The sequence below is a fragment of the Talpa europaea genome, assembly GCF_964194135.1.
Source record: "Talpa europaea genome assembly, chromosome: 7".
NCBI classification, from domain to species: domain Eukaryota; kingdom Metazoa; phylum Chordata; class Mammalia; order Eulipotyphla; family Talpidae; genus Talpa; species Talpa europaea.
The window spans coordinates 119991516-120130537 of record NC_140074.1 but is presented as its reverse complement, the minus strand read 5'-3'; the positions used below and the strand labels follow the sequence as shown (position 1 = coordinate 120130537).

Below are 139022 nucleotides of genomic sequence, written 5' to 3'. Positions count from 1 at the left end.
GAGGTAGGTGGTAGCAGGGCGGCCAAGGCAGAGTGGTGTGTCCCGTGTGGCCCCCAGGGGGCACTGTGGCACCGGGTTGGTGGCCCTGGGTACCTCCCACAGAGAGCTGTGCTTCTCAGGACCAAGGCTTGGTCCCAAGCTAGGGCTGGCTCCCAAGTGGACACTGCCACCTCTTTGCATGGCTCGGATGCCATGAGTCCTCCTGGCAACCAGCTCAGCGATACTATATTTAGCAGAGGCTGCCTTGTCTCCTAGAGCCTCTGAGTCGGGGGAGCTGGGCAGGTGGGATCACGGTCCCCATAGACTGGGGATTTCAGAGACTGAGGATTGCACAAGGCCAGACAGCTGCCGAAGGACTGGCCCCGGTTGATTAAGGGTTGGCCTCTGCGTCCACTGCTCTTTCCTGCATGACAAGCAGCGGCTGCCCTGAGTTGGGCTCACTGCCCCAGCGAAACGGAGCCTTGGTGTCAGCTCCAAAGTCCCCCAGGTGGCTTTGGGCAAGTTCACGTAACCCCTCTGTGCCAGTCTCCACAGCTATAAAACGGTGCAATCACCTACCTTGGGAAGTTGTTGTAAGACAGGGTCGTACGGATGTGGAGAGAGCAAGGCTGACATACAGCAGCTGGCATTACTAATACGGGGGCCTGGGGGCCTTTCCTCTGGATGGGCATCCCTGGAGCAGGCAGCAGGCATTTCTCTTGCTGTTGGAGAGTGCAGGGAGGAGCTTAGAGGAGCCAGGTCTGGTGGGGTCAAGGGCAGGGCAGGGTGGGATGGACGTTCAGGTGTCTGAGGTTGGCCAGGCCTGGTGGAAGCAGGCACCAGGCACCCCCAGATGAGGAGGCGTGGGTTGGGGTGCACTGCCAGCCCCTCACTGTCAGTCCTGGTCCAGCCTGGGGTGCCCAGGAGAGGGAGGGGGCTGGAGGATAAATGTAGCCTGGTGCCTCTCCGTGGGGGGCTGTGTGGGGAGCTAGACAGGGAAGCACCTCTAGCAGCTGGGGTGTGGCTACAGGAAGGTGTGGTTTGGGGAAACAGGCCTGGAAAATCTGAAAGGGAAGTACCTGATCTATTTTCAAATAAATGCAGGTGGCCTCAGAGGTAGTGGGGCAAATACTGTCCCCCTGGAGGTCCTGCTGGAGGCCAGCAGCAGTCACTGCTTTACTCAGGCCCTGGTCCTCGGTAAAAATTCCCCCAAGGGGCCTGCATTTAGCCCCTCCTGTTCATGGATGGATACCTCCCCCTCCCCTGCCAAAGCTCTGACCTGGGTTTGGGGCTCCCCTCTTGGCCTCTGATTCCTTCTTCCACTTCACTCCCCAGTCACATTGAACTGCTCCCAAACCACATTCACACAGGCCTAGGCCCAGGCCCAGTCCTGCAGATTTCCCTGTGCTTCCCCCTCCTGCCTACCCCCGTCTTTAAGCCTCAGCCCAGCAATTAGAGGAAACCTCTCTCCCCTGCACACCCATCCCTCAGTGGCTCCCCCAGGACCTTGTCTCAAAATCTGGGCCTGCTGAGTGGTCCTCCGTGCCGGGATGATGGGGTCCTCACCTTTTTTCTCCTCCTCTGCTGAGAGCTGTGGGCCCTTGAAGGCATGCATGCACCACGCCCTGTTCATTACACACCGTGTTTTCTTTTACCCTCAACAAACCCTCCAAGTCAGTGTTATTGGCTCTGTTTCAGAGAAGAGGAAGCAGAAGAGGAACCCTAGAGATTAACCGGCCTTGGATGACACAGCTCTAAAATCTGCAGTGCATCTGAGAATCAAGCCCAGGCCGCACTTTACAATGGAGGAAACGGAGCTGGGGAGGGGGACATAATCATCCACAGGTGTGGCTCATTTCAAAGACCCAACTCATCATGACCTCGCCACATGGTCACACTTTAGCGTTAAAGGCTCCGCAGCACTGCCCAGTTGCTGTTTTGGGGTCATTCCTTGTCCAGCGCTTCTACCTGCCCCGCCTCCACCTGGCTAGCTGTACAGGGAGTGGGCCTGGGGAGCCTGGGCTCGCTCATCTCCATGTTCTGCTCCTCCCACCCGGCAGACATGGGAGCAGGGAGGGAAGGGACAATGTATCCCAGGCCGGGCTCACCTGCCACCACGGAGAGCCAGGAGGTCCAACCCATTCAAATTTCTAGGCAGATTTCAATATTCAAGTTTGTCTTCTTTTACAATACATTATATATGTAGTTTTTGGAAGACGTACTACACAAATAATACAATATACAATTTAAAAAGTATGTAGCAACTACAACAAAATGCTAGTCTTGTGTGTGCCACCTTGGAATCTCGTCTCCCAAGGAAGCATCCTTTGCAATCACTTCCTTAGGTGTCTCTTCCTTCCTTCCTTCCTTTAATTTATGTGTCCAAGAACTGGGGTGTAGGCCAGAGGTGTGTGTGTTGGGGGGCGGTGAGAGGACTCACCAGAGACAGAGTGGGGAAAAGAACAGGCAGACTGATGAAATACACTGCTGAGGGGAGCAGCGGGCGAGACAGGAGAGGTCTGCTGCGCCATGTGGGTCACCTCCCTGGCTGGGGATCGAACTCATTTCTCAGTGGCTGCTGATAAGCTCATAGTGCTGAGACTTAACCCGTTGGGTGAACAGGGAAGCCCTCCTTGGGCATCTTTCTCAAGATGTACTTATGAAAATATTGTGTTTCTGTTCTCCCAGGGAGCAATCTTACTTTGATAGATGTTGGAAATCACTACTCCTGGGTTTCTCTTGATTTCACCACTACCATCCATATGGGGATTACCCAGTTCCCCCACATTCTTAGCAAGTGATAATTTATCAACTCTTTTCATTTTTACCAATCTGATATGTAAAAAAGAGATTTCGTGGTAGGCAAACTGTGCATTTCGCTTAGTGTGAGCAAGGTTGAGATTTTTCATATGTTTAAATACAATCTGCATTTTCTTTTCTGGAAGGGTTTGCTCCTATTCTTTCTTCTTTTTTCCCCTCCTCTTGGGTTGTTGGTGTCTTAATTACTGGTAGGGACTCTTTATATCTTGATGATATGAGCCTTTGTTCCACGATACTGGCTGCAAATATTTTCCACATTGTTTTTCCCACAAGTTCTGTTGTGAAAGTCTCTGCTTATCACGTGCCACCTTCGACTCTAGTTCTTTGCAACTTGTCTTATCTCCCTGTTGTGATCCCTCATACACCCAGCTTTCACTCCCACCATCTGATTTACACCTTATAACTTCCCTGTAAGATTGACATTCCTGTTTGTGTTGGCAGACAGTTCTCCCAGATATCTTTTATTTCTGCCCATCTTCCAATCAGAGGGCCTGACAGTTTTTATGCTGGTCTATCTTTGCCAGGATGTTTTGGTGGTGAACTGCTTGGAGAGAACCTCTCCCACTTGAGTAGAGGTTTGTTTATTTATTTTTAATTGTTCTTTATAATAATGATGATACTTCCCCCTGGAGCAAAGATCAAACAGGTTTGCAGCTTGTTATAAAAGATTTGATTTTTCAGCTGTTATGCAAAACCCAGCATATGTAAAACTCAAGCTTTGTGTTTTCCCCATGGTGCTTGGGAGGGCAAGAGAAAGCAATACAAATAAGAAGCAAGAGACACTTGCTGTGCTGTAACAGCAGGTCCTTTGTCTCTGACCCAGGAGACTAGTGTCTTCTGCCAGCATCCATAAGACTGTGGGGGGCTAATTGGTTAGTTTGCCAAAAGGGTAAACCTCAGACTCTTCTAGTTCCTGACAATTTGGCAGCTGGACAAAGTGAGGCTTTGATTGCTCAAGTCCAAGGTCACCCAGATAGAAAGCAACAAAATTGGGTATAGAATCAGCTCTCTCCCTTCTTACCCCATTTTGACCACACTAACCTAGCTGTCCCCCACTGGCAGGTCAGCTGCCTGTGGCCAGGCTTCTCGTGGCTGCTTACCTCTGTGTCTCTTCTATGTCCCCTGCCTGCTCTCAGCAAAGGGGTTGGATGGATCTCATTCTGGGCTAGTGGTTCTCAAACTTTGGTGAACCTCAGAATCACCGAAAATGCAGGTAGGCTTACCCACTGAGGTTTGATTCCGTGACCCGAGGGTGAAGTCCAGGAGTCAGCCCCTCAGGTGAAGCTGTCTGGGGTCTGAGACCCCAGGCTGAGTGTTGCTGCTGTGGAGAGCCGAAGGTGTGTGAGCAGAGCGGCCGTGGAGACAGACGAGCCTGGGGAGGCTGTGGGAGGTAGCCCAGTTGTTTGGTCTGAAGCAACAGGCTAGGATTCTGCGGGCGGTTGAGGGAAGGAATGAAGTGGGGGCTGGGACAGCCCCCTGGGACGATAGCCCTGTGTTCCCAGTTTCAGGACTCCCTGCTCCTGGCTGCCTGACTCATCGGACACTTTGGGTCACCTCGCGATTCTAAAACCCCTGTTGGTTTTGGCAGGGGAGAAAAAAGAACCAAATCCAGGGGCCTGAACTCCCTTGTCCATGTCTTGCCAGCTCTGAAGCCCACGGCTCTGCTTCTCCCTGGGCATAGAGGTTAGACCATCAAACTCATTGCCAGACTTCTGGGTTCAAATCCCAGTGTTGTCACTTACCAAATTTTAGCTTAAGCAGATTGCCCTCCATTTCACAGTCAGTAAAATGGGGATCACACACTATCTACCCAACAGGGGACCTTCGGAGTCAGACATATAGTAAGGGCTCGATACATTGGGCTTCTTTTTACAGGATCTGTTGTTACTGGAACTTTCCACCCATCTGCCCCCTCCATGTCTGCTCACCCTGGGTCTTGCTCACAGCCTTCCTCTTCCAGGAAGCCCTCCAGCTTGCCCGAGGCCTCACTTAGCCTACTCTCTTCCCCTGAGCTCTGGCAGCCCTCCCTCCCTAGCTCTCCTCCAACCCTGGCCTGCCACCTGCTTTTGTCAGGAGTGTTCACATCTTTCTCTTTTGTTGTGTTTGCTTCTTTCTCTTCAGGAGCTCATATCTTCCCCTGGGGGCAGGCAGCCAGATCCAAGACACCTGCCTGCTGTCCCAGCTCAACAGGAAGCCAGCTGTATGACCTCAGGCAGGCCTAGTCCCCACTTCTGTCTCAGTTTTCTAATCTATGGACAGCTACCAGTTACTGAGCTTTATGTTTGTTTATTTTTTTATATTAACCATTTTATTTATTTTTTTATTGAAGTAACATTGTGTTAGGATATCATATAAGTTTCAGGTGTGTGTCATTATAAATCAAAGTCTGTGTATGCCACAGGGAGTTCACCACTAAAAGTCCAATTCTATCCTTCACCACACAACTGACCCCTTTAACCCACGGCCTGGTCCCTCTTCCCTTCTAGTAACTATTGATTTGGCTGTGTGCTCTGAAAGTTTATGTTTCTTTACTTTTTTTTTTTTTCAAAGATTTATTTATTTTTATGCATACAAGAACTGGGGTATAAGCCAGTGGTGTGGGGGGTGAGAGGATTCACCAGAGACAGAGTGGGGAGCAGAACAGGCAGACTGACTGAAATACACTGTGAGGGGAGCAGCGGGCGAGACAGGAGAGGTCTGCTGGGCCATGTGGGTCAGCTCCCTGGCCGGGGATTGAACTCAGGCCGTAGGGGTGACAGTGCTGAGACTTAACCCCTAGGCCATGAGGGAGGCCCCCTTACATACATTTTGAATTAATCTCTGCATCTGGTACTAGCGCGTGCTCTAGTTTTACTCTTTTGCACGCAGTCCTAGTTTTCCCAACACCATTTATTGAAGAGTCTTTCCATTGCTCCTTTGTGAGCTCTTGGCTCCTGGGTCACAAATTGGTTGTCCCTATACATGTGGGTTTATTCCTGGTCTCTCAATTCTGTTCCCTTGATCTGTGTGTCTGTTTTTGATTACTATTATCTTGTAATATAGTTGGAATTGGAGGAATGTGATGCCTCCTTTTTTGTTTCAGGATTATTTTTTGCTACTGAGCTTTAAAATAGGGAGAAAGCTTTGCTTATGTGAAACCTTGCAGAACATTGGGTATGTAAAACCAGTGACAAAGGGTTGCTTTGAATGTGTTGGGGTTCAGTGAGTGGAGTTCTAGGGTTCCCTCTGAGGAAGATTTCAGCAGCATTTCCTGTTCAGGTGAGTTTATTAAGGAAAAAATGTTTGCATAGACACAAAGGCAAAGGCTGCCCTTGAAAAGGGTAGGTTTATTAAGAAACAGAGAAGCTGCATAGATATAGGCGGGCAAAGCTGCGTTTTTGCTGGAGCAAGGGGTAGGCTTATAGAGTGTTCCTTGGGGGGTAATTCGTTCCTCTGTGAAACTTTATCTATTGTGAAATCTAACGCTTCTAGGGTCTGCTTGGGTTAATCTATAAGGAGTGGTGATCCTCTTTGGAATGACCAACCATTTCCATGTCCCTACCTCTGGTTTCCGTCTTTGTCTGCAGACCTTTCTAGCAGGTTTAAGGACTCATTCATCATTTCTATCCCCACCTCTACTATTGGCCTTGTGAAGCTTCCATCCTAAATTTTCTATTCTAAGCTTCCTTCGGTCCTCCTGGGTGAGTGTGAGATGAAGTGAGTGTGTGACTGCATGAGCTTGGAGGGAGTGTGTATGAGGCTGTGAGTGTATGAATGTGGAGTGCGTGTGAGTGTGAGCATGAGTGTGTGTGCATGTGTTTATGAGTGGTCAGGGGCAGGTCTGCTTAACTCGTACCTCTCTGCTCCCCAGGCCAGGCTTGAAAACCAGTGGGCTAGGAGATTTTTTTTTTCTTTCTTTCTTTTTTTTTTTTGTCAGGAAGGGGTGGGGGGGCGGCTAGGAGGTTTCTAGCCTTCCATATCCCAAGTGTAGGATTGTGTGATTCATCTCGCTAGGCGCAGAGTAGATGCTTAATATTTCTCAGCAGCCTTAGATGATGATAAGGACAAGGCACAATGAACCTGGCAGGAATGGCGAGTTTAGGATTCCTGAACTGCTCCCCCAGACCCCATCCCCCAAGCTCACACCCTTTCTTGTGAAATCCCAGATACAGATAGTTCTGAAGGTTTCTTGGTTTCTGTGTGCTGGGGGCCTCTCTGTGTGTTTACATAGCCAGGTCTGGAGTCTTTGGTGTAGGATCTGGGCCCTAATCCCAGAAGTACTCCCAGCCCACATTCCACGGAGGGGAGCTAGGTCTCAGGCAGGGAGGGCGGGAGGTGACTGGCACTGGGCTCATCTCGGTTTCCCCACCTCTGCGGGTGCTGGTGCAGGGAGGCCTCAGCCTGGTGCTCAGGTGCCTGGTGAAGGTGGGGCTGGCATCTGGTAGGTGCAGCCTGGAACAGCAGTGAGGCCTCACGGTAGCCAGTGAGGTTTTGTCTTCTGTTCATGCTGTGTGTGAGTGTACTGTGCATTCCCTCCCAGCTAACTGTCCACTGAGCAAAATGACCCTTGGGGGTTAAGACGCAACCTATGAAGCTGTCCACAGCCATTGCAGCATGAGTTTGATCCCCAGCCAGGGAGCTATCCATATGGCCCAGCAGACCTCGCCTGACTCGCCTGCCGCTCCCCTCAGCAGTGTATTTCGGTCTGTCTGTCTGTTCTGCTCCCCACTCTGTCTCTGGTGAATCCTCTCACCCCCCCACACCTCTGGCCTGTACCCCAGTTCTTGTATGCATAAATAAATAAATCTTTGAAAAACAAACAAACAAACAAACAAGCAAACAAGCAAAAAAACCAAAATGCCCCTTGAGTGCCAGACTCCTGGGAGGGTTGGGCTTCGGCCGCTCTTCCTCTGGGCAGAGGGCGTGCCCAGCTCCTGGCAGCCCACCTGGTTATGGGAGTCTTTGTGGTTTCTACCTAATGAATGTTTATTCTGCAGCCGGCTGGAGCCAGGAGGAGCCAGGGCTCAGCCTTCTGTCTCTCAAGCAGCTCTGAATTTCAGCTTCTCTTAGGAATATCCTTCCTCTTGCCTTCCTCTCCCAGGAAGAAGCTGCTTTTCTAGAAATTCAGCTAACCTGACCATTGCTCCCTCCACTGCTGGGCCTCACTTTGCTGCTTGAAAACTCCAAGCCTGGAGTGAGTCAGAATTGAAAATGTGTAAACAAGCCCCCACCCCTCATTCTAGAGGTGACGCATGCTCACTGCTGCTTTGTCGAAAATTGGGAAAATAAAAGTCTGGTCAGAAGTCACCTCCTTTCTCCCCACCCTGACGGCAAACTCCATGAGGGCAGGGCCTGGTGGGCAAACCTTTGTCCTTCCTTGGGCATCAGTGCTGGCAGACTTGGGCACAGTGAGTGCTTGGTGAGTAGAACCCAATTTGATCTGGGAGGAGCTGGGGTGACTGGTGTCCTTCTGGAGGGGCATCTGACTTCCCCTGCCTGTGGCACTGCCTAGACCCCAAGCCAGCAGCCATCCTTGGTCCTCTCCTTCTTGATGCGTTGCTTTAGAATACCCCCCTCCCCCACAGCAGGCCCTTCTCCCCCAGTCCTCTCCCCTCAGCCCCTCAGTCTCTCTGCCTGGACTTAGTAGGAGCCTCTCAGCAGAGCTCCAGCTTCCCCGGGCTCCGGGCTCTCCGCCAGAGGCAGAGAAACACTCTCAGAATAAGCCAACTCACTAGGAATACTGGGGTCCACGCTCTGGCTGGCCCCCTCTCCTGCATGCTGCTCCCTGGCGTGCCTTCTCACCGCTGGGCTGCGGGTGCTCCTGGGACAGATGAAGCCGATTCTTCCCAGGGAGTTAGCTTCTGCCTGGAGGCGTCTCTGTCTCCTTCTGGTCTCTGTCCAAGAGCCACCTCTTCAGGGCCATGCCTGGGCCCCTCTCAAGGCCTGTCCTCTGCTCTTTGCTCCCTCTATTCACCCCTTACTCTTAGAATCCTCCCCCCAACAAACAAAAACAAAAGCTCAGGAGGACAGGGAGGTTTGGGTTGTTTTGTTCCAGAAACCCAGAATCTAGACGGTGCCTGGCACACAGAATAGACCGCAGGGCTCAAGGCAGCCCTGGGCTGCAAGCAGGGGTGTGCCACGTCTAGTTGGGGACAGAACGGTGACATGTGATAGGTGAACCCCGGCTGTGAAGGTGACTGAGTGGGTCAGGGAGGACCTCCCAGAGGAGGTGACTGACGAGCTGCCCACAGGAAGGGGACCTGGAGTTGCTGGCCTCGGATAGTGAGAGGAGCAGTGAGGAGGAAGGCTGGCCCAGGCTGCCCCTCCTCCACTCCTGGGCAGGAGCGGGCCTCTGGTGCCCAGTAGGTGGCCAGTGAAGGTGTGGAGAGACCGAGTATCCAGGAGCCAGACCTGGTTTGGAGGAGACGGTTTTCAGTTTCTAGAAGGAACGTTGCTGGGGTGAGGTTAGGGAGGGCTCTGTAGAGGTCATTGAGAGATTCAGAGGATCTGAGAGTTTTGAAGGGAAAAGAGCGGCCGTCTGGTTGTGGGCGCCGGTGGGAGGGAGGTTAGCTGCCTGGCGAGGAGTCCGGCCGCCACTCTGGGCTCCAGGAAGTCAGCACAGGCGGGGAGACATTTTCTTTCTCTCCATACTGTCTCTGGCCCTTCCCGTACCCCGGCCCAGGCGGTGTGGGCTGCGGCTGTGGCACAGGGCTCCAAATGGGGGTGTGAATAACCCAGGAGAGGGCAGCGGCAGAGAGGCACCCTTGGCGAAGTGGAGGGACCCCAAGACAGGTGGCTGCGCTCTCAGCCCCAGGGGAGGGCGGAGGAGCAGGGGCGGCTCTGGCCATCGCAGGGTGTGGAATGTGGCACCTGGCAGGGCAGGGACCTGGCCCTTCCTCTCCCTTCCCGGGTCCCTAGGGCTCTGTGCCCCCATCCCTCCTGCAGTTGGCCCTGGTTTCCTGTCAGGCGGGTTTTTCCTCCCCTGGAGACTTAGGAGGAACACCGGGGGCCATCCTGACCCAGCCCTGGCCTCCCTGCCCAGACTCCTGTTTGAAGGAAGTGCCTGAGGTGAGTTGCTGTGGCGGGGCCAGACCTGGACACCACCTGGCCTGGGCCGCTGGGAGCTGGTGGGCAGCTTGTCTTGTCTCCCCGTTCACACTCTGTGCTCACTCCCAGGCCCCCCTTTTCTCTAAGGGGGGGCTCTTCCAACAGACCCCACACTGGCCCCTGGCTCTGCCTGCTTTCCTACCCCACCAACCCACTCAATGGGTGGAACCTGTGGGTGGAACCTTCCTAAACTGTGCATTTGATCATGTCACATACCTGACTTCAGATTCAAGTCCAGCTTGGGGGCTGAGCTTACAGCTGCCCGAAGATTTCTTCCCTGGCCCTTCCTGGCCCCTTCACTCCAGGGTGCCAAAGTCCCCCAAGCTGGCCTGTCAGCCACTCTTCCAGGCCCCTGTGGGCTTTGCCCCCTTCTTGATAAACACTTTCTGGTCTTTTAGCCTCTCGCTCAGGGGTTGTGGCCTCCATAGGGCACCCGACGGTCAGGAAACGAGTGGTCCTCTTTGCCCCCACTTGCTCCTGTGCAGATAGTTCCAGCAAGCTGGGTTGGACTGATGTGTTTGAGGCTCGCTCTGGCACCCCTCAAAGCCCCCCAGTTGTTTCGAAAAGGAAGGCCCCCAAAGGGATATGCCCCATGATGTCGGGGGGTTGCTGGCTGCAGGCTCTCATGGAGTTGCCTGTTCTCCCTCCTGCTTCAGGCGCCCCAGGCCCAAGTTCACAACCAGGGTGGGGTGGGGGGTTGCTGCCTGTCATCCCACCCATGTCTGGGCCAGCCTGCTGACTCTGGATGCTCCCAAGCTTCTGATCCTTGGGGATCCCAGAACCCTTTATAAATTCCAGGCCCGAGGCACCCGGGCTGGAGGGGTCAGCCTGCATCCAGTTTCTCCAAGTCCCTCTTGGAAAGTTCTGCCACTTGCTCCTCCGGTCTCACCCTCTGATTCCACAGGGAGGTAAAACTAGTGTGAAGGACCCTAGAATCCTTTTGGGGGGACTCTCTTCTCCCTCCATCTGCTGCTCTCTTTTCTAAAACTTCCTCTAGCCTCCCCTAATTCAAGACCAGTGTGTCAGCGTGTCTGGGTGGGACAAGGATGTCAGCCGTGCATGGAGGGAGGAGAGGTGTTTACCATCCTAAATGCAGCCAGTTCTAAATGTCCACCTCATGGTGCTTCTCCAATGATTTGCTTAAAATTAACAGTCAGCACAGAGGTGTTTCAGAGTTTACTTGCTCCCAGCTTCCCCAGCACCTGACCTTGCAGCTTTGCTAGTCTGATAGGGAAGAGTCTTCTCCTGGCTGGCTCTGGCTGGGTCAGGGGCTGGCAGGGGACGCGGGTACTGTTATAGAAACTACTGGCCAGTCCTGTTCGCACTCCTGTCTTCCGCTTCTCCCTCAGCTACCTGGTGCCCCAGGTCCTAAGCTTCTCTAGGGTTGGTGCTGAGAACCTACTTGCTTTTCCTGGCTCTCTCCTTTCCCCTCTGCACCCCTCTGCTTCCCTCCCAAGCCCCAGCTTCCTCTCATCTGCTGTTAGTTACCATTTTCAAACTTTAAAAATTTTGTCCACATTCCTTATCTTCTGTTGCTTCTTTTATTCTCTTTAATTTTTCCTTACCTGTCATCTTAAAAGGGTGTTAGGAAGGGGCAAAATTAATGCGGGCGTCTCTCAGTCTGCCGCATCTCATCAAGACAGATGTGTCTCCCTGCCAGACTGTCAGCCTCTCCGAGGCAGGAAGTGCCTGCAGCACCTCGGCCACATGTCTCTCCTGGCTCACGAACTGGGCTCTGTTCTCCCCTCTGCAAGGCTGATTTGAACTTTGAGCCTTGCTTGATAGACCCACTGACAGGACAAAGAAATAATATATATCCCAGCAAGGAGGATGAGTTAGGTCCTTGGCCGGTGACACTATGGCTTTCTCTACATGACGACCTTGTCCAGGCCAGTGGAGGCCCACGCCACGAGAAGGGGGGGACCGCCTTTGTGGCTGGGGTGCTGGCTTTCGGGAGTTAGAGCTGGACTTGGCTCCTGGGTCCACTTATTCCTGGGACTTTGGGGGTTGGGCTGTGAGCAGTGTGAACCTCAGTTTTCTTATCTGTAAAATGAGGATGGTGTCTCTTAACCCAGGGACGAGTTGAGGTCATGTAGCAAAATGTTTAACTGAGAGGCTGGCACAGTAGAGGCTGGCAGAGGAGAGGTTACCACGATCATTGTCTTGTTGTCTCCACCACCTCCGGTCATTGTGTGAGTGTGTGTGGGGTGGGGGGAGGGCGGAGGGCTCAAGCACGACTTCGTCTCACGGTCCCCACCTGCTATGTCATTTCCTCGGGGAAGATGAAACCTCCCTGTGTCTAACCTCTTCCTCTGGGGACTGTAATCTGCATTTATTCTTGCAGAAGAGGCTTCGAGTGCCGGTCCAGGTGGAGATGCAGTGACTTGGAAACTAACCCCGGCTCTGCCTCGGTTGGCCATGTCACCTTAGGGAGGCCACTTCACCTCCCAGCTTCCTTGGACGGGATCAGCTTTCCCTGTGACCTGTGCATTATTAATAGATAGTAATGGAAAAGGGTCCACGGTCCAGTCTATTTAGGAAATGTTGGTTAAATGAAGTTAAATAATACTTATAAAATATAATAATGTAATACAGTATTTCTTTATAAATAGTGTGGTGTACTACTTAATGCTATTATATAATTACATGAACATCGGGTGCTGACGATCTACCAGGCACACTTGCAAGCTCTATTTCATTTAACCCTCAAAACAACCCCATGGATCAGGTGGTGGTTATTATCTCTACTTAGCAAACGAGATGCTGAGCTGTGAATCTCCAAAAGGGAATTGGAACACGCAGTGTGTCTGGTCTTACCTGACAGTGGATTCCCTTCCCCACAGGACCCGGTGGTGCTGGGCGCTCTGGAATGAGCTGGGGCGAGGCTGGGCAGGAGGCCATCTAGGATCCCTGGGAGTCGCAATTCCTCTTGTGTCTCCTGACCCTGAGTGTCCCTCCCGTGCAGTCTTCAGACCTCTTGCACCCTCCACTCAGGGAGTCCTCCACTCAGGCGTCTGCTCTCCTGTAGCCAGAGGGGCTCCTGGTGGTGGGCAGTCTGTTTACTGAAAGGGAGCAGCCTCTCGGCCACCCCATCCCATCTCTGGGGAGGGCAGCCTGTACAGACTGTTCTCCCGAACACTTGGTGTACCAGGGAAGTGGCTGAAAGCCACACAGCTCATGGTGGAAGGTGCCAGGCACTGTGTGGCTAAAGAGCAGGAACAGGCGATTCTTCCTCAGCTTGGCCTGCCGTGCCGGCTGGGGTTGGCTGCCCTCAAATTGGCATCACATTTGGGGAGGTATGGAGCCAAAGGAGTTCTGGAGCAGGGGTTTCCTTGAAAGGCAGAGCAGAGCCTCTCACAAACTCAGGAACCCAGCTAATTGTCAAGAGGTGAAGCTAGAGGGCCTCCCTGGTGGCGCAAGGGGTTAAGCGTCAGCATTATCAAGCTCTCTGCTGCATGAGTTTGATCCCTGCCAAGAAGCAACCCACATGGCGCAGCAGACCTCTCCTCACTCGCCTGCTGCTCCCCTCAGCAGTGTATTTCAGTCAGTCTGCCTGCTCTGCTCCCCACTCTGCCTCTGGTGAATCCTCTCACCACATTCTCCACCCCTCCCCCGCCCCCTGCACCTCTGGCCTACACTCCAGCTCTTGTATGCATAAATAAATAAAATAAATCTTTAAAAAAAAAAGAGAGACGTGGAAGCTAAACACTGTACTCCTGGCTGGGGACCTCTGGCAAGTCGCTGCCCTCTTGGACCCTGTTTGCTCATCTGCAGTGGACGAGAAGACCCTTTCCACTGTCTTGCTGTGAGATCGGAGAAGTCGTAGTAAACTGTGTTTGTAAACTCACTGTCCTATAGTCAACCGCTCTTGGGATTATGGTCCTGGGGTCAGGGGCTGGGCCTCTAAACTCCTGTGAAGTTTAGGGAGCTCAGAACTCCTCAATCTTTGTTTCTGTCTCTTCCCTCCAGCAGGCCAAAGAAACCAGGACCCAGCTGGGGCTTGGTGTACATAGCAACTATCTAGACCTCTCCCTTCCCCCAAAAGGAGCTGGCCTCCTTGAGGCCAAATGAAAGTGACTCACCTCCGAGTCAGACCACACCCTGCTTTCAGGTCTGGCCTTGGGTCATGCTTTCTTCCCCCTTTGGGGCCACAGGGCCCACCTGTAGGTCTGATTCATTATATAAATAGCCTCAGGCTGGCCTGCCCCAGTGGCTCAGGGCAACTTCTGGTGGTTGAAGTGTGTGTGGAATTTCCTGCCCCTGTTCCTGGACAAGTCAGTGGTCAGGAGACAGTTTCCTGGGGACTCAGGTTTCAAGTTTGGGGGGACAAGTCTTCACTTAGCCACAGGTGATTCAGGGAATAATATACAGAGAGGAGGGCTGAGATTTCACAGGGGAAACTGAGGCCTGGAGCTGGGGGAGGGGGTGACTGGGGCATCCTCCTGACACCTCTGAAGGGCCCAGAGGTTGGGGGACTGCTCTGACATAAGGATGAGAAGGAAGCATGGGGAGAGTGCCCTGCAGTGTCTGGCAGGGGGTCCTCCAAAGTAATCAAACAGGAGAGAGGAACTGAGCTGGGGCAGAGGAGAGGGGTGGTGGGGGGGCAGTGGGTGGTGCCCAGGGACCCCTTCCTCTCTAATCAAAACACTTTGCTTTGTGCAGGTACTTTTGCAGAACCCTCCCTAGCAAGTCACCCCCATTCATGGGGACAGGCACCGTTGGGCACAAGGATTTAGTCTCTGACACCCACTTATCAGATGCTTATGAGGATGAGCTGGTGGCAGGTGCTAAATGTCTCGTGGGCAAGCTAACTTTCCCTCCACCCCACCCCAGGCTTAGGTGCCTTATGGAACAGTTAAAGCATCCGGTAAATCTGTGTTGAATGAATGCATACTTTGGGGGTTACAAGTAGGGGGTTGTCCTGGTAAGAGGGTAGGCACTACACCCACTACACCTCTGTAGGGGGGTCACTCCCCAGTGTGCACTCACTGCCCCTGTTTTGCAGAGGGCTAGAGGCTGCTTCCCTTGAGCTTGGGGCTGTCCAGGTGCGGCACTGCTGCTCCAGCCGTGGAACTGCCTCTCGGCAGCTGCCCCAGGAGGCCCCGTCACCTTGGAGCACTGGATGGCCACAGCAGTGGGGGGAACAACTTGGTCTCAGGAGACCAGGAGGGTGCAGCTCAGAGCACCCTTATCTGGGGGATGAAGGGAAGTCAGGGTGTGGGTGACCCCCAGGGTTGGGTTCTGAGAGGCTATAATTCCGAATGGGGTGTAGGAATCAGGTGAAAGTGCTTTGGGTGGGGAGTTAACCTGCTCACAAGGGGCCTCTGAGTGCGTGCACACTGGGGAGTGACCCTCATTCCTAGAGGGGTGGCAAATGCTCCGTGACCTTAGTGGCGGAGGGCTAGAATATGAAATTGGGGGTTGTCTAGATGTGCGTGTGATGGGGTGAAGATCGGGATAAGCCTGGTAGGGGACTAGCTTCCGGATTGGATGGGGTGGAGCAGCTCCCCAGGGCAGCCCCTGGAGCGGGAGAGCTGGGGGCAGCGTGGCCACCAGCTGACCAATGGGGAGAGCGCCTGTGTTTGCACTCTGGAGACTGCAAATTCCTCAGACAGCAGATACCCGCCCCGACACCCTCCCCCCTCGGCTGCCCGGACATAAAAAGGCCCCAGGGGAGGGCCCCGCCACTCCCCTGCACTGCAGCCTCTCCACAGCAGCTCCTCTGACAGGTGTCCCTGTCCTCCTCCGCCATGACTTCCTTTAGCTACCGCCAGTCGTCGGCCGCCTCATCCTTCGGGGCCCTGGGCGGCGGCAGCCTGCGCTTCGTGCCGGGAGGGGTCTTCCGCGCGCCCAGCATCCACGGGGGCTCGGGCGGCCGCGGCGTCTCGGTGTCCTCCGCTCGGATCCTGTCTTCGTCCTCCGGGGGCTACTATGGCGGCGCCCTGGCCAGCTCCGACGGGCTGCTGGCGGGCAACGAGAAGCTCACCATGCAGAACCTCAACGACCGCCTGGCCTCCTACCTGGAAAAGGTGCGCGCCCTGGAGACGGCCAACGGCGACCTGGAGGTGAAGATCCGGGACTGGTACCAGAAGCAGGGGCCCGGGCCCGCCCGCGACTTCAGCCACTACTTCAAGACCATCGAGGACCTGCGAGGCCAGGTGGGCGGCGGCCCAGCGGAAAGTGCACCTGCCGCGGGAACCCTGCCCCGCGGGCCGGGCGAGGCCCGAGGAGCGGGCTGGCGGGCTTAGGAGTCACCTGCCCCGGCCAGGGTGGGGCTGGAGCGAGCCGGGAGGGTGGGGCGGGCCTGGAAAAGGGGCGGGCTAGGGGGGCAGGACTCGGAGGCAGGGATGGCTCATTAGTGGGCGGGCGTACGGGGGGTGGGGCACGTTGGAGGGCGAGGAGGGAGGAAGGGGCGAGACCTGGAAGCGGGGTCCGCAAGAACGGGAGGAGATGGGACACTGGCTGTGGCCTGCGGGGAGCTCTAAGTCAGGGGCTTCGATTGCTGCACAAAATGCTAGAATTTGGCCTGGGTTGAATCTGGTCTATTCCGGTCCAGACCTGTGCCTGCTGCCTCCAGATTGGGCGCCTCTTACAGGGAGGGTGGGGTTGGGGGGTGTGTGTATGAGCCTAAGGGGTCTGCAGAGTGAGGCTTGGTCTCCAGCCACGGGAGCTGGGTCCTGAGGAAAGGGATCAGAAGCCAGTGGGACAATTAGTGGCCGCACATGCTGGGTTTCCAAACTTGACGCTGTCCACAGCATTGCTCAGTATCTGGGGTGGTAGTGTGTGTGTGTGTGGGGGGGGGGGCACAGATGGGGCTCAAACAAACAAGGAGGGGGAGCTAGAGATGCGACCCACCAACTAGGATGGTGCTTTCACACTTCAAGTTGTGACCTACACTTTGTATGGACCTTAACACCATTCACTCTCTCTTTCACATATACCATGAGGTAAACGTTTCTTGAAACAATTCTTACCTTACTGGGGGTGATCCCACCTGACATTTTATTTTTTGTTCTATCTCATTATAAAATATGCAAGTCACCACCCAGTACGATGACAATGACTCATGACCTGCTCTTTGGTAAAAAACTGTGCCCTAGTATCTCCGTCAGTGATGGGCATAACCTCAGGTCAGAGAGACTTCAGATTGGGGTGCATGTGCATGAGGAGTCCTGAACCTCAGTTGCTACCTCTGTAAAATACGTGTATGCACTGCCCTGGTGCGAAAGATGAAATGCAAAGCGCCTGCACATAGTAGTTGCTCAAGGTGTGAAATTCCCTTCCCAGAGGCAGAATGTGCTTTGAGTGGGGGCACAGACAAAGGGGTAACCCCAGGCTTCCCTGCCCCTGGTTTGCAGAGGGCTAGAGGCTGCCTCCCTTAAGATCATTTTAAGTTTCCCTGGGCACAGTTCTCAGACTTTCCACCAGGTTTACCTCCCTGCCCTCCCCAGCCCATGCCCACCCCCTTCAGCCTCCTAGGGAGTGGAGGCATGCTCTTTGCTCCTCTGGGGGAAGGTGCGCGGGCAGTGCCAGTATGCTGACCTTCTGCCAAACTCCTGCCTTCCAGATTCTTGGTGCCACCATTGAGAACTGCAGGATTGTCCTGCAGATCGACAATGGCCGTCTGGCTGCCGATGACTTCCGAACCAAGTGAGTATCTCGGCCCTGGGGACTGCAGGGACCCAATGGGGGGTGGGAGGTGCTGGCCCAGATCCTGGTGGGGCTCAGTACATTGGGGGAATGGGCTCTGCCTTCACCCACCCCACAGGCCCCCATGGGCACATGGGAGCATCTTTAAAGGTGCAGAGCACACGTCTGCCTGATTTCAACTGTTCTCCGACAGGTTTGAGACAGAGCAGGCTATGCGCGTGAGCGTGGAGGCGGACATCAATGGCCTGCGCAGGGTGCTGGACGAGCTGACCCTGGCCAGAGCCAACCTGGAGATACAGATTGAAGGCCTGAAGGAGGAGCTGGCCTACCTGAAGAAGAACCACGAGGAGGTGGGTTTTATGCTGGGTCTTTTAGTTTCTCCAAGAGAAGGGTGATTTTCTGTCCTGCGTCCTCTGAATGGGCATACCTGCTGCACCCTCGGCGTGGCCCTGTGTGTGCAGCACAGCAACCAGGGTCCCGGCAGGGGATGATGGGGACATGCAGTCTATCCCCCCTGCTGACTTTGAGGTCTCCATCTGAAAATGACCCCCTTTGGCCCGGGGGGCTGGGGTACGACCTGGCCTAGGCCCAGCAGACTCTGGGCCCTAACATGTGCATCTCTGCTCTATCTTTCTAGGAGATCAGCACCCTGAGCGCCCAGATGGGTGGTCACGTCAGTGTGGAGGTGGATGCTGCTCCAAGCATAGACCTAGGGAAGATCCTGAGTGACATGAGGAGCCAGTATGAGGTCATGGCTGAGAAGAACCGAAAGGACGCCCAAGCCCGGTTCATCACAGAGGTGCGGAGGGGGGCAGGCACCCCATGGGGAGGTGGTGCAGAGAGGGCTTGGAGCTGCCAGGCAAGATCTGCCTCATGCTTATTCCCTCCACCTCCTCTTGTGCAGACCGAGGAGCTGACTCAGGTGGTCACGAGCCACTTGGAGGCGCTGAAAAACAGCGAGAAGGAGGTGACCGACCTGAGGCGCACCCTGCAGAGCCTGGAGATAGAGCTGCAGTCCCAGCTCAGCGGGGTAAGTGCCTGTGCCCCCTGGGATGCACCCTTGGGCTGCCTGGTGGGTGGCTGTGCCTGTGTCCTCTCTGCTGAGTGTCCTGTTCTCCCCTGCCCTCAGAAAGCCTCCCAGGAAGGCGCACTGGCAGAAACAGAGGCCCGTTATAAAGCCCGCCTGGCAGAGATCCAGATGACAGTGAACACCATGGAAGCCCAGCTGAGCAACATGCGCACTGACATGGAACGCCAGAACCAGGAGTACCAGGTGCTCATGGACATCAAGTCCCGGCTGGAGCAGGAGATCGCCACCTACCGCAGCCTGCTGGAGGGCCAAGACGCCCTGTACAACAACCTGCCCACCAACAAGGCCCTCTGAGTCCCCTTCTGCCTGCGGACGGTGTCCCCTGGGGAGGAGGGACCCCACCCTGGCTCTTCCCCTGAACTGCCAATAAAGTTTTATGGCCCAAGAAGGAAGGACTGGGGTTTCTTATTTCAGCGCAGGGGCATGGGCCGCTTTCTGCCTGGTTTGGCTTTTATTTGGACCAGAGTATATAAGATCTGCCCCAGGAGAGGGAGGTGGGAGTCCTCATGAACTTTGACTGTTTGCAGGGATCTTCATTTTTCTAACCTGTTCCTGCGGGTTAGGTTGTGAATAAGCACTGCTCCCATTCGACAGAGGGATAAACTAAGGCCAAGAGAGGTCACGTGGTTTGTTCTACATGTAACTAACACAGAGCAAAGGTGGGATTTAAAACTGGTTTTTGCTTCCAGATTTAGTTTTCCTTCCACTGTTCTCCCCCAAGGGTAAGCTAATGTTTACTGATGACACCCCTAAAAGGTAGTATGAGCTGCATCTCAAAGAGCAGGAAACAGGCTCAGAGAGGTTAGGTGACGTGTTTAAGGTCACACAGCCACTACATAACAGATCAAGGTCCAGAATCTAAGTTTCCTGATTTTTTTTAAATATACATTTAGTAATTGAATATATAACAAATTTATATTGAAATTTATATATATGTAGATGTATATTTCATTTTGCCATGTTGCATTCTCACTTTTCATTTTTTTTTTTAAAGATTTATTTATTTATACAAGAACTGGGGTATAGTCAGAGGCGCAGGAGGGTGAGAGAATTCACCAGAGAGAGCCGGGAACAGAACAGGCAGATGGACCAAAGATACTGCTGAGGGGAGCAGCGGGTGAGACAGGACAGGTCTGCCAAGCCATGTGGGTTTCTCCCTGGCCAGCCGGGAATCGAACCCACGCTGCAGAGGCTGTGGACAGCTTCACAGCGCTCCGCTCAACCAGCTGCTCCGCCGGGGAGGACCTAAGTTTCCTGATTCTTAACAGACTACACCCTAGTCTCTTTTTTTAAAAAAATATTTATTTATTTATTTGTTTATACAAGCACTGGGTACAGTCAGAAGCGCGGGAGGGCGAGAGAACCCACCAGAGCCAGAGCGGGGAGCAGAGCAGGCAGAAGGACCGAAGTACACTGCTGAGGGGAGCAGCGGGCGGCAGGAGAGGTCTGCGCGCCATGTGGGACCCTCGCCCGGTGGCCGGGGAGCAGCTGGGTATCGAACCGGCGCTACAGAGGCTGCAGGCAGCTTCACAACCCAGTGCTCAACCGCTGCGCTACCGGGGAGGCCCCCTGGTCTCCTTTTGACACTATTTGAGCCAGGTCCTCAGTACCTTCCAGTCCTGCTTTCTGTGAACCATCAGGGCTGAGCACCCCTGGGGCAGTTCCTTGGGACACTCTTCTTTAGCTAACTGAAGGAGAAACTGGGGTTTGGGTTCAGAGCCTATGTAATGGGGCAGGCATCCTTGGAGCAGGACTGGAGAAAGTGTGCCTGCCGGTGTGTGTCTGCCCTCGTGTGCATGCACTAACATATTCATCCATTCCTGGGCAGCACCACTAAGGCCCTTACGCCCACCACCTCATACCTGGGCCCGGAGCCTAGAATGGGACCCCGCTGTGACCCAGACCTCCCGCATAGACCCCCACACTGGTCCGCTTGGGGCCAGTCCTGGGGCAGCAGGGGAACACAAGTCCCAGCTTCCTGGTACAAATCTGCCCTTGGGTGGGTATGTTCCTGCCCTGTGGTTTATGCTCCACTGCCAAGAACTGAGGCCAATTAAAGGTAAGGGAGAAGATCCACTTCCCCCTAGCTGAGAGTCTCAGGTGCTGGGCATGCCAGAGCCCATGGATCTGCGTGTGATAGGAAGTTGCCCCTGCGAGGAAGGGGGTATATGAGGAGCCCTCACTTCCTGTTCCCCAAGAAAGTCTTATAGGGGAGGGTTGATGCTGATGCCCGCGCCCTGTTTTCCCCCTTGCTAATCCTAAAGGAGGTTTTTTTTTCTGCTACTTTCCTGTGGGCCTTGCTCCAAATCACAGCCCCGTGACCCCAGACCCAACTTTCTTCTCTCCCTGCTGCTGCTCTGGGCCAGGACCCCCTCGGCCACCCTCCCAGCTGCTCTGCTCTGGCCTCCAGTTCCCACAGTCCTCTCCCTCCCCCAGTTAACTTCCGAGGAGACCAGAGACCTGGCAGCCACCCCTAGGCTGTGCTGAGGCATTGTCCCTTGTTAAAGCTGCTGTTGTCACAGTTGAAACTCTCCACATGCCCTAGAGGCCCCTGGAATGTGACTGAGGGGCAGCCCGCGCCCACGGGTGGGGCAAGTGACTGGGTCAGGTCTGGGAGTCTGGAATGAAGCCTGCCTTTGTGTGAGCGGAGGGTGGGGAGACAAGGGCAGGGATACTTTCCTGCTTCAGTCTGGGAGCTAAAACTAGGGGTACTCCGGAGAGCCCCTGGGAAGGGGAGAAGGCAAGACAGGAAGGGATTGGGGGCCTGGGGGCTGGACCTTTCTGCCCCTGCTGGTCAGCAAGACCTCTCCAATTTGCAAAGCATTTCCTGTCAGTCATCTGGCTCCATCCCCTGAGTCAGACTGGACAGGAGTTATTCCCATTTTCATTATTGGTAAATGAAGGCTCAGAGAGAGGAAGCAAAATTTCCAATGTGTGAGAAAAGAGAAATTTAAAGGGGAGTTGGGGGTGGTGGTGGAGGGGGGGAGGGTGGAGTCCAACTTTCAGGAGATCCCTTGATCCTTGCGCCACCTAATGTTCGCTGCAGGCCCCGCAACAGAGTGCATGCTAATGATCTAATTTCTTTCTTTTTTTCAATACACAATAACCATCTTAACCATTTTTAAGTTTCTAGTTCAGCGGTACTAAAAAGTTTCCAGCATGGTGCAGCCATCACCCCCATCCACGCTCATCAGTCTCATCTGTAACACTCTGTATCTATGAAACAGCTCGCATTCGTCCCCGCCCCAGCCCCTGGCCACCACCGTGACCAATTTGAAGCGCAGCCTGGCTCAGAGAGGTTGAGTCACTGCAGAGGCGGAGTCCAGCCCTGGCTCTTTCCCCTGGGCTGCTGGCTTCCTCCCAAGGCGGGAAGGTGCTGTGCAGCAGGCAAAGGACAGAAACTGGCACAGCCTTTGGACGGACTGCCTGGGGCCGGGCTGGGGGTGCAGCCTGGCCTGGGGCCTGATCTCTGTGCTCCCCCAGCCATGCCCACCTGGTGCTGAGGAGAAGGCCCTGGGCTCCGCCCTGACACTGAGCTTAACTGAGGTTTGGACTAACATGGGATTTGTGGCGGGGGCGCTGCCACCCCAGCATGGGCCTGAGAGTGGAGGAGAGCCATCTTGAGCAGCTGCTGGAGAGGAGTCAGGACGGAGAAGAGGGGCTGGCTGGGGTCCAGTCCTCCCTCACCCCAGGGTGATGGCATGTAATTGTTCACGTGTTAATTGCTGGGGCCGTAATGTCTGCAGACGCTTTAATGAGCTATGGCTGATCTGACTTTGATTATTTTTCTTTCGGAGGAATAGACACTATTCTCCCACCCAGGAGACAATACCGCACTGTCTGGGACCAGCACTCAGAGGCAGGCTGGCTGCGGAGCTGGGGAGGAGCAGCCCACTCCCAAACAGCCAGGCCTACTGGTCCCCTCCACAGCCCTGAGCTCAGATGCAGGAAACTGGGGTTCTTGGGGGGCACACTTTTCCTTTTCCCTGCTTGAGAGGGTGTCAGAGGATCCATTTGAGTCCTGGCGATGCCCCTTACTAGCTGTGCCCTTTTGCCCAAGTTGTTTCCACCCTCTGAGCCTTATTTTCATTTCTTCTGAAACAGGGGCGGGGATCATCTGTGGTGTGGATTGGAGAGGCAACAGGTACGAAAGTGCCTTGTAAACCGTGAAGCGTGCAGTGGAACCAGCGATGACGGTTATTATAGTAATAATAACAGTGGCCTGCATCACCCAAGAGGCCCTGGCTGTGGGAGGGCATGCAAGAGTGATACTTTCACCAGCAAGTACTTAGTCCCCGGGGTCCCAGGTACTGGATATGCCCCCACTCTCAGGCTTCTCAGAAGATGGCGGGCCAGGAGGAGGCAGGATGGGAGCTCTCTCAGGCCTCAGGGCTTCCCTGGGAGAGCTGAATGCAGAGACTTCAAGGTAACAGGTCCAGCGGTCAAGCAACAATGGGCAGAGGCCGGATTTGAACCCAGGCAGGCCTGGGCCTGGAGTCTTCCTGCTGATGTCCCAGCTCAGTCTCACTTACCTCCCCCACCTCTGGGCCTCTCTGCAGCCCAGAGCAGGGTCAGAGGGCCAGGCCACACTGGTCAGTGGCACTGCCCACAGGAGTTCCCTGAGCTGGCAGAGGAAAGGGCTCCTGGGCATTGGACTCCTGCCTCTGGCTTCAGCATCTTCCCTGGGACTTGCTGCCTTGTCTCCGCAGGTATCTTCGTGCCTGCCTGCCAGGCTCCCCGTGCACTCCCTCCCCAGATGCTCAGGCACGCAGATCTCTCCAACCTCTCAGCGCTTGATAGGACACACGGGGGTTAATCCGGCCCCGCGGTGCAGCGACATGCCTCTCCCTGGAGGAGGCAGGGGCTTCCTGGAACATGCCCCTGTCTTATCTGCAGAGGTTTGCCCCAACGTGTCCCAGGAGCAAGAGAGGTTCAGTGACATGTGCAGTTGGCAGCTGGCAGGGTGATCAGTCCGCCCCTTGTCAATCTGGAGCCTGCTGGCTTTTGTGAGTGCCAGTGCCATGGGGCTGGGGGCGGCGGGGGCTGAACAAGCCGGAAGGGCTGTGTGCCAGGAGGTGAGGTTGGGGGGAGGAGCAGAGCCCGTTTGCAGCATCTGGGAAGTGGCAGATGCTGCCTCTTCTGGCCATCCCATCGGGAGCTTGACTCAAAATCCCAGCTCTGGTCCTTAGCCTGTCCCCAGATGCCCCTGCCCACAGACCCCCAGGGGGCACCGTTCCCCTGAGCTCTGCAGGCTCACATGCTGGGGCTGGGAGCGGGACAACACAGAGCAGCCTCTGGGAGTGGCTTCGCAAACTAAGAGCTGGAGCTGGCGGCCTGGGGGCGAGGGTCCCGGACTAGGGGGTAGCAGAGCCCAGGGCAGGGTTGGCCCGAGCTGCTAGCGGTGCAGGCAGTCATCTGGAAGTTGCAGCATGATGCGACTTTGCTCCTTGCCTGCTAATCTCCGCCTTCTCTTGGAGTGCAGCGATGAACCCGAAATCCAAGTGTTAAAACCATGGCCAGGGGCAAAACACCATTCATTCTGAATCATTGCTTTTGTTGCAATTAAAAAAAATGAAAAGACAACTCCACACCAGCCGCTTGGAGGAGGTGTGCCGGCAGATGTGTTTGTCAGGAACGCAGAAGGAGTTGGCTTCACTTTGGGGGAGGAGACGCGGTCTCACAACCCCTTCCAGGGGGTATATAAAGAGTCCTGGGCGAGGGGTGACAGGCACAGCGCTCCGGTTTCTGTCCCGTGCGCCAGCCTCCGCCAGTGACTCTGTGCTCCCTGAGAACCCACAGCTGCCTGGCCATGAGCACCACATTTCTGCAGACTTCTTCCTCCACCTTTGGGGGTGGCTCGACCCGGGGGGGCTCCCTCCTAGTTGGGGGAGGTGGTTTTGGTGGGGGCAGTCTCTGTGGGGGTGGTGGGAACCGCAGTATTTCAGCTTCTTCTGCTAGATTTGTGTCCTCAGGGTCTTCAGGGGGCTATGGGGGTGGCATGAGTTGCGGCTTCGGTGGAGGGGCTGGTAGTGGCTTTGGGGGTGGCTATGGAGGTGGCTTTGGAGGCGGCCTTGGAGGCGGTTTTGGTGGTGGCATGGGTGGTGGCTTTGGCGGTGGCGGTGGCGATGGTGGCCTCTTCTCTGGCAATGAGAAGGTCACCATGCAGAACCTCAACGACCGCCTGGCCTCCTACCTGGACAAGGTGCGCGCCCTGGAGGAGGCCAACACGGAGCTGGAGGTGAAGATCCGTGACTGGTACCAGAAGCAGAGCCCGTCCAGTCCGGAGCGCGACTACAGCCACTACTACAAGACCATCGAGGAGCTCCGAGACAAGGTGAGCCCTGGGCGTCCGACAGGGAGCAGGTGGCTGGGCCCTGCACGCATCTCTAGGGCACTGGTCCTGCTGCTCGAGGAAAGCCTTTCCTGCTCAGGTAATGACTGTCGGTGTGTAAGCTTGGCAGACTTGGAGTACAGATGTGGGTGTCGGGTGACCCTGGAGTCAGCACCCATGGGGGCTGATATAGGGGGCAATCAGACACACCAACAGGGCTCCCCAGAAATGTTCCTTTGTTCTTTCGCAAGAATGGTGAGTGCAGCTTCACCTTCTGAGGATGCCTTTGTGCCAAAAGCATCATTGGCATTTAGAAGACTTGGAACTGTTATGGGCTCTGCCACCCATTCTCTCAAGCTTCTCTCACCTGGACCGGCAGGTCTGGGTGCAAAATGCCCTCCTCTGACTGGAAGGTTCTGTAGACCCAAGGCTGCATGCAGACCACCAGCTGTGCCCTGGGGAGGTGGGCGCCCGAGAGGGCTGTTGTCAGAGCCCACTCAATTGCCTGCCCAGGCAATTCCCACAGGGGATTCCAGGCAGCCCTGGTTCCTTGGTCTTTCTTGCCCTGGAGGGTGTGAGTGGGTAGACCAAGTGGTGGGCACACACGGTGAGGCTGGACTCTAGCCCTGGGATCCTACAGACCCCACCGCTGGCAGAGGGGCCATTGACAGTGGAGGACCTGACGCTGGTTCAGGGTGGTGAGAGCAGCAGGGAAGGAAGAAGGATGGGTCCTCTAGACACCACCCCGTCTCCTGCAGATCCTGGCGGCCACCATTGACAACTCTCGGGTCATCCTGGAGATCGACAATGCCAGGCTGGCTGCGGACGACTTCAGACTCAAGTGTGTTCTGCCTCCCTCTCCCCTTCCACATTCCCCCTATCCTTGGGCTTTCCCTGCCTCCCCTACTCAAGCAGCGGGGACCCCTCACCCTCCCTCACCTTGGGCTCCATCTCCCGTCCAGGTATGAGAACGAGCTGGCCCTGCGCCAGAGTGTGGAGGCCGACACCAACGGCCTGCGCCGGGTGCTGGACGAGCTGACCCTGGCCAGAGCCGACCTGGAGATGCAGATCGAGAGCCTGAACGAGGAGCTGGCCTACCTGAAGAAGAACCATGAGGAGGTGGGGCCGGCCAGGGGCTAGGGGTGCTAGGGGAGGCAGAGTGCAGCCATTGACCTTTCTTATAATTGGTCAAAGGGTTCAGTGGTCAGAAACATCCTCCCTACCCCTCTGCTGCCTCACATTCACCAAAACGGGGGCCCCCATGGAGAGGATGGGGCACTGTCCTCTGGTGACCTAGACCCTCCTCTATGATCCATAAGCGGGACAAGTGGCCGCTGTGAACCTCTGTCTTGATTTGCTCATGAGCTCACGTGAGGGTCCTGCTACCTCTCTTGGCTTGGCCTAGAGCCCCTCAGAGTGGGCGGGCCCCTGTGGTCAAGCATCTGGTGGGAACAGAAATTAGGGCGGGTCTGGAGGAGAGTGACAGTCACGCTTGGATTGGGGAGGGGGCAGATCGGCCTGTGGGCTCCAGACTCTCACTCTCTGCTCTACCTCTGTCTCTCAATGCCCCCCCCCCCCACCTGCAGGACATGAAGGAGTTCAGCAGCCAAGTGGCAGGCCAGGTCAACGTGGAGATGGACGCAGCCCCCGGCGTGGACCTGACCCGCGTGCTGGCGGAGATGAGGGAGCAGTACGAGGCCATGGCGGAGAAGAACCGGCGGGATGCTGAGCAATGGTTCTTCAGCAAGGTGGACCTGCCCTCCTACCATCCCCCCAACCCTCCCCCCAAGCCCCTCTCCCAGGAGCCCCAGGGGACTCATTTCTCACGTGCGTGACTTCCAGACGGAGGAGCTGAACAAGGAGGTGGCCTCCAGCACAGAGATGATCCAGACCAGCAAGTCGGAGATCACAGACCTGAGACGCACCATGCAGGGTCTGGAGATTGAGCTGCAGTCCCAACTCAGCATGGTACGGCCCCGCCCACGCTCCACCCAGCCTTTCCCACCCTGCTTAAGCCTGGGGAATTTCCAAGTCTCCTCCAGGGTTCCCGGCACTCCATGGGCCCCTCTCCCCCTGCCTTCAGGGTTTCCTTTTTAGCTGATCTGGTGCCTGTCGATCTGTTGCCCCACCAGAAAGCCGGCCTGGAGAGCTCGCTGGCCGAGACGGAGTGCCGCTACGCCACGCAGCTGCAGCAGATCCAGGGGCTCATCAGCAGCATCGAGGCCCAGCTGAGTGAGCTCCGCAGCGAGATGGAGTGTCAGAACCAGGAGTACAAGATGCTGCTGGACATCAAGACCCGGCTGGAGCAGGAGATCGCCACCTACCGCAGCCTGCTGGAGGGCCAGGACTCCAGGTGGGGCAGGGTGCAGGAGCAGAGGCTGAGGAGGCTGGGGGGGAGTCACCTTAATGGGACAGTAGTGCCAGGGAAAAGAGCGCCGAGTGGGGTGTTTTGGCCCCTGAGCCTCGTTCTTTCGCTGTCCCTTTGGGCAGCTCATGTCACCTCCCTCTGGACCTGTGTGTCTTCTATAAATGATTGCGGTTGGGTTAGTGTTGGTTCCATTTCTTGCATGAGGCACCTGGAGTGTTATTGTAGATCAGAACCTTCTACTTGAGGGCAGGCGTGGGGCAGGTGCGGGTGAGCCCTCAGGCCACCCCAGTCTCTAGAGAAGTCAGGTCGGGGTGGTGGTGGTGAGGGGGTGCTGGGGGGCACTGCTGAGCTGTCCAGGGGCCACCCTTAGGGAGATCCAAGCTTGTGCCCTTTGCTTACATCTGTTTCCCTGTCTCTTGCAGGATGGCTGGCATTGGTGCCCGAGAAGGCAAGAAGGCTTAACTTGTCCCATGTGGGGTGGGAAGCCACCGTCTCCCTAAGAATGGGAGCAAGGAGAAAGGCCTAGCACTCCAGAAGGGGGGCATCACAGCCATCAGTTGACACTTCTCCCCTGGCGAGGTCATCTGTCAGCTCCAGGAGGACAGGGATTGAAGACTCTTGAGAACCTCCCAGGCTGAGCAGCCTTGTCCAGGGCATAGCTGCCCAGGCCCCACCTACATGCACGTCTGATAAAATGCCCAGGACCACTCCCTGCTCACGTGTGCCTTAAATGCCCTGATATCATTTCTCGCTCCGGGGGCCGTCACTTTGATGAGTGATTCAACCCTGGGGCTCCTGGCAGTCTTGAACGATTGCCCAGTGGCCATTGAAGGGGTGCCCTCCAGCTCTCTTGGGGCTCAGCCAAGGTCTTGTCCACTTTGGGAGGGAGGGCGGGCAGGGAGGACCCCCATTCTAAAGCTCGCCCCTTCTTTCTACAGCCTCCCTGGGAGGTGGTGGTGGCAAAATCCGCATCAACGTGGAGGAGTCGATGGATGGGAAGGTGGTTTCTTCCCGTAAGAGAGAGATCTGAGTGCCCGGCGGGGGCGCCTCCCTCCGCCCCCTCGCCCGGCTGGCAGGGGACTGGCCAGAGGGCCGGAACGGCAAACTCCAATCCCTGCCTTCAGAGGGTCCAGCTCAAGGGGGTCCCTCCTCAGCTGCTTGGTGATTTGCATGGTCTCCCTACCTCCTCCAGCTCCCCCCCCCACCCCCGTCCCCCTTCTCCTAGAAGCCCTCCTATCCCCTTTAGTTTTCTCTCCCTCTCCTGCCCCCAGCTCTCCCTCCTTCTCCCCCTCAGCTCTCCCTACCTCTGGGCAGGGAGGTGCAAGAGGCAGCTGTATTGTGTAATAAGCTCATTTGTGCTGTGTCTGTTGATGCAATAAAGAATCGCTTTTCATTTGCAAATACCTCTTGGCAGTATGTGTAGTTTTTCACTTTGGGGGCCTTTGAGAAGGCCCAGGGTCCGCATGCTGGCATTTCCTCCGACTTCAGCTTCTTTCGGGAACTGTCACAATTCATTCCTTGGGGTGCCTGCACTTCTGGGACAAACCCAGGCTGCTGGGGTGTCTTGCTCTTCTGGCTCATCCCGTGAGTGGTCATGGTAGCAGGAGATGGGGTGTCCTCAGTGCAGTTTAGTGCACTTGGCACAGAACTTGACACATTGACTCATTATTTGCTGAGTGACTGGCTGTGTGCACTGTGTCCACTCGCCACTGTTTGCTGGGCACTGCTCTGGGCACGCCCTTCTGCGGGTCTCATTTAACGCTCACAGCTGTGGGTGGTCAGGGGTTATGATTCTCATCTTAGAGATGAGGAAGTCACGGGGATGAGTGACTTGCCTGGTGGTTCATGGCTGGAGGCTAAGCAGCAGGGTGGATGACTGCCCCCCTTTATACTGTTCCACAATCAGGGGGGTTTGTTCCATGACCCCAGGCTAACCCTTCACAGCTCACTGCTAGAACCTTTCCTGCTTCTGGACCTCATCACAGGTGCCCCTGGAGCCTCCCCTCCTTCCAGCCCAGCACCCCTGACCTCCTGACATCCAGCATGGCTGAACCAGCTTCTATCTCTGCCCACCTTCCCCCCGCACTGGTTCCCCTGTCACCCCCCACCCCAGGCCTTGATCTCCTCCCCACAAAGACATTTAATGTGCCCAGAGGGGAAGATATCAGCCCCAAGAAGCCCTCCCTGGTTTCCCCAAACTTCAGTCCAAAGCAACACCAGCCCCTCCAGCTCCCTGTCCCTCTTGGGCTCATTACAGCAGCAGCCCGGCTGGTCATTGCCTCTGGCCCAGGGCTGGTTCTTCTGGGTTTCAGAGGCCCAGCCAGAGGGCAGGGAAGGAGGAAGTAGAGTACTCAAGGTGCCCCAGCTGGGCTGGCTCAGGCACTGGGGTGGGGATGGGGTGGGGGTAAGGAGAACAGGTTTCTTAGCCCTGATGACAAGGCTGGAAGTGCCTCTGTTCTAGCATAAAATTATTTGTGGGAGGGCCAAGCCCCCTAAGAGCTCCCCATGGACTGCGCTGCATGTTCCTCCTTGCCCGGTAGCCCTGGTTAGAGGTAGTGCCTGTTCTTTCTGGGGGAGATTTAATCTAGAATGTGTCCCCTGAGTACCCACTTTGAGGCCAGATTTCCCCAGGAGGAAGGAAGCCAAATTTATTAAGTGTGTATAACAGACCGGGCCCTGCGCAGGACGCTCAGCTTTATAAGGGTGGGGCAGCCTTCAGCGGCAGTGTTTGGAAGAGGAAACTGAGGCCAGGGAAGTCCAGTACCTTCATTGAGGTCACCAGCTAGGCCATGGTGAAACTGGAGCCTGTCTCTAATTCCAAACCCTTGACATCATAGGGGTGAAGGAGACTGGTAACTCCTTTCTTCAGAGGGTGTGCTAATCTGAAACCCATTTCTTAACCTCTGTGGGCAGCCTGTTAAGAGTCATACAGTCATTTTGGTTAGAATCATTGTCCTCACATTTGACCTTGGTCTCCAATAGCGCACTTTGAGCTCCAAAGTCTAAAGCACCAGCACCAGGTCCCTGGCATCCTGGGACATCCTGATCCCCTCCTGAGACTGGTGCAGAGAGGCAAGGTGCTCGGCCTGCGTGCCTTCTCTTAGGGCCACACCCCAAGCTGGGGGCGAGGGACGCTTCTGTCCTCCTGCAGCGACTGTCAGAGAGGTCCCTGCTGAGTCCTGGCCCCTGCCTGGCCCCAGATGGGTGCCTGAGCTACAGCAACCCCACCTGAGCCCTTAAGTAGTCTTGGGCAGAGATGGCCCCTCCTGCTACATGCCCTCGGGCTGAGGTCATGCTTGGTTTCCAGCCAATCAGGAGGCAGGCACTGGCTTCTCCCTACAGAGGAGCAGTTTGGGACCAGAGACTAGGGCCTTGGGCAGTCACTGCTTTGGCTGGACTCCCCATGGCAGGCACCAGGCATGCTGGTCACCATTCCCCGAGGACTTTGGCTGGCTCATGTCATTCTTGGGTTTCCGTTTCCATGTCTTTCAACTGAGGAGTCTGGCTTAACCACATAATCTCCAGAGGTCCCATGAGTTGATCTGAAACCTAGGATTGCAGAGGGAGCCCTGACCGCCATGCCCAGGACAGCAGGGCTGTGTTGGCTCCGAGCGCTGCTGAGACAGTGTGCTAAATACTTGTCGAACTTGCTTGTTCTTTGCTTGTTCCTGCCCTAGACACAGCATCGGACACTCACTAGGATCTTGACATACATTGTGGTCACCTGTCCCTCATGGGCAGCTGGCAGCACAGGGGAAAAAAGGAGCTGGCAGCTTCTTCCATGAGATTTGCAGCTCGTGGAACAGGGATGACCCCACTGCATCCATTTCTGCTTGTCATTCCTTCCCCCCTAGAGCCAGCAGGCGAAGGGCCCCTGAAACATCTTCCTAGTCGTTGACAGGAAATCTCCCTCCTCCACAGGACTGCAGAGGCCCTGGCCCCAGAGGAGGGAAAGCTGTGTGGGGGGAATGAGATAGAAAGCCAGCGACCATGACTTGCCTGTTTGGTGTGGGCACAGCCTGGCTGTGGGGGCCAAGGAGGGAGGCAGAGCCATGTGATGACATAGGATGAGGCCGGGAGAATTCTCGACAGGTCACCCGAGAACCACGACTTCCCTGTTGCAGCAGGAAGTGAGAGCGGCCTTCCGCCTGCCAGGGCTCTTGTGTGTCAGGTGCTTCGCAAACACCCACTCACTCACTCAATGCTTGTTGTACAGTTGTGGCCCCTGAGGCCCCGAGAGGTCGAGCAACTTTCCTGAGGTCACGCAGCTAGTGGCTGGCAGAGGAAGGGTTGACACTAAGGTCCATCCGACAAAGTCTTCGCTGCCCTTGCTGGGTGTCCGGGAGGCCTGGTGGTATAAAAGGGATTTCAGGAAAGTGGGCTGTGGATCAGGCATTGGGGCTGGTCTGAAGAAGGTTCCTGACACTTGTGCAGGTGTCTCAGAGGGCAGTGGGGCTGCCCGGGGTCTGGGTCTGCCTTTCAGGAAAGGGCCCTGCCCTGAAGGGGACACTTTGGAGCTGGTTCAGCTCTACTGGGAACCAGGTCCCTTGTGGTTCAGGGAGGAAAAGAAGGTTCAGATTAGGAACTGGGGGACAGGGTCTAAGCCCAGTTCTGCAGATGAACAATCTGGTGACTGTGGACAAATCTTTGAGAAGCAGAGATACCCGAAGACACTGCTGGCGGAAGCTTAGTAAGGCCATGTGGAGGGCCTCCCCGGAGGCGCAGCGGTTGAGCGCTGGGTTGCGAAGCTGCCCGCAGCCTCTGCAGCGCCGGTTCGATCCCCAGCTGCTCCCCGGCCACCGGAGGAGGGTCCCGCATGGCGCGCAGACCTCTCCTGCCGCCCGCTGCTCCCCTCAGCAGTGTACTTCGGTCCTTCTGCCTGCTCTGCTCCCCGCTCTGGCTCTGGTGAATTCTCTCACCCTCCCGCGCTTCTGACTGTACCCAGTGCTTGTATAAATAAATCTTTAAAAAAAAAAAAGGCCATGTGGAGTCAGAGTTGGGGATTCATGCATTTCTCCTGTTTCCCACTGCCCCAGGCCTTGACTATTGAGGACTCAGTTTCCCCACCTGGGAAATGAGAGGGGTGGATGGGAAGGCTCCTTGCAATGACTTCTGACTCTGACATTCTGTGCTGAATGAGTACCCTGGCGCCTGATCTCGGGAGTTCACATCAGGAACACCAGCAGACAGGCTGGCCCACCAGACCATGGTTGCATAGGCCTAGCCTAGCAGGGCCAGCCGCTGGCAGGGCCTTGGGTAATGGGCCCTGGGAACAGAGAAGAAGGCGGACACCCTTGCTGACTCCGGCCTGGAAAGGATTTCCTAGGGAGTGGCTCAGGGTGCAGGCCGGGAGCCTGAGGTTTGAATCTTGGCTCTGACACAATCAAGTTGAGGCCATGCATTGACCCTCTTTGGGCCTCAGTTTCCTCATTTGAATAAAGGGCTTAGGAAAATAGTAGGAGTGTTTCCAGGACCAGAGGACGTCACATGTGCAGAGTGTTCAAGACGTGCTAGCTGGTGTAATTCCCATGATTTCTTGACACAAACAGCATGGGTGGGTCATATCAAGAGCTCGGGCGAGGCTGCCAGACCCCCAGCTGTGGTGTGGAGGGCCAGGCCCTGTGGTGACCGTGGGCAGGCGTTCTGGCCTCCCTGCACCTCAGCTGCCTCCCTGCACCTCAGCTGCTGCAGGTATAAAATGGGGCAATGAAACCTTTCTCACACTGTTTGCCGATGGCGATGTGCCAGGCAGGGCCTCATGGCGGGGTGTTTGTGAAGGCATCGAGGTTCCCTTCTCTTCCCTGGAAATGGGGAGAAAACAGTTTTTGCCAGAAAATGAAGAAGGAAGCAGAAGACAAGTGAGCAGTGCCTCAGCCCACAGCCTGTTCTGCCCCACAAGGACGGGTTTTGGGGGGGCGGGGAAATGGATCCCCCCATGGGTCTCTGTCTGGTGTGTGTCCCCTGCCCACAGTCTCTGGGGTTCTCCGTGGGGCAGAGGAAGACCTCCCTGGGTCAAGGCTCCTGTCTTTGCTCAGGAGCAGAGGGCAAGGGAGGGGTCCTGGCCTGGCCAGGGGAGGCACTGGCCGCCACCCCGTGTTTGCACTACCAGGGCTTTGGAGGATCGTATTGTTCCCTTCAGAGGCGTTGGCCGAACCTGCTCATCAGCCCTGGGAGGCTCGTCACTCCAGGCCTGGCAGGTTCCACTAATCACCTTCTTGTCAGCTCTGATCCTCCACTGAGAGAGAGCTCCTGCTTTGGGCTGAATCATGCTTTTTCAGAGTGAGCGAGAGAGCTGAGCCATCAGTTTGGGCCAGGAGGGCCGGGCTGCCCAGGGGTCAGCCTGCAACCCTGGCCTCACCATGGTCTCTGAGCACCCTGCAGCAGCACGCCCTGGCTCTCTCCCTGGTGCTGACATGGAGATGAGATGGGCCAGGGAAACAAAGGACGGAAAGCTCTGACTCACACCCTCTGTTCGGCCTTGCTGAGTCAGTGTAGGGGTTTCCAGGTCACCTCAGACCTGTGCCACCCCATTTCGACCCCTGCCCATGTCCTCCCCAGCTCTCCTGGCAGCTTTGGGCCAGAAGGCTGCTCTGAGAGTCTGTTCACAGCAATCCTGGGCCCCGTGGGGAATGGGAAGCAGCCCAAGGCCAGGAATCTTCATTCTTGGTCTGGGAAACTTCTTCCTTCCTGGGCTATGGGAGGCCACCTCAAGTCCATTTTCTTCCAGCCCAAGTGGGGATGCCTCCCCAGCAGGATTGCCGAGTGGCTCCTGGGCAGAGACCCTGGCCACATCCTCCCACAGGCCACTTGATCCAACACACAGAAGCTGAGGCGGGTTCATGGGCTTGGGGGGCTAGAAGGACTTGGGCTAGAAGGACTTGGGGTTCAGCTATGCCCCTAAGGCAGCTGGTGAAATGCAGTCAGCAAACTCCTTTCATCACAGTAAGCGGGGGCCAGGGGATCCAGGCTGCTCAGCCTCGACACTGTCCACATCTTGGGCTGGGGAATTCCTTGCTATGGGAGCTGGGCTGTGCATGGAAGGCTGTCCCACAGCACCCTGGTCTTCAGACTCTAGATACCAGTAGTATCTCCCAATGTCTCCAGACAGTGTCAAATGTCCCTGGGGACCAGAAGAGCCGGGTGCTGAGACCTCTGAATTGATCTGATGTGGCCCAGGTTGGATGGTGGTTATTTAGGGGCCCGGGTGCAAGTAACTGACTGAGAAGAGGTACAAGGGGCTCAATGGAGCTTTCTTCTTTCGATGCCTCAGCGGCTCCCGCAGTGTTGGGTGGTCCCTAAGGTCCCTCTTCACTGTGATTTTATCCCACAGCCTTGAAGCCATTCCCCCCTCAGCTTTAACAAGGACCAAGATAAGTTTGTCACCAGAGTCTCTGGGAGCACTGGAGTAGAGGAAGTGCTCAGGATTCAGACACCCAGTCAAGTTCTAGAACTGGAAAGGGGGGAGGCTGAGGCTGCGGGGTCCTCGCATGGCCTGGGCTGCTCTGCAGCCCTGCTGCCCTCATCGCGGGCAGCACCGCGGTGGAACCCGGCAGCACAGCACCCGTTCTGACATGGGGTGGGGTTGACAGCCTGTGGGAGTGCTCCCTATGTGGAGAGGTGAAAGAGAATTCAAGTGTCAAAAGGGTAGTCTCCAGCAGAACAGGGCTCCCTCTGAATCATCCCTTTTGTTAGGATTAAAAAAAAAGCCACTTCTCCCCCCAGGCACAACCCACCCGGGACAGCAGAGGTAGCGGGCGATGGGAAACTAGGTGCAGCTGGCAGCAATCGGAGGGTGGGGAAGGGAGGAGGGGAGACTGGGAGACGGTCCCACCCCCGTGGAGGGTGTATAAAAGGCCTCCACTTCGGGGGAGAGCCATCAATCTAGGCCCAGGCCAAACCCAGCTCCTGTCCTCACCTGCTCTCCATCTTGCCCTCACCATGAGTTGCCGTCTGCAGAGCTCCTCTGCCAGCTACGGAGGTGGTTTCGGGGGTGGCTCCTGCCAGCTGGGAGGAGGTCGCACTGTCTCCAGCTGTTCCACCCGGTTTGTGTCTGGAGGATCAGCTGGGGGCTACGGGGGCGGCATGAGCTGCGGCTTTGGTGGAGGGTCTGGCTTTGGTGGCGCTGGAGGTTGTGCTGGAGGCGGCTTTGGAGGTGGCTTCGGCGGTGGCTTCGGCGGTGGCTTCGGTGGCGGCTTCGGTGACGATGGCGGCCTCCTCTCTGGCAATGAGAAGATCACCATGCAGAACCTCAACGACCGCCTGGCCTCCTACCTGGACAAGGTGCGCGCCCTGGAGGCGGCCAACACAGAGCTGGAGGTGAAGATCCGGGACTGGTACCAGAAGCAGAGCCCGTCCAGTCCGGAGCACGACTACAGCCACTACTACAAGACCATCGAGGAGCTCCGGGACAAGGTGAGCCCTGGGCGTGGAGGAGGCGAGCTTTGCTGTGTGGGCAGAGCCACGAGGGCCAGGGGCAGAATCCTGGGGCCCAGAGGTGCAGTGAGGGTGGCATGCTCACCCTTCCTTCATGGGGAAAATTCTAGCCTTGTGCTACCAAGTTTCTCAACTCCTGATGGGCTTTTTCATGCCCAACTCCCCACATGCCTTTTCTCCCATTATTCATTTTTATTGTTCTTATTACTCGTGTCACAGTTTTTTCACTGCTTTCCAAACAGTTATGTGATTGATGACTCTCTCTCTGTAGTCCTAACCTGCTGAGTTATTTGGAAACCACATTAGTGCTTAAAAGCTACTAAGAATGGCCAAAATCAACAGAGAAAGGGATTGCATGTTCATTCACTGGCCTGGGAAATATATATATTTTTTTGATGGGGGCCCCACTTAAGCTTATCCTCGGTTGGCTGCAAGCATGTTGAGAGACCAGGCAGAGGCACAGCCAGCGCTAAGCCAAGAATGCTCTGTCAAGGCCCGTCCATCATGCCGTGAAGGCCAGGGGCAGCTTGTTGTCACACCAGCTTGTTGGGACAGAAATGCGCTTGCCTGGGCTATGTCCCAGCTGCATGGGGGGGATTTGAAATGCTTTGGAATATAAAAGTTTAGACAAAGGAATTCAAGTGGATGGAATACTTGTCAACCCCTCACCCCCCACTCTGCTCTGCTGGGATGGCAGCTCTGTGCAGTCATGAACTATGTGGAGACTCCCTGTGCCCTTACCAGGAAGCCCTTCATGACAGTGGCCCAGAAAGCTTACAATCTAAGACACGATTAACCAAAGAGCGTCCTGGTGGGGTCTTACCCCTGGAAATGTGCTTCCTGCTCCTCTCACGACTGGCTGTAACAGGTTAGAGTGACAGAACAAATGATCCAGCAGCACCTTGTGTTGTTCTGACACCCACCTCGCCATGGAGCTCGCTCAGCTGGGCCTCGATGCCCTCAATTTACAGAAGAGAAAGTGTGGCCCAGACACACTGTGCCACTTGGACAGTGATTCCAGTTCTCCCCTCCAAGTTCACGGATCCTCCAGAAATCACCTTCCGTCTTTTGCAGATCCTGGCAGCCACCATTGACAATAACAGGGTCCTCCTGGAGATCGACAACGCCAGGCTGGCTGCAGATGACTTCAGGCTCAAGTGAGTTTGTTTCCCTTGTTCCCTTTCCCCAGCAATCTCTTATTTCAGACAAATGCACATCTGAGTAATGAAACTGGAGCATCCCTGCACCAAGGGCTTGGGGAAGTAGCAGAGTCCAGTACAAGGACTGGGAGGGTGACTCACAAGGTGTCTATGTTGTTTTCTTAATTAAAAAATTTTTCTTTAGGTATGAAAACGAGCTGTCCCTGCGCCAGTGCGTGGAGGCCGACATCAACGGCCTGCGCCGGGTGCTGGACGAGCTGACCCTGTCCAAGACTGACCTGGAGATGCAGATCGAGAGCCTGAACGAGGAGCTGGCCTACATGAAGAAGAACCATGAGGAGGTGAGAGGGGAGCATGGATCTGCCATGGTGGAATCATCTCCATGGAGAAAAGGGAGCCCGCTGCTGCAGCTGAACTTAGCCCCGTCTTCTATGGGACCTGGAAGTTTTCCAGAATATTCTGGTAGCAATCAGAGCCAAGAAGGGGGTGTGCAGGAGCTGTCTCATACATCTCCTTTGCTGTCCCCATAGGAGATGAAGGAGTTCAGCAACCAGATGGCAGGCCAGGTCAACGTGGAGATGGACGCTACCCCTGGCATTGACCTGACCCGCGTGCTGGCGGAGATGAGGGAACAGTACGAGGCCATGGCGGAGAAGAACCGGCGGGATGCTGAGGAATGGTTCCACAAGAAGGTACCCTAACCCTCTTACCCTTTGTAGTCAGGGGGTACCAGGGTCTTTAAGCTGGGTTCCTCCATTACCCTCTTCCTGCTTGAATTTCAGACTGCAGAGCTGAACAAGGAGGTGTCCTCCAGCACAGAGATGATCCAGTCCAGCAAGACAGAGATCACAGAGCTCAGACGCACACTCCAAGGCCTGGAGATTGAGCTGCAGTCCCAGCTTAGCATGGTACACCTGCGGTCCCCTGCCCTGAGGCCTCCATTGCTCGGCATCCCTCTGGCTCGGCTCCCCTGACTTCTCTGTTGCCCCACCAGAAAGCCGGTCTGGAGAGCTCGCTGGCCGAGACGGAGTGCCGCTACGCCCTGCAGCTGCAGCAGATCCAGGGCCTCATCAGCAGCATGGAGGCCCAGCTGAGCGAGCTCCGCAGCGAGATGGAGTGTCAGAACCAGCAGTACAAGATGCTGCTGGACATCAAGAGCCGACTGGAGCAGGAGATCGCCACCTACCGCAGCCTGCTGGAGGCCCAGGACTCCAAGTAGGTCCTCTCCGGTCTCGCTCTTGGGAAAAGCGGCTGTGGGTCCTGGGATGCCAGAGCAGGAAGGGCCTTTGGAGGTTGATCGCGGGGCCTCCAGCAGGGGAGGCCGGGCCTCTTCTGTCCTTTGAATCAGATGGTAGAGCATTTCCTCAGCAGGCTGCAGAGTCAACCCCTTTAACCTTTCTAATTCAGGCTCTGGATTAGACCGGCAGGCATAGGGGCAGTGGAGAGACCAGCTTCTAACGGGGCATTGTAGCTTGGATTCAGACGAGTCAAGCCATTAAAATGGTGATCAAATCATCTTCAGACCATTGTGGGGACCAGGTCATCCTTGTGAGCTTAGGGAGGCCTGGGGAAGGGGTGGTGCTGAGTGAACCCGGGGGGAGGACAAAACTTCTGGCGGATGAATCTGAACCTTGGGGTAGCTACATCTCCTCTGAGGCCTTATAAACACACAGACACACAGACAGACAGGCATGGCAAGTACTTGCTGCTGCTGCCACCCCTGAAACTCATTGCACAGTTAAAAAAAATACCCAACTCAGGGGCCCTGAATAATTATTAGGGGGGCTCCTCCCAAGGGCAGGTAGACACCTTCTGCTCACGGCTGCCTCTCTTCTCCTAGGATGACAGGCTTCACCTCTGCCACTGGAGGTAAGTAAACAACGCCCCCCTGGGATTGGGGGTGGTGTGGGTGTGGGCAGGCAATGCTGGGCCCCTGAGTGTAGGGAGGGAGGGAGCTGGAGTGGGAGTGGTCATTTTCCTTGCAAAACAGATAGCCCCGCCGAGCATCGTCAGGCTGTCTTGGACAGAGCCACCTTTGAGGACACTGACATGGGACTGCCATCACCTAACCCTCCTCCTGACCAATGAGGGGGCTCAGGGCCCACTTGTAGGAGGGGGCACTTGGCTAGACCTGAGGGTCTTCTCCAGCCTTAGCCTCTGTTGCCTCTTCATTTTCCAGGAAACGCTGGTGGAACCACCCGTCGCCCCTCCGAAACCCTCCGTAGGACTTAAGTCTGCCTGGCGTGCCTCCCTCTCTCTGCGGCCCCCAGAGGAGACAGCAGACGTTCCCTGCAGGAGGGAGGCGGGTCTGTGGACCTCAGCAGCAGGGTCCCCGCCACCCTCCTGAGGGAGGGCCCTCACGCTCTCCTCTCGGGTCTGCTCCTCTTCTCTCTGACCTGGCTACTCTGATCTCTCAGCTTCTCTACCAAAAAAAAAAAAAAAAGATAATTCAATAAAGTTTCCTGCTGTTTTGCAAACATATTCTTGATTCTGGCCTGGTTTTTGAGGGTGGCACCTATCAGCACAGGAGGGGTGCAGTGGGCCGAGCAGCTCACTCCCACAAGGCACCTCCAGCTGGGAAGCCACCAGGCTCATGGGCTGCTTACTTGCGCACAGGTGGCTCATGTGATAGTGTCCTGCAAACAAGGACATGTGGGGCAAACCCGGGACAAGCGGGGTCGGGAGCCAGGGCAGCCCCCTCCGAGTTCAGGTCATGAGGCAGCAATGGGGTTGGAGGGGAGAGGCTGGAGAGGCAGAAGGCTCTGGGGCGGGCTGCAGGGGGTGGGGCAGGGCTGATCTGGGGAGAAGGAAGTCCTGGACAGTTACTCCCGCTCCAACCTGCCACCTCCCTGTTTCCTTCCCAACTTCCTTTCAAAATGCTGCATGTCCAGTCACAGCTCCCCACCCCGACCCCACTGACCCCAGCCCTGTCTAGCTCCATGGCCCTGCCTCCCCAAACCAATCAGCGAGCCAGCACATGGCTCTGGGTGACCTCAGCCCACGCTGCCCTTCCTCCCTGCTCCCCCTCTGCACCCTGCGCCCCCTCACCCCCCATGTCCCAGCTCAGACTTGCAGCCGCCCTTGCTGGCTCGCTGCAGACGCGTCTGGACCTAGTGTAGCATCTTCTCTCTTCCTCCTCCCCCGGGCCACCTGGGACATGTCCATGGCCACAGTGACCAACATGAAGACTCCCAAGCCCCACCCTCCAGCAAGGCCCCCTTCCTCCCCCAACAGAGTGAGGTGTCTGCTGCTCCGGCTTAGACCGGGAGCTCTGAGGGGTCGCGGCCATGTCTTTCCACCTGGGGAGCAGCCTATGCTCCCTGGGCCTCAGCCAAAGCTTGTTGAAGAGAGAGGTGAGTGGCTGAACTGGGAATGCCTGTCAGATGCCCTCTGACTTTGTCACCGGGTTTGCCAGAGGGATGGCGGCTCCACTTCGCCTTCCTCTTCCTTCTTCCTCTGCTCCCACCCAGCGCCCGTGTAGTTTATCCCGCTCACCACTGCCTTTCTCCTCTCCCTCCACCCCTGCCTGTTTATGGGTTCCAGGTGGTTGACTTGGTCCCATAGGGGCCCCCAGACATGGCCCACCCAGCTGGATAAGCCAGAAGAAAGATGTCTGCTCCCCTCTCTTCCTGGACCCCACCCCACCCAGCAGGGCTGTCACCCCACAGATGAGCTAGGCGCTCAGGAATGGCACAGGCCCTCCCTGCCCCAGCCCTTTGACTTTTTGGCGACTCTTTCATCAGCAGCTGCTCCCCGAGAGCCGGCTGTGTACCAGGCACGGTGCTGGGCCTTAGAGAGAAGACAAACAAAAGGCAGCTCTGCCTTCAAGGAGTTCACGGACAGACAGGGCAGAGGGAGGCCCACAATAATAAGTGACCATGCTCTTCAAAGCTCAACTCAAAGCTCGCTTTGGGCCACAGATGTCCTCTGGTCTCCCCCGCCCCCGCCACTTCCAGCGCCCCTGAGCTGGCCTCACGCTGCCTGTATGGACGGTCGTCACAGTGATGATTGGAGAGCAGGGAGCAAAGGGACGGGCTCCTGAGCCATGTGGCCCTGGTGTGTGTCCACCTCTGCCACCCACTCCCTCTGTCCCCCTGGCCAGGTGACTTAAGCTTCAGGGCTCACATTCTTCACCTACTAATTACTACCTCCCGGGAGGTTGTTAAAGTCAAGCGCTTAGAACAGTCTCTGGCACATAGTAATTGCTCAATTAGTGAAGGCTTTCCCGCTCTCTTTTCTAACCTGCGAGTTCCTTCAGGGTGAGTAGGGATGGTTTTGTCGTCTTCACCCCTAGAATGCTACAGGAGCTCAGTAAGTGCGCTGAATGGAGGGGGAGGGAGGGGTGAGCACCAGCGTGGGCCCTGGGAGAGGCGGTGAGCAGAGTGCTGAGGTCCCAAGGAAAGGGCTTACCGGGACTCAGGGAGCAGCCTGGTCGGGGCTGGTCCTTAAGCTGAGAGACTCTTGGCTGATTGAATGTACCTGGGGTCCACATCCCTGAGGCTAAGGCCAAGGCTATCAGGGGCAGTGTCTTGCTGAGCCGCTCTTGGGGAATGGGCGGGGCTGAGGCTAGTCTTCCAAGGGGGCCGGGCAAGGAGCTGTACTCTGGGCCTGCTGGGGCTCATCCTGGACCCTTTTCCTGACCCAGGGAGCACACTGAGAAGCTGGGCTGCACCTGAGGACATCTGTGGCCCTCTCGGGATGCCAGGAAGCTGGGAGGGAAGCCAGGACTGGATATTACTAGCAAGGCTGATCCAGGAGCCGTCCTGAGCCGGAGGGCTGGCAGGCCTGTCTGAGGGGTGGGGAGGCAGGGGGTGGGCCTTTCCCTCCAGCACTGAATTTGATCCCCTCCATCACCTGCATGGGTGGCCCCTGGGAGGGAGAAGCTTTATCAGGCCTGCTCGGTGGCTACGGTGACTCTGGCTGGGCGGGGTGGTGTCCACCCCAGGGCTGGCCCGTCCAGTTGGTGTCTGACTAACCTCCTTGCCAGTAGCAGTTTGCGAGTGAGCATGTTAACGCAGAGACACTGCCACAGAGGGTGATGAGGTGAGAACACAGGTGTACAGGTGTGATGTCAGGGTTCACTGAGCGGGTCCTTGGGTTCTCTCTGAGAAAACTTTGACAGTTTCCTACTCAGTGGAACAAGGCAAGTTTACTAAGAAAAAGCCATTTGTAAAATGAAGAATGATGTAAAAGGTATGTAAAAAATTAAAAAATAAAAAATAAAAAAGAACTCATAAAAAAATAAAAAGACATTTGCGTACACACAAACTGGCAGAAGGACAGGTTTGTCAGGAAAAAGAGGAGAAAAGAGGCTCCTGCATAGACACAGGTGGGCGGGGGTTGTTCTTACACAGTATTCTTTGGGGGGTTCATTCCTCCGGGGACATTTATCTATTGTTAGATCAATCACTTCTAGGATGTGATTGGGTAAAGGTGTAAGGGCCTAAGGATTTTCCCTTTCAGAAGCTGGTTTTGACTATGTGAATCATTTCTTTCCCCATCTCTAGTTTCTGGGCCCATGAGCCTCCCTCCCAAATTTTCGACTCTCAGCCTTTGTCAGAGGCCACCCCAAGTGGAAGCAGGGCCATGCCAGGCACTTGCTCTACACAGAGCTCCTCCTCAACCTTTATTTCATGTCACCTTTACAGTCCCAGGAGTTGGCCCCAGTGTGCCCATTTTTCGCATCAGAAGATTGGGGTCCATGCTGGCTAAGCCGTCTGCCTCACGTGAGAGCTGGGGTTCACATTCCAATATGCTTTCCAACCGTGGCTCACCCTTTTCCAGAGCCGAGTGCTCAGCTCTGGAATTTGGGGCAGAAACAAAGCTCTCTCCTAAGCCCCAGCACTCAGGTGACAAAGACATCAATCGTGGAATGTTCCAGGGGCCTCCTAGTGCTGGGAGCAAGTTAGGCCAGTACAAAGGTAACTAAACTCCCTGTGACTCTGCTGCAGTCCCCCCACCCCCCAGTAGAGGAGCCTCCCTCTTCCCAAGGCTCCGCCCGACCCGGACGGAAGGGCCAGGACACTCCATCTTCCCCAGGGCCCTGTGTGTCCTGCCTGGGCCCTGCAGGGGGCAGGCTCACTCCAGAAAGCAGGCAATGCCTCTTGGGCCACCTGCTCAGATGCAGGGTGGAGGGACAGGGTCACAGATCTGTTCCTACCCACCCCTGGTCCTGGACATGACCCCGTCCAGTGTCCAGACTTACATGGCAGCTGGGCGCCACAGCGAGTGTGGCGTGCTGAGGGCAGAGTTTCAGCCTGAGCCCCCTTGGGTGCCTGTTACCCCTCTCTTGGGGGTCCACAGATGACCTGCCGTCTGAGATGAAGGTGCCCAGGGAGTGGGAATTTCACTCTCCCTCCCAAGAGAAACCTGGGGACCAAGCGACGCCACAGGAATGCGTTGGTCAGGGCTGTGCTTCATGCACCGCTGCCTCCTGTCCACTGCTGGCCCTGCCTCCCTCCCTGCCTGCGCCCACGCACCTGGGGGCTGCGGGGGCTGCTCCCTGATGGGTGGGGACCTGGGTTTTTGGTGGCTGGAATGGAGCAGGGTCTGTGGGTTGCCCTCCTTTGAGAGCTCTCTGGGAGGGGAGCAAGGGGTGTCTCTGAAAGAGCTGGGCACAGGCCAGCCTCGCCAGCCTCCTGCAGAATTTGGGAGGGGTAAGTTGGGTGGGTGGTGCTGCTGAGACCTGCATAGCACCTTTTGGGGGTGGGGACTTGGGGGAGAGCAGGTACTTACTCTTCTGGGCCATTTTTATGAACAGTCGTAACTCTGTGGCTTCTTTCATCCAAGGATCTCAGACCAATTTGAAAGTGGAGTCCACAGAATAAAGCCTGGTTAATTACAGACTGGAGCTCACAGTCAGTGGCAGACCTGCTGTCTTTGGAAGGAAGATGGTGGGACCCACATAAATGCAGATGATTGAGTCCAATCAAATGGGGTGTTGGGTTGGGAATTGGCTTTGTGGTTCACTTAAGTGGTATCTGAATCAAGCAGGGGACGCGGGAGACCAAGGCATGGCTTCTGTCTCTCAGTGGGTCTGGCTGTGCGTCTCCCACAAACCACAGGTTTGCTAAGCACCTTAGGGAGAGCTGGAATTCTCCAGGACCATAAAAGCTTGGTGGGGGGGTGGGGTGGGTGGTAGAAGTAGGGACTGATGGATGAAGCAGGCGATTGGAGTCTTCCAGAAGGGAGCTGTCAGCCAGCTCAGCTGTGCAGGAAGAGCTGGCTCCGAGGCTCGGAGGGAGGCTACCATGCAGAAGGCTGAGCTTGGTGTGAGAGACCCTGAGAGGTATGGCTTGAGATTGGGGTCCTGGTGGTTCTCTGGGCCTCACTGGTGGCAAGAACAGCTTGGCGCAGACTCTTGAGGCTGCTCAGGGCCCACTTGTCGCTTGCCCCAGGCCTCCAAGCAGGGCCTCCTGCCCTGTAGGGGGTGGCCAGGGAGCACAGAAAGGCCTCCTGTCACTCAGTGTGGCTCAGGGCCCCTGACCCTGGTGGGGCTGGTTACTGCAGTGGGGCGAATGGAGGTTTGGGGCACAGGCTGGGGGTAGGAAGTACAGCAGAGAAGGGCTTGTCAAATCTTGCCTAGAAGGGCTGAGTCACCCTGCTGAAGGGAGGAATGTCTCCGAGGAGGCCACAGCCACAGAGATCAACCCAGCTGGTTCTTCTGAGTGTTGCTTGCTGTGCCGGTCCCAAACCTCCGAGGATAGGGTACAAAGGGCAGGAGCGTGTGCTTTGCGGGTCGTGGTGACAGATCCCTGCGGGAGGTGGGAAGGAACAGCCTTGTCTTGTCTGGCCTTCAACCAGTGCCACCTCCTTCCACAAGAACCAGACAAAATGCAGGACACCCAGTTAAACTGAAATTGCAGTTTAGACAACAAGTAATTCTTTAGTCTGCAGACATCCCAAATATTTTGATTTGCTAAGTCTGGTGCCCCCTTCCCAAGGAGGCCTGGGAACACCCCAGAGTTTGAACCATCAGTGCTGGACAAGCGAGACCTTTCTTGGATTCTTTGGAAAAATTAAATCGGTGGCTAGAAATGAAGACATTTGTCTTCATTGAAAAATTTGTTTCTTCCCATCATGCTCTCTTGCACCTGTGTGCCTGTGAGGGCACGTCTGTGCTGGAAGCCGATAGAACCTGGCAGAGGATTTGGCAAGTGCTTCTGATGGGATTATTTGACACAGAATGTATAGTAATCATGGTTTTCTGGGAGGGGCCAGGCATCCCGGGTGCTTTGTACCTTGAGCAAAACCTTTGTTATGAGGATAAAGCAGATGTGTGGTCGGTGAGGGTCTCACTGTGTCCTGACGGTGTGTCTGAGAGCCTCTCCTGGAGGAGATTCTGCAGGGCCTGTGTGAATGGACTCAGGAGGAGCGGGCAGCAGGACAGAGCTAGGAGGATGAAGTCCAAATTGCTTCCCCTTGCTGCCCATTTGTAGGTGGCCTGGCTGCCCAGGTTTTTCTGCTTCTTCCCATTCCTTGGGGGCACCTAGGTGGGGGTGGTGGCCAGCACCTTCTGACCACAGGGCACATCTCCTGGAGGAACCACTGGCAGGGGCTGGGGCGTTTTGTACTACCCAGAGCTGGGCAGGGAACACTGGAGCTTGATGTCTTGGGTCTTTGCCCATCATGGAAGAACTTTGATTTGCAGAGGGACGTTCACTCAAGGGTGGAGACTTCTTTTTCCCAAAGAAGGAACCACAGACTTAGAGGTTGACGTTCAACTCAGTGGCCTTGTCAGATGGACTTGGGAAAAGTCAGGACGTTTTCTTCTTCCCCTTCCCCCCAAGCTGGGGCCATGGTAGGCAGAGAGCACCTTGTCAGTCCTGTACCCTAAAATCAACCCCTGTGTCTGCAGGTGGGTGAGGGCCTTGTGGAAGCTTCTAGAATAAGGGTCAGCGGCCTGCCAGAGTCCTGGCCAAGGGGGTCCTGCAGTCCCAGCCCCTGCCTCTGAGCTGCTGCCCTGCTTGCACTTCTGGGCTAAGCCTCCAAATCAACATCGCATGAAACCAGGGCGTGAGGCCTGTGCCAGGAAACAGCACTGGACTGGAAATGAGTTCCTGTTTGTCAAGTGCACTTTAATGTTGCTCTCAAGATTTGGGTCCTGGCATTATGGACTCTGCCCACCTCTGGGGAAGACCAGGACTGAAGTACTGGAATGAAGGTCTGGCTCAGTCCAGGTCTGGGGCCTTTGGCCCTGCTGTCCAGCCTAATATCTCTAAACTCCTCCTTCTGTGAAGCCATGTCTCTGACTCAATTGACCAGGACCTACTGGGATGCCCGCCCCATATCCTCGGACACGGACACGGAGCTCCCAGTGGGTCCTTTGGGAGACCCGCTGGGAGAGGGTCATTCTGCCCCTGTGAAGGAAGCCAGGAGGGGTCAGAGCACCTTGCGGCGCAGGTGTGGCCCAGAGGGAAGCCCCGGGGCCCTTGGGGGTTTGCAAAGAAAGGAGACCCAGCTGCATCTTGGACAAAGCCCTCTGCCACTCCTTATTACTTGTGGGTCAGGTGGAACAGGCAGCAGGACTGAGCCAGGAGGCAGCTGTGGGGGGCGGTGGACGAGTCAGACATGTCCCAGTGACTCTGGTCAAACCCGTGGACAAAACTTGGGCCTCAAATTCTATGGTGTGGGAGATGGAGGCACCTCCAGCTCCCCAGGTGTGGACCCTTCCTCTTCAGATGGGGGCACTGAGGCTAAGAGGGGTTGCGGCCTACGTGGGGAATTTGGGACAGAGCTGGGCCTGGAGTCGGGGGTCCTGATCCTTAGTCCAGTGTATTTCTGATTAAGGTTAGAAAGAGTAGTTTCTGAGTAGAACCCTATTTTGAAACAGAGCCCGATAAATGCACATCCCTGGTTTACTCCACACCTAGGAGGTGGTTTTTCCCCAGGACTGGGGGGCCAGTGCGGGTGGGGGTGGCCCGGGAGAAGAGCTTCTCTGGAGCCCCAGGCTCTCTTCTTTGCTGCAGGTGGTGCGCTGGGCCCTTGGCCTCACTGTGTCCTGTGACGTCCAGCTCCGGGATGGAAGAGAACGGAGACCTCCCTCCATGAGGTGCCGGCGCCCTTCCCTTCCAGGGGGCCTGCAACCTGCAATGCGTACAAAGGCCGCGGCATAGACCAGCTCTCCTACCCCCCAGAGACACTGGCAATGCCCAGGGTCACTTTTAGTTGTTGCCTTGGTGGGGTGGGGTTGCTACAGGCATGGGGTGTAGAGGCAGGAAATGCTGCTGACATTTACAAAGCACAGGAGGCCCCACAACAGAGAATTACTAGTCTACGATGTCAACGGTGCGGAGGCCGTGATGGCCCATCCCCGGCCCTGCGGAGAGCAGGAGCAGTGGGGCAGCTGTGAGGAGCCGCTGCTGGGGCAAGCTGATCCCTGGAAGCCTGATGTCCCTGCTCCCACTCCCAGGGGGACTACGGGCTAGGCCCCCGGGAGCCCACCTCAGGCATCCTGTGGAGGTGTCCACTGCACTGGGTGAGGTGTGCGTACCCAGCCAACCTCCTGAGTAATTTCAGAGAGAAGCTTATAAAGCGTTTTAAGAGTTGGTAAATTGCAACTTCAGAAGCACATAAACGCTTCCATAAACGCCAGTCTTGCAAAGCAGCCTGTGTGGGAGAGGCGAGAGCAGGTTGCCCAAGCCTTGGGAAAGCAGCGTGCCTTGTGAGGCGGGAGGGCCATGTTCAGCTTTGTCCTTAATTTTCAGGGTCTCCTCTTAACGCCTTGCTTAACTCTCTGGCGGTGCTGCCTTTGTTCTTACTTCCTCCTTGTCCAAAGAGTCTGCATCGATCATCTCTGGATCCTGTCCAGGGGCTGGGGGGGTTCAGAGCAGGCTGGTACGGTCAGGATTCTCCCCTATGAGGGAACCTATGAGGTTCAGAGAACTGGGGGGGCACATAGAAAACTGTCCTCCCAAGTGCCCCTTTTGAGGGCTCACACCCGCCATCCTTTGCCAGCCACAGACACAACCATCAGCAAAGGCTGGCCTCTGAGCCGAGCCAACATTTCTGCAGCATGGATGGTTTTCAAGTTATCGGCCTTTCTCACGTCTGTGCAAGGCAGCGGGGCAGGGTCTCCTATCCCAGCGAGGACACCGAGGGTGCCCGAGAGGAGGTGACCAGCCACTGTCGCAGGCAATCAGCAGCGCCAGGACTTGAAGTCAGGTGTCCTGTCCCTAAATGCCAGGTCCCTGCACTTGGCCTTGGTTGTGGGGGGAAGCTGTGGGACAAAGGCGGGGTTTGGGGTCTGAGAGCTCTGGTTTCAGATCCAAGTTCTGTTCACCGTGAGTGAGATCTTTAGCTATTTTGAGCCCCTGTGTCCACGTCGGTGGCGACAACATAGGCCCCTTCCCGGCGCGCGTAGGTGGAAGCGAGGTCACTGTGAGCCTGACGCCTAACAGCTGCACCCAGAGTCGAGGTCCTTTGCTCCCTTTTCACCACCCAGTGGCCCAGTGGAGCAGCACTGAGGGCTGGGGACACGGGGGGCCGTGACAAGTGGGCCGACCGCGCTGCTCAGGGAAGGCAGGCAGAGAGGGCGGGGACCAACGTCACTCCTGAGGCTACTCCCGATTTATGGGATCTGGTGCCGAGATTTTGAAGAGGCAATAAAATCCATCTTTTGCTAGAAAGTGACAATAGCTAAGAGTCCTGACTTAGCAAACCAAATTCCAGCTTTTTTTTTTTTTTTTTACAAGGTAGGGAGTTCTGAATGGTTAGCAAAAATCCCATTATGATGAGATTAGCTTTCCGGAATAGGAACAGGCTTTCCCAAGGAAACATGACAACACCCCACTGAGAGTGTATATAAACAGCCCAGAGAGACCTCGAGTCCAGAACCTGCTCCTGCTAAGCTACGACCTTCCTCTGCTAGCATCATGGCCACCCAGCTCTGCTCCCCGATGTTCTCCTCTGGGTCTGTCAAAGGCTTCTGTGGCACAGCAGGCCGCATGTCCCGGATGTCCTCAGTCCGCTCCATGGGCTCCTGCAGGGTCCCCAGCATTGCTGGTGATGTGGGGACATCCTCCTCCATCAGGATGGGCTTCTCCAGCTATGGGAGCTGCATGCCTGGCTCCTACCTGTCTTCCGGGTGCCACTCCTCTGGCTTCCTTGGAAACGGGGCCTGGTTCGGGGAGGGCTCCTTCAACGGCGGCGAGAAGGAGACCATGCAGTTCCTGAATGACCGCCTGGCCAACTACCTGGAGAAGGTGCGCCAGCTGGAGCGGGACAACGCGGAGCTGGAGGGCCGCATCCGGGAGTGGTATGAGTCGCAGAGCCCATACATCTGCCCGGACTACCAGTCCTACTTCAAGACCATCGAGGAGCTCCAGCAGAAGGTAACAGGTCCCGGGCCCTCTCCAGCCTGGTCGCCAACCCCAGGAAGGACGTCCCTCCCAAGGGACTGCAGGGGAGTGCAGCTTTTAGGGGACTCTGGCAAGTTCTGCTCTCTAGGGTCTTGGTTTTCTGGGGGACCCAGATCTCCCTGCTTGTCTTTCCCTTACTGGTAACCCGGTGCCAGAGATTCCTCCCCAGCTCCCGCCATCTCAGCTCTAGGGAGGTCAGTGACATGTGCCATACCCTGCTGGACACAGGCCTTGTCTGCTGCTTCCCCATCCTTTGGCCTTTTTATTGCAGGGATGGGTATTATCAAACCCACCTAACAGATGCAGGGGTTAAATTTAGAGAGAGGTTCAGTAACTTGCCCAAGATCACAAGTTTGGGATGTAGAACCTGAATGCAGGTTTTCCTGGCTCCTTCTACTTACCCTGGTGCATCCCACTGTGACATTCTGGGAGCTACAGACACCAGGACTGAGGAGCCACTGACATCCTGGGGCCAACATGCCCTTTAGACCTGGGCTCAGGGCTCAGGGCTCAAGACTGAGAGCTCAGGGGTCAGGACTCAGGGCTCAGGACTGAGGGTTCAGGGCTCAGGGCACAGGGATCAGGGCTTAGGACACAGGGATCAGGTCACAGGGCTCAGGACTCAGGACTGAGGGTTCAGGGCTCAGGGCTCAGGACACAGGGATCAGGGATCAGTACTAGAAATGTTGAAGGTGTGGCTGGTCCTTAGAGGCTTGGACTCTGTCAGCTGGGCTGCCCCCTCCCACATTGCTGAGTCCTCCTCAGCTCATGGGACACCCCTTGTGCCCTAGATCCTATTGACGAAGGCTGAGAACTCCAGGCTGGTTCTGCAAATTGACAACGCCAAGCTGGCTGCCGATGATTTCCGGACCAAGTGAGTGGGCCTGCTCAGGAAGGTTTCTGTGCTGCTCCCCTGCCTCTGTCCCCTGCTCTGGGAGCTGGTGAGGTGGGAGTAAGGCCAGATGCAGCTGTAGGTGGGAAATATGGCACAGGCCTCCTGTGTCAAGGGAAAAGACCACTGTGCTGCTGATCCCAAGTTAGTCACAGTAGCGGATCGGAGGCAGGGGCTGGCGCGGGGCTTCCTTGTGGCAGACCAGGCACTGTTCTGCGCGCACAGGTATGAGACGGAGCTCTCCATGCGGCAGCTGGTGGAGGCCGACATCAACGGCCTGCGTAGGCTCCTGGACGAGCTGACCCTGTGCAAGGCTGACCTGGAGATGCAGGTGGAGTCCCTGAAGGAGGAGCTGATGTGTCTCAAGAAGAACCACGAAGAGGTGAGGCTGGTGCCATGTGCCCTCCCAGTGTCTCCTGTCCAGCTGGGAGCCATTGCTGACCCTTGGGCCCAACAAAGGTGCCACCCAGTAGCCCCACTGGCGGTTATGGACAGCTGACCGTGTGCCCGGAGCTATGTAAAGCACTTTGCATCTCATTCTCAGCTCATTTCAACCTCCTGATGCTCAAACACAAGCTTCATTTTACACATGAGAGGATGGGGCACAGAAAGGTTAAGTCATTTGCCTAAGGTCACACAGCTTACACACTCCTGCCCACGACACTAAACCTGCATCTGCACTCAATTCTATTTGGTGTTTGCATTGTCTTATGTTCCTCTCTGGAATCCCCAGTGGAGGTGGGTTGAGATCCATAAGGAGATGGGCTCAGAGAAGTTAAGTATCCCTTTTAACGTCACATAGCAACCGAGGGAGGCGGATTTGTCCCCAGGTCAGGAGGACCCCAGTCCAGTGTCTTTCTCACAGCCTGCTGCCGTCTTCCTTCTCCCTGCAGGAAGTCAACACGCTCCGCGGCCAGCTTGGGGACCGACTGAATGTGGAGGTGGATGCCGCCCCCACTGTGGATCTCAACAAGATATTGGATGACATGAGATGCCAGTATGAGGCCCTGGTGGAGAATAACCGTAGAGACGTGGAGTCTTGGTTCAACACCCAGGTGGGGCTGGGGCAGCGGGGACCACGAGCTCTGGGGGGATGATGCCCTACAGGGTTGTTTCACGAGGTCTGACTGCTGGGGTGTTTGCCTTCCAGACTGAGGAGCTGAACCAGCAGGTGGTGTCGAGCTCCGAGCAGCTGCAGTGCTGCCAGACGGAGATCATCGAGCTGAGGCGCACAGTCAACGCCCTGGAGATCGAGCTGCAGGCCCAGCAGAGCACGGTGAGTGTCCCGTCTGGGCGGCCAAATGCAGCTTGCAGCAGCCCCCATCCTCAGTCTCAACGTGCAAGCGTGTGATCGCAGTGTCCGCAGATCCCGGGGAGTGGGTCTCTGGGTTGAAGACCCTCCTGATGAAGGAGGCAACTCTTCTTTCCCGTTGCAGCGGAATTCCCTGGAATCCACGCTGGCGGAGACAGAGGGTCGCTACAGCTCCCAGCTGAACCAGATGCAGTGCATGATCGGCAACGTGGAGTCTCAGCTGGCCGAGATCCGCTGTGACCTGGAGCGGCAGAACCAGGAGTACCAGGTGCTGCTGGACGTCAAGGCCCGGCTGGAGTCGGAGATCGCCACCTACCGCCGCCTGCTGGAGGGAGAAGACTGCAAGTGAGTGACCCTTGGGTCCAGGAGAGCCAGGCTGGGGGAAGGACCCGCCTAGATGCAACAAGGGCTCAGTCCCTGCAGGGGACAGGGGACGTACAGATGACAGGGGATCAAAGCACTGTACCCTCTTTTAGTCCTAGGCTTTGGCCACTCATAGCGGGACAAACAGGCCCCAACACACAGTGCTGCGCCAGCCATCATGTTTGGCCTGGGAGTTTCTAGTCTTGGGATCCCACACTCTGGGATCTCAGCGGCACTGTCTGAGGGTCCTCATTGTCATTGTCATCATTGTCATCATTCTGTTTAACCTGAATCTCAGTCCAATGCCCCATGCTGAATGCATCCTGATCTAATTTCATTTTCTCAGGCTGCCAGCCCATCCATGTGCCACGGAATGCAAGCCTGCCATTCGAGTCCCTTACGTCTCCTCCGGGCCCTGTGCCCCGACTGTGCCCTGTGCCCCAACTTCCCAGATCAGCACCCAGATCCGCACCATCACCGAGGAGATCAGAGATGGGAAGGTCATTTCCTCCCGGGAGCATGTGCAGGCCCGCCCACTGTAACCACCCCTTGCCCACCCAGACAGGCCGCAGGAAGGACACCCTGTGGCTTCTGGCTCTGAACAACCACCCCCCCCCCCTCGCCTTCCCCAGGGGCTCCCCGCTCAGCAGGTTTTCTGCCAAAATACCTCTTAGACTGTGTTCCTCCACTTAATTGCTTTTACGATGTGCAAAACTAGGTTTTCCTGGAAATTTACCCAATAAAGTGTGTTCTCTTGGCATAGCAAACTCGGCTCTCTCTATTCTCATGTGGGTAGTTAGTGGGGGATGTGGAGGGGGTCATGGATTGCAGCAATGTTACGGGTTTAATTTAAGGTCCTTCTTTGTTCTTGCTGATATGGGGTTCTTGGTAATTATTTTGTTCTATTAAAAAGAATGCTAAGAAGAAATAGAAACAGACCAGAACAATTCATAGGATACGTCATAGTTTGAAAAATATTACTTGTATAGTTTCTAAAATTATCTACAAAAGCTTATCAAGAAGATAACACATTCAGCTCTGGCTTATGTGCCCTGTCTTCCTTTGGGCAGTGACTTTTGTCCCAGAAAATACTCGGTTCTCTGCCAAAGGGACTGGTTATGATGTGCCCACCTGCTCAGAAATGCCTAATCTCTTGCCATTTCTGAGCCTTGGTTTGCTCACTGTAAGAGCCAGACTGACTTTGGAAGTTTCTTTCCTTACCCACTTTGTATTTTTCTTTCTTTCTCTACTTGTATTTCCTTCCTCTCAAAAACCTTTCTTTGCTCCCTTCAATTTGCCAATGGAAAAGCATTTATCCACCCACCTACCCATCCACTCACCTGATCATCCATCCACCCATCCACTCACCCACCCACCCATTATGAGACATCTAGAATCCCAGCACTGTGCTTAACACTATACAGGTTTCAAAAGTAATTCAAGGCAATTTTGTCCCCCTCCCCATCCCAGAGCTTAGTTTCCCTGGCAAGATAAGGTTGAAACATAAGACAATCCAAGGACATCAGTAAATGGAAGACCAGCGGATCAACCACCAGTCACTGCCATGGGCAGTGGGAGTTGGGAGGGCCTAGGAGGGCAGGAGGAGGGAGCAGTCTTCAGGGAGAAGGCCAGGCTGGGACTGGAACCCAGCTTCAGTAGTGTGGGGCTCAGGTCTTGAGCCGGACAGTCTGGGGGTCTGTCTCCCAGGGAAGGCTGAGTGGACACTGGGTGACATTCAGCACCCTGGAAGTCAGCATCCTACTGGCCACGGCTGTGCTGCAGGGTGTGTGGGAGCTATGAGGAGAGGGTGCACCTCAAACGGTTGGGCAAATGCTAGGTCTGTCGGCTCTGCTGTGCACAAGCTGTGTGGCCTTGGGCAGCCTCCTGAAACTTTCCAAGTCTCAGTTTACTCATCTGTTAAATGGGGGTATTGGTGATGCTGCTCTCATGAAGTTGTGAGGAGTGATTGAGAGAATGTATGGGGAGAGCTCAGCAGGGGGCCCAGGGGAGGAAACCCCCTCCTGGGCAGCTTAAGTGAGGTTGCCTGGGAGACCAGGCCTTGGCTGCTGCGGCTTCTCTGTGTCCCGAGGGTGGCCCTTATTGAGCCCAGAGTACATGCCCGGGACACTGTGACTGAGTAAGTCTTGGGTGGAGCCCTGTAAACACCCAGGCAGCACAGCTGGTCTCCCAGCTCAGCGTGTCCTTTGCATCAGGGCATGGATTTTCAGGGAGGGAGCCTTGGGCCGGGGTTGGGCAGGTGCAGCACGCCAGGCCCTGGGGTGTGGGAACGGCATGGTGACTCACGAGGACTCTCTATCTGGGGCCTGGACACAGGCACCTGGCCTGTGGCATGATGTCCTGTGGGCTCAGAACCGTCCACACTGCCAGGCAACAGTGCTCGGCCTCGCTGGTCAGAGCACAAGATGCCGCCGGCTTGGGCCCGGCAGTGATGGCAGTGGCTGTCCTGACCCGGAGCAGTTCTTGGGAGCGGGTGCTGTTCTAAACGCCTCATGCTCAGGTCATCCCCACCACAGCCAGAGGAGGAAGGGATTCACATCCATTTTCCATTTCCAGAGGAGAACGCAGAGAGACTGAAAGAAGTCACGCCACATGGCTGGTACGCAGAGGGAACGAAACCCCCAGCAGGTGGGATTTGAACCCACGGAGTACTCATATAGCCACGAAGCTGGGCTGCTTCTCCAGGGACACAGGGGCTGTTGCCATCCCCAGTTCTGTCCTACCCTCTCTCCACAGAGCCCACGTTGTCTGGCCAGGGGTGTTATTCTGGACAGAGGTGGAGGTGGGTCAAGAGGGTGAGGTCAGGCGTGGGCGTCTCAGCTGGTGGCACTTCAGCGAGCTCTCATTGGCCCCAGGCTGGGAGGATGGGGTGAGAAGATGGGGTGAGAAGCTGTGGGGTGAGAAGCTGGGGTGCACAGGCAGGGGATGAAGCCAGATGAAGGTTGGGAAATACTTGCCTCACTTGCCTGAGTATCACTGTGGCGGACTTCCGGTGGTTTCCCGATGGCACACGCCTAAACAAGCAAGCATGGCCCCCAGCCCGGAGGACATCAGGAGGCGGGTTCTCATACTTCATCTGATGAGGCCTATCTGCGTCCACCTTGCCCTCTGCTCAGCCACCAGCTCCTCTTTCAGGTTTTATTTGCTTGGCAGATTAGATTTGCAGTAAAAATAGCCTCCCCCACCCCTAGTCAACCTTTCTGGGTGTCAGCCCAGAGAACTCCTGTAGCGGAAATAAAACTGAAGATCAGTCTCTCTGAGCCTTCCAAGGAAGCCTGGGAGTCAAGGTTACTCCCCCTGTTCCCACAAAACCAGAAGAAAAGGTGTTTCCATTTTCCAACCAGGGCTGGAGAAGACATACCTTCCTGCACGAGGGAGGTGTCGCCACATAAATCTGAAGCTGCATGATCAGAACAGATTTCCTGTAAGAAGGGGAGAGAGGGTGAGTCTGGTGGGGCTCTGCTGTGTCCGGGGTGACCAGCTCTCCCAATTTTCCCAGGACTGAAGGGCTTTTACCACTATCACCTGGGGAAGCTGGGATGGCTGGTTACCATCACCATATTTTCTGGCCATTCTAGAACCTTCTGTGTCTGCTTGGGTATGAGGCCCTTGCCTTCCTGTACCCACAGACTTGCTTTTCTAGGGCCCAGGAGCCAGTCCGCAGCCTCCTTTACTCCCTGGGGGCCCATAAAAGGAGACAATGCGGGAGAAAGTCAGGATGGGGCTGCGCTCCCACACCCTTTAACGAGGAGGCTGAGGTCTGGCCTGATGACAGTGCCCTTTGAAGAACTGACAGAGACGTGGTCTTCCCGGCGACATGGGGTGGTGGAGATGAGTCTCGACTCAGCCACTAGCCCAACGGGGCTCCTTTTTTACGAGGCCGGGAAATGTTCACAGAAAGCTAAATAACAGGTTAATGAGGGGTTCAGATAGAAAGTGGTATTAACTTTAATGAGGGGAAAACACTTTGTAAAGGCCAACGCCCACTGGGGCAGAGATATAAACTGGGCGCGAGGACCTGTGCTCCCATTGGGGGTGTCGACTCAGAGCTGTCATCGTGTCGGGGCTGCTGAGATATGGCTTCCAAGTGCCTCAAGGCCAGCTTCTCCTCGGGGTCTCTCAAGGGCCCAGGCGGGGGCACTCGCATGTCCACCATGTACTCCAGCAGCTCTTGCAAGCTCCCGAGTCTCGCCCGCGGGACCCGGAACTTCTCTGCGTGCTCGGCTGGGGTGGGCAGGAGTAGTTGCAGGGCCGCCAGCTGCCTCCCTGCTCTCTGCCTCCCCTCTGGAGGCTTTGTCACCAGCTACAGCCTGGGAGGGGGCTGGTTTGGGGAGGGCATCCTCACGGGCAGTGAGAAGGAGACCATGCAGTCCCTGAATGACCGCCTGGCCAGCTACCTGGAGAAGGTGCGCCAGCTGGAGCAGGAGAACGCCAGCCTGGAGAGCCGCATCCGGGAGTGGTGTGAGCAGCAGGTGCCCTACTTGTGCCCTGACTACCAGTCCTACTTCCGCACCATCGAGGAGCTACAAAAGAAGGTGAGGGTGTGGTGACTTCGGGGTCTCCAGCACTGACTGGAAGCCAGAACGTCTGTGGTGGCGGCCACCTTCCCCCCCGAGCACGTCAGAGGTCTCACGCTCACACCTGTAGGTCCTTTCTTCCTCCTGGTAAACCAGGGAAGGGCATATGACCAGTCCCCTCTGCAGATGTGAACACTGAAGCCCAGGCTGGCTAAGTCACTTATTCAGGGGCATCTAGTTGGCATGAATGGACCCAGAACTTAAGCGCAGATTCTATGGACTAACCCGTCATGTAATCTTTCGTACCACAACCTACCTCTCTGTTAATTTCTTCACTTTTCTTTTTTAAGGTCAGGGGTTGAGTTTGTGTGTTTGGTGAAGATCAGCCTTCTAATAACTAGCTCAGGCAAGGAAAAGCTTCTCAGAAGTTTCCCGCTTGTCCAGCCCACATCCATGAGCGTCCTGGGGCTCCTGAGAGGGACCATTTATGCCGGGGCATCAGAGGGTGCTGTTGGTGCTGGCTTGCCCTGAACCCCCTGCAGAGACTGGGAGTTAGATAGGAGAACTCCATGCCAGCCCTTCCCTGCAGCATTTCCAGGCCTCCCTCTCTCAGACCCAGGTTACAGGGGTCAGACCAAAGCACTGTGGGGACCGTGGGTGTTTCCCATCACGGCCTCAGCCTCCTGGAGCCTCATTTGCCAAGAGCCCAGGTTGGGTGACCCCATCCCTCCAAGGGCATCCCAGGCCTGCTTTGGGGACCTCTAAAGAGCAGAAAGTCCTTCCTTTCACTCAAGGCACTTCTTCATCCCCCAGACCCTGTGCACCAAAGCGGAGAACGCCAGGCTGGTGGTGCAGATCGACAATGCCAAGCTGGCCGCAGATGACTTCAGGACCAAGTGAGTTGTCCTGCTCATCCTTTGCTTGGGGCTGGTAGAGCTGCATGGGAGAGGAACCTGGACTTGGGGTTTTGGCTGCACAGACTTTCTGAGGCACTAAGGCAGCTCCAGGCAGCCTGGGGTGGGAGCCGACTTCGATATAAAATAGAAATGCAGCTTCAGGGGTCTCGTGGGGTATCTGCTAGGTACGAGATGGAGCTGTCCATGCGGCAGCTGGTGGAGTCGGACATGAATGGCCTGCGCAGGATCCTGGATGATCTGACCCTGTGCAAGGCTGACCTGGAGGCCCAGGTGGAGTCCCTGAAGGAGGAGCTGCTGTGTCTCAAGAAGAACCATGAGGAGGTGAGTGTGTGGGGGGAAAGTGAGCATGGGGAGGAGGTGAGCATGGGGAGGAAGTGAGCATGGGGAGGAGGTGAGCACAAGAGCAGGTAGGCACATGTGGGAGCAGGTGGGTGACAGTGCTGATCCTGGTCTGTGCCACAGGAAGTGAACTCCCTGCGCTGCCAGCTCGGTGACCGGCTCAATGTCGAGGTGGATGCTGCTCCGCCTGTTGATCTGAACCGTGTTCTGGATGAGATGAGGAGCCAGTACGAGACCCTGGTGGAGAACAACCGCCGGGACGCCGAAGACTGGTTCACCACCCAGGTGGGCACTGGAAATGGTGTGGGAGACATGGGCTGGGTCCCGTGGAAATGACTTTGGGGCTCTGAAGCCAGAAACCTGGGCCTGAGTTCCAGCTGTTTTGACCTCACTGTGCACCTCGGGCAGGTCGCTGTCTTCTCAGTTAGTGTCCTCGGGCATGAATGAATGGGTTGGTCTGGGCGATCTGGAAGGCCTTTCTTGGCTCATGATGCCACACAGCCTCTGGAGAGCTCTGATGCCCAGTACCAGGGTTCCTGAGTCCCAGGTCCCCAGGGGCCCCAGGTTCCTCACAGTTTCGCTCTGTGGATGTTGCAGACCGAGGAGCTGAACCAGCAGGTGGTGTCGAGCTCCGAGCAGCTGCAGACGTGCCAGGCAGAGATCATCGAGCTGAGACGCACGGTCAACGCCCTGGAGATTGAGCTTCAGGCCCAGCAGAGCATGGTGAGGCCCAAGGCTGGAGCGGGCTGCCCAGGTCAAAGTCAGGACACACTGGACCTGTTCTCCTCGCTCTGACCACTTAGCCAGCCGCAGAGGTGCAGTACTTGAGCATCATGGATTTTCTGTGCAGAGAAGAGTGAAGGCCCAGCCCCTACTTACAAATGTCCCAATGGACAAAGATAGGAGGCTTGTAGCAACTGACACATCCCGCTGCAGCTCCTGTATTTGTGTGTGCAGAAACAGTCTGAGTAACTATGGCTACTGGGGGTTATCATTAATGGGGGAGATACTCTAGATCAGGGAGGATTCAGGGGCTACTCGGTTCTGTGGTTCATCCTGATGTCTAAATTTTCATTCTTGTATTTGAGGTCCTTTGAGATCCAGATGGATTTGGTGCATTTTCTTTGCTCCTTCTCTGACCCCTAAATTCCTTTCTGACACATACCTTGCCTCACAGAGAGATGCCTTGGAGTCCACCCTGGCAGAGACAGAGGCCCGCTACAGCTCCCAGCTGTCCCAGATGCAGTGCATGATCACCAACGTGGAGTCCCAGCTTGCTGAGATCCGGGCTGACCTGGAGCGGCAGAACCAGGAGTACCAGGTGCTGCTGGATGTGCGGGCCCGGCTGGAGAGCGAGATCAATACATACCGGGGCCTGCTGGAGAGCGAGGACTGCAAGTGAGTATTGTTGCCCACTGCCTTCTAAAAGCAATGCATGCGGTTCTGGGGAGGCAGCATGGAGCCTGGGAAGAGCCCAGCATCCAGAGTCAGAGCCCTGGGTTTTAGTTCTGGTCTTGTTACAATTTCACCAAGTGACTCTGGCAAGCCCCCTTTCACTCTGGACCACTGTTTCATCATTGGAAGAAGACGTGATTTTAAGGTGCTCTGAGTGATTGAGAACAGCAACTGGAGAATCGTTGCAATCTGACCTTTCTGTCTTTCTCCTAGGCTCCCTTGTAACCCGTGTGCTCCTGACCACTCGCCCTCCAAGGCATGCCTGCCCTGTCTTCCTGCGGCCCGCACAACCTGCAGCCCCCGCCCTATCTGTGTGCCCTGCCCTGGGGGCCGGTACTGAGAGCAACTGAGCCAGAAAGCCAAGGCTATGGTCTCCAGGCCTTGGCCTCTATTCAACCCTAACCCTCAAAATCTAACCCCCCTTCTCTGGGCAGAGCCCGGGCCCCGGGCCTGGCCTTGGAAAGACTTATTGCAAATATACATCTCAAAGTTCCTCAAGTCTGTCACTCAGGCTCCAGCCCTAAGGCTTCAACTCCTCATCATTTCAACAGGCCCAGGGTCTCAGACTGCCTCCTGGTCGGGCTTCCCTGTGGGTGCTGTTTCATCGGGTTTGAAATGCGATGGATGATGTCCATGAGCACAACAATAAAGCATGCTTGCTCTCATCACTCTGCTCTTGTTGCTTTGTGTCTCTGCAAGGGGAAGGAGTGGCCCTTTGGCAGATGAGTGGGGGCTGTTTGACCTATGACCCTGGGAATGGCAGGGCCTCTAAACCCCTGTTCAGAGTAGTGGAGAGGGGCCCACCATGGAGATTGTTGCTCAGTTTTCTGTTGAAGAACTTTCTCTAAGACTCCAGGATGATGACAGGCATTATCAAACCTCTCCCACAATAGCCTTAGTGTACATGGTCATCTAGATCCCCGAGGAGGAAGACAAAGCTGAGAGGCTCTCAACCAGTGTGAAGCATCTCAGACTTGATCCCCCCGCACCCGTGGTTCTTATAAGGGCAGTTGTGGAGCCCCACGCCCAGGGGTCTTTGGGCGCATGTTCACACCCACCCCCTTCGTCCACTGTGCTCCATTCATGTGATCCTTCCCCTTCAGCAGCCCTCTTAACAGTCCTTTCCGTGCTGCTCTATGTGCCTTGGTGTCCTGTGGCCGTGATCAGTGATGTTATGATGTGGCAGTGACCTGGGGTGTCCGTGGCTCCCACACAAGAGGGGACTTAATGGATGCTGTGTTGTCTGTATTGACAGCTCCATTGGCCATCCCCTGCCTCTCCTCTCCTTGGGCATCTCCTCCCTGAGACACAGTACTAAAATTAGCTCAATTAATAACTCTACAATGGCCTCGAAGTGTTCAAATGAAGAGTCACATGACTCTCCTTATAAATTGAAAACTAGATATGATTTAGCTTAGTGACAAAGGCACATCGACAGCCAAGGCAGCTGGAGGCTCAGAACTGCGCCATGTGAAAGCCAAGGAAAGTTCTCGAAGGGAGTTAAAAGTGCTACTCCAGTGAACACGTGAATAATAAGAAAATGGTACAGCCTGATTGCTGATAGGGAGAAAATTTAGCACAACGTTTCCTTAAGCCAAAGCAAGACCCTAAATCTCTTCAATTCTACGAAGGCTGAGAGAGGGGAGGAAGATCATCTAAAATCATTTGAATTATTGATTAGCTAGCTTGTCCTAGTGTATTTGGTTGTGAGGAAATCAATTACAAACAAATCATAATAGGTAGCAAAGAAGGGGAAATTATGCACACTGTGTCCAGTCATGTTCACACAGCTTTGATTATGAGGAAGCATTCTAGTTATTGAACTTTAAAATGATGTATCTGAAAATCGCCCCATAGCTTCTCTACCTTGAGTTGATAGGACTTGATGGCCTTCCCCCGCCCTCACTAACAGTTCGAGGAACATATGAAAATTTGGACAAGAACTTACATCCCAATATTAAATCAAGATGATTTATGACTAAACAGAGGCACGCACATTAAACCTGGAGTGTGAGAGCCCACAGCGTTGTAGCAGGACTGAAAATCAGAGGTGTTGCATGGTACTTTCCCAAGGAATGCCCAGGGCTTCTGTGCCTGGAGACACCTGCTCTTTGTCTCCTGGCTTAGCTCATCTCAGGGGTGTGTAGGAGCTGATACACAGCAAGGACCGCAAGTGAGTCCTCCCTGTCCATTGCAGAAAGTGACAGCAGGGTCTGATCTAGCCTGTCAACCTCAGCCAGTCCAACCTTAGCCAGTCCAACCTTAGCCTATCCAACCTTAGCCAGTCCAACCTTAGCCTATCCAACCTTAGCCTGTTCAACCTTAGCCTGTCCAACCTCTGCCTGTCCAACCAATAATCAACCTCTCAACAGCTCCATACGTGTAGGTGACCAACAAGGGAGAGGACCAGGAGATGGAGCATCTTCCTTGCAGAGATGTTCATGATATTGAATTCTTTCCCCCGAGTGGGGTCCTTCCTCTTTCTCAATAATGTCCAGCTAATAAAGTATCCCTGATTCATGGGCTTTCTCCCTGTGCCTCCAGTTCACTTTTTCTTCCCTGATATTATTTCTCCTGCTCGGTGTGATGATGATGCAGGTTAAGAAGCTTCAGCAGATGTTTCCCTGGATTTATACCACTGCCGGTATCGATGCAGCTTCTGTCACCCACACATTTCCTTGTTAGGGGGCCAGGCCTCTTCCCACAGGGAATGCTCTCATTAATTGGAGCAGCTGTTGGCCCATGGGATTGTGGACTTTCTCAGGGTGGGAGTGGGCGGGGGTGCAGGTGGCCAGGCCACCATGGTCTCCTGGAGCCCCGCCCTGATAATGAGAGCCCAGACACAGAGCTGGTCCTTTGAAGATGTGTCCCGAAGCTCTGCCCTGATGGTCAATAACAGGAGCCCAGAGTCCTGCGTGAGCCAAATGACATGCTTGGTCCCTTTTATGAGGAAAAGAACTCCTCGTTGGAAACTCAATTATAAATTAATTAGCAGCTTCCTGTGGGGCTCAGGATCAACAGTAACACCCCCCATGATGACTTTCTAGCGTGAGCCCCCTCACTCCAAGGGTATAAAAAGGCCTGAGCGGATGGAGTCTACAGACGCTGGTGATCCCGGGAGCTGCAGACGAGATCTATCCAACATGACATCCAGCTGCTCACCAGCCTCCATCAAGAGCTGCCCCCGGCCCTCCTCTGTCTGCTCCAGCAACATGAGCTGCCGACCCGAGCTGTGCCTGGGCTACGTCTGCCAGCCCATGACCTGTGTGCCTTCGGTCTGCATGCCCACCAGCTACCGGCCAGCCAGCTGCTTCCCCAAGACCTACCTCTCCAGCTCCTGCCGGCCCAGCAGCTGCCGGCCCACCAGCTCCATGGGGACCTGCAGCTGGTTCTGTGAAGGGACCTTCAATGGCAATGAGAAGGAGACCATGCAGGTCCTGAACGACCGCCTGGCCAACTACCTGGAGAAGGTGCGCCAGCTGGAGCAGGAGAATGCCAGCCTGGAGAGCAAGATCCAGGAGGCCTGTCAGTCCCAGGTGCCCACCATGTGTCCTGACTACCAGTCCTATTTCAGGACCATTGAGGAGCTGCAGCAGAAGGTGAGGGCCCGCAGTGAGCAGACTTGCTGGGGAGGCGACCGGAGTGGCTGCCATTCCAGATCTGAATCTCGTGAATGACTAAGCTGTGTTCATGGAAAAGAGAGTCCCCAGGGCAGAGGAGCCTCTCATGATCTAGCACTCAGGCACAGCCCTGCCTGCAGAAGGAGGCTGGGGTCTCCTTTCAGTTCTATTAGTGGTTTTGAGAGTATGGCTTTGGGGGGGTCCCTTCTCTTCTCAAAGCCTCAGTTTCCTCTTCTGGAAAATGGGGATAATAGTGGTCCTTGTCTGATAGGGCTGTTCAGTGGACCCATGGGTTGCTGCAGGTAAGTGCTCGGCAGGGCCCCGGCACAGGTGCCTTTCCAGGAAGTGTTAGTATTCAGGACTAGTGCCAGTTCTGGACTAGTTCTGTCACGTGAATGACTTCAGACTGAATGAGATTCTTTCCCTCCACATGGCTCACTGCATTTTGGAATCAGAAGACCCAGGTGCTCAGAAAATAAATCTCAAGTTCTCCAAGGCTGGCAGTTCACTAAACAGCCCCCAAGTTCCAGGGAAAGGGCTTCTGCAGGGATGGGTGCCAGGCTGCTGAGCCCCCCCGCCGCCCCCCCCCCCCCCGCCCCAGGCTATCATATTCTCATTCAGCTTCTTTTTCTTTCTTCTCCGCCTGGACTAACCCTGTGTGTTGGCCCCCAGGTTCTGTGCACCAAGGCCGAGAATGCCAGGATGGTCGTGCACATTGATAATGCCAAGCTGGCTGCCGATGACTTCAGGACCAAGTGAGTTTGGCCAGGGGCAGGGCAACCCTCTCCCTGCACATGCTGGGGAGCATCTTTGCATTGGCTTCACAGGGAGTGGGCAGAGCACTAGCAGTTCAAGGTCTTCCCTGGGTCTGCGCTCAGTTCCAGCCCTCAGCGGCTGACCCTGTCTCCTCACAGGTACGAGACGGAGCTGGCCCTGAGGCAGCTGGTGGAGGCTGACACCAACGGCCTGCGCAGGATCCTGGACGAGCTGACCCTGTGCAAGGCTGACCTGGAGGCCCAGGTGGAGTCCCTGAAGGAGGAGCTGCTGTGTCTCAAGAAGAACCATGAGGAGGTGAGTCCCCAAGTCGAGCTGAGGTGGCCCTTTAAGGCAGAGTGGGAAGTGTGTGTGGTTTGGGGCCATTCCCAGGCCTGCCACATACTGCTTCTGTGACTCTGCCCATTTACTTGACCTTTGTGAGCCTCCTCTTTTGTAAAGCAGGGATAAGCCTATCACACACAGTTGCTGCAAGGAGTAACGTCGGTTATGGGCACAAAGCCCCAATCACCTGGTCAGTGCTCAGAAATACTGGCAACCTCCTCTCTGCATTTCCTGGCTCTGTGTGATGCCAAAGGCTTTGGCCATTGTATTTGCTTTGCTCACAAGAGCTGCACACAGGGGTTGGTGGTTTTGGGGCCAGAGCAGACTTGTGTTCTTGAATGCCCCATGCCATGGCCTGTCCCTCCTGCTGGGGGGCCCCATCTGTCTTTTCTAAGAAGAGCTGAACTGCAGTATTTTTTATTTTTCCTATCCCCGTCCTTGTTTTACCTCTTCTCTTCTGCTTGCTTATGATATACATTGTCCAAAAGCCCCAGGTCAACCCTTTACTTTCTGATTTTCCCTGGACTCCTGCAGGTCCCTGGAGGGAAGGCCCTCCCCTGGCATCTGTGTGTGCAGCGCCCACCTGAGCTTTGGAGTTTTTCCTTCTGCTCTGGGTTGACTCTTAACCTCCTGACTTGAGATCTGCAGGAGTAGGTGCTCTGAGTCCTGGCTGAGTTCCTTTGGCTTAAGTGTAGCGCAACTATCAGTCACCACCCACTCCCTGCGCACCCTAAGGCGCTTGAGTCATCCCATTTGAATCAGAGAACTGGGAACTGCACCAAAAAGCCACTAATGAGGCTTACTGCACGCTCCGCAGCCTCAGCGACAACTTTCTCTCTCTGGCAGCCGAGCCTGGCGAGATGCCTGCTTTAACTTGGGCCTGGCACTAAGGGAAACTGGGTTCCTGCTGCCCTCCTTCCCAGATGAACACACACTGGGTGGGGGGAGGCTGGAAAAACAGGGGTCCAGGTTCCCCATTTTAGCTCAAATGGACCAAATAACTCCTGCTGCTGTTCTTGGCTTCTGCCTAAGTGACCAGAGGACTGTGCTGGGACGCAGCTCCCATCAGGGGTGTCCAGCTGGAGCAGGGAGGCCCTGAGATAGTGGGGAGAGGACGCAGGTCTTTGGGGTCCCTCTAGCACAGCGACATTGAGCATCTTTGGAACCAAGCACTTGTCTTCGTGGGGCAGAAAGCTAGAATCCTGTGACTTCCCACTTGCTCGGGACTCCTGTGCCTTTTCAGGAAGTCAGTGCTCTCCGCTGCCAGCTTGGGGACCGCCTCAACATCGAGGTGGATGCTGCGCCCCCCGTGGACCTGAACAGGATGCTGGAGGAGATGCGGTGTCAGTACGAGACCATGGTGGAGACCAACCACAGGGACGTGGAGGAGTGGTTCAACATGCAGGTGGGCCTCTCACATGGGGGTGGCCGCCCAGTGTCCCCGAGGGGGCACCCAGCTTCTCCTTCTCTCCCCCTTGCAGATGGAGGAGCTGAACCAGCAGGTGGCCACGAGCTCCGAGCAGCTCCAGAGCTATCAGTCAGACATCATCGACCTGAGACGCACGGTCAACACACTGGAGATCGAGCTGCAGGCCCAGCACAGTCTGGTGAGTCTTGGCAGGGGGTGCTCTCTGGCTCTGCCTCCCAGTCTGGGTGCAGGCAGGAGGAAAGAGGGGGAGGAGGCCCAGATCCAGTCCCCAAGGAGGCTTGTTCTCAGCTTGGCCTGCCCTTCCAAACCCGTGCTCCTTGGGCGTACCTGCAGTTCTCCATGCCCAGGCTCCTCCCTGGATAAGTTCAGCTGGAGTCTCTGGAGGTGGGACTGGCCTGGGCATTTTTCAAAGGCTCCCATAGGACTCTAAGGTGTAGGCAGCCTTGAAGGCCACTGCTCTAATGGTGTTCTGCTGGAGGAGCCTGGAGGACCTCAGATCCAAAAGAATTTCGGATTACCTGGACCTTCAAACCCTAGTCTGGTCATTTACCAGTGGCTAAATCATGATACATTCCTTAATCTCTCTGGGCTTGAGTTTTCACAGTGGCTTAGGTAGGGAGGAGTCATTCCCAGCCCCAACGAGTGACTTGGCTCTGGATCCTTTCTGAACCAGGGCGTGGAAAGCAGTTCTACCTCTCATAGCCATTTTGCTATCCTTTTGCATTAGAGGGACTCCTTAGAGAACACCCTGACCGAGACGGAGGCCCGCTACAGTTCCCAGCTGGCCCAGATGCAGTGCATGATCACCAACGTGGAGTCCTCACTGGCTGACATCCGGGCTGACCTGGAGCGGCAGAACCTGGAGTACAAGGTGCTGCTGGATGTCAAGGCCCGGCTGGAGTGCGAGATCAACACGTATCGGGGCCTGCTGGAGAGTGAGGACTGCAAGTATGTGGGCCCCGCTGGGGCTGCACAGAGACACGTGTGCGAGGGCCGCGGAAGTTTCTAGGAAGGTTCTGGTCTCCCATGAGCTAGACCTTGTCATGACCATGGCATGGTTAGGAAGCTGGTATGATCTGGAGGCAGCCAGGCAGGTATTCGTGCTACCACCCCAAACCTGGCCCCTTGGAGACTCCCTTCCAAGTAGACAAGCCCCTTTCAAGTGCCTACCATGTGCCAAAGGCCTTGAGAGATACTGAGATAGATGATCCAAGTGTTGTTGGGTCTCCTGATGATCCAGGAATCTGAATTTCTTTTAAGTGTTAACTTCTCCTGATTTTTGAATATTTTTAACAAATTAATGAAAAGACAGTATTAACCAAATCAAAACACATTCCAGGCTTGATGCGGCCCCTGAAGCCTGCCCAGTCTCAGGGCAGGGCATCACGGTCTCCATCCAATGTCCAGTGTGTTGTTTCTGTCCGCCTCTGAGCTTGCCCTTTCCCTTTGGCCTTGCAGTTCTGTTTATGAATTCATCTTATCCAGCACAGCCTTAAGACCTTCTCCGTGCTAGTCTGCGTCCATGCAGGGCACCTGACCTGAATGCCTAGTGGCCAGACAGACCCACTAGGCCTTGGATGAGGCCAATATGGATGAGATACAGGCTACCAGAGGGGGATTGGAAGGGAGAGATCAGGGGAGGCTTCAAGGAGGGAGCTGCTCTTCATCCTCTGTACAAATGGGAGCCACTGCAGGTTTCAGTTAGGAGAGGGCAATGATTGGATTTGTGTTTGTAGATCACTTGGTCACTAAGTTGACAATGGTCAGTTGAGGCAAGAGTGGAGTTGGGAGATAAGGTAGGAGGCCACATGGGTGAAGATGATAGCGGCTGGGCCTGGAGCCTCCTGCATCCAGACTTGCTGCTGGGTTGGGTTTCTCTGACGCTGCCATTCTTTTGCAGGTTGCCCTGTAACCCGTGCTCCACTCCCTCCTGCCCGCCGTGTGCGCCATCCCCTTGCCTGCCCCGCACTGTCCTTGTGCCATGTGTGCCCTGCCCCCAGGGCCGCTACTGAGGACTCTCAGTGCAGTGGATCCTGGACGGGGGCAGCAGGCTGACACAGCCCCGCCAGGAGGAGGACCAAGCAGTGCCAGGAGGTGGGCCGCCTGCAACATACCCTGGTGCCACAGGGGGCACTGTAGCCCCCATCTCTTAGGTGCTGCCTCTCATTTCATGGGCAAATTGTTCTCTTTGCTGATGTTTCTGGTTGTCTCTGCTGCTTTGAAGAGCCTGTATTCTGCGTTAATGGCAAATAAGGCCTCATTCAGTGGCCCTGCAGATGCACCGTTCTCTATTTGTCATTTAGGCTGCTGTATCAGCCTAAATGTATCATAGAATTGTATGAGCCCAATTCTACTTGGTTGGGTTCAAGAGGAATGTGGCTAAACTTTATATTTTTATGCCCCTTCTGCTTCCTTAAAGGCTTGAGAGTTGTTCACTGAAAGACTTGCTAGTCACAAACCAGTTAAAAACAGGCAATTGATCCAGATCCAAGTGATGAAAGAATAAAGAGAGGAAGGAGATAATCATGCCAGAAACAGAGGCCAAACTACTGTAACTGGGATTAATACTGCAATAACCCCACCCCAAGCCTCATTACAGCCACTACAATGGGATCACTCATTCGAAACAGACCTAATCCCAGTGTGTGTGAAGCCCCACTCCTTCCTAAACGAGGGCCAGATGAGGATGCAGCCATTTCTACCACTTCCAGAGCACTCGTGATGCCCCTGGCACTACACCGGGCTCTTACATAAACTCAGTCTTCATGGCCACCTGTAAGGCAGTGTCATTTTCCTCTCAAAGGTGGTGGACGGAACTGTGGAAGAGGTTTAGTCAGTGGCCTGAGGTTATAAAGATTGGAACTCAAGTCTGGCCACTGCCAGCAGCTTTATCCTAACCACTCTGCTACACTCCCGAATGCCTGCCTAGCAAGAGCTCACGCAACAGAGATTGCGAGAAAGTACTAGTTTGGGGAAGAGAAGAAAAGCCTCCACGTAGCTGGGGGGATCGATATAGCCTTGAGGGATGAGTAGGATGTCTGTAGAGCAACAGAGCCATGGCGTGTGGGATCTGCAGGAAAGTCCTCCTAGGAGGCCGCAAGTGGCCCTACTGGGGAGCAGGTGCCTGTAAATACTTCTGGGAATAAAGCCCAGATGGCCAGGAGGTATTAGATCTTGGGGGGCCTTTGTACTCCCCAAAGAGTCTGGATGGCAGTGGGAGGGTGGCTGCGGGATCTGAGCCCGAGGATGACATGACTAGAGTGGTATTTTAGAAGAGTAGACAGGTTGGCTGAGAGGCAGGGAGGAAACCAACTAACAGAGGGTAGAAGAAGCTGACAGGGTCTCAACCAAGGCAGTGGGTGGGGACAGAAATATAAGGGATCTGGTTGGGAGACTCAGTGAAGGGCTGACCTGGCACAGGATTGGTCAATGGCAGAGAGAGAAAAGAGCCAGGAACAGCAATCCTGAACCCCCCTTCCAAGCACATAGTTCTTCCTTAATGAGCTGAGGTGATGCTTCTAATAAGGATCTGCCCTCCGGACTTGCCAAGAAATGATGAGAAGCAGATTGGACCCTGCAGCTGCCCAGGGCTCTTGGACATGATCCTGCATGCACGCCTGGCAGACAGGGCCCAAGTACCCTGCTGGGCCAGCCGAGGTTGCCGGTTGGAGGTGGGGGTAAAACTTCAATGAGCTGGAAAACCCAGGGAGAGGGCTTTGGGCTAACTGGATGTTCTGCTGACTGCGACCAGCGATTCTTAACTTCAATCCTTGTGCAAAACTTGTCTAGAATGTACTCAGTCTGATAAACAATAGAGTGGACAGAACCTCTCTCTCGGTTCTAGAATCCTAGGGCTGTCTGCCCAAAATGGTAACCACTAACTGTAACTTTAATTCAATAAAATGAAACATCCGATTGCTCAGTTGCACCAGCCATATTCCCAGCGCTCTGTACGTACGTACCTAGCGGTACCACACTGCAGAGGACAGGTAGAGGGTGTTCCCACTGCAGACAGTCGTGTTGGACGGTGCTGTCTGAAACTGTCAGAATCGCAAGGAGCCTTACAAGGATCTGCTTCTTCCATTCACAGATGGGGAGTCTAAGGCTGGGCGGGCTGGAAAGACGTACCCACATACACACAACCAACAGATGGGAACAGAAGCCAAGTGTTCTGAAGCCAGGCCTAGCGGGTCTCCGAGCGCTTCTTGCTTCTCTAAGCACCTGACGTTCATTATTGTTTCAAGCTAATAAATAGTCTCCCTTTCCCTTCTTTTGATGTCCCTGAGAACAGCAAAGTTTTTTTCTGAGATGCTGGAACTCTCTCCTGGGAATATAGCTCCCCTTTCAAAAGCAACTAGCAGCCACCACACTCTTCATCCTTTGAGGCTCCAGAGGGCACAGACCTCAGGCAGTGGCCAGGGCTGCAGCAAGAGCTATCACATGGGAGTTGCTGGCTGGGAGTCAGCCCCCACACCCTTTTGGGACTTCTGTGGGCAGATATTGTCCAGATCTAACCTGGCCCCTGTTTCCATACCTGTGTGTCCACTCTGACTTGCCAAGACCTGTCTGCCACCTCCTGTTTAAGCTTTTTATATGAAACCAAGCCCAGGGGCTCAGGGTCTAGAGAGCGCCCCCTGTAGGGCTGGGTGTCGGCCACACCCTGTGTTTGGATGGTATTTCCACATGGGTCAGGGCTCCCAGGCCCTCCTGCCTGGCCCATCTGCTTATTGAAGTGTTAGGAGGCACAGAGTGTGGACTCTGGGAAACGTCTATGCCCACCAGAACCTTCTCAAAATTGGACTCAGGGCTGTGATAAGGGAATTGAAAGAGGAACTGTGTCCTCATATCAAAGCATTTGGATTTAATGAACTTTGGTTTATAGGAAAACTGAGGCAGGGCCATGGTACAGCAATAAAACCTCCACATATTTGATGTTTGGGAAACACTCCCATAGGCAGCCGGATCCTCCCGAGCATGGGCTGGGAAAGAAAGCTCCTGTGTTTCAAAGATGCAACTTTCCCGGAGGTCATTACATTGTCTGGGCCTCACTGTCCTAGAGTGTGATTCCCATGTGGGTGGGAGTGTGGCCCACGGATAGAACCACCTTCAGGGAAGCCCAAATGGCCAGAGGACCATGGTTCTGGGGTTCCCAGAGAGAAAGGCCCAGGACTCAGACACCGTGACCGGCAGGCGGGGCGGTGTGGGACTGAATTATTCCTAATAGTCCTCTTCCTTACCTGTAAACCAGTAACCAAACACGCCAGCAAGCATCTTGCCATAATGGAAGTGGTCAGTGGCTGTGGTCTCAAGAAACCGGGCTAATATTCCCCTTCCACTGCTAATGTGCTGTTGATCCCGGCCCAACTCCCAGCCTCAATGCACCCAGTCTCTTCCTTCTCCTTGGAAATGGGGATAATTCTACCTGCTTTAGAGTCCTTGGGAGAGAAAGCAGTTTGGATGCTATGGAGATGCCCAGCACAGTAGTATAGAAAGATCCACCCCCCTCTGCCCCCATCAAAGGCAACATTGAAGTGCCCTTATGCTAGAAGAGCTCATGGAGAGGCAAGCTGGACGGAAGGCCTCTGGCTTCAATGTTCAGCCTCTGTTTTGACTGGTGCCAGATGAGCTGGGCCTGCGCCAGGTGGTGGAGGTTGACACAAGCAGCCTCACAAGCTCCTGGATGGCAGGTGGGACGTCCTAGAGCTCAGCAAAAGTCCCCCAGGGAGGAGCTTCTGTGTTTGAAGAAGCCTGAGCAGGTGGGTACAGGTGGCTGAGAAGTGGCGGAGGCCTACTGAAGGAGGCTGGCCAGGAAGAAGCACAGACCTCCTGATGGGATTTGCACTTGGGCACTTGCCTTCTTCAGCTGACCTTTACCCTGCTCCCAAGAAGCAGGGCCAGAATCTGGGAAAGGCAGTACTGCAAAGGCCCCATTTTAGGGCTAAGGAAATGGAGGCTCAGAGAGAGGAGGGGACCGGTGCCAGCCAGAGGTCACTGCTTAATGGGGGGTGGGGGTCACCACTCAAGGGGGGGTCCACTCTCTGGATGCAGAGGGCATCAGTGTCAACCTCAAACAAGGGCAGGGAGTGTCTGCAGTAGACAAGGAGATGCGGAAAGTCTTTTAAAGATTGGCCTTAGTTTGTGGGAAATGATTACAGATGCTGGGTTCAAAGCCTCCAGAAAGAGTAGACATGGAGGGTCCTTTGGACATGCAAAGGGGGCATTTTACAGATGAAACCAGGACGGTCAGAGAAGGGTAGTAACTGCCCCACCCACTTCTCTGTGACCCCATCTCAAAAACAAATTTAAGATGATTTTAAGAACAACTCTGTGTGGGTGTCACTCTTGCTGAAAAGCTAGAAAATGGGGGTGGGGATGAGGCCACTGAGTTCGTGGAGAGAGATGCTAAGGAGGTGGCTGCCCCGGGGTGGGGGGGTCTCACTGCTCACTGAGGCTGCAGCTCCCGGGTCCTCACCATGTGGGCGAGCAGCGGCAGAGTGAACACAGTGTCCCTTCCTTTTGCGTCCACAGGAGGTCCCCACACTGACACAGCCCAGCAGATCTCGACTTCCTTTCCTTGCTCACAGACGTGATGCCCAGGAAACAAACATTAACCGCTGGGAGGCTGGCCACGCCCTGCAGGCCCACACTGAAGAGCTGCAGCATCTGGTTAGTTCCTTCAGCTGAGCATCCCTAGCCGGAGCTGGCAATGTCTTGGGTTGTCTTGGTCTTACTGACAAGGTTGAGGGGTTGTAAAGGCCGGAACAGGCCACAGTGCAGGTTCTCTGATCCCATGCAGACCGGGTAAAGGAGGAGTCAGAGTCCTCAGTAGTTTTGCAGGTTTTTTATTTGGGGTTCACCAGGCGTATGGCAGGCAGGGGTGCTGGCTGGGGGGCTGGGAGGCTGGCAGGCCTCCCAGCCCCCAGCAAGTCTTTGCTCTATCTGGGCTTTCTGGCGTTCATTCTGCTGCTTCTCGGCTTCTCTTTCGGCTTCTGCTTTGGCTTCTACTGCTGCTGCTGGCGTCCCCGTGACGCCCTTAAAAGCACAGTCTTAGCTCAGCTGAATCCCATCTACCTATGCCCAAACCCTATTCCAGGTGCCCGCCATCAGGCATGCATTCAGGACAAGGATCCATCATCTATCCTGATGGCGGGAGGGCAGAAAAGCCTGATATTTTCTTTACCCTACAGGGGTTTATGCTCGTTAACCTCTGCACTACCAGCAAGCACAGGACGGGTTCACTGTGGATTCGGGACGATGGGTCAAGAGAGTCCTGGAGCTCTCAGTGGATTTTACAGTGCTCTCAGGGAACCAGGCACACCAGGCAGGGAGCCTGGCATGCAAAGAGGCAGGCACAGGCCGTTGGAGGTCGGCAGGGAGCTGGAAGGCAGGCAGGCAACTGAGCCGCCCAGCACCTACAACCTTTATAGTCTCTCTGGTGTTCTCTTGTGGTCTCACTTCTCTGGAGTTATGCTGATTGTTCTCTCGCAGCTGCCCTTATATCCCTGGCCTCTGGGCTCTACGCATGCCCACACCATACTCCAGGTGTCCACAATCAGGCACACGTACTCTGCGCCCATGCTCTCAAGGGCCCAGGTGATAGCCACAGAGGCTAGTGGAGTAAAAAGCCTGATTAATCCATTTACCCTACAACCTCCTTGCCCCTTTCATTGATATTCCAGAAAGACTGCAGAACTCGCCGTGTGAGGCCGAGGACTGCTTCAGCACGGAGCTGGCCCAGATGCAGAGCCTGATCAGCACCGTGGAGGAGCAGCTCAGGCCTGGGCTGACCTGGAGTGGCAGAACCAGGAGCACCAGTTGCTGCTGGATGTCAAGGCCTGGCTGGAGAGCAAGATCAGCACATTCTGGAACCTTCTGGAGAGCGAGGACTCCAAGTACTGGGAAGCCAAGGACAGTCCTCATTTACAAGCATTGGTGTTTGCGGTCCCTCCAGGCGGAAGGCGTCAGACCACCTTGAGCCCATCACCTGCTCAGGGCAGTGGTGTCTCCTCTCTGCCACTGCTTTGCTCCCTCGGGGCCCCTGATCTTCTTGCCCTTATCCTTACTCTCAGCAACTTCTTTTCCATGCAGTGACCTTGAACCGTGAGGAGGGAGGGCAAGCAGTGTGTGATTGGCACAACAACAATGAGCTGGGCACTTTTTCTTTAACTGAGTCCACACATGTGAGAAGCCCTGCCTTAAGTGAAAAAAAATGCCACTTTAATTAAAAAAAATCTGGCTTGGCTCCCCCATGGTCTCATTGACCCCAGTCCACTTGGGGTTGTGCTGTAGCTGAAGGAGTGGACATGGCCCCAAGGAAATGGCACCCCAAGTGTCCCATTTTATAGCCAAGGCAACTGAGGCTCAGAATGATGGCATCGAAGCGCTTGTGTTGCAGAATTTATTCACAGTGTCCCGTGCAGCGAGATCGCCTATGTCTGCTGCTTGGTCTGCTAATCTCCAAAGGGCGCTTTCTCTCTCCCAACCAATTTCAGGCGCCCTAGAGATTTCTGCAGGGTGAGGAATACCACCAGCACTAGCCGGCGTTTGCTGAGTGCTCTCCTGGGCCCCAGAGGCTAACAGCCCCGGGTCTGTTATTTCCCCTCAGCCTTAGAACAATCCATGAAGACAACATCACTGTCCCTATTATCATAGATGAAGTTACGGGATTCTGAGACCTTAATTTGTGCCCAGCCACAGAGCTAGTATGAGGGAGAGACAGGACCAGCTCTCTGAGCTGCTGGGCTTCCTGTGCCAGGGGGATCCTTCAATGCACACGCTTCTCACCCTTTAGGCCACACACCAGGGTGCCCTGCAGCCCACGCCTGGCGCTCAGGCAGTGGAGCCCATCCTGTGCACCCACCAGAGGCCACGCAGGGGGTCTGGGACTCTTCTGACACTGCTGGTGAAAGGGAGGTGGGGAAGGAGAGACTTACCTGTGGCAGAAGCCCACGTGGCATACGTGTCCTTCAGAGGTGGGCTTCCCTGCAGCTTTGCAGATTCTCAGGAGAATTAGACACACATTTTGGTTTCTGAGATTTCCTTCTGGAGCACTTGGCAAGCTGCATCACTTGCTTCTGGTTGCTGGCTAAGAAATGAAATGAAGGTGCATGTTGAGCTGTGTGGACTGTTGTCAGGTGATTTCACCGAGTTACAGTGGGCACAAGTCCAGTGGCTTTAAACTAAGGCTGTGACTCATTGATGGTCTATAGGGTCATTTCAGTGGGTTCTGATCAGAGAGAGAGAGAAAGAGGAAACCATAATAAAGAGAAGTATCTGTATGTGATCCTTGGCTCTGCTTACATGTGTGTATGTTGGGTTGCAAAAGCTACAGAGCAATTCATTCTTGGGTTATGCTCAAGAGTTTAAGCACGTGGTTGTTCCTGAGCTTGCATTTATGGGGATCTGGGGGCCAGAGAGCCAGCGGACTGTTTCGGGCCACACAGTCAGAGAAGGCAGCACTGGGAGCAGAGCCTCTACAGAAACACCCAGGCCTGTCCTTTTTTTTTTTTTTTTTTTTTTTAAAGATTTATTTATTTATTTATTCATACAAACACTGGGTACAGTCAGAAGCGCAGGAGGGTGAGAGAATTCACCAGAGCCAGAGCGGGGAGCAGAGCAGGCAGAAGGACAGAAGTACACTGCTGAGGGGAGCAGCGGGCGGCAGGAGAGGTCTGCGCACCATGTGGGACCCTCCTCCGGTGGCCGGGGAGCAGCCGGGGATCGAACTGGCACTGCAGAGGCTGTGGGCAGCTTTGCAACCCAGCGCTCAACCGCTGCGCCACCGGGGAGGCCCTGTCCTTTTTTTTTTTAAAGCTTTATTTTATTTATACAAGAGCTGGGGTACAGGCCAGATGCGCGGGAGGGTGAGAGGATTCACCAGAGACAGAGCAGGGAACAGAACAGGCAGACTGATGAAATACACTGATGAGGGGAGCAGCGGGTGAGACAGGAGAGGTCTGCCTCACCATGTGGGTTTCTCCCTGGCCTCCCGGGGATCGAACTCGTGCTGCAGAGGCTGTGGATTGCTTCATAGTACTTGCGCCACCAGGGAGGCCCATATACCAAACTTTTAAAAGTGGGGTGATGGTGATGGTTGGAGACCCTGAAGAGGAAGGGAACTGACATTTATTAAGTGCTTATTCTGTGCTAGATGCTATGTTGGAAGGTCTACCTACCCAGTGTATTTTACTCCCACCTTTGAGTAATTGCTATTGTAAATGTGTCGGCAGCCTGTCACCCCAAGGAGAGCCGGAGTCTTCTGAGAATACCTGTTTACTCTGCATGCGGAGTTCCAGGATGTTAGAAGTTCTGCAAAGAGAACTTCTTCCCAGAAATGACTCCTGTTGTTTGAGGACATACTGGCTTGTGTGCATGTTCCCTACTAGCTAGAAAAACTTGTTTCAGCAGTAACGTATTAATTTGTATATGCAAAAACACAATTGCGTGCTATTTTCTCATTCTCTTGTTCATGTTCATGTCTTAAATAAAAGCTCGGGCTGGGACAGTGAAAGGCAGAGCTGCTCTTGATGGCACTCTCCCCAGCCTCCCCCTGTTGCAAATTCATTTAGACTCTGAGTCTTCGTTAATAGCAGAGAACTTCATTGGCCGTCCGGCTGTCCATGGCAGTGCTGTCTGAACAGGGTCCTGAACCCTGAAACCTCAGAAAGGTACATGTGGTAAGTTTGTTCTCCAGCTAACCTCTATAGTCATTGGTTGCGACTGACTAAGAGGGGATTTTTTCAAGGTTGGGTAACAAATGGGGCGGAATTCGTCTCATCATCATTATAGAACCCTTTAAAAATGCCTTTTAGAACAGAATGGAGCCACTGTCTCCACCGACAGCTCAAATGAGCTATTAGATTGGGTCATTTAGACCTCTCCGTGGTTTCCAGATGAAGGTGTTTTGGATACAGAAACTTGGGAACGAATCGGTGAAACTTTGAGAAGTCATCTAAACAAGGTATGAAAATCTCTACTGTAGCTTTTCCAGCGTGGCCCCTGGTATGAATGGCTCTAGAATCCTTGCAGGAAACTTTAAAAAAGGAAACTAAACAAACATAAATATGAGATACTTGATATTCCTCAGCCTTCGATAGCTTCAGAACCACTAAATGAAAGGGACAATTACCCTGCCAGTAAAAGCCCTAAAAAATAAATGGTCGAATAATAATCCTTTTCAGAAGGAATCAGTTGCTGGTTTAACTCCCTTAGCAAAAGCAAGGAAAGAACAAAAGACAATTTTTGCAGATGATCCAGAAATGGCTTCTGTATTGATGGCCTTTCTGGTACAGGAAATGCCCGATCCTAATGACCCTAATCAAGTGCTACGGCAGCATCAGTCTTTTGACCCGCAACTTTTAAAGTCACTAAGAGACAGTGTTCAGGAAAATGGGGTCCAAGCCCCTTTCACTTGGGTTATTCTCGATTCTTTTCAACAAATTTGACTGCCTCCTTTCGATTGGCACATGGTTGCAAAAGCAAGTTTGACTGGTGGGGCATACTTACAATGGAAGGCGAGTTTCAGAGACTATACACAAGAACAAGCCAGATTAATCAGCAAAATTACATCAATATTTCTTTTGAACAACTTACAGGCAGTGGTGCATGGTTGGATTTAAACCAACAAACTTTATATGACCACCAGGCATATCAACAGGTCTCTTTAGCAGCACATAGAGCCCTGGCAGAGCTTGCCTGAACCCAGGGAACTGGATCAGTCTTTCTTGCATATATTGCAGGGGCCCCCTGAATTTTTTGCTGATTTCCTGGATGGACTGACAAAAGCCATCAGACGTCAGGTTACTCACAGTCAGGTGGCCGACATTTTGATTAAGCAATTGGTATTTGACAACGCAAGTACTGATGTTCGAAAAGCCCTGGCCCCTATAAGGCAAAAGAACTTAAGTGATTATATTTAAGTTGCCCGAAACATCGGCACACAAGAACAAAAACAAGGGGTTTTCTCAGAGCCCTTAAGAGTGCTTTCTGCTCGAAGACTAGGACACAATGCTTTAAGTGTAAGAAATTTGGACACCTACAAAAATATTGCCCTCAGAAAACACAAGCCTTTAAGCAAGGAGGCGGGACTGTTGGTGGCGAAGGAGGAGCTGCATCAGGCTTATGTCTTTGGTGCAAATAAAGCAATCATTGGGCCAATCTACGCCACTCAAAATTTGATTTAAGGACAGCAACTGCTTAGATCAGTCAGGAAATGGGTGGAGGGGCTTCGCCTGGGCCCTGAAAACAATGGGAATCTTCCTGGTACAGATGCAATATCCAGTTAGCAACGGACAGTTGCATCGCTTGCTGGATACACAAGAGGAAGCGCAGGGTTAGATTTCTGCTGCCGGTGGCATGGACTTTACAATGGCCATGGGCATACGAAAAGTGCCAGCAGGAATTTATGGTCCTCCACCTACCAGAACAGTAGGAAAAAGTGGGCTAAATGCAAAAAGAGTGAATCATTCCAGGGGTAATACATGAAGATTACACTGGGAAATTCTGGTTTTATTTTCTTAATTTATTTAATTTAATTTAATCATCTCTATATATTTTACATTATTCTTCCCTTTTGTACAATGCATGCTTTCTCCTCTCAGGTGTAGTCCCCACAAAATTCCCACCACCAATTCACCCGTGCACCATCACCATAGTCCATTGTGTAAGAGCACATTCTCTTCCCCTTTTGATTCCTCTCATTCCTACTTACCTGCAGAGTGTCTCTGATTAATAGTTGCCTGTTAATTTTGTTTTTTCATTTATTATAATTGTTTTTTTCTTCGTCCCTTATTTGGTTCCCCTACATTCCTCCTATAAGTGAAACCATCTGATATTTTTCTTTTTCTTCTGACTTATTTCACTGAGCATAATCCTTCCACCTCCATCCATGTTGCGGCGAATGGCATGACTTTATCTTTTTTGACTGCTGAATAGTGTTCCATTGTGTATATATCCCACATCTTCTTGATCCATTCATCTATTTTTGGGCATTTGGGTTGTTTCCATATCTTACCTATTATAAATAGTGCTGCAATAAACGTAGGGGTGCAGGTATCATTTTGAATTAATGTTTTTGTGTCCTTTGGGTAGATTCCTAGGAGTAGAATTGCTGGGTCATATGGAAGCTCCATTTTTAGTAGTTTGAGGAACCCCCCACACAGCTTTCTATAGTGGTTGGACCAGTTTGCATTCCTACCAGCAGTTTAGGAGTGTTCCTTTTTCTCCACATCCTCGCCAACATTTGTTGTTTCCTGTTTTTTTATTTTTAATATGTGCCATTCTTGCTGGTGTAAGGTGGTATCTCATTGTGGTTTTACTTTGCATTTCCCCGATTATAAGTGCCATTGAACATTTTTTCATGTACCTGTTGGCCATTTGCATTTCCTCTTTGGAGAAGTGTCTTTTTAGCTCTTCTGCCCATTTTTGACTGGATTATTTACTTTGTTTTGAGTTATGTGAGTTCTTTGTAGTTCTTTGTGACCAGTCCTTATCAGTAGTATTGTGTGCAAAGTTTTTTTCCCATTCAGTAGTGTGTCCCTTTGTTTTGGTTAATTTCTCTTTTGCTGTACAGAAGCTTTTTAATTTGATGTAGTCCCAGCTATTCATCTTTTCCTTCACTTTCTTTGCTTTGGGGTTGTGTCTTTAAACATATTACTGAGATGTATGTCATGTAGTGTTCTGCCAATATTTTCTTGTATATATTTTATGGTTTTAGGTCTTATGTCCATGTCTTTTATTCATTTTGATTTGGTTTTTGTGCATGATGAAGGTAGTAGTTTAGTTTCATTTTTTTGCATGTTGCAGTCCAGTTTTACTAGTAACATTTATTAAACAAACTCCCCTTGTTCCATTGCATATTCTTTGCACCCTTGTCAAAGATTAGTTGTCCATAAATATGTGGGTTTATTTCTGGGTTTTCTATTCAATTCCACTGGTCAGTGTGTCTGTTTTTGTTCCAGTGCCATACAGTTTTAATTATTATGGCTTTGTAGTATAGTTTGAAGTCTGGGAGTGGGCATTTCTTTCTCCTTTCTCCTTCTTTTTGGTCAGGAGAGCTTTGGCTATTTGAAGTTTTTTTGTGTAAGAAATGAATGCATGTTCCATATGAATTCCATCAATATTTGTTCTATCTCTTTGAAAAATGTCACTGAAATTTTTATTGGAATAGTTATGAGTCTGTAATTTGCTTTTAGAATGACCATTTTGATAATGTTAATTCTTCTGATTCATGAGCACAGGAGGTCTTTTCATTTCTTTGTCTTTTATTTCTTTTAACAGTTTTATAATTTTCTTTGTATAGGTCCTTCCCCTCTTTTGTTAGGTTTATTCCCAGATATTTGATTATTTTTTGTTTCAATTATAAAAGGGATGGTTTTCTTTTCAGGGTTTATTTCTAGTTTGATGCCGTTGTGGTCAGAGAATATAGTTGGTATGATTTTGATCTTAGTGTATCTGTTGATGCTTGTCTTGTGTCCTAGTATGTGATTGTTCTTGGAGAATGATCTGTGTGCACTTGAGAAAAATGTGTACTCACATTTTTTTGGGTGCAGATGTCTGTTAAGCATATGAGGTCTAGGTCTTTATTTCAAGCTGTAGTATCCTTACTTATTTTTTGTCTCATTGATCTGTCCATTGGTGAGAATGGTGTGTTGCAATCTCCTACTACATGTGTGTTTTCTCTAATGTCTGTTTTCAGAGATGATAATAACTGTCAGATATATTTTGGTGCTCCTTCATTTGGTGATATATGTTAATGAGAGTTATGTCTTCCTGATGTATTGTCCCCTTGATCATAACGTAGTAACCATTTATGTCTCTATGATGTGTTAGCGTTAGCCCCAATTAGAAGGTGGTTTCCCCAGTCTTACATTATTCACCATATGGAGACATACGCATTGTTTCTAAAGCCTCTAAAATGAGCATGTATTTCAGATCATTGAACAAAGCCTTTCAGAATATGGTCTTATAGTAGCTCCTGAAAAAATTAAAAAACAACCACATTTTCTTATTTAGGATATTTAATGGACTCATGTACATTCAGGCCTCAAGAGGTGACTGTGAACATAGAACATTAAGTACTCTTAATGCTTTTCAAAAGTTACTTGGTGACATTAATTGATTTGACCTCTACTTGGCATAACCACTGACCAGTTACAACCTTTGTTTGACATTCTGCATGGAGATGTTTATCCCTCATCTCCCCTCACATGACTAAAAAGGCCCAAGAGACTATACAAATAATTAATATAGCAATATAAAATATTCAGTTATCTCTCATAGATTATGCACTCCCTGTACATGCCTTTTTTTTTAACTACTTCACAGCTGCCCACAGGCTTACTTCACAATTCCATGCTGATTTGGCAATTCTTGAATGGGTTCATTTGAATAGCCAACCACGGTGTTTGTTAACCCCTTATACTAAGCTTATTTCCATCTTTATTGCTAAAATGCATGAATAGATATGACAGTTAATCGGTCCATTAATATTTTATGGACATTTGATACCCAATGGCAAATTTCCATGGCCATGTTCACTGTAGAGGGAACGTCACATTATCCTTCTCAAAAGCTTATTCAGTTTTTTATGGTAACACTGTGGTGCCATGTGTAACTCACACATAACCACTCTGTGGTGTGTTAACGCTGTTTCCAGATGGCACATCTCACGGTAAGTCTGCATATTGGATTCTTACTACACATAAAACTGAAGCTCATTACCTACCTTCAGCCCCAAAAGCTGAACTCTATGCATTGTTTATGGCATTTAGAGATGTTCCTGGCTCTCTTAATATTGTTTCTGACTCCAACTATGCTGTCAGGGCCATATCTGTTCTTGAACCCGTTTGTGTGAAAAATCCCAAAGATGAACAATTGTTGTCCCTGTTTCATGACAAGCAGAGGCGTATCAAAAATCACTTTTCTCCCTTTAATATCACATATATACATGCCCATTCTCCTCTGCCACTCCTGAAGGCAACTCTCATGCTGATGCTCTTGTTGCATCCATCTTTCAGCATGCATCTGCGTCCCAAACGCACTCTTTTTGCTTGAACCATTTCAGGCCTCTTGCACTCTCAGGCATCTTATATCCTTCATGCCCGTGGCACTTGTGCATGTTTATCCCCTATTATTGTCACCCCGAGAACATTGCGTTGGAGACTACATTCCCATGAACTTTGGCAAATAGATGTCATCCATCTTTCTTCCCTTGGAAAACAATATTTTGTTCATGTGACTGTTGATATACATTCTAAGTTTTATGGGTTCTGCTTTGTCAGGAGAATCTTTTACTCATGTACACACTCATTATCTTTCCTCCTTTGATGTTATGGGGGTACCAGCTCTTATTACAACTGACTATGGACTGGCTTATACTTCTAAGGCTTTTGCTTCTTTCCTCCACCCATGGGTGTCTCTCTTAAACATGGCACCCCTTACAACTCTCAAGGTCAGGGCATAGTTGAATGTTACAATGCTATCTTAAAGTTTATGATTCAAAAACAACAAGGGAGAATAGTATCCCTTAAACCAATGGACGTATTATCTCAAGCCATTATTACTTTACATTTTTCACAATTGGCGATGACGGCCTTACACAAGTACAATGGCATTTTCCTTCCCCCAAAGCCTCTGAAGAGTACCTGCTGGAACACTGGAAGGGTCCTGTGGATGGGCGATGGAAAGAACCATCTCCGTTGCTGACCTGGGAACAAGGTTATGCTTGCGTTAAAAACAATGACATTTGTGTTTGGGTTCCAGGTCACAGTATAAAAGCCTTCAATGAATCCCAAGGTGGTAGAGGGGATGAAATGCCTGCGATTATATGTGTGATCCAAACCACCATGCCTCCGACCCAGAAAGTTTACCCAATGATGTGGGGTCAGATCAAGAAAACATCTGATATCGTTACTGGAGCACTTCATAGGTTGGGACAGCCTGTGACACCAGCTAATATGTTCTTCATGCTGGTTTTTATCATCAGCACACCAGTTTCTATCATCAGCACACTGGTAAGTGTGCTGTATGATATTGGGCACATGTCTCGTGCCCTGCTATTGCCCATACAGTTACTTGGTTTGATACACCACTCTCAGTATATCTAAATGATTCTAGTTATTTACCCGGTCCCTTATTAACCATTGGGTTCTGTAATCAATGGGCTTATAATTTCTCAGGATTAGCCTCACAGCCTCCCTTATGTGTATCCAATACTAATACCAATTGTTACCATCCTGATTATCAAACTGGTTGGCGTTTGTCCCTTGAAAGCAGGAGAGACAGGCTAAGCTGATTTTTCTTACTGGGATGGGTTCTTCCACATACACAGAGACTAACACCACTTTTACACCTAATCGACCACTTGGTGTGTTCCAAAGACAATGGGAGCCAACAGACCAGCTTTTTCAATGGTCAGAATGGTTACTTCACATTCCCAGAACATGAGTGTGGCTGGGTGAGAAGTGGTTGATTGGGGTCCTCATAGAGAACTAAGAGACGGTGAAACTCGCACCCTGGGATGGGGGCTGGAATAGAGACAAAATCTTCACAACCCTTTTGGCACCACTCCACACTCTTACAATATGATGATTTGGTCCCAAGGTGGGTTATCATCTCCATTGTTAAAAACGGGACACAGACCTATGCAGAACTCTGTCTGGAAGCTAGGTCTGGTACAGCCACCCCTACATGTTTGGGATGGCTTACATCCCACTGAAGAAGGAAACCTTACTGGTATGAACATTACCTTCCAAAAGGAAACTTTTGTTTCTGGCTGTGTGCTTAATCCGTATGTTGTGTTGTCAGGAAATGTTTGCGTTAGTTATAATGCATCCTATTCCATGTATCATGTTGCTGCACTGATTGTTATCCACACAACATATTAATCAGACAAATTGGGAGTCTGATCCAAATATCACATTCTTTTTTTTTTTTTAAAGATTTATTTATTTTTATACAAGAGCTGGGGTACAGGCCAGAGGCACTGGAGGGTAAGAGGATTCACCAGAGACAGAGTGGGGAGCAGAACAGGCAGAAGGACCAAAATACACTGCAGAAGGGAGCAGCGGGTACAACAGGAGAGGTCTGCCACACCATGTGGGAATCTCTCTGGCTCGCCTGGAATTGAACCCACGCTGTAGAGCCTGCAAACAGCTCCACAGCGCTGCGCTCAACCCACTGCACCAGTGGGGAAGCCCCAAATATTACATTCTTAATACTGAAATGGCCAGTAGCCACTTGGGTTCTAGTTGAAATCCAGGAACTGTGGCAAGAGACCCCCTCTGTCGCATTCATGCAGAAGTCACTGCACTACTTAAAACACTGCACTAAAAGATTCACAGGGTAGTTGATGCAGGCATTGTTATCCTAGGCAGCATCATCGCTGCTGCAGCTGCTGCTGTAGCCCTGCACGAGCAGGTACAAACCTCTGAGTACCCACAAAAAGAAATTTTACAGAAACTTGGGAAACCCAAATTCATGTTGACAAAGAAATCTTAGGCAAAATACAGCAATTAAAAGATTCTATTATTTGATTAGGTGAACAGTTTCAGGATCTATGATGGCCTCAATGTCTTCAATGCCATTATAATGTCATTCAGTTTTGTGTTACTTGTATCAGATATAATGAATCTGAAATTTGTTGGAATCAGATTAAACACCATTTATTAGGACTGGCCCCTTTTCACAATGCTTCCTTGGATATCTTAAAATTGTAGTCACGAGTTCTTGCTATGGCCACAGCCCAAACACCCACCTTTGAAAACTCTGACATTTGGGAAGGATTGGCTGATGGTATTTCTAAATTAAACCCTTTTAAATATTTTTCTACACATGTATATGGCCTACTGGAAACGGTCATAGTGCGTATTCTTTTCTCTTTTTTGTTATGTACAGTCTGTCAAGTGAGATGGTGAATATTGATTTGTCAAGAATAGGCTTTGCCAAAATTAGTTATGCTTACTCTGCTTCAAAAACAAAAAGGGGGACATGTTGGGTGCCTGTCACCCTACAGAGAGTCTTCTGAGAATGCCTGTTACTGTGCACACAGAGTTCTAGGATGCTAGAAGTTCTGCAAACAGAACTTCTTCCCAGAATTGACTCCTGTTCTCTGAGGATGTACTGGCTTGTGTGCATGTTCCCTACTAGCTAGAAAAACTTGTTCCAGCAGTAATGTATTAATTTGTATATGCAAAACCACAATTGTGCACTATTTTCTTGTTCCCTTGTTCATATCTTTAACAAAAGCTCGGGCTTGCAGAGTGAAAGGCAGAGCTGCTTTTGATGGCACTCTCCCCAGACTTTCCCGGATGCAAATTCATTTAGACTCTGAGTCTTCGTTAATAGCAGAGAACTTCATTGGCTGCCTGGCTGTCTGCCATATAAATGTTCATCTCAGAAAATGACACATTTAAACAAAAAGTACTTGGTTGAAGTTAGGCAGCTCAGAAGCTGAGTTTCTGGTATTTTCCATGGAATACACCTATTACCATTGCTATGAAATAACAGAAAATATGTGTACTGGTCTTTGCTCCCTGTTCTGGACACAGAGCTCCTTAAACCCTTATAATTTCCTAAGTGAAAGAACACTAGAAGCATCTTTTGTTCTAATATTTGGTCTTTGACCTCTGTTCCTGAGATAGTGCTCTTAAGTCCCTTAAAACTTCCTGGTAGTCAGGAGTGTCTTGTTCTAATGAGGTGACTCTTGGTGGGCTTCTGGGTAGCTTCCGAATTTGGGGTGGTCACAGAAACACCAAACTATAATTAGAATGTTGGCCCTTTCCATTTCACCCCCATCCTCTGGGAAGTAGTGAGGGGCTGGAAACAGAATTAATGATCTGTCATGTCTATGTCATAAAACCCTCATAAAACCCCAATATATAGGGTTCAGAGAGCTCTCAGGTTGCTGGACAGTTGAAGGTCCTGGGGTATGGTGCAGCCAGAAAGGCAACGGATGCTCCCTGTCACTTCCCACATACCTTGCCCAATGTGTCTCTTCATCCGCTGTCCATCTGTATTCTTTACCATGGTCTTCATCATAGACCAGTAAGTATAAGTAAATATTCACCTGGGTTCTGTGAGCCATCCCAGCAAATTATCAAACCCAAGATGGGGATCGTGGGGACCTGAATTATAGCCAGTTGTTCAGAAGTAGAGTTGACAACCTGTGCCTTGCTGGCATCTGAAGTCTTTGACTTTTGGGTCTGAGTCCTTGACTTGGGGGATCTGCCAAGAACTCCAGGTAGCTAGTGTTAGTATTGAATGAAATTACAGGACCTCTCGTTGGTGTTGCAGAGAATTGCTTGGTGTCTAGAAACCCACAGAAACCAATGTGTCTGGTGTCAGACACATTTAGAGTGTAAGAAACTAACAGGGGTGTCTCTTCTAGATGATTGCAAAAGAAAACTAGTTTCAGGGTTGAACTGCTCTTGGGTCACCATCAGGGTAATGGGAAGAATAGTGGTGGCGTGGCAACACCTACGCATGAGTGTGGTACACTTCCTGTGGCCCAGTGTGGAGCTTTATCACAACGCCCCAAGGGAGGGGCCATGTCTTTTGAAGATGTCCTCCTAGTGTCTAGACTATATCATGGTAGGTGAAATAATAACATTGATAAATGAATAACCTTTTCGGATTATGAGGCTGCATCTAAGAAATCAGGTAATAAAATCCCATCTAGTTGGAAGTAAAAAGACTTTCTCATTCATCAAAACCTCAAGAATTATAGACCTAGAATAATAAATTGATATGTCCAATTTCTTCTCTAAGTCTCCAAGCTTTTGTTGGCCTATAAAATTCTTTGGTATCTTTTGCTACTATGTAAGAGGCATGGTGTTTTAGGGTCTAGCCATAGGAGTTGTCTTCAATCTTTGCATCCACTGCAGTGTGTGATGGGTGGTTTTCCCACACAAGGCACAGCCCCGGATGCTCCCAGGCATCTTCCTGTGGCAGGGTCCATGGTGTTAGAAATAGCAGGCTGCAGGTTAGACATGACATCCAGGTCTTAGCCTGCAAGTCCATACCTTTCTCTCTTGCTGGTTGAGATACATCTGTCTATATCAACAAAGAGAATATTGCATCCCAAGACCATGGCTGTCTGCAGTAAACAACCTACCTCTAGAGAATGGTCTTTCTAAAGGTAGAATCAGTGCAGAGAACTTTGTACGCACAGGTGATGGAAGGAGGTCGAGGTCTCCCATCCCATGCTCTCTAGTCACCATCTCTGTCGTTGATCCCGGCTCATATTTGGTCACCAAGGCCACAGGGACTCCTTTTAAAGGGTTGAGAAGAAAGGCAGTCTGAGGTATGAGGGTGAGGATCCTTATTCTGTACTCACCCTTTTCATAAAAATGCAAATCAGTGCAATCAAGCAACTTTACAGAGGGACTCACACCATTGGCGTCATTATGCAAAGCAGCATACTCATTAGAAGCCCAAGTGAAGACCATGGTCAAATGCTAACAGAGAGGAGCATCACCAGGACATATAAAGTGTCAACAGTGATGTTAGGAAGGAACGAGCATCAGCAGTGATGCTGCGTGTTTTGAGATGGAAATCATGGGTTTTAGCCAATGGAATGAATCCTGCCTGAAATAAGTTCAAAAAGTTGGATTTTATTTAGCAAGACTTTAAAAGTCTAGTTCTCTGGTTTATAGAGAAGCTTGTCGCTATGTGGTGGGGTGGGGGAATGTAACAAAGGGCTGTTTGAAGATGTAACCTATGCAGATTGCACCCAGAGGCCTCTGAAGGAAGGGGTGGGCTGGCCTGGTGATGTCTCCTAATTATGGTGTCTGTAAAGGGCTGTTCATAGATGAGCCCTGAGTAACCCTTAGGTCAGAGCTGACCACTTGTTACCTTTTCAATCTAGACAGGATTCTCAAATTCAGTATTTCTTCTTGACAGAATGACAATGAGCATATATTTCACCTTTACACATCTGCTGCTGATGGAGAGGTCTGTTTTGCTTTTGCTCAATGGTCAGAATACAGATGTTCATTTTCTTAAAGATCTGCTTACAAGCATGTATGGGGCTCTTGCTTTCTCAGTCCTAGGAGCTATTTCTCTCTTGTCACAGTTTCCAGATAACACTTTGGAACTGTAGCCATCAGCTGTCTTGGTTTCTTGGTACCAAGAAACGAGCAGGGCCTGGGAGTTTGAATAACCATTTTTTGAGAGCAGATCTTTCTCCAGGGCATCTTCCTGAATGTTCTTTAGAGAAACTGCACCATTTTATTTTGATATCCCAACATCTGTGTTTTCTGATATACAAAGAGAATAAAATAGTGTCAAATTCAAATCTTATCTCTTAATTTCAACTTCTTGCCCAGTTTCTAGATTTTTTTTTTTAAAGATTTATTTATTTCAGGGAGACTGACAAAATACACTGCTGAGGGGAGCAGCAGGCGCTGCAGGAGAGGTCTGCGCGCCATGTGGGTGGGACCCTCGCCCTGTGGCCGGGGATCAAACCAGCGCTGCAGAGGCTGTGGGCAGCTTCGCAGCCCAGCGCTCAACTGCTGCACCACCAGGGGAGGCCCAGTTTCTAGATCTTTTAATCCTTCTTCATATTGGCAATGACACAGTTGGAGGATGAGGTGGGGGTTAGGTGAGAAGAATAAGACTAGAAAGAAACTGTTACTGAGAAGAGGATTTGCCACATTAGAATGGGGTTGATTTTAGAAAAATGACTTCACATCTATGATTCCTCAACGCTGGCTTCCCCCCTCCTCCTGCCTTCTTTTCTCCCCACTCTCCCTTTCTCCCCTCTTCTTCCTTTCCTTCCCTGCCCCCCAACACTGGGGTGGGTGAGCCTACCCACCACACAGGATGGTAGGAAAGACTAAACAGTATTAACTGTCAAAGCCCTAACATGTGCTGTAGGTGCTCCATAAAGGACTTCAGAACCAGGGAAGTAAAAGGCAGGGAGAGGCCCATAGTGACTGCAATAGCTCAGCGTCCTTTGCGTTTCATGGCCAAGTTCATCTTTGGGGTGCAAAATGACTGTTGCTGATTTTGATTTGTTATCGGTTTCCTGAGCTCACATTTCTTGGTCTGGATAGACATGGCTTCAGAATCATCTTCATACTGAAAAACTTCCCAGACACCCTACTGAGAACACCTGTGGCTACCTGAGCTATGGTTGCTTCCTGCTGGGGGGGATTGTATCCTGCTTAACTGTGCGTCAGGTTCGTGGCACGGAACTGACACACAGGATGTTCCAGGGAGGTGGGTTGAATGCATGGAATCATCTCAGCCTTATTGCCCTTGAGAGTGAGGCAAACAACTGAAGAAAGAAGGCACGCAGACCTTCTCGACAACCCAAACCATAATGTCTGCTGAGAACTAGTTTCCTCCCTGCACAGGGCTGGTGGCTGAGTCTTAGTCCAGGCCAGTGTCCATCCCTCCCGCAACTGCAATGACCAGCAGGAACGTTAAGCCTTTGTGTGGGCACATTGACAAGGAGGTCAACCCCAGTCAAGGTACAGACATCTGATGCTGAAAGGACTTCTGTTCTTTGAAAAATAATAAAATGCCTCTGACCTCCTACCAACAGCAGCCTGATATCAAAGAACCAAGAGGCACCTCACTCATTAACATTTCTAATGAGACGAGCAACTCTTAGTGGTAAACTCGGCAGCTGAGTAACAGGGTGACGGCACCACAGCAGCAGAGCATCAAGGCACTGAGGTCAAAGCATTGCGCCAACACCCACCCAGGATGGGGTATAAAAGGGCCGGGAGGGAAGGGGGTGTCAGACTCAGTGGCCCGGCCTTTCCAGCTCTTTGGAACCTCCTGTGCAGCCTCACCCAGCAGCATGACCTCCTCGTACATGGGCTTATCCCACAGTCTGGGCGGCGCCATGCTCCCCGGACCAGGGAACGTCTGCCTCTCGCCCGCCGACCTCGCGGGCCAGCCTGGGGCAGACACGGCCTCCATGTGCCTGCTGGCCAACCTGGCACACGCCAACCGGATCCGCGTGGGGTCCACCCCCCTGGGCCGACCCAGCCTCTGCCACCCCTCGAGCTGCCACAGCGCTTGCCCCCTGCCAGGCACCTGCAACATCCCTGGCAACATCGGCAGCTGCGGGGCCTGTGTGGAAGGCAGCCTGAACGGCCACGAGAAGGTGACCATGCAGTTCCTGAACGACCGCCTGGCCAACTACCTGGGGAAGGTGCGCCAGCTGGAGCGGGAGAACGCGGAGCTGGAGACCAAGATCCAGGAGTGGAGCAAGTGCCACGAGTCCACCCTGTGCCCCGACTACCAGTCCTACTTCCGCACCATCGAGGAGCTGCAGCAGAGGGTGGGGCAGGGTGGCCTGGGCGGGGGCGCTGGGGTGAGGAGGGCGGAAACACCCCAAAGTCGTGAGGGGCTGAGGGGCTTGGGTTCTCTGCGGCTTGAGTGTAGGCACCACACAGAGCTGGGTGCCCAGCAGGATGTTTTGTGTGAGCGCTGTCCTCCTGGTCTCCGCAGATCCTGTGCAGCAAGGCTGAGAATGCCAGGATGGTTGTCCAGATCGACAACGCCAAGCTGGCGGCAGATGACTTTAGAACCAAGTAAGTCAGGCTGGAAGGGGCTCTGAGTGGCCCTTCCATGCTAAGTCCCCACACCCAAATACTTGTTGGATGAGGGGACCACTCACTGTCCTGGTTCTTCCTCCCTAAATTGAATTTCATACGGGGAGGGGAAGCCACTCAACAGATGGCTCAGTGTCCAGTTTCATCTACTGGGAAAGCTCTGTCATGAGGCTTTCCACTATACAAAGATGATGGGTAGAAAAATAGTCTAGCACAAAGAATGAGGGCGCAGATCAATGAGCAGACACCCAGCTATTGCTTGTTCTCTATAACTGTTAATCAATAGCTCTTAAAATGGTGCGCAATGGTGTAAGATACAAGATTTCAGTCAAGTCAATCTTTTCTGAGCCAAAGTTGCTCCAGTGCACAACGATAGAATGGTAAGTACTGTGAATACTTCACCGGACCTGGAGGGGACGTCTGCGTCTAGTTCATTTTGGCCAGTGTTGAGCTCAGTGAGCAAAAAGGGTCAGGTTGGTGGAGGAGGTGCAACTGGAACATTCACCGAGGGAGGTGAAGGGGCTTTCCTTGCCTCTGTTGACCTTGACCTCCTGTGATGGAAGGTACCAGAGCGAGTACTCCCTGCGCCAAGTGGTGGAGGCCGACATGTGCGGGATGCACAAGCTGATGGATGACATGACTTTGGCCAAGGCCGACCTGGAGACCCAGCAGGAATCCCTGAAGGAAGAGCAGCTCTCTCTCAAGAGCAATCATGAGCAGGTCTGGTCCTGGGGCTGCAGGTGCAAGGGGCTGGGGGGGGGCATTGGGTAGAAAAGGCAACACCTCCCACCTCGTGGCTCCAGGTCAGAAACTGGGCTCAGTGGGTACTGGACTAGTAGAGTCAGAACTTGGGCTCAGTGGGCACTGGGCTAGCAGCTGAGTCTGGGTCTGACAGGCAGGAGGAGCCTGAGGGTTGTGGCTGGGGAGTTTCTAACCTCACAAGGTTTGCACTGTGACTTTCAGAAGGTCTCCAGATGGGTTCCCGCCTGGGACCCTGGGCAAACTTTGCACATCAGGGTGTGTGGGGGGCTGCCCCCCATGCTGCTAGTCAGGAGGGGTGGGGGCTGCTCTGGCCAAAAGCTCCTTTGACACTTTGGGTGTGGGTCCTCCTGTGCCTGCAGGAAGTGAAAATTCTGAGGTCTCAGCTCGGGGACAAGCTGCGCATTGAGCTGGACACTGAGCCCAGCGTGGACCTGGTCAGGGTGCTGGAGGAGATGCGGTGCCAGTACGAGACCATGGTGGAGACCAACCGCCAGGATGTGGAGCAGTGGTTCCAGGCGCAGGTGAGGGGGCGCTCCCGTGAGGGCAGCAGGCAGGGGCCTGGCTTCCATGTGGGCAGGGGGTGACCCTGCCTGTGTGCCCTTGTGCTTCAGTCTGAAGGCATCAGCCTGCAGGCGACATCCTGCTCCAAGGAGCTGCAGTGCTGCCAGTCGGAGATCCTGGAGCTGAAGTGCACGGTGAACGCCCTGGAGGTGGAGCGCCAAGCCCAGCACAACCTGGTAGGGTCTCCTTCTCCTCCCCGTGCTGCCACTGCCACACACCCTGGCCTCATAGCACATCACTAAGAAACCTTGCCAGTGAGGTCCATTAACAATAGAGTTCAGGATCTGGGCCTCCGTCCCTGGGGCAGGTGTCTTATAGTCAAGGTTATTTTGACCCTGAAAAATGATTTCTATTAAAAGTCAACTCCACTGATTCAGAATAAAGTGTGGAGGTTCTGGCCCTCATTGCACAAAGTGTCTGGGTGTCTGCCTGATGTCGGTGTTGAGGACAGAGGAGTGAACACAGCACTATTCTTCCAGTTAGATTTCCTTTTCTTTTTTTTTTTTTTTAAGATTTATTTATTTATGCATACAATAGCTGGGGTACAGGCCAGAGGTGTGGAGGGTGAGAAGATTCACCAGAGGCAGACTGGGGAACAGAACAGGCAGACTAACTGAAATACACTGCTGAGGGGAGCAGCAGGCGAGACAGGAGAGGTCTGCTTCGCCATGTGGGTCAGCTCCCTGGCAGGCCGGGGATCGAACTCATGCTGCAGAGGCTGCAGATTGCTTTATAGTGCTGTGCTTAACCCCTTGTGCCACCAGGGAGGCCCCTTCCAGTTATATTTTCTGGTGAAATGTTATGGTCTCATAGCCTGTGATTTCTCTGCAGCTCTGGGATTGTCCTATGCCTCTTGGGAATTTGCCCCAGGCCTGTGGAATTTGGCCATGATTTTCTTGGCTGAATATTGGGGCTCTGAGCACTCTTGCCCCATTATTTCCCATTGTAGAAAGACTGTCTGCAGAACTCTCTGTGTGAGGCTGAGGACCGCTTTGGCACGGAGCTGGCGCAGATGCAGAGCCTGATCAGCACCGTGGAGGAGCAGCTGGCCGAGATCAGGAGTGACCTGGAGCGGCAGAACCAGGAGTACCAGGTGCTTCTGGATGTCAAGGCCCGGCTGGAGTGTGAGATCAACACATACCGGAACCTTCTGGAGAGCGAGGACTGCAAGTATGTGTGATCTCGGCACTCCTTAACTAAATCAAATATCCAATTCTCATGAGATCCCCAGGTTGAAAGCAGTGCTGTCTGTGATGAATGGTTCAAAGCTTTGTTCTGCACTTACACTTTGCACTATGGATAGAACTGGAGGGAATGGTGAATTCACAGTGGCTGTCATTTCCTGGTGTCCACCGGGGTCGCTTAGGTTACCTCTTGACCAATGAGAGCAGAAATATGGCTGTTTCTCCAACATAACTTTTGACGTTAGATTTAGCTTTTCCTTTCTGAAATTCTTTCTAGTATTTTCTATCCGGTAGGAGAGAACATGACTTTGATCTAGAAAAGTTTAAGTTCTAGAAGACAGTTTGGAGATCACCTAGGCTGTCCCTCAGGGTGCACAGTTGGGGTGAGTGGTCCAGGAATCTGTTGGGGTCTTCTGTTGTTTTGGAGCGGGGGATCCCGCTCCGTGCTGATGCACATCACTGAGACCTCCATTCATTTCCCTCCGGTAGCTTCACTCACTTTTTCTATCTCTCTGCAGACTCCCCTGCAATCCGTGCTCCACCCCACCCTCCTGTGTGCCACCGCCCTGTGTTTCTCGTCCAAGCTGTGCTCCCCGCACCACTTGTGGGCCTGGTTCAGTCTGCGGAGCCACCACTGTGTGCCGGTTCTGAGTGCCTATGGACCAAGCAGGGGTGGTTTAGGCGACAGGGATGCCCAAGGAGAAATGGCTGCTACACATTTAGGAAACCTGACTTCCAACTATGGCTGAGTCTGCTGCTGTGAGCCTGTCCAAAGACCAGGGGATTCCAGGAAATGTGGACTCTGGCTTGGTAGTCTTCCTTCCCAGCTCCTGTTTCCCAGAGGAGCTCTCTGTCTCGGTGGCTGGACCATAACCACCAGTGATGGCTCAGCGATCTGATTGCAGGGTCTTGGAGAGCTACAAGGATGAGCGGGGCTGGAAGAAGTATCTTGGGGTGAGGACATGGAATCATCCACAGTTGTATTTGCAACTCAGGACACCAATTTTAACTTAAAAATTTCTAATTTGTGACCAGGCCAATGAACAACAAACTTTATTGTTTGGGGTTCTCTGCATTTACTGGATGTAACTGTTTCTAACCTTTCCAGCCCAGGACAAGGGTCCCTAGAACACTGCTTATCTGGCTCCTTCTACTATCATTCTCCTTGTTCTTGCCTCCAAAGTTGGTTCCATTTCCTCTCTAGCTTATGTGGGAACGTCCCTTGTATCAAATCTGAGTTCTCTCCACTTGGTGTTCGACTGTCTCTTGCTATGTAAAGGGAACTTTCAGATGAGGAAATCACTCCTCTCTCCATCAGTCCTGACTACTGTTGAGCTAGATCCCTCTCTTCACCTAGTTTAGCCGTAAAATTTGAGCAGGGACTCCATTTTCTCTAGTTCTTGGCCACTCTGGACACACGTTGGGCATAATGATTTAAGGCTTATGGAAAACATAGTACACTATTTGGAAACTTTTCATACTCGCTTACGTTCTACACTTCTACTGCTTGACTCCCCACGGTCACCCTCCCTCTCTGCACAGTCGAGCCTGCTCCCTGGACTGCCAGGAAAACTCTGCTTGCTCTTCCTCCTCCCTGGAGTGCTCCCCCCCTTTCTGAAATGATCTCCCCTCTTCCTTGGTTCTTTGGTCTCAGCTGAAATGTCATTTCCTCCGAGAACTCTTGCTACACTGGGCTACACTCCTCTCAGCCTCATCGTGCTGTGTCCTGCTTACTTTCACCATAGTGTCTCTCAACACTGAGATTGCTTACTTACCCATTACTTTCTCTTTAAAATGATTCTGGAGGTTAGCATTTGTCCACTCCTGCTCCCCCAGAGCCTACCCCCTGCTTGGTACAGAATAAACGCTCAATAAACATGTTGAAAGAATGAATGCTTCTAGTTCTGACTTGATTTCTGATTTGTTGTGGGGCATGAGAATTGTTACTTAACACACCTAGGCCTCAGCATTTTATCCTGCTTTAGAATGGGGATATGAGTACCTTTCCTAGTTATATGCTAGATCTGTCATGGAGTCGAAGTGAGAGAGCAAAAATTAAAATCCCCTGAAAAGGATAAAGCACCAGTGTAATCTCATCTGGAGCCAAGATGGTGTAATGGTTAGGAGTGTGGGTGCTGAGCCAGACCGGCTGGATCAAAGACTCGCCCTGGGCCTTAGGCCTTTCCCTTTAGGCAGCTAAAATTAATTTCTAGCAGCTAAATTCCACCAGGAATGGAATGGCGCACCTAATAACTTGCATTTCAGAGCTAATTGTAGTTCAGTCTTTCTATTAGTCCAAAGAATAAGAAAACTTTGCTTTGAGGGGTATATTCTTCTAGCAACTCCCTTCTATTGAGTCCATCTAAAGAGAGGGCACCCAATTTCATGGGTCCTTTCATTTTCTTTCTTCCCCTTTGGGTTCACTGTTGGCACCCCATGATGGAAGAATGCCCCTGAGTCCCACGAGGCACTTGGCAACTCTAAGGGCCACTGTGATTCCTAGCGCTTCACTGGGGGGCACAGGCCATGCTAGTTAGTGGTCCTGATCTCTAAATGTGGTCACCAGATGGTTGCAAAAATACCTCATGTCAGCCTCCCTGTCCGATCTTGAGGTTTCATAAGAGAAAAAGCAATTTGGAGCAATGGAGATGGGCTATTGGCCCCCAGAATCAGGGTGAAGGCTGGCGGTATTCACACCAGCCTTGCCTGCCAGGGTAAGGAGCTGCCACTTTGCGTTTGTGGGCATGATGGTGAGGGACACCCTTCTGGAAGACCTCTCTTGATATCAAGTGACCATTTTATCTGAAGTTGATTGGGCTCTGTTGGGACCAGGAAAGTGAGTTTTTTTAGAAAACGGCTCATTGTCCCTCTGTGATCTGCGCTTGAAAGCTCCCTCTGCAGGGCTGATTTTTCTCTGAGAAGAGAAATGAAAGACATGGAAGCTGGAGTGTGGGTGCCCTCCTTGGGAAACTTTTTGGAGAGACTATCTCCTGCTTCAGCCTCCGGACCATACCTGATGAATTTCCTTACCCAGAACACCAACATCTGTATCACGCAGAGCCTGCTTTATTCCCTTCCTTCTTCGATGGTTGAAAAATAAATATCTGAGAGTAACTACACAGTTTTAAAATGGAGTTTTATATGGTGGTGGTTTCCTCCTGCCTGATGCTACACGTATCTCTTTCCTTTGAAGGCAGAATGCCACTCAGCAGCAGGCTCATAGGCAGACATTATAACTGCCTTTAAAGTAGGAATCAGAGGCCTGGCTGGTGGCGCAAGGGGTTAAGTCTCAGCACTATAAGGCTATCTGCAGCTACTGTATCACCAGTTCGATCCCCGGCCAGGGAGCAACCCACATGGCGAGGCAGACCTCTCTGGTCTCACCCACTGGTCCCCTCAATAGTGTATTTTAGTCAACCTGCCTGTTCTGCTCCCCACTCTGTTTCTGGTGAATCCTCTCACTGCACCCCCACCTTTGGCCTACACTCCAGCTCTTGTATGCATAAATAAATAAAAATAAATCTTTAAAAAATAAAAAAAAATAAAGTAGGAATCAGTAAAGCTCACAGAGGTTAAATAGCCTGACTACAGATGTGCAATTAGCAGGCGGCTGAGCCAGGTTTCGGAGGTGTCTTCGAGGGAGCTCTCGCAGTAGGGAGGTTTCTCAAAAGACTGAAAACGGATCTGCTCTGCGATCCAGTAATTCCACTCCCAGGCATCTATCTGAAGAATATGAAACACTAAGTCAAAAGGAAACTTGCACCCTTATGTTCATTACAGCAGGATTTAGGATAACCAAGATATGGAAATAAGTGCCCACAACATGAGCAGATCGAGAAGAGGTGGTGTATACACCATGGAATACTACACAGTGATGCTTGCAATCAGGGAAATGCAAATCAGAACTACAAAGAGATACCATCTTACACCAGTGAGAATGGCACATATTAAAAAAAACTAGCAAAAACAAATGTTGGCGAGGTTGTGGAGAAAAAGGAACTCTCCTGCACTGCTGGTGGGAGTGCAAACTGGTCCAACCACTGTGGAGAGCTGTGTGGAGATTCCTCAGACTACTAAAGATAGAGCTCCCATATGATCCAGCAATTCCACTCCTAGGTATTTACCCAAAGGACACAGAATCATAATTCAAAAGGGCACCTGCAAGCCTATGTTTATAGCAGCACTGTTTACAATAGCTAAGCTTTGGAAACAACCCAAATGCCCAAAAATAGATGACTGGATCAAGAAGATGTGGTACATATACACCATGGAATATTACTCAGCATTCAAAAAAAATAAACACATGCAATTTGCAGCAACATGGATGGCGTTGGAAGGGATCATGCTCAGCGAAATAAGCCAAAAAGAAAAAGAAAAATACTGGATGGTCTCACTCATAGCAGGAATCTAGAAAACTTAAATAAGGGACCAGGAAAATGAATATAAGAAAGTGAAAATCAAAATCAACAAAAAACTATGAACCATAGACACTTTTTGGGGGGTGGGGGGCGGGAGGGGAGGGATTGGGGTCAGAATGGGGGGGTTGCAATTGTATGGGGGAATATAAAAATAAAATTTATTATTTAAAAAAAAAAAAGAAGATGTGGTACATATACACCATGGAATATTACTCAGTAATCAAAAAAAGATAAACTCATGCCATTTGCAGCAACATGGATGGCGCTGGAAGGGATCATGCTCAGCGAAATAAGCCAGAAAGAAAAAGAAAAATACCGGATGGTCTCACTCATCGCAAGAATTTAGAAAACCTAAATAAGGGACCAGGAAAAAGACTAATTATAATAAAGTAAAAATCAAAATCAACAAGCAACTATAGACCAGAGACATGCTGCAGTGGGGGGCAAGGGGGGAAAAGAGGGATTAGGGCCAGAATGAGGGGGGTGGGAATTGAATGAAAATGCATACATTATGCAAAAATGAAAAATGATGTAAGAATTATGTAAAATAAAATAATTTATTAAAAATACTACACAGTTCAGAATGGGGGGGGTGCAATTGTATGGGGAATATAAAAATAAAATTTATTATTTAAAAAAATAAAAAAAAATACTACACAGTGATGGAAGGAGGTAAATCCACGCCATTTGTAGGGACATGGATGAAACTGGAGGGCATTATGCTAAGCAAAGTAGGTCAGAAGAATGACAAATACTAGATGGTGTCACTTATATGTAGACTATAGAGAAACCAGACAAAGGGTCAGGTAAAGTCAAACTTAAACACCAACTTTTGAAAGCTAACCATAGAAATGAGGTATCCAGAGCGGGGAGGGGCAGACGTGAGAACAAAGGGGGAGGGGCACAATGGACTGTGGGTGCTTTGGTGGTGGGAGCACTGCAGTGACAGCACCTGGGAGTGGGGAGATCCTATACTTCCCAAATATTCACAACTATGTAACCAGCAGCACTTCAATAAAATGTAATAACAAACATAAAAGGAGACCTTGCAACGTGAGTGTGAGATGTCCTGTGCCCCAGTCAGGGTCACGGACACGGTGTAGCCAGGGAAGGGGCTAGACCTTGATGCACTCTGCATCAGCCTCAAAGGACCCATGTTAGTCACTCTCTGGTTCACTAGCCTGCTCCCAGCTCACTGCTGTCTGACTCCTTCTTAATGCCTCATCTGTGGCCAACATTCCATGGGGCAACTTCAGCATCTGGCAGGAGCAGAAGGTGACTTTGGGAGGGTGTGTCATCAGGAGAGAAGGGCTGTTCCTAGTGGTGTCAAACCAAGACTGTTGGTTCTGCTGTTAAATATTTTTTTCTTTTCATGAAAGCACATAAATACATAATTCAGTGTTCTTGACTTTTGATGCTCTGCAGGACTTTCCACATTAAGGTATTCTTTGACAAAAATAAATCTCCTAATTTGATTTGTTAGGACCACATCATTTGGAAGTCAAATTTTTGATTGTTGGTGCAATATGCTGTAGTTTGGCTTTACCTTCCTACACTCATTCATGTATTCTTCATTCACCCAGCAGAACACATTTGCTGGTGCCACCATGCCCAGGGCTGTGGAGGGTCTGCTGAATATGCTGAGTGGGGCTTGCACCACAGCTGAGTTCTTTTAGTCATTTCTGTTCATGTTTTCTTTAACTGAGAATTTCCTGTGCTGGGAATTAGAGAGATGAGCAAGGAAAGAGTAATGACAAAGTTCCTGCTTCTAAAGTTCTCCCAAGTAAACCAATAACAAAAGACACCACGAGAGGGTCACATTCAAGGCAAACTAAGGATTCAGTGTGAGTGAAGAAGAGGAAATGACCAAATATTCCAGAAGCTGGAAGAAGCCTCCACTTGAAGGATAGTCTTAAGCTGAGAAACATGAACTTTCAGGGATAGATGTGATCTTCAGAATGGTTCAGAATCAGAGTATTTAATAATGAATCTTCAGTGTGCAAAAAGGAGATTTGTCCATACTTCCCGATTTTTACTGCTTAAGATGTATGAAGTGGGTCAAATAAATAGTTTACAATGACTTATTCCGAATTTAGTATTTTTCCAACTTCCTTAATCAATAATTCTCCATGTTCCTGCAACTGTATTTGTCTTCTTTCCACTAACCATACTTTTACCCCTGTCTCCAGTCAGAACAGCAAAAGTTTCATCAGCTCAACACACACAAGGAGTTGTCCTCTGAGAATCTCAGTGGAATGGACTCAGCACACGGAGGAGAAATCCAGGGGGTGCCAGGAGAGCAGAGAGGGTTCCTGGTCCAACATGCCAAGACCTTATGGGACAGAATTACCCCTCAAAGATGAGAGTGTGAGGGCTCAGAGGGTCTTCTGAACAAATTCATTCAGCACCAAACTCATGGACTCCTTAAGGAGCCCAAATGCTCACAAAATACCAAGCAATTTCTTGTTCACAGATAAAAGACAACTTACAAAAATGGTACAAGGAGACCATCCCAACCATAAAAACTTGGAACAGAGCAGAATGCAACACTGTGCAAGTTGTCCTTGTCCATAAATTAGTTTCTATGCATTCAAAGTGAAGTGGGGGAACATTTTGAGGATCTAGTGGATGATTCTGACTGTATTTCTTTGGAAACCTGCTGCTCTTTGAACAGCAGTGGTCCTAGTAGCCCCCAGTGATTTGGATAAGGGAAAGCTTAGCAGAAGGCAGGGAAGAGCCCCGAAAGTCTACAGCCTGAGCAGAAGAGAGTGTGGGCTTGTCTGGCGTGAGCACAAATGTCCTGCCCTCTAGTTAGAAGAACAAAGAGGAGCGGAGAGGTGCTGTTGGGTCCCTGCTTGCCTTGCTTCTTCTCCCAGGCTGGGATTCAGAGTCTAGGGTAGGAGGATAATAGATTTGGGGATTTAGGAGCAGAAGGGAGTGGTCCTCTCTGCCCCAGATAGAACCTGGGGAGGCCCCGAGACCCTAAGGGAGAAATGTTCATGGGGAGTCTGGGCAGAAAAGCCTGAGAAACTATCCCAGAGAACCCTGCAGTTGACAAATGACCTTGTGCTTCAGAGAGCAGCCCAACAGAACAAACAGAGACCCAAGAACTCAAGTGGCATGTGGATGAGATGACGATGATTCTCGACATCAGAGAACTTTGGCAACTGAGAACCAGACTGGAGAACCCGCCTAGGTCTTGTTCCTACAATGTAGATGGATGAAAAATCCACGGACTGATCCCTGCCCACCATGTCTCCCCACCATTGTGGGAAAAAGACTGCTAGAGCTTGGGTAACCTCTTGGAAAGGGGTTCTTATGATGACCGAAATGTTTCTTCCATGTGTAAAAAGAGTAAAAACCTCTGGGGGGGAGGGTGAAGATTGAAAGCACAATTTGGTTTGAGTAGAAGAAAATCAAGTTATGTATTTTTCATGCCTGACTTCAGGATCTGAGATTCTTTCCTGCTCTAAATGCCAGTCTGCTCATATCCCCGTTGGGTAACTATAAAAGGTAGCTTTTGGGGTGTCTTGCTGTGCACTTGTCCTTTTCTTCACCTGAACATACATCATAGCTGTCATGTCTAACTTAGTATATGTGCCTCTCCTTCATTATTTGTGATGGCTGCAATTTTCATTATTCGGATGCACGACAATTCATTTACCCTGGCTTCCGTGGATGGCATTGAGTGTCTTCTCAGTCTGCTCAGACTCCCAAACTATTGTAATGAATATTCCTGTTTTCCTTGTACATGTGTCTAGACAAGTGTGCCTGTAGGATAAAAGTCACAGAAGCAGGATTACTCGGTGACAAGTCTCTGCAGGTGTGATTTCAATAGATGTTGCCGAACCACCTCGCAAAGAAGCTGCACAGAGTTCAACAGTGTCTATTTTTTGATAACTTGACAACATCATGACTTTTTGATCTTGAAAACTTTAACTAACTTAAATAAGTACCAAATGGTAATTTAACAAGCATTTTGAATTATGTCTGATGTGAGCATCTTAACCTATGATTAAAAGCCACTTAAAATAGCTAAAGCATTTGGTGTTTGAGGTGCCATTATTTTAAATGGTTTACAGATATCAACTTCTTGAACACTAAAGCCAATCTAGGAGCTGCTGCTATTTACTGCCTCTGTTTTGCATATGCAGAAGCCATAGCCCAAGGAGGTCAAGACACCAGGCCAAGCTCGCACAGCTAGTAAGGGGTACAGCCGGAGCCTGAGTCCAGATGGATCACCTCCAGCGCTCTTGGACTTAACCACTTCACTCTGTTGTTTCGAGGACTTGGTAATGGGCCCTAGCAGGAGAAAATAAATGTCCTGCCCTAGACTGCAGATACAGTGACCCTGACATCAGGGGATGAAGGTGAGGGGAAGAGAAGATTGGTTTTGTCATTTAGTCTTTGATGACGTGGGAGCCTGGACAAGAATGAAGCATGATGATGATGGTGATGATAGATCCTTAAAATCAAACTAAAAGTTCCCAAGTGACTAAATTATAAAATCCCACTGAATAGGAAAGACAGTGGTGATTTTTCTTCTTTTTCAGAGTCTCTTAAGGAGGACTTTAAAATTGCATAGATGCCCCAGGGTCCTTGATCTTGCCCAGAGCATCTGAGGCATCACAGGCACACTGTGCCAGGATGGACCACTTGTCATGGCACAAAGTTTTTTCTGATGCTACCCATACAGTGGGCTCTGCCTGTGAGCAGCTCCTGTTTCCTTAGGTATCTTCCGAGTCTGCCCCTGCAGTGGATAGGTGGTTGGAGGGGGTGCCCCAGCCATGTCTGTGCCAGCTTTGCTTTCTCTTTCACTGAGCTGCATCCATATGTCTGAACACCATGATATGAAACAGTGTTCTGGGCCACTTCCCTTGAAGAGAGATTGCAGCGCCTAATCTTTGTCCCCTGTGAGTGAAGGAGGTGGCCAGTGGCTGCACTCTGCCCTCCTTGTTGCCAGCACTTCCTTCATGCAATTGGCTCACACTGTCCCCTGGGGTGGAGACTCTATGGGGGAGCAAAAGGAGGAAGTCTGGGGGTCTCCAGAATGGGCTCCCCTCCCGCTACATAACTGAGTGTATCTCAAACACCCTCTTCAAGGCTTCTACTTTGTGCAGAACCATGGCCCTAGAGAGGAACAGGCAGCCCTGGGGGCTTGATGCCAGACTGACCATGCAGAGCTCAAGCTGGGCTCCAGAGTGAGCCTCAGAGCCGGGGATGCAAAGCTTCAGCTGTGAGACCAAAGAGACAGCAGGTGATCTGTGTTCTGAGAGGGCAGGATCCCTCTCAGTCAGTGGGACACAGCCTGCCAAGGAATGGGGCCAAAAGATGGAGCCTACTTAGCAAATCAAAGGAAATAATTTTAATGGCCCAGCTCTCTGGATGAGAGTGTTGCTATGTGATGAGGTGGTGGAAAGAAACAAAGGGGGTGTTTGAAGATGTAACTTATGCAGATGCACCCAGAGGCCTCTGAAGCATGGGGCGGCCTGGCCTGGTATCCTAATGATGGCCTCTGTAAAGGGTTATTCAGGATGGCCTCAGGGCAGGGACACTGCTGACCCAGAGCAGGGCTCCTTTGGGGAAGAATTCCAGGTCCCTTTATTCTATCTTGAGAGAATTCCAAGAAGCCAGGATTTACCAACACTTCCATCTACCGCCTCCTGTCTGTTTTTCATGGGGATGCAAGTTTTTGAATTTTCCTTCAGAAGAGACCTATTTATACCCTTTTAGGGTCCTGTCCCATCAGAGGGTCCCTAAGGACCCTCTGTCCTTATGCGCCTCCACTCTCTTTCCTCCACTCTGGATGGACAGGTCTGGCCCCACAGCCTTGTCCCTCAGCTCTAGGAGAAATCGCTGGGATCTGAGATTTATCAGACTCTCATTTTTGAGTCTAGTTTTTCTGTGTGCATTTTACTGTCCTGTCTGTGTAAGCATCAAAACATCTTCCTTGGCTGGAACGCAGGATCCTCAGCCATTTTATTTCTTTTCACCCCAATGTCCTGCCCAGTAACCACGCCTTCCACACAGCTGCCTCATGTCTTCCACTTGCTGCCGTTTCTTTGAGACAACAAGGAATCCTCCCAACCCACTGCCCTTCAGAGGACCGGGCGGCGTAGGGGGGCTTGATGCAAATCAGCCCGCACAGAGCCCCGACCGGGGTCACAGTAAGCGCTAGAGCGGGGTTCTCTCCTGAGCCACGTCACAGGCAGATCTCACTGGGGGTCCTGAGAGGGGAGAGAGTGAGGGCGAATTGGCACTGCTGATGCGAGAAGGAATGACCCCCAGCCCACGGATCAGCTCTGGGATCAGACAATGGACCCCAGGTTCCTTTGGGCCACACTGAATCTGGGAAGGGCTGCCCCACGGGGGCTGAGGAATCAACAGGAAAGCACAGTCTTCATCGTTACAGCCTCAGTAAACATTAGTTCTGGAGCTTTTGCTGAAATATCCCTTGAAATCTGGGCTCAGTTTTCCTTTTCCTGGATCAAATACGGTTTTTGTTTGTTTGTCACTAGCTTCCCTCTGAATACACTCTGGGTGAGGAGAGTGGCTGCTCTGTCTTTCACTAACTCATTGCTCTGTAGTTCAAGTTTGTTCAAGACAGCCTAAGAGTTTTGTGACACTGTTTTTTCTTGAAGAACAGGGGTCACTGCAAGTCCAGGACTAGCCCCTGCTTATGGGGGATGTAAGAAACATGTGGGAAAAGCCAGTGAACGAAAGTTGGTTCTGACTGGTCAATCCATAAATGCTTAGCACCAGTGTTTCTGGATGTATTGACACGCGATTGCTCCCGGGGGGAGTATGCCTTGCACCTGCTAGAAGATAGAAGAAGACATGGGGGTCTCTCAGCCAGAAATATCAATGGACTTATCAGTGTAAGGATCTGGCATTTCTCTTCAGGGGTAGAGCTGGCAGAGTCCAGGCACAGATGAGAGAGCCACTGGGCCTCAGAGACTCACTGTCTCCCCTACACAAATCACAGACTGAGAGATTTGCCCCTTCAGCATGGCCACATCCACACATAGACCAGCCCGGCTGAGCAGGACAGAGGCTGGATTACTGCTGCTGACTGTTGAGTAGAAATCTGAATCTGTGACCTCTCATGAACTGACAACCTGATATCAAAAAGCCAAGGGCACTTTAGATTCATTAACATTTCTAATGAGACGAGCAACTCTTAGTGGTAAACTCGGCAGCTGAGTAACAGGGTGACGGCACCACAGCAGCAGAGAATCAAGGCACTGAGGTCAAAGCATTGCACCAACACCCACCCAGGATGGGGTATAAAAGGGCCGGGAGGGAAGGGGGTGTCAGACTCAGTGGCCCGGCCTTTCCAGCTCTTTGGAACCTCCTGTGCAGCCTCACCCAGCAGCATGACCTCCTCGTACATGGGCTTATCCCACAGTCTGGGCGGCGCCATGCTCCCCGGACCAGGGAACGTCTGCCTCTCGCCCGCCGACCTCGCGGGCCCGCCTGGGGCAGACACGGCCTCCATGTGCCTGCTGGCCAACCTGGCACACGCCAACCGGATCCGCGTGGGGTCCACCCCCCTGGGCCGACCCAGCCTCTGCCACCCCTCGAGCTGCCACAGCGCTTGCCCCCTGCCAGGCACCTGCAACATCCCTGGCAACATCGGCAGCTGCGGGGCCTGTGTGGAAGGCAGCCTGAACGGCCACGAGAAGGTGACCATGCAGTTCCTGAACGACCGCCTGGCCAACTACCTGGGGAAGGTGCGCCAGCTGGAGCGGGAGAACGCAGAGCTGGAGACCAAGATCCAGGAGTGGAGCAAGTGCCACGAGTCCACCCTGTGCCCCGACTACCAGTCCTACTTCCGCACCATCGAGGAGCTGCAGCAGAGGGTGGGGCCGGGTGGCCTGGGCGGGGGCGCTGGGGTGAGGAGGGCGGAAACACCCCAAAGTCGTGAGGGGCTGAGGGGCTTGGGTTCTCTGCGGCTTGAGTGTAGGCACCACACAGAGCTGGGTGCCCAGCAGGATGTTTTGTGTGAGCGCTGTCCTCCTGGTCTCCGCAGATCCTGTGCAGCAAGGCTGAGAATGCCAGGATGGTTGTCCAGATCGACAACGCCAAGCTGGCGGCGGACGACTTTAGAATCAAGTAAGTCAGGCTGGAAGGGGCTCTGAGTGGGCCTCTCTTCTATTTCCAAGTGTCCAGCATAGCACAGGCTTAGAGTAGGTGTACAAAAAACTACCGTGGACTAGAAATGAATGAATTGATGAATATCCATTCATTTTTTCCTCTCCAAACCATAATTTAACCAGTTACTAGAATTGATCTTTATATAGGATGGAAGAGAACAAGAAGATCAAAACAAGACGAGGGAGTTTAGTCTCAGTTTGTTAGGTCCCATGTAATTTTCTTCCCATAACTACAGGATAAGAGGATGTTGTGCTAAAACCAGAAGCAAAATCAAGTTTTTGCAAGAATGAGCTTTTAGCGAACAGGTCATCAGTAGACTCACTCACTAACTCCTGGCCAAATCCATCAGAGGGAAGAAGTGTCATTGCAGTTCCTTTGTATTAAGCATTACAATCGAAGGAATGCAAAAGGCAGGAGCATGAGATATAATCAATCCAAGGTAACAGCAAACTCTAGGTCTGGCTGACTTACTTTGAAGCCTTTATTTTCCCTGGTGCTTTTTCATTCTCCGTTATGGCAGAACGAATACTGCATTTGAGGTCTAAACATTTAGGTTGAGTCCAAGTGTTGGCCATTAATCAAGGTATATATAATCCGGGATAACCCACAGATTGTTTCTGAGCCTCCATTTCCTATCTAGTTAATGGGTATAATAACCCTTGTCCTGGCTATGAGCCCTCAGCTACAGGATCAAACACAGTGAAGATTGATCGAGTGAGCAAACAGGGTCAGGTTGGTGGAGGAGGTGCAGCTGGACATTCACTGAGGGAGGTAAAGGGGTTTTCCTTGCCTCTGTTGACCTTGACCTCCTGTGATGGAAGGCACGAGAGCGAGCACTCCCTGCGCCAAGTGGTGGAGGCCGACATGTGCGGGATGCACAAGCTGATGGATGACATGACCCTGGCCAAGGCTGACCTGGAGACCCAGCAGGAGTCCCTGAAGGAGGAGCAGCTTTCTCTCAAGAGCAACCATGAGCAGGTCTGGTCTTGGGGCTGCAGGCGCAAGGGGCTGGGGGGGGGCATTGGGTAGAAAAGGCAACACCTCCCACCTCGTGGCTCTAGGTCAGAAACTGGGCTCAGTGGGCACTGGGTTAGCAGCTGAGTCTGGGTCTGACAGGCAGGAGGAGCCTGAGGGTTGTGGCTGGGGAGTTTCTAACCTCACAAGGTTTGCACTGTGACTTTCAGAAGGTCTCCAGATGGGTTCCCGCCTGGGACCCTGGGCAAACTTTGCACATCAGGGTGTGTGGGGGGCTGCCCCCCATGCTGCTAGTCAGGAGGGGTGGGGGCTGCTCTGGCCAAAAGCTCCTTTGACACTTTGGGTGTGGGTCCTCCTGTGCCTGCAGGAAGTGAAAATTCTGAGGTCTCAGCTTGGAGACAAGCTGCGCATTGAGCTGGACACTGAGCCCAGCGTGGACCTGGTCAGGGTGCTGGAGGAGATGCGGTGCCAGTACGAGACCATGGTGGAGACCAACCGCCGGGACGTGGAGCAGTGGTTCCAGGCGCAGGTGAGGGGGCGCTCCCGTGAGGGCAGCAGGCAGGGGCCTGGCTTCCATGTAGGCAGGGAGTGACCCTGCCTGTGTGCCCTTGTGCTTCAGTCTGAAGGCATCAGCCTGCAGGCGACATCCTGCTCCAAGGAGCTGCAGTGCTGCCAGTCGGAGATCCTGGAGCTGAAGTGCACGGTGAACGCCCTGGAGGTGGAGCGCCAAGCCCAGCACAACCTGGTAGGGTCTCCTTCCCCTCCCCGTGCTGCCACTGGCACACACCCTGGCCTGCTAGCACGTAACTTAGAAACCTCACTAGTCAGGTTCATTAAGAGTAGTGAGAGTTCAGGATCTGGGTCTGTCCCTAGGGGAGGTGTCTTATAGTCTAGGTTAGTTTGACCCTGAAAACTGGTTCCTATAAATGTCAACTCCACTGCTTCAGAAGAAAGTATGGAAGTTCTGGCTCTAATTGCACATTGACTGCCTGATGTCAGTGTTGGGGTGAGCAAGGGGTGAACATGGCACCATTCTTCCAGTTAGATTTTTTGGTGAAATGTTATGGTCTCATAGCCTGTGATTTCTCTGCAGCTCTGGGAATGTCCTGTGTCTCCTGGGAATTTGCCCCAGGCCTGTGGAATTTGGCCATGATTTTCTTGGCTGAATATTGGGGCTCTGAGCACTCTTACCCCATTATTTCCCATTGTAGAAAGACTGTCTGCAGAACTCTCTGTGTGAGGCTGAGGACCGCTTTGGCACGGAGCTGGCGCAGATGCAGAGCCTGATCAGCACCGTGGAGGAGCAGCTGGCCGAGATCAGGAGTGACCTGGAGCGGCAGAACCAGGAGTACCAGGTGCTTCTGGATGTCAAGGCCCGGCTGGAGTGTGAGATCAGTACATATCGGAATCTTCTGGAGAGCGAGGACTGCAAGTATGTGTGATCTAGGCAATTTATGGTTAAGTCACATAGCTGTCAGGTGGTTGGTCAGAGATAACTGAAGCATTGGAAGGAGAGCTCATGGGAAGGACCAGCCTCCCATGCATGCGGGCTCAGTGCCTCCCTCACCAACTCTTGTGGGGCAGATCGTAACTGCTGATAGTGTCATGTAAATGATTTTGGGTCCCTAACTAAGCCAAGTGCCCCCACAGTTCTCTGGATGTGGGAAGACATAATGGAGATGGGGCCACTCATGTAGATTTTCTTGGGTTTTGTGTCTTGTTTGTGGCAGACCTGCCTTTTAGTCTTTTGTTCTTACCCATTGCAATAATGCAGAGAATGGGTAGCCTTGCAATTCCTGTGCCTAATGCTTCCCTCTCTCTCCCCCTGCAGACTCCCCTGCAATCCCTGCTCCACACCTCCCTCCTGCACCTTCCGTCCAAGCCGTCCCCCACCTGCCTGTGGGTGTCTGGCAGCTGGTGGCACCTGTACTGAGTGCAGAATCTGAAGGTCTGAGTCCCAGTGTAGGAGTCAAGGCTGGTGGCGCTGGGGCTGGGATTGCCCCCACCTCTCCTAGTCTTCCTTCCACTAAGGCCAAATCCATTGGAGGGATTTTCACTGAATCAAAGGGTGTCAGATACTTCCAAGTGGTGGCGTTCTGTATGTGCCTTAAGCTGTATTTCTCTTTTTTGTTGCATTGTTGTAATTGTCTTTCACTGAAGTTATTGTTTTTTCCCTGTGTCTCTTCTGGGGTTTGGTTTCTCCTCTAGTGCTTCAGCATCTCCTAAATTGTAACTGGGCTCTTGTATTAAATGGTCAATAAACCTCCTTCTGATCAAGTGCTGTCCTGCTGGTGTTTGTAGTATCTACGGTGTATAAAGAGCTTTGGTCCCCAGGACCATGGGTGTCACTGGCTCCAACACATCACTGCCAGGATCCTTCTGGGGCCCCAGGGTCTGAGCCTCTGGTCAAGGCCTTGCTGACATGGGACATGCACTCGCCTTGCCCGTGATCCTGCAGGCTGGTGAAGGGAAGCAACGTCGGGGCCAAGTTTGAATTCCTTCAGAACAGCTCAGAACTAACATGTCCTTACTGTGCTTTTGGCACCTTCTGCCTCGTGGTATTTGATCCAAGAACAAAATCACACAACTTAGAGCTCTAATCCAGTCCGAGGGAGGTGGTGTTGAAAACCATCTCTGCCAAATTGCCAGGTTTTTTGTCATTCAATTTGACCCTTTTCACGGAGGCGTGGAACTCCTGCCTGCCCGCTTGGGCGTGGAGGCCCAGACTGGTCCCTGGGGACAGTTGTTGGGGCCCCGGCCCACTTCTAGGATGTATTTTTCTCTAGAGACACTGCTGCTCACACACACCAGGAGGTGTGTGTCACCTCCTCTGTGCTGCCTTTGAGCTGCTGTGTTGAGGGTGCTGAGGCAGAGCACCCGAGGGCCTGCTCACTGCGGTCTTGCACACATCCACTCTTAGGGTCCAAAGGCTAAGGGCTCCCTCTGGTACCAAATCCCATGCATGGGAATGGGGCGGGGGGATCCTCTCACCTGCTCATCACGGTCCTCTGCCTGCCCCCTACACTGCCCCCGCATGAACTGGGTCAATATGGGTGTAGCTGTGGTGTCTGGTTTCGCTTTGGCCACAATAATTTCAACCAGGCTGATGGATTATTTTTCTTCCTCTGAGACTTTTGCTCCCTTGGCTGGGGACCAGACCCCCTTTTGAGCCAGCGAGTAAGCACCGAGTCCCTGAGTCTTTGGTGTGGGAGCCCCACTGCCGACGTGCTGACTTGCCCTATTTCTGTCCAGGCTTTACATAAGATGCCTCTGCAGACCCCTCCGCTCATCGCCTGTTTTCAATTCCAAATGCCATTTCCCCCCCAGTCCCAGCTAAGTGGAAAGGAGCAGGGTGCCTGCTGTGGCTGCTGGCGATTCTGGGAGGACTCCCACTTCTGCCACCCCCCACCCTGCTCTGCACTGGGAAGTCAAGAAAATCGCGGAGGAATTCTGGACCCTGGAACAGGGACATTTGTTTGTTTAGATCTTTTTTCCCTCGGGGGTCCATGATGTGTGATACCTAAAGCCCCACCTCGCCCTCTGCTCATCACCGTCCTTCGTCTTCCTAAGAACCAAACCAAATCCATCCCATCCCCTGGCGCGTCTCACGCTCCTCACAAGCTCTTCCTGTTGAGCCACTTTGTCTTCGATCATCTAATTCCATGACTCTCAACCAAGGGCCCTCGCTTAAAAAATATAGAAAAGAGCTCTTCAGTTTCTCACTTCACATTGCTTAAATCATACACTATGTTGTAAATCAAAGTTACGAAGATAAAAAAGAATACAATTAACATAAATTGATAAATGTTCCTGGGGAAAAAATGTAAATACTGAATTCCCATCACAACTCCAAGACAGCTCATTGGTGGTGCAGCTTGTGCTTGTTTTCAAGTGACACTCCCTCCAATCAAAAGATTTGCTGTCGCCTGCTTCGAGAATGCACAGGCCACCACCCCAGGTGCAGGGGAGGGGACTTCCCCATGCAGTGTGGCTGCTGCTGTTCAGGTGTGAGCCCCCAAGCTAACTCAAGCCACTCCATCTGCCAGGCTAAGGCAATCTTAGCTCTAGCAGAGTTTCTCCAGGCATCCCAAGATCCCAGGCTGGTCCTGCCTGGTTCCAAACCTTCACTCTGACCCCTCTGGTGGGCCGCCCCCCTCAGCTGCATTTCACACTCACAGGTTCCAAACTTGAACTCAGTCTCCCCATCTTGAGCCATTTATTTGCCTTTGCAGCCAGCTTCCTTTCATACCCCATGACTGTCTCAGCAGGTGATCCCAGGGACACTTCTGGGGTCTCCACTGCTTTGATCCCCACATGCAGGAGCTGGCCCAGCCACACACACTCCTTTCATTACCTCCCTTCCTCTCTGGGCATGGCTGCCGGTGGGCTTGGTTTCTGTCACCTGCTGCAGGAATCCTGGAAGATCCTTCACGTAACATTCCTTTCATAGTTCTGTGTTAAACACTAGAGAGCAGTCAAAATGAAATGCAGCATTCCCACCCCAGGGTGCACACTGGGCACGGACTGATTTTCCTCAAGTGCTTCTTTGATGTCCTCCTTTGCCTGCTCAGAGAACCGAGTTCTGCCCCGTCGCATTCCCAGCTCTCCAGCTGAGCTTGTGGCCCAGGGCAGGGATTTGGTACCAGTTTGATGGCTGAATTGAATAAATCAATGGAGTCAGTGGACATCTGTGGGTGCCGTCCAGGGCTGTTGGTGTGGTGTTCTGGCTATCTGGTGGAGTGAGTAGTCGCAGGCTGGAGCAGACCCGAGCTAGTGAGCCAAGGGCTGTGCTTTCCATGGTGAGCTCAGACAAGTCACCTACCGGCTCTGAGCTTGGTTCTGTTTTAAAATTCTACACGGGATGCAAGTTCCAGACCAAGTCTCCTTGATTCTCCCTGCATTTCCAACTCTCCGTGACCTGTCCCTTCTCTGGTGGTGAGGTCTAGCTTGATCTCTGTGGCTATCATGGTGCTTGAGAGGGTTCTCCTGGGATGGGGGCTCACTTGTGATGGGCCACCTGGAGTAGGCCCCTGGGACGGGGTGTCTTGGTGAATACTACCCAGAACTATACACAGACGTGTCCCCATGGGCATTGCTGATTGCAAAGGGGACAGTGGCTAGGAGGGGACCATCACTGAAGAGCTGGTGGCACCCATGTAGCTCACACAGAGGCCTGGCCAAGGTTTGCCAGGTAATCTGCTGGCAGCCTCCTAATCCAAACTCACTAGAAATTCTAGTCTAGGACTCCTGCTCAGTGTGATAGGGACTATCAGGAATGTAGTCAGGGGAACATGCTCATGATGTGGAGGAGACTTAGAGCCACATAAATGAAAACAGCCAGGAATGAGAGGCCTCACATCCACCACAGACATCTGACAGTCTGCCATGTGGCAGGAAGACTGGATTTCTCCTCTATGGGACCTCATGGGTAGGACTGGGAAGTGAATTAACCAAGAACAAACCCTGACTTACTTGCTAGCGTATCATCATTGGCCAGCACCAGGGCCTGCTTGGCACAGAGTGGGTACTCAGTAAATATTTGATGAATGAATGGAAGAACAAATGAAAGCAACTGGCAGAAATAACAGGAAGGCAGACTTGTCTCTGCATAAAGAATGTTTTGAAAATCCCTTGTGTCATAACTGAGCTAGCAGTCATTTAGCTCTTGATTCCAGAGTCTTACACAAAGCCTAGGAAGTTGTGAGTACCAGGGGCAAATTGGCCAGTGATGGGCTGGGGCATCGTGCTAAGTGTGGACTAGGCAAGGAGTGGGAGGGAGGTTATCAGAAGGGATTTAGATGTAGGGCTTTGAGATGCTCAGGGAGATAGATTTCACATCTTAGAGCCAGCGGAAGCCTGTCCTGCTGCCTCCAGGGTCTTCCTGGGGAATCAGTTCATCTTGGGAATGGGGTCAACAGAGCGTCTTCATTAGCATAGCCTGGAAGCTGGCTGGCTGCCTGTCCCTGGCTTATTCAACCACTGGCCCCTGGTTTGTTTGTGTCAGGAATAGAGGCGGCCATAAAGCTTCTGAAACTGAGTGTGTCTGAAGATTAAGGAAATTCAAATTTATTCTAGAGTCTCCCAAGTAATGGACAATCAAGGTAGGTCGTTTCAAAGACGTGTGAGATGTTTCAAAAGATGAAAGATCAAAGTTGGTGAGTATCTTCTTAAGCAAGGAGAGGAGGGACTCGGTGGGGGAGAAAATTAGTTTCTAACAAGAGAAGGTGCCCAAAAAGGATGGGAGGTGCCTGAGAACAGACTCCATAAAGCACTCACCACCTTTATTAGCTCAGAGACTCCAGTCACCAGAACATTATTTTTTAGGAATTAATGAATCAATTAGCTTCACCAGTTTCCCCTTCACTTCCAAAACTGTTGATCTGTTCCACCCCTGCCAACGTCAGGATGGTATATTGTATTTTCATTTTAATTCAGTTCAAAATTCTTTCTCATCCATTTTCTTCTTTGACCCATAGGTTATGGGAAAGTGTGTTATTCAGTCTTCCAACACCAAAATCAATTTCAAATTTAGTTTTCACTTTCCATTGGTCTGGCCCAGAGTTTCTCCCTAATATTTATACAGGAATCTTCCATCTCTTTCCTGTTAATTTTTTTGTCAGAAGGAGCCTGGCTTTTGATTTTTCCTCATATTTGAGGAGTCAGCTTCCAGGGCAAATGCCTATCTGACTGGTTTTTACCCGAAGAATAGATTTAAAATGGTTCTGGCACTCAGGGCTTCCCACACCCGGGCTAAACTGAGCACAGCTTGCTGCTGGTGCCTGCAGCTGTGACTGCAACTAGAGTAGTTTCCCCAATGTGTTCGATTCTGTTGATTGGGGTTGCTGGGAATGCTCTCTCCTCAACCTCTTATGGAAACCGTCAATCAAAACACAGTGAAAATGTTTCCTCATCCACAGTCTTTTTCCTGTCTCTGAATGAGCTTGCTTCTAATCGAAATCTTCATATCTCTGTGCTCTCTCTTTCTTGCTCTGTTTCTCTCTCGCATACACCCCCTCTCTTATTGCCTTTATAGCATCAAGTTCATTTACTTTCATCCCTCTTATTAAAATCTACCCCCCTCCATCCAAGCAAACCCCACAGCACCCCACCTCAGCACTGTACCATATCTGCTGAAACAAACTGACTGTGATTTTCCCCTGTCCTCAATGTACTGACTGATTTATATTTCAGACTTTACCACAGTGGGAACACTGCCGGGGGGGTAACAATACAGGGGCGAGAGAGGCTGGGGAAAGCTTAGGAACCTTCTCTGCATCCTGATGACCTCACAGACAGCAGAAGAGGGAAGAATTCATGGCCACAGAACATCGGCTGCTTAAGACTTGGCTTCCTCTGCATCCCCAGACCTTGCAGGGACAGGAAGCATCCTGTGTGGGTTACGGCCTCTTTCATGAGCTCATTAATGCTTTATAGGAGACAAAATCACTGACTAATAGAGTGATTGTATAAGAATTGACATAAATATTAATGAGGAAAATGCCAGTTTCTTGCACCAACACCCACGACAGGTCTATATAAGATGTAGGGGAGAAGGAAGACTCTGCTTCAAGCAAATCCAACCGTGGGCAGAGCAGGAGTCTGACCTTTTACACCATGACTTCTAACTGCTGCAGTTCTCTTGGCGGGCAGGTCTCAGAGCCCAAGGCGGCCCCCATGTGCCTACTGGCCAACCTGGCACACGCCAACCGGATCCGCGTGGGGTCCACCCCCCTGGGCCGACCCAGCCTCTGCCATCCCCCGAGCTGCCACAGCGCTTGCCCCCTGCCAGGCACCTGCAACATCCCTGGCAACATCGGCAGCTGCGGGGCCTGTGTGGAAGGCAGCCTGAATGGCCACGAGAAGGAAACCATGCAGTTCCTGAACGACCGCCTGGCCAACTACCTGGGGAAGGTGCGCCAGCTGGAGCGGGAGAACGCGGAGCTGGAGACCAAGATCCAGGAGTGGAGCAAGTGCCATGAGTCCACCCTGTGCCCAGACTACCAGTCCTACTTCTGCACCATCGAGGAGCTGCAGCAGAAGGTGAGGTTTGTGGTGCTCCAGATCAGGGGGATGGCCAGCTGGGTTAAAGCTGGTGTACTGCCTTTTGTAAATAAAGTTTTATTGGCACATGTCCATGCTCATTCATTATGCTGCTTTTGTGTTACAATGGCAGAGTTGAGTAGTTGGGATGGAGACTCATAGTGTACATTATTATTTATCCCTTTCCAGAAAAAGGTGATGGAGTAGTCGCCCTAAATTTTTAGGGCCTGAATTGGCAGTGGAAATAGCCACAGCTATTTCTATTGATTGTGGGAAGAGAATCTTCTAAGTGCAGGTCAATGGGAATATGTAAAGAGCGAGGCATAGGATCTGACTGTCTAGGACTCTGAGTTTATGTTTTACTTCATTTCAGTACTTCTAATTTCTAAATCGTATTTGCAAAAATAGTGCAATCTAAATGCTGGCGCAGTGCAGGGAGGGAGAGGGCTTGCTCGGATGTCCCCGGCAGGTCAGTACACCTGCAGGGAGCAGGACCGGCCCTTGCCTGTCTGCTGCCCTCTGTTACGAGCTCAGTGCTTCGTGAGAGTCTAAGTCTGTTCAAAAGAAGATCAACTGCAGTCATTTGCGGCAACGTGGATGGAGCTGGAAGGGATATGCTAAGCAAACAAGTCAGAAGGAGAAACACAAGTACTGGCATCACTTTTATGTGGAATAGAGAGAAACCAAACAGAGAAGCAGAAAAAGTCAAACTTGAAAACTAACCCTTGAAAGATGGTCAGAGGGGGAAGGGAGGCAAGAGGGGCGAGGACAAAGCACAACGGACTGGGGGTGCTTTGGTATGTGGTGGCCGGCCCTGGGGAGAAGAACCTATCCTCACAAAACACGATCAACTCTATAAACCAACGGCGTTTTAATAATAATATAAATATAAAAGGAATCTGCGTCTGGGTTTTGGAGATGGAAGATAAAGAACACCACAATGGAGCAACAGAAATCTGCTTAGAAGAACTTTGGGGAGGTGGACCAACTGGCCCAAGGGGCTTCTTACTAAGAAAGGATGCCACCTCATTTAAAACTTTCATTACCAGCTCACTGTTCTTATTCCCCCAGATTCCAGCTCTCATTTGTACCAGGCTCAACACGATAGCCGGCCAAATAAAGTGGCGTCTTTATGTTCAGTGGTGTCACTTTCTCTCCTGGCTCTCGCACACCCCCAACATGGCTCCTCACCCACACACTTACGTGTTTGGGAGTTTGTATGGTCCACGGCGGTGCTGTAGATTGAATGGCAGCCAGTGGGACTTTGACCCCAGGCCACCAATGGCTCTGCAAACAGGCAGCCACTGAGCCTACTTTATTCCCCCAGATCCTGTGCGTCAAAGCTGAGAACAACAGGCTGGTCGTGCAAATAGACAATGCCAAGCTCGCTGCAGACGACTTCAGGACCAAGTGAGTTGGGGTAGGACAGTCAGGAGCAGCTGCCAGATGCCAACCCTGGCTTCTCTCTTGGGATGCACCTGGCATCAAAGGTGTCACTGGCCAACGTCCCGGAACAGTAGTCACAGGCAGAGAAGATAGGGGGCGTGAAAGCCAAGATCTTGTAGACGTACCCCCTCCCCTAACCTACAGCTGTTTAGCTTTCATAGTTGACTGCAGGATTTAGCTGCATTGATTGTGAGGGCTCGGTGAGGCCCAGCAGGGGCGGCGTCCTGTTCGTGAGGACACCGAAGCTCAGAGTGGTGAGGTCACCTGCCGAAGTCGTGTGGCTGTGGGGTGCAATATTTTTAACAAACTCTGTTAACTCAGTAGGCGTATGCTTCCATGCTGCAAATCAGCAACTTGTGAGCACTAATAACCCCCTTGACTCATGCTCTATACTGTACGGTGGAGCACGTGAAGGTCAAGGGCTAGTGCCCCTGAGAAGGTCTGACCTGGGAGCCGGGGGGCCTTACATTTTACCTTCTGTAGAGCCTCACCCCTCCAGTGCTGAATAAAGCCTATTCTGGCAACTGGGATTCTAATCAGAGGACACAGCATCCATCACGGGGGGAGTAGACAAGGGCCTACAGTGGCCACGCTTCTGCCTGGTTACTCTGTCATCTCCCTTTTGGCCATTAAGCCACAAGGGCAGGTGCTGGCTGTGTCTATCCGGTACCCTCACTGTCGGCGACTCTGCCTGGCTTGCCTAGGTGCTTAGTGCCGAATGAGTGGGGGCCCCACTGCTCTCTGGGCTCTGAGCGCATGGCGCATGAAACACAGAGGGACAGAGTGGAGTGATGCTGTGTCCTGGGCCCTCTGCTCTCTGACCTGGCCTGCCCGGCACAGGTACGAGACCGAGCACTCGCTGCACCAGCTGGTGGAGGCCGATGTCTGTGGCCTGCGCAGGGCACTGGATGACTTCACGCTGGCCAAGTGCGACCTGGAGGCCCAGCTGGAGTCCCTGAAGGAAGAGCTGCTGTGCCTCAAGAAGAACCACGAGCAGGTACATAAGCCTTTGTGTGGCACAGGGTGACTTTCTGGTGGTGAACGGAGGCTCCTTTAGGGGAAGAAATGAGGCTCTTCCTGCTCAGGCTGGAACCTTCAGGGGTTGGCCTTGGTCACACCGTCAGCCACGGTGGGAGCCTGCTCTTCAGCCACAGCCTCTGGAGCTGCTGGGGTGGTACAGTGGTGGGGTGGGGGGAACTCATCCTTGGAGGGCACAGGGAACCCCGGGGGGGATGGGAAGTGAGGGAGAAGGCTTTGCATGGAGTGCAGTGGGCCCCAGGACTGGGACGTTCTCCTCCTGTCCCCACAGGAGGTCCACACTCTGAGGTGCCAGCTCGGGGACAAGCTGCGCATTGAGCTGGACACTGAGCCCAGCGTGGACCTTGTCAGGGTACTGGAGGAGACGCGGTGCCAGTATGAGACCATGGTGGAGACCAACCGCCGGGACGTGGAGCAGTGGTTCCAGGCGCAGGTGAGGGGGTGCCACGAGCAGGCAGGGGCTCGGCTTCTGATCCAGTCCGTGAGCTGATTTGTGTTGTTTGACCCACTGTGCTTCAGTCCGAAGGCGTCAGCCTGCAGGACATGTCCTGCTCCGAGGAGCTGCAGTGCTGCCAGTCGGAGATCCTGGAGCTGAGACGCACCGTGAACGCCCTGGAGGTGGAGCTTCAGGCTCAGCACACGCATGTGAGTCCCTGTGTGCGTGGAGCCTCAGCGTGGCTCCTGTTCCGAGCAGGTGCTCCCGGGCTCAGCACATACCTCGCTTACATGTAGAGCACAGCTCAACCTGGCCTGTGCAAGGACGGGCTTACAGATGTTTCCTCAGATGCTGAGGAAATGAACATTAACTGTGGGGGAGGGTGCCATGCCCTGCAGGCCCACACTGAAGAGCTACAGCACGTCCTTTGTTCCTTCACCTGAACATCCCTAGCAGAAGCTGGATTGTCCTCCGGCTGGCAATGTCTTGGGGTGTCGTGGTCTTACTAAAGTGGCAGAGGGGTTCATGCTCTTTAACCTCCTTCCCCCTTTCATTGATATTCCAGAAAGACTGTCTGCAGAACTCGCTGTGTGAGGCTGAGGACCGCTTCGGCACGGAGCTGGCCCAGATGCAGAGCCTGATCAGCACTGTGGAGGAGCAGTTGGCTGAGATCAGGAGTGACCTGGAGCGGCAGAACCAGGAGTACCAGGTGCTGCTAGATGTCAAGGCCCGGCTAGAGAGTGAGATCAGCACTTACCGGAATCTTCTAGAGAGCGAGGACTGCAAGTATGTGCCCTGAATTTGTGTCATTGTCACTGACCTTTAGGAGCGGCCCAAAAAGAGGGGTGGCATTGCAGACCCCAGTTTTGGGGACACATCTTATTAACCATTAGCTTGGTGAGTGGCCAGGCGCAGAGGCCAGCAAGTAGGAGTGCTTAATTGCTGCCCATTTTGCTGGTGCTCTGAGGTGCTGGTCACCCTGGGGACTCCATGCATTTAGGTATTGCTAAATTCTCCCTGGAAGAAGTAATCCAGTAGTGGGAATTCTTCATTCTCAGCATTTAAAAATCTTGCCAAGGGCATTAGCACCTATTCTCTCATTGTCCTCAGTGTTGTGAGAAGCTAGGATGCTCTGTACACCCCTCCGGGCAGTGAGGGACAAGGACAGGAACTATTGAAATGAAAAGAGTGACTGGTGACTGGCCTGTTCTTGCTCTGCCAGCCTTGCTGTCCACCATGCCCTTCCTCTCCATGTGGGAGAAGACGTGGGGGCGGGGGCACAGGGCTCTGCCACCTCTATGGTGCACTCTAGCCAAGTCGCTGCCACCTTTCAGGCCTTGCGTGACCTCTAAGGTCTAAAATCTCCTTTTGCTCGTGTGTCTGTCTGTATGCTTTCATTTTTCATGCACTTCTCATGCCAATGTTGCAAACATCCTTTTCTCTCTGCAGGCTCCCCTGCAACCCGTGTGTGACCCCAGCCTCCAGCACTCCATACCCAGTCCCCGCAGCCTGTGTTCCCTGCTCTCCCTGCCTCTCCCGGACACCTCGGGCCTCCTGTGGGCCCTGCTCATCCTCTCGGTGCTGAGGGGAAATATCTGTGACCCTGGGAGCTTCCCTCCCCAGGCCTGGCACCCTGGCCTTTCTTGCTCAGCCAGCCGGGCAGGAGACAGAAGCCAGGCAGCCCTTCTCTGTGGGGGGGCTTTCCAGTTCAGAGGCTGAGCCCCCCTGGAGTTGTACTTCCCCCTATTTGCTCTCATCTTTTGCCTCCTGGTCTCTCTGAGATGTGGCAGGAAACCTAGTTTTTATTTTGTTAATAAACCACACCTGCAGCATAAGGAGCCGGTTCCTGCTGGTCTCAGCATCTCCTTCCACATGGAGAGGGTGGCTGGTGGCTTCCTAAGCCAGCTCTGCCTATGGGAGCAGCGGTTATGGATCTGGGGGATGGCAAGGCCAGTGAGGACCGCGGTGGAAACGCAACTGCAGTTTTTGACTTGACCTGCCTATTGCAGAGCTGGTTCCGCAGACCTTTTAAAATATAGACACAAAATAAAATTTCCCTTTTATCTGGAGGAAGCCCTCTGCCCTCACGCAAAGTTAAAGGTCTGGTTGGAGGTTCTGCTAGATCCCCCTGGAAAATTATACTTGAAATAAACTTTGGTGACCACTTGCCCCATGTGAACAGGGCACTGTGCTGAGGCTCTGCAGACGCTGTGACCCTGGGTCCCATAAAACCCTGCAACAGGGGGGCGGCTCTTACTGTTCTCAGCTGGTGACTGAGTCAACATTTGAACCCCAGTCTCTTTGAACAGGATCTGAAGCCCAGGCTTGGGAAGCTTTGAAGGGGAAAAGCATTAACCACCAGAAGGTGTAGGGCTGTGGTTCTAAATCCTGTCCTCCAGATGGTAGCACCGGCATTACCTGGGAACTGGCTGGAAATGCAAATTTTGGGGCCTCGTCCCAGATTTTCTGAATAGCAGTCTGGTTTGTGGAATCTTCTGGGTAATTCTATACACCCTCAGGTGTGAGAATTACTGTTTTAAGGATTTATTTGGGGAGTGATTCTGTGATTGGCCCGATCCTCTGTAGAAGGGCTTGGCCTTCTCCTGATAGAGTCCACAGGCAAGTGATCCTTCACGCATTTGCTAATTGCCTCTGCTAATTGTCGAACTGTCAGGTGATCAATGTAGCAAATCAAGCCGACCTGCCCAAGCGCCCACAGGCTCCACTGGCAAGTCCCTCCAGCATCTTCCCAGCTTGGGACTGGCAGACAATAGACACACGAACCAGACGTGGCCAAGCACAGTCTGTAGAAAACAGTGTCAGAGACAGCCAGCAATGGGAAGCAGTGATCCCTGTCACTGGAGGCCTTTACCTCTGGCTGGTGGGGTGTGGAGGTTACTCAGGCATCTGATGGTGTTGGATGAGATAGTTGTAGAGGGTCTTGTAGCCCCCCAATTTTAGGACTCCCTGCTTTCTAGGTCTTATTCATCAGTGAAATCACAGTGGTCGAGAGGTGTCAACACACCCTCGCTGCCCCTGGAGTCTCTGTATCAGAGGGACTCGTGGAGAAATTTACAAGGTCCAGCTGATGGTTCTTGAGTCCAGCCTGATGCAGGAGAGAGCACAGTTCTAAGCCCCAGGGGCGGAGAGAGCTTAAGCCAGTACTTGGCTGTTATGCCTCCAATTGCTCTGAAGCCCAGCCTCCCACCAGTCAGACACTGTGTAGAAAGGATAGATTTGCTAGGGGAGCATCAGGACTCCCACCGTGGAGGCTCTGTAGGGGTCAGATGCTGTCACATCTCACCTTCGCTTCACCTGCACTGCACCTCTGCTCATTCCCCCAAGCACTGGGGGTGTGTGGGCACAGGCAACACAACCTCAAGGCACTTGCCTAAGAGTCCGATCCCAATAAAAAAGAGCAATCTTGATCAGTCTTAATTTAGCACCTAGCCCAAACACCTTCACCTCCGCCTTTGTACTTAAATAGCTCCTTTCATCCAACAAGTTCAAAGCTGTCTAACAAAGTAAAGCCACTTATTCTTGCACCATGACAGAGGAGGCGAGCACAGTTCTTCCCATTTAAGGAGAGAGAGAGAAGGTGAGTCACGCAGGGGCTGAGAATTCTTCTGGTGATATGAAATGAGTCAGTGGGGCCCTGGGGTAACTGACCTGTGTTTTCTTAAGTTCACATCCAATGCCTCGACTGTCATTTATAATCAAAAGCTTAATTTTAACGAGACATTGTGTATGCGTGAGTGTGAGTGTGGGTGTGTGCGAAAAGGTTGGGTTCCTGGGAAGAAATGCTGGGTAGATGTGATTATTACGCTTGGGGAGGTATGAAGAGCTTCCCCGGAAACCAAACAATCCTTTAACCACCATCACCACCATTATCCTTTTCATTATTGGGCCTCCTGTGGGCTCGATCATCACCGTCATCACCACATTTCCTCATCATCATCACTGCCACTGAAGCTCATGTTCATGGAATTCCTACTATGAGCCAGGCACTGATCTAAGTTCTAGATAAGCTTGTATGCATAAACCCATTTAATCTTGACAGCAATCCTACGAAGTCAATGCTATTATTATCCTGATTTTGCAGATGGATGAACCAAGGCTCAGAGAGGTTAAGTAACACGTCCAAAGTCACACAGCTACTAAGTAAAGGCAGGCTTCAGAACCAGGCAGTTTGTGTCCTGCAACCGCGCTCTTAACTACTCTGTGCCTTACAGAGGCCAAGTCACAGATTGTGCCAACAGGCTGACAGAACCAGAATTCCCTAATGTTTTGATTCTTTGTCCTTGAAAGTGAGTGTTTATGCGACAGGAGTCTTTCCTGAGAATTATGCCATAAAATTATGGCATGAAAGGTGGTGCAAGGAATGAAAGTTCCATAGTATCTTAAATTTTAGGATCCTAGAAATTTTAATGATGGAGAATCAACAAAGAAATCCAATCCCTCCACCCTACACCATTATAAGAACCACTTTGTTAAGAAGACATGAGGAATAGTCAGAACCCCCTACCTATATTCACTGTTTTACCAATAATATCGTTATCCAAGGGGGCCTCTTGTGCTGATGGCACAAGGGGTTAAGATGCAGCCTATGAAGCTACCCACAGCCACTGCAGCACGAGTTCAATCCCCAGCCAGGGAGCTACCCACATGGCGCAGCAGACCTCTCCTGACTCTTCTGCTGCTTCCCTCAACAGCGTATTTCAGTAGATCTGCCTGTTCTGTTCCCCACTCTGTCTCTGGTGAATCCTCTCACCCTCCGCACCTCTGCCCTGTACCCCAGTTCTTGTATGCACAAATAAATAAAAATAATAATATCATTATCCGATATAAGCATGTCCTCTAACCCCTGAGAGAGGCAGAAGGGGCTTCACACTCCCCTTTTGCAGGGAGAAGCCCAAGGTTAGAGGTGGGTGATGTCCCCCCAGGTCCCACAGCTGGTCTCACGCAAGCCTATGTCTTCTCAGTCCTGGCTCAGCGCCTTTTCCTGGCACCCAATTGTTAAGGACCTTGCTGGAGGTAGGTCTGGATGAAACTTCATGTTCAGACCCACTCTCAAATCCTGGGGGAAGTGGCTTAGGTAGATTTTACAGGGCAAAGGCATGCCAGGGCCTGGGACTCTCCCCAAGGAGAACCTTCTGGTGCTCTTTCCCGTGCTCCATGTCTTCACCCAAACACATTTCATATTCAGTTATGGGCTTTCTCAGCTGAGGGTCCCCATTTACCCTGATTTTTGTACCCAAATCTCCATTGTTTCCTTTATTTCTTTTTCCTCCCTGTTCCCAAACTTCCTATCTCTGTGCCTTAGTCACCCTCATTGGCCTCTAAGATTTTCCACCAGTAAGTACCTCCCCCCACAGATGTCTCTGATCCCTACAGCCCCTGCAGATGTCTCTGATCTCGAGGGTGGCAGGAGGGTGTCTGCTCACCAACAGGTACTTAGCACCTCTGTGTCCCTCTACGAGTTTCATTTCTTGTCTTTCCTCTTCTACTTGCTTGGCTTAGCACTGCCTCTTGCTTTCTTTTGCCCCATACACTTCCCTGCAATCTTCTTCACGGCCTTGACACTACTCTCCATGCCACGTGTCCTGCAGCGCTGCTACAGGGGCCGAGCTTGGGCATTCCCTGCCACCACCCTGGGATCTCCAAAGCAACAAGAACCAAATACCAAAGTAACTAATTACCAGGTCTGGATGAAGAAAAGATTCTTAAAGGGATTAGGATTCTAATAAGATCAGTTGTTTCAATCCTACCTCTGAGTCATTTCGACAGTGGGGATATATCTCCTTGGGGATGCAGGTAAATATTCTGTAAAGGCCACATCCTTCATCACCTGGGTTAGGATCATGAACTAGTTGGACTGGAGTTTGGGACAGGAATAGGTAGGAGAAGGAGGGGAGGTGAGGAGGGAAGAAATTGTTTTGGGGTGAGGGGCCAATTATATTACCTTGTGTTAGGGTTGGCTGTGGGTTTCTCTGTGCTCAGCAAAGCTGAGGGCCCATGGAGTGTAGGGACACACCACCATCTCACCCCCTGCACCCCTCCCATGTCCTCACCCCACTGCAGTCAGCTCTGGGACCATGCCTGGGGCTTGGCAGGTGTTCAATGAATGACCACTGCCCTCGGTGCCATATATGCATTTTTCCAGTTACATAAAATGCAAACTGCATCATACCAATACAAAAGCCACTGCACACCAACTAGTGGCTTACTGATCACACTGTGCCATACTTTGACGTTCTGGATTTTTGATTTTTTTTATTATGCTTTATATCAAGTCTATCGCTGCATGAGTAAAAACGAATACTTTATACGAATACTTTAAATGCAGTAATATTTCTTCAAAAAATTATCTCCTGTAAATAAAAAATTATTCCAAATATCCATCTTGCACCTGTTTAATATTTTAGCTTCTCACCTTGTTATTCCTCATGTTTTTGGGATCTACATTCACCTTCCTTTTCAGCTTAGTCTCATGCCCAGATACAACGACTGCTCCATAAATATGTTAAATCATATTGAACTAAATAAAGAAGTGGATTTGATAGCCCCTCGGCTGCTCAGTTTCTCTCTGAATAATTAAAATTTGCAAAATTTAAATTAGGAAATCAAGATAAGTGTGGTCAACTCCTAACCTGTGTGAGGTCCTGAAGACCTTACACCCCCAGAGACCCTTTTTCCCCACTGATTCAAGAAGTGGACTCATTCTTGACATTTTGCAAACACTGCCAGAAAGAAGCCAGATTGACAAGGCGCTGAGGCATTGCTTACTCACCGGCCAGTCTGTCTGCTGTCTCCGTCCTGAATTCTTGTGCCATTTCACGTGCAGGCAGCCATCTGGGCAAAAAGGAATGTCCAGGAGCAACCAGCAGGTGACAGGGTAACCTGTTCTTCCAGCATCTGCTGCGTGTTGCCGTTGGGCGGTGGCCTGAAGCCCGTGCTCCTGGCGTCCTCGCGCCTCTCCACACGCCTTCCTCGCTCAGGAACAGGGAGTGTTGCCCATTTTGACTTAGGCTGCCTGGGTGTAGACAGCTGTACATTTCTCAATTGCAAGTAAGTGTCAAACTGGATCATGGAGGTGATGTGTGGGTGACCTGTTGGAACACTGTCATTTCTTTTAGAGGTTTCGGAAGGCATGGTCCCTGTCGGTCGATCTTTACTGAGTCATTTGCATTTCCATCCTGCAGACCACGCTCTGTCCATCAGTTCCAGTCTCCTGCTCTCCTTCTCAGCTATGCATCCTCCAGCGCCCTCTGAACACGGGCTGGCTTCCTCTCATCAGGTGGCTCTGTGTGGTGGTGGGGATTCCTTCCAGGTTTCTTCCTTGCCTTCCTTCAAGTTCTTATCTCTTTGTCTCCAACGCTTTCCATTTCTCTGATTTCTGTGCCTCGCCTGCAGATTGTAATTTTGCTTGTTAGTTGACCTAATGCTCAAATCTCATGCGTAGAATCTAGCCGTTCCCCTTTGACGAAGCCTGCACGATACGATGCTCACTGGCCAATCAGCAGAGGATGGAGAATGTGGCTGGCATTGAACCTGTGCTCCTGGCAAAAGCTCCCTGTGTGGGGAGCAAGGCAGGGTGAGGGGACATCTCCTTGCTGGGAAGCAGTGCTTTGGAGCCGGCTGGCCAGAGATGGGGAGCAGGAGGCCTGTGCTGTTTCCTGCGAACCGATGCTCATCAGTCGGATTCACAGGTCTTTCCATTAGTTCCGCGCCCAGGTGCAGTGCGAACGAGTTCCCTCCGGCAGCCGCCGCCTGGCCTTGCATCCTGCCTCTGCGAAGTCTCGGGATGCCTCCCTCAGGACCCACCTTGTTCTCCCTCCTTAATTGCTTTGGAGGAAAACAAAGAAATTTTGATTTTATTGTAAGGCCAGGGCTTCTTTGTAGCGTGATGGGGCTTTTCATCTGAATGGCATTATAATAAGCGGCAATAATGACCTTGGAGAGGGTAGATGAAGGACCATTTATCTGAGACTCAAGCAGAGGGCCCCATGAATACTATCATGAAAGGCCGATGGGGAGAAGGACTCCAATAAGTTGTCAATAAAACGGGAGCTCTGGCTGGCAGCCAAAGCCACTGCCGAGGTTGGGGTGCTGCTGCCTGAGATGCGGGTGATGCCCGATAGTTTCTATAGTTACGCAACTTTTATATACTCAGAGCCTCGGGCACCCCTTCCTCAGACCTTTGGTGCCGTCCCTCACCTCCCAAATCAACCCCAAATGACTCCATGCTTGTCTTGCAAAACCCCCTGCACATTGCGTGTCTCAGTGTCTTCTTTCTCAGCGTGCAGGTCCTTGGATTCCAGCACACAACTGCACAGCCCTCCCTTCTACCTTTCAGCTGTGGTCCTTAAACCAGGCTGCACACACCCCAGGGTGGGGGTGGGAAGCCCAGGCCCCTATATGGTGCATCTGCCTGGTGTGTCAATTTTACTTTGCGAAAAATCGAAAGTTTAACCAGATATTTGGAAACAATTTTCTATGTTAAAAACAACATGGGCATAGTAGGGGAGACGAGGCCTATTCTTAGGATGTTTTAAGATCGACTGCATAGGTTTTGTGTTTGAGGAGGGCCCTTCTGGGCTGCCTCCTGATGGTCACTCGGTTCTAATGCTATGGACAGTCCGGTGGGGTAGCCTGATAGCCTCACTCCTTTCTCTCATGCCTGCCTCCAGATACTGCTCATAAGTAGTTTAAGTTCAGGTGGGATGTCTCAGTTTGTATTGTTTCCAGCTGTCAATGTCACAATCATCTCTTCTTCCAGAAACTTTCCTGTTCTCAAACTATTTTTAAATTCCTCTATACTCTTTTAGGTGACATAGAGGAGGTTTTACACAAACCACTGCTCAGCCGTGGCCCAAGCTGGTCTGTACCCAGGGACTCCAAGTCTCCTAATGCATGGGGTGCCACATCATTGGGGGATCCTGCTCTCCGAGCAGATGGAGGGGGGCCCACAGCTGCTGCTTCACCAACTTCTTCTCGACCCAAGCCCAGTTCCTCCCTAGAAATGCCGGGTGGGCCAGGACAAGGGCCTGATTATGGGTTTAGAGGATCATGTAACACAAGAGTATGCAATTGGCTGGGGACCAACTCCCAGTTAACAAGGGAGATATTTGGGTTAGACCATGTGGCTTCTTTGAAGGCCTACCACAAAACTCTGATTTCATGGGTGTGCAGCCTGCAAAGGAGTCCTGACTTAGCAAGAAGCCCAAGTAAAGAATTTTATGGGACAAGGGACTCTTCTGGGAAAAACAAATAACAGACTGAAGGGAAGGGCATTTGAACACCAGTGAGGAAGTAAAAAGAAAAAAGACATTACAGACTGTGCCCACACCCTCTTTGGAGGGGGTATAAATGCTCCCCAGAGGAGGAAGCCCACAGCTCCGTGTCTTAGAGAACTCGGAATCTACCTTTAGTCGGGCCCTCTGCTCCCTCCCAGCACCATGCCTTACACCTGCTGCCTGCCGAACCTGAGCTGCCGCTCCAGCTGTGCCTCTCGGCCCTGCGTGGCCCCCAGCTGCCACGGCTGCACCCTGCCCGGGGCCTGCAACATCCCCGCCAATGTGGGCAACTGTGGCTGGCTCTGCGAGGGCTCCTTCAATGGCAACGAGAAGGAGACCATGCAGTTCCTGAACGACCGCCTGGCCAGCTACCTGGAGAAGGTGCGCCAGCTGGAGCGGGAGAACGCCGAGCTGGAGGGCCGCATCCAGGAGTACTGCCAGCAGCAGGTGCCCTACGTGTGCCCCAACTACCAGTCCTACTTCCGTACCATCGAGGAGCTCCAGCAGAAGGTGAGCGCCTTGCGGTCATCTGAGCGAGGGGAGGTCTCAGTCTGGAGGAGAACTGTGCTTCTTGCTTCTATCCATCATGATTCTTGCTTCCTCTTTTAACCTTCAAAATAGCTTTTTAAGCCAAAATGTCTATTTCCTGTCTCACTAAGCTATGTGTCACCCCCAGATCCTGTGCACCAAATCCGAGAACGCCAGGCTGGTGGTGCAGATTGACAATGCCAAGCTGGCTGCGGATGACTTCAGGACCAAGTGAGTTACTCAGAATTGACATGGTGCCCACTCCTTTTATTTAATTTCTAATTAAACAAAAGGGATTTCTGTAGCTTTACTGAACCACTGTTCAATCCAGTGAAGGATTTGGCAGAGGATTGAGATGGGGTGAATGGGAAAGCAAAAGAACCACAAAACAGATGAGACCTCAGATCAACGTTTGGTGTTTCTTTCTGGATCGCTATTGGGTCTAGAAACTACTCTCCAGACAGCAGGAAGACAAAGCAAATGGGGGATCGAAGCTCATACCTGTGAGTCTTCACGGTCTGTCAATTACTGCCTGATCCTGTCCTTGTGCAGGTACGAGACGGAGCTCGGCCTGCGCCAGCTGGTGGAGTCGGACATGAATGGCCTCCGCAGGATCCTGGACGAGCTGACCCTGTGCAAGTCGGACCTGGAGGCCCAGGTGGAGTCCCTGAAGGAAGAGCTGCTGTGTCTCAAGAGCAACCACGAACAGGTGAGCCCAGAAGTGATAAATAAGGGAACCTGAGTCAGCTTCCGGCTGAGGGTGGCCTTAGAGAGATGGAGTGGGGGAATCGGGAGTGTGAGGCTGAGGGTGCCTTTATATTTGTCCTCTGAAGACACCAAAACTCACGATGCGAGAATGAATCTAGAGAAGGAAGCATCCAAGCTCCCACATAAAAAGTCCCCGTCACTCAGAGCTGCAGCCTCCGCTGCGCGTCCCAGGGCCCCTTGGCTTGTCTGGGTTTCTGGACTGTGGAGTGGGTGGCAGCATCTCAAAGGCCAAACATCACACCCATGAATGGGAGTCTCCAGCCTTTCTGTTTTGGTCAAGAGTCCTCTGGGGCTCCTTCCTTCGGGGACGGACCACGGCCTGGTCTTACTTGATGGCCAGAATGATTTGATACACTCTCTGAAATTGTACAGCCAATTCCTTTTACGATGAGGTCATCTGCAGCCAGTCTGCAAATTGGGAAGTTGGGCATTAGGCCCTCCTTCCGCGGTGTCTAAAAGTCCTCAGAACACTATTTGAATGAGAGCACCAGGGCCCAGTCATGGGGCCAAGGGACATGTGCTTTGAGATTTCATGACCGCTCCGAGAACAGTCTCTTCTTTTTAGGAAAGAGATTAATGGCTCCCACCAGCACTGTCACCTCTTAGTGCCCCTCTTTGTTGAGGACACTGACCCTTGTATTTTCTTCCGCCTGCAGGAGGTCAACACCCTGCGCTGCCAGATTGGAGACCGCCTCAATGTGGAGGTGGACGCTGCCCCCAACGTAGACCTGAACCGCGTGCTCAACGAGACCAGGAGCCAGTACGAAGCCCTGGTGGAGACCAACCGCAGGGACGTGGAGGAGTGGTTCACCACCCAGGTGGGCCTCTCAGCCCTGGGCATGTGGGAACCCAGGCCCCGGGGGCCCTGCAGGTGGGGTCTGACCCCAGGTATCCCCTTTGCTGTTGCAGACCGAGGAGCTGAACAAGCAAGTGGTGTCGAGCTCTGAGCAGCTGCAGACGTGCCAGGCGGAGATCATCGAGCTGAGACGCACGGTCAACGCCCTGGAGATCGAGCTGCAGGCCCAGCACAACCTGGTGGGTGTTGTCAGTGCCTTTCGGGAAGTGGGAAGTCGGGAAATGGGAGTCAGTGGGATGCCTTTCAGGCCGCCCTCTCCCTTCTAATGCTAGCTGCTTGTGGCATCTTTGCAAGCCTGGATGAGAAACCCCTTCAGGAGTGACTGAGACGTTTTCTATTCCCTACACAGAGAGACTCCCTGGAAAACACCCTGACAGAGACAGAGGCCCGCTACAGCTCCCAGCTGTCCCAGGTGCAGTGCATGATCACCAACGTGGAGTCCCAGCTCGCTGAGATCAGGAGTGACCTGGAGCGGCAGAACCAGGAGTACCAGGTGCTGCTGGACGTGCGGGCTCGGCTGGAGTGCGAGATCAACACGTACCGCGGCCTGCTAGAGAGCGAGGACTGCAAGTGAGTACCCCTCTGGAGGCACTAGCTGGAGCCAGGCTCCATTTCCTTTGGGTTCCAGGTACAGACTGTAGGTCTTGGAAGGGAAATGATGCCTTCGCACCAGACATGCCCAAACAACTCCGAGAACACAATGAGGGCATCATTAAAAATGAAAAATGGCGAGACTTGCTGGATGTATGAACTGATAATGTATAGCCAGTTCTTAGTATTCCTCTGTGAGAACACCGACAGGAGAGCAATGCCTTGTCTTGCATGTTGGGTACTGAGTTGTGGAGAGGGTGCATTTCATCCACAGCCTCATCTGCCTTTCTAGTTACTGTCAGGCAGGCTGGCTGAGGCGTCTCCCCATTCTGTAGGGGAAGAAACTGGGACTCAGAGAAGTTAGGTGACTTGCCCAAGGTCACCCTCTGGGGATGACAGTGGTGGGACTCAGGGCCTCTGCGTTTCTGTCTGGTGCTTTGGCACTATCTGATGGGGACACCACTAGCAATTTGACAGAGCTTCTCAGCAGCTGAGCCTGCGGCCTTCTCTGTGTAAGGCCCGGCAGGCTGTCACTCCCGGCACATAATACAAACCTCCCTCAATTCATCTTTCCTGCCTTTCTTTTCCCCAGGCTGCCCTGCAACCCCTGTGCCACAACCAACGCCTCAAGTTGCGGCAAGTCCCTCGGGCCCTGCACCCCCTGTGCTCCCCCTCCTCCCTGCACACCCTGCGTCCCCCGGCCCCGCTGTGGGCCCTGCAACTCCTTTGTGCGGTAGAGCCCAGGCGCTGCCAGAGGAGCACAGAGGCAGGCCCAGCGTCCCAGAGTGTCCAGCAGGATCTGGTCCATGCCACGAAAAGCGTCTGAAAACAGTTTGTAATGCTGGAGTCGGCCCAGTGGGGCAGCCAAGAAACTCGCCCAGCCTCCGCCCCCCTTGACTTCCTTGGGGCTGTCCCATCTTTGCTTGCCCAGAGCAAGTGCCAGTGCCCTCCCTTGGAGCCTCCTAATAAACTTCGTTTCCCTGGCATGCAGATGCCTTTCTCATTGGTATTCATTTGTTTCGCCGCGCCCACCACTTGAGCTCTCTATAAAAAGCCACTTGAAGGTCAGACCATAAAATGGCCTGACTCTTGGAGACAGAAGCCCTTCCATGCCTGGCGGGCAGATGGCGGGCCTGGTGCCCTGGCCCCGTGGGTGAGGCAGGGTGGCAGGAGGAAGGCAGAACTCCCCCGTGCAGTGGTCCTATCTCCCCTTGATTTCCCTTGGGGGTTCCCTCTCTCCTGTCTGGACCTGGACAGCTAGAGCTGATTGTACCCAAATTTGAACCCTGAGTTAGGGGCTGGAAAGAGGCACCGGGAAGCTCATCTTCCCAGCAGTGTATTCAGTCCAGTGTCGCCTGGTTCCTGGTCCTGGCCGCCTCAGGAACGCCCAGCGGAGGGACCCTCGGGCTTGCTGGCGCACACCTCGAGTAGGGTGTGGGCATGCATAAGTGGGCGGACCTGGGCTGAGACTGGGCTTATAAGGGCGGCGTCACGGGGACGCCACCAGAATGAGAAAGAGCGACAGAATGAGAGGAGAATGAGAGCAGAACCAGCAGAAGAGCAAAGAAACAAAGACATGACGCCACGCTTATAAGCCCAGTCTCAGCCCAGGTGTGCCCACCCATGCATGCCCACACCCTACTCCAGGTGTCTGCCGTCAAGCATGCCTGTCGGACCGCAGGGATCCATCATTAATGCTAATGGTGGGAGGGCGGAAAAGCCTGACAATATTTCACTTACCCGACACTTGCCCACCACATCCCCCCTTCCCCTGCACGAGTGGGTCATCGCCAGCCTGGGCGCAGCTGCCCTCCCTGACTCTGGGGCTGAGAGACCCATTAACCCTTGCCTGATACTTGGCTTTTCTTGATTCTATTCAACCAGTGCCTGTTGAAAACCTACAGACCCCGGGTGGTGGGGAGCGGAGACACGTAAGGACGCAGACCTGGCTACAGGTTATTTTCAGTTTGCTAAAAGGGATAAAACTAGTCCCCAGGGAGTGCTGTTCTGAGGCACAGTCCCCTGGCGCTCGTGTTGTAAGAGAATCTGGAAGGCACGAGTGCTGGGGGAGTGAACGGCACCAGCCTTCAGCAAGAAAGGGCATCTTTCTTTCACTCTTTGAAGAGCCACAGGTGATAAGCATTGACTTGCAAGCCTCAGGGACCATTTTGATGTGGAGGGATCAGAGACCACTCAGGTTTCTGTCTTTTCCCACTAAACCTGCTTGTCCATCAAACCTGGCCTCCTGAGGCAGGTGTCGGACCCCACTTTGGTGAGACACAGTCTTGTTCATTGAAATAAACTAATGGATTGTGTGTGTGTGTGTGTTGATTAAGCAACTACTTATTCTTTCTACCATAACTTCTCCCCTTGATCCTCATTTTCAAAGTTCAAGTTCAGGAAAAAATCAGATTTAAACAACTTGCACTTGGCTTGTGAGAAGCCTCTGACCTGGAATTCCTTCTCTGCTGTGATTTACCTCCTGTCTGTGATTTTCTCCGAGTCCAAGGCCAAGCTTGGCTAATTTTGCTTTTCCTTCATCCCACATCCTACTTACATATATGATTTCACAATACAAAGATAATACTAGTAGCTGTGATAGGTAGAATAATTCCCCCCCCACCCCCAGCCTCTGGAAAGGTGTTTATGTTCTAATCCCAAGAACCTGGGATTATACCAGGTTATCACAAAGGGAAATTAAGGAAGCAGATGGAAATTAAAGTTGCTCATCAGCTGACCTAAAATGCGGGAGATTATCCTGGATTATCTGGTGGCCCCAATGTTCTTCAAAGCAGAAGAGGGAGGCAGAAGAGAGTGAGAGGGAAATATGACTGTGGACGCCAATGAGAGTGATGTGATATGAGAAGGACTTGACTTGTTATTGTAAGATTTGAAGATGGAGGAAGGGGGCCATGAGCCAAGGAATGCAGGCAAGTTCTAGAGTTGGAAAGATAAGGAAATGGATTCTCCCCAGGAGCTTTGGGAAAAAAACCCACATTTCTGCCAATACCTTGGATTTTTTTTTTATTGTGGCTCTCTCCATCCATCCATCATAAAACTAACAATTTAACCATTAATGTACAACTCAGGGGCTTTAAGTCCATCCACACTGTAGTGCAACCATTCCCACTATCTCTCTTCAGAACTTTTTCAACAACCCAAACTCTGAACCTTCTCAATCCCTCTGCCCCAACTCCCTGGTAGCTTTGCTTTTACTTTATCTAGGAATGAATTCTAGGTTCCTCATATAAGTGAAATCATACAATATTTGCCCTTTTGTGTGGGGAGATTATCCTGGATTATCTGATGGCCCCAATGTTCTTAAAAGTGGAAGAGGGAGGCATGCTATTGCAAATGTCAGAATTTCATTCCTTTTTAAAATTTTTAAAAAAGATTTATTTATTTATGCATGCAAAAACTGGGGTACAGGCCAGAGGTGTGGGGGTGAGAGGATTTACCAGAGACAGAGTGGGGAGCAGAACAGGCAGACTGACTGAAATACACTGCTGAGGGGAGCAGCGGGCGAGGCAGGAGAGGTCTGCTGCGCCATGTGGGTAGCTCCCTGGCCGGGGATCGAATTCGTGCTGCAGTGGCTGCCGATAGCTTCACAGGTTGCATCTTAACCCCTTGCGCCACCAGGGAGGCCCAGAATTTCATTCCTTTTAAAGACTGAATAAAATTCCTCTGTGTGTGTCTATGACATTTTCGCTTGCCCATTCATCCATTGATATTGGGTTGTTCATACATTTTGGCTCTTGTGATGAATGCTGCTGTGAATATAGTACACATAAATCAGTTCAAATTCTTGTTTTCATTCTTCTGTGTGTGTACCCAGAAATGGAACTGCTAGATCATATCGTAATTCCATATTTAATCTTCTGAGGAGCTACCATACTGTCTTCCACCATGCTTGTGCTATTTAACATTCCCACTAGCCATGTGCAAGGGTTACAATATCTCTACCTCATCTTCAACACTTAGTTTTTTTTTGGATTGTTCATTGTTAGTGTATAAAAATGCAGCTTGAAACTTTGATTGGAAACCACTGAGTGTAAAATCATGATTCTGAACTTATATCAGACTTCTGACCTCTAAGACTTTCTGATAATAAATTTTAGGCTATTAAATTTGTGGTAATTTGTGACAGCAACAACAGGAAACTAATACAGCTCACATCTCTTGAACATCAACTGTAGGTTAGGCAAATACTAGGAGCTTATCTTAATTAATCTTCCTAACAATGCTGTAAATTAAACCCATTTTACAGGTGAGGAAGCTCATCCCTGGAAAGTGCTCAAAATCACAATTGGTTATTGGCAGTTTCATGATTTGAACCGTGTTCTATCCATAGCTGTACATAAGATACTGCTATAAAGTATGGGGCATGATTTTAAAAATCAGAGCAGAGTGTTAGCTCCACTTTACCTTTGGGGGAACTGAGGCTCAGTTCTTGTCTTGTCCAAGGATACAGAGCTGATGAGAAGCTAGTCGAGTCAATGACATTCTTTAAAGTTGTCCCCTAACAGGGGCCTCCCCGGTGGCACAGTGGTTGTGCCCTGGGTTGTGAAGCTGCCTGCAGCCTCTGCAGCGCCAGATCGATCCCCGGCCACCAGGCGAGGGTCCCACATGGCGCGCAGACCCACTTTGTCAGTCTGCCTGCTCTGCTCTCCCCTCTGGCTCTGGTGAATTCTCTCACCCTCCCGCGCTTCAGACTGTACCCAGTGCTTGTATAAATAAATAAATCTTTAAAAAAAAAGTTGTCCCTTAACACGAATTCTAATTTTTGACAAATCTTTTTACGTGTTGGCTTCTGAGTCAATTATGAGCCACAACCATATGGAGGTTTTCTTTTTTAAAATTATCTAACTTAATTGTTTACCTTATTTACAAGGCTTCTCTTTGAGTGGTTCCCAAAGAATTCTGTCACGCTTCTTAAAAACAAAAATCTCACCTTGTATAGCTACATCTTAATTTGGTAAATAAATGTTGTTCACATCACTTTACATACTTCCCCGTGGCTTTTGAATTGTTTCCAAATGCTCTGTCATCGTCATCAAACACACACCAGGACTGTGGTTCTCAATCTTGGTTATGCTTTGGAATCACCCAAAGGGGAACTTAAAAATGCTGAGGCCTGGGTTTGCCCTCAGAAAGTCTGCTTTCACTGGTCTGGGAGGTAACCTGGGTACTGGTGGGGAATAGGGAGCTCGTGGGGGGAAGTAAGGACAGTGGGGCAGTGGTTTAGGCTCGACAAGTGCTTCTAACGAGTGGGAGTCTGGGTTCTAGTTCTGACCATCCTCTCATCAGCTCTGTGTCCTTGGACAAGACGCACAGCTTCTCTGAGCCTCAGTTCCCCCGATGGTAAAGGGAACAATCTCTTCTGTACCGGCTTTATATACTGACCAGGAGGATCGTGCAAGAGTGTGTTTGCAGAAATACTTTGTATACTACGTGTTTTTATTAGGGTTATCAACCATTTTGGCTGTCACTGAACTCACAAATAGCTAAGCTTCTTAAGGGTGGATAAGTCAGGTCATTTTTCTGTTTTATTGGTTTTATTCCCAACCATAGAATTTAATACTGCTCTGTTGTCTCTCCTACCACTGTTTCTTCTTTAAGTCCCCCTCCTAGCTCTGCCCTGGGAGTACATGCTCTGCTTAGCATTATTGGATACTCCTTGGCCCCAGGCTCATCTTCTGATCCCTTCTCAGTTGGCTTGTCCAGTGCTCTTGGGGGACCTGCTTGTTGGCTCCTGGGCTGTCCTGGTCTGAACACTTAGCCCACCGGGGTGTCATTCTCAGATATTTTGACCTTTCCCCAGGCTTATGTCCCAAATATTTTTGCCAAGTGTTTCCTTTTTTGTTTCCCCAGAAATTTTATATTTGCTATTTTTCTGCTTTTATATCTGGGGTCAGTGCCATTGCTTGTGATCTCCAGGGCCAGAGGCTGCTGCCAGCATCTACAGAGAGAGCCAGGCTGGGAGTGTTTAGCATTTTCCTCTATAAAAGCCTATCCTTTTACTTCCAGAAGTCATGTGTCATCACAAGCTTGTGGGATTTGTCACTTTTTAACCCTCAGTTACTCAGGAGCAAAGCTATACTCAGGAAGCCTGGGTGTGGCTCCCTGCTGGTGCACAGAGCTGGCGCCTGAGTCGGGACCCCGCCCCTGTACTTTCTCCCAGCGTCTGTTTGGTGAACCCTGGCCTGGCCAGGGTCTCGTCTAACTCACAGTAAGGTGGGATGTGCCTGGCAGACTTCAGCCTTCTTACCTGAGTGATTTTGGACACATTAAATTTATTCCCAAAGTCTCAGATCCTTTATCTCTGACACCCAAGGTTTGGGGAGAGGATGAAACACTATGTGGGAAGAGTCCTCGCAGCCTCCCTGACTAGCAGGTGATCAGCTGATATTCATTTCCTTCCTATCTCACTGTCTGGGCTTCACTTTCCTCCTCCATCAATTCTGGTCCTTCTAGCTTTAGAATTCTTTGATTTAGCAAACAACTTACCTCTGAGATGAACTTTTACTGGACTAAAAGCTCAGGGCTAGGCAGGCGGGCTTTCTCTCAGAATCTAAATCACCTTAGGTCATGCAAAAACAAGGCAATATAATGTCTGATTTGGATATATCAATCAACTATACAAAAGGACAGCCAGTTCCCTGTGGCTAAAATTGAACGGTGTAACTCAGTCTTCATTCAAGAGGGTACCATAGAGAGTACTGCTTGAGCAGAGAGGCCTTTGAAGGACTGATGTTGTATTTGGGGGGTGGGGACAAGGTCCCAGTTCAAAAACTATAGTTCAAAACCTATCAAAAGAAGGCAATGCAGGCCTCCCTGGTGGTGCAGGTGGTTGAGCGCCGCACGGTGAAGCTGTCCGCAGCCTCTGCAGCGTGGGCTCTATCCTGGCTGGCTGGAGAGAAACCACTGTTGCTCCCCTCAGCAGTGTATTTTGTCAGTCTGCCTGTTCTGTTCCCCACTCTGTCTCTGGTGAATCCTCTCACCCTCCCACACATCTGGCCTGTACCCTGGTTCTTGTATAAACAAACAAACAAACAAACAAATAAATAAATAAATATTTAAAAAATAAAAGCAAAATTCAAAAAAAAACAAAACAAAACAAGAAGGCAATGCAATGGGCAGAAATGAATCTAAGATTTCCTTCCCCTCACAAAATCACTGAACTTTCTGTGCCAAACAAATTCGCATTGTGTTCAGGTCTTAAACTGACAACTCAAGTTGTCAAAATCCCAGCTCTGACTGGATGTGTCTTGGGAAAATTCTAAGCCTTTCCCAGTTTGTTTCTTTAATTTTAAAATGGAATAATTTTATAGGCCTATGTTACAGGGTGGTTGAAAGGATCAAATGAGATAAGTATCATAGCGCTTAACACTTTGTTTGGCACAAAATAAGTACTTACGAAATGACACCATCATCATCGTCATCACCATAACCATCAACACTGCTGTCATCACTATTATGAATGCTTGCACAGAGGGCCAAGCCTGGCGGAGCCCCAGCGGGTAGGCAGAGCCCAGCACCCGAAGGGAGCTTTGGTGCTGATACACCCAACCCAAAAGATCAGAGAAGGGACAATGGGTCCTCTGCCATGTTCTTATTCTAAATTAATACTGGAAGTTACATTCTTGTTGACTATTTCTGGGCCCCTAACACTTGCAAGGTGCATGAAGTCTGGTCACCCTCGCTACTGGGTAGACCCGCTACTGGGTAGCAACGTTGGCTCAACAAAATGGAGTTTTCACAGAAATTCCCCCCAGGAATCCTGGGCTCACCATAGGATGGAGGAAGTTTACAGAAAAACACATCATTACCCCGCTCCCCATTCACAGTCACACACAAGATCTTATTCAGTGTTCCAAACAAACTATGAGATGGGCAGCGCTTTTATGACTTCCAGTGAAGATGAAGAAAACAAGTGGCAATAAAGGGAACTCACGTCTCCGGGCTGCGGCCATCGGTAGTAAGGAGGTGGGCCCAGGCCACTGAGCTTCAGCGTGTATTTTCCTGCTCCTTTCACCCGGCCTTTGAAATCCAGACACATGCTTTCAATGACTTACATTGCGTTCTATACATAATTTGGGGGGATTTCTTTCTGAACCCTGATTTCATTTCTGTGCAGAATAAAGGACAGATAGAGTGACAGGGAGCAGAAGGCAAGATGGAGATGCTACTTAGTTAAGATTCATCTCTGGACTATAGGGTGACTCCTGAGAGCTTGGAAGAGTTCTGAGGTGTCTGGTCCCAGGGGTGGGGGCGGGGGAGGTGTGCACCCACCAGAGATCGTGTCCACTTCTAGGAGCTGACAGAATCAATCTGCATTGTTGGGGGTGCTGTGGCTTGTCTGGGGGCATCACAGGCTGGAAGAGTCACACCCCTAGTTGTGTTCAGTGCTGTCAAAAAGAGGAGTAAGTTTAGGAATAGGTGAGAGACATTCCCAGAGACTTTGAGATAAGGGCACCGTGGATGCAAAGTGACTCTGGATGCCTCATTGTGGTTTTCTTTGCTTCTGAGTCTGAAGCGTTATTGATGCTTCAGCATTCATCCCCGAGCTCGCTCAGTGGACTGCAACTAGTGGAATTTTCCTTCTAGAGATTTCTTCTCTTTCTCATCTTTAGGGAGATTGTTGCTTCAGTGCAGATTTGTAAACTTTTTTTCTGTAAAGGGCTAGAGAGCAAATATTTTAGACTTTGCAGGCCCTGTGGTGTCGGTTGCAACTACTTAGCCCTGCAACAGGTGTAGACAAGACCCAAGTGAGTGGACAGGACTGTGTTCCACCCAAACTTTACAGAAAACGTCAGCAGGCTGAAGTTGACCTGTGGGTTATAGTCTCTAGTGACCTCTGCCTTAGTACCATCGGTCAGGCCGACTCCAACCTTTTCATGCATTGACAGATTCCCTAATCCCCTACTAATGTCTCACAGAGTAAGGCTCAGGACTCTTGTGGCTAATACAAGGCGAACTCAACACTGATGGAAAGTGCCTCATGATTTCCAATGCTAAAGGCTTCGTTCTGAAGCCTGTTTTTTCTTTCTTTTTCACTCACCTCCTTATGCAGAGTGGGAAGAAGACTTCAGGTCCAGGGAGTCTAATGGCAGAACCTCACGGGTGAGGAGTCCCTGATTTCCAAACAACTCCACCCCAGTTCCTGGCTCTCCTTTCCTCTGAGTAATGGGGAGACCATTTGGGGCTGGCATGATTCTGCTTTCTTTGAAGCCATCTGATGAAACTGATTTCACCAACTACTAGCTCTCAGGAGGAATGTGGTGTGTCACAAGCTGAATGGGCTAATTTTATGGGATGAGGGGGACTCTTTGGAGGAATCTACCTAACATATTTTGTAGAAAAATTATCTGAAGCACGAGGAAAGGGAAGTTGGCTGTCTGCCAGGCCCCCACCTACCATTAGGGTATAAAAGGACCATGGAAGAAAGAGAGACTCAAACCTCACCCGCATCTACCTCTCTCAGCTTAACTGCCCTTCTAGTCCCATCCCAGCACCATGTCTTACTCCTGCTGCCGCTCCAGCTTGAGCTGCCGCTCCAGCTGTGCCTCCCGGCCTTGCGTGCCCCCCAGCTGCCATGGCTGCACCCTGCCCGGGGCCTGCAACATTCCCGCCAATGTGGGCAGCTGCAGCTGGCTCTGCGAGGGCTCCTTCAACGGCAACGAGAAGGAGACCATGCAGTTCCTGAACGACCGCCTGGCCAGCTACCTGGAGAAGGTGCGCCAGCTGGAGCGGGATAACGCCGAGCTGGAGGGCCGCATCCAGGAGTACTGCCAGCAGCAGGTGCCCTACGTGTGCCCCAACTACCAGTCCTACTTCCGCACCATTGAGGAGCTGCAGCAGAAGGTGAGGGCGCGGGCCAGGTGAGGTCACAGAAGCTGCTGGCTTGGTTCGCAAGTTCAAGTGGTCCTCACAGTAGAGTCTTGTTTTCAGATCCTGTGTGCCAAGTCTGAGAACAGCAGGCTGGTGGTGCAGATCGACAATGCCAAGCTGGCCTCTGATGACTTCAGGACCAAGTATGTTGAGATATTTGGGTCAGGTGACCTCCGAGGCCCCTCTGGTTCTGTCACGGCCTTTTGGAAGAGAGAGAAAGTCACCTCCCACTTTTCATATGTCCTGTGCAGGCTGGCTATGTCCAATCGG

General features: G+C 52.1%; 11 protein-coding genes across 12 annotated transcripts in view; all 11 read left to right on the top strand.

Moving 5' to 3' along the window:
- Positions 1–15384: 15384 nt before the first annotated feature.
- Positions 15385–18919, top strand: LOC311173270 (keratin, type I cytoskeletal 19-like; the record flags this gene model as incomplete). The annotated part of the gene is made up of 6 exons (XM_084237126.1): positions 15385–16043; positions 17453–17535; positions 17729–17885; positions 18173–18334; positions 18440–18565; positions 18665–18919. Exons 1-6 carry the CDS (start codon positions 15636–15638, stop codon positions 18917–18919), a joined length of 1191 nt encoding a protein of 396 aa, XP_084093252.1. The 5' UTR covers positions 15385–15635.
- Positions 18920–24434: 5515 nt separating this feature from the next.
- LOC311173261 (keratin, type I cytoskeletal 15-like) lies at positions 24435–28354 on the top strand (the record flags this gene model as incomplete). 2 transcript variants are annotated; one of them, XM_084237116.1, is made up of 8 exons in its annotated part: positions 24435–24959; positions 25715–25797; positions 25919–26075; positions 26543–26704; positions 26799–26924; positions 27089–27309; positions 27747–27772; positions 28263–28354. In XM_084237116.1, 8 exons carry the CDS (start codon positions 24435–24437, stop codon positions 28352–28354), a joined length of 1392 nt encoding a protein of 463 aa, XP_084093242.1. The 2 variants fall into 2 exon arrangements, with proteins under 2 accessions (XP_084093242.1, XP_084093241.1); XM_084237115.1 differs by lacking the exon at positions 27747–27772 and having other exon boundaries at positions 28243–28354.
- A 6908-nt stretch (positions 28355–35262) lies between these two features.
- LOC311173921 (keratin, type I cytoskeletal 13-like) lies at positions 35263–39149 on the top strand (the record flags this gene model as incomplete). The annotated part of the gene is made up of 8 exons (XM_084238004.1): positions 35263–35736; positions 36832–36914; positions 37102–37258; positions 37448–37609; positions 37700–37825; positions 37912–38132; positions 38758–38786; positions 39097–39149. 8 exons carry the CDS (start codon positions 35263–35265, stop codon positions 39147–39149), a joined length of 1305 nt encoding a protein of 434 aa, XP_084094130.1.
- Positions 39150–48790: 9641 nt separating this feature from the next.
- KRT36 (keratin 36) lies at positions 48791–52385 on the top strand (the record flags this gene model as incomplete). The annotated part of the gene is made up of 7 exons (XM_084237114.1): positions 48791–49249; positions 50068–50150; positions 50394–50550; positions 51062–51223; positions 51319–51444; positions 51605–51825; positions 52190–52385. 7 exons carry the CDS (start codon positions 48791–48793, stop codon positions 52383–52385), a joined length of 1404 nt encoding a protein of 467 aa, XP_084093240.1.
- Positions 52386–55937: 3552 nt separating this feature from the next.
- On the top strand, positions 55938–59429 carry KRT35 (keratin 35; the record flags this gene model as incomplete). The annotated part of the gene is made up of 7 exons (XM_084238003.1): positions 55938–56396; positions 57192–57274; positions 57460–57616; positions 57758–57919; positions 58232–58357; positions 58812–59032; positions 59303–59429. 7 exons carry the CDS (start codon positions 55938–55940, stop codon positions 59427–59429), a joined length of 1335 nt encoding a protein of 444 aa, XP_084094129.1.
- Positions 59430–62232: 2803 nt separating this feature from the next.
- On the top strand, positions 62233–67248 carry KRT32 (keratin 32; the record flags this gene model as incomplete). The annotated part of the gene is made up of 7 exons (XM_084237123.1): positions 62233–62688; positions 63382–63464; positions 63624–63780; positions 65051–65212; positions 65289–65414; positions 65964–66184; positions 67137–67248. 7 exons carry the CDS (start codon positions 62233–62235, stop codon positions 67246–67248), a joined length of 1317 nt encoding a protein of 438 aa, XP_084093249.1.
- A 21826-nt stretch (positions 67249–89074) lies between these two features.
- On the top strand, positions 89075–92963 carry LOC311173266 (keratin, type I cuticular Ha8-like; the record flags this gene model as incomplete). Its single annotated transcript, XM_084237122.1, has 7 exons — positions 89075–89531; positions 89702–89784; positions 90369–90525; positions 90927–91088; positions 91179–91304; positions 92078–92298; positions 92831–92963. Exons 1-7 carry the CDS (start codon positions 89091–89093, stop codon positions 92961–92963), a joined length of 1323 nt encoding a protein of 440 aa, XP_084093248.1. The 5' UTR covers positions 89075–89090.
- Positions 92964–104151: 11188 nt separating this feature from the next.
- On the top strand, positions 104152–107808 carry LOC311173919 (keratin, type I cuticular Ha8-like; the record flags this gene model as incomplete). The annotated part of the gene is made up of 7 exons (XM_084238002.1): positions 104152–104592; positions 104763–104845; positions 105709–105865; positions 106230–106391; positions 106482–106607; positions 107074–107294; positions 107694–107808. The coding sequence occupies 7 exons, from the start codon at positions 104152–104154 to the stop codon at positions 107806–107808; spliced, it is 1305 nt and encodes a 434-aa protein (XP_084094128.1).
- A 5668-nt stretch (positions 107809–113476) lies between these two features.
- Positions 113477–118407, top strand: LOC311173918 (keratin, type I cuticular Ha7-like; the record flags this gene model as incomplete). The annotated part of the gene is made up of 7 exons (XM_084238001.1): positions 113477–113902; positions 115230–115312; positions 116189–116345; positions 116658–116819; positions 116906–117031; positions 117388–117608; positions 118272–118407. The coding sequence occupies 7 exons, from the start codon at positions 113477–113479 to the stop codon at positions 118405–118407; spliced, it is 1311 nt and encodes a 436-aa protein (XP_084094127.1).
- A 7873-nt stretch (positions 118408–126280) lies between these two features.
- Positions 126281–129598, top strand: LOC311173269 (keratin, type I cuticular Ha1; the record flags this gene model as incomplete). The annotated part of the gene is made up of 7 exons (XM_084237125.1): positions 126281–126628; positions 126795–126877; positions 127199–127355; positions 128071–128232; positions 128324–128449; positions 128620–128840; positions 129454–129598. 7 exons carry the CDS (start codon positions 126281–126283, stop codon positions 129596–129598), a joined length of 1242 nt encoding a protein of 413 aa, XP_084093251.1.
- An 8779-nt stretch (positions 129599–138377) lies between these two features.
- Positions 138378–139022, top strand: part of LOC311173917 (keratin, type I cuticular Ha4-like) — a gene marked incomplete at both ends in the record, with an annotated part of 3432 nt that continues 2787 nt past the window's right edge. The window contains 2 exons of the mRNA XM_084238000.1: positions 138378–138725; positions 138813–138895. Coding sequence (XP_084094126.1) covers positions 138378–138725; positions 138813–138895 — 431 coding nt within the window. The remainder of the gene's footprint in view (positions 138726–138812; positions 138896–139022) is intronic.